The following is a 105219-nucleotide window of genomic DNA, read 5'->3' on the forward strand; positions in this document are numbered from 1 at the left end:
CGAATCAGTGTTCTATTTTATTTGGAAAGCATGTACTACAAGGTTACTAGATTTTTTTAAGGTGCTAGACACATGAACGGTTTTACGTTCCTATGGGCAGATTGGGTGGTGAAAACTAGTCTCGTGGAGAGGGTTCTTCGACTTTACTAGGTGGTGGCGCGTCTGACATCACTTGCTGCGCAAGAGGATCTCATGTAGACAGTAGAGAGAGGACGTGCATCGAAGCCTTTAAGGCATAACTCAAAAATCTGACTTGCAGAGTGTATCTTCTGTCGTTTCAAGCACTGAAGAAGTATGGTAGCTCGTCCGACAAGGTTGCGATGGTATCTGTTTTTGTTTCTCTAAACTAGCAGAGTGCACCTGCGGCACGCACGTGTTCTCAAAAAACCTAAGACATGTTTAGGAAGGAGGATGATTTCTTATCGAAACCTATGGCATTTTCTCAATATGCTATGCGAAATAGAGAACAAAAAATATATATTAGCCATCAGCTTGTAGGGTACCTTAAGTGAAAATCATATGCAGTACATGCTGTTGTATCAGCCCGTCATACGGAATGCCATCAGCTCAACACTCTAGTCCAACCAATTTGATAACAGAAACAATTTGACATCCCCTGGCCATTGATCAAAACAATTTCATTTGCAGTGGAGTTATATAGTATTACTCTGTGAATCATTTTATGCAGACCAAATAACAAAGTATGCTAAAACTTCAGACCTGCAACTTGGGGGCAGAGCTGTGTTGAACACACTGAACGGAGATGGGAGAAGAGGATAAGGCTACAGCTCTTGATAGCGGCCTCGTCGAGGGGCGCTTCTCCTCCCCGGTGCTACGGCTGAAAATTTGTCAAATTGTAGTTTTTTGGAAACGAACCAGATAGGAGAGCTGCCGATTATATTAAGCCAAATTGCAGTTGCACACATCCTTCTTCACGCTCTAGACTTTCACAAAGACAAGCTGTCCTCTAGCTAGCAAATGGCACCCCTACTGTATGAAGTGCAGGTCCCACTTGATGTTCTTCAGCTCCCTTGCTGAGTGCAATTGGTCTGCTTCCCATTAAAACCTCCAGCTGCATAAATCAGCCACAAGAATCATATGACAAACATGGAAAATTGGAGGCAGACTACATTTCTTGCCCACTTCAAATTAGTTTAATTTGTCTCATTGCAATTGTACAGCTAATTGTGGAAAAATTGATAATTTTTTTTTTAAAAAACTTCGTAGCTATTCATAACTTAGATCCCAACAAGCTAAAATTAACTATAATTCTTTTCTTAGTATTGACAATGTCAGTATACAATTCCAAATGCACATGATGCTCTTAGTTATGCATGGCAATCCAAGGCATAGCCCATTAAAAAAATTTCAAAACGAATTTTCTCACCCATCTTTCTCTAAAGATCTTAACATTACTGGGACTCAGACCACTCAATGCGGGCTAGCCTTTTATAACAGGTCAATCAAGAATACAGAGGATACAATCAAGAAATACGAGTCCACAACCCGATTGGTTCCATGCAATAATCAGATCACTAATCACAAATAATACAACATGTCATTTTCTCCGGCCCGGCCAAAGGTGCGGTACAAGCAGCGTCGCGGTGAAAAAAAGTAGGAGCAAAACAGAGTCATTTTCCAATGTAGGGTTTTCACTCATTTCCAACACTTTCCAACCCCTCAATTATAATTATATATACAATGTTGGGACTATCTATTTATATGTTGATAGACTTTTCTGAGCACCGGATTAAAATCCAACGGTTTGTCCTCGCAAAAAAGAAAAATCCAACGGTTTGGTTTCATCCATTTATGCTATAAAAAGTGAAATGAAGTTAGAGCATTTATTTGTCTACTTGGAACATTTTATTTTACTTCTACAACATTTTTTTTTCTTAGACCAAATAGGACATGTTTTTGATAGGAAAATTGTCGTCCTTGGTTTTTCTAAAGAATATTCTAGTTCTCCACGTGGATCATCTTTCCCTAGTTGGAACATTGCAAATCCGGTATGCTTCCTTTTTTTTTTGCAAAAGATATGTCGATAGGTGAATAGCGTTTACCTATAATGTAATCTTACATTTCTATTTTCTACCAAAAACGTTGAATATTAATATATCTATGCATATTTGCAAGGCCACTCCTGCCCTCCTCCTCCCGTATTGCTGGTTCCCTACCGTTGCCGGCCACCCCCACATATATGTGCCGATGCAACTCTGATCCTCTCACGTCATCTCGCTAGTGCTAATGTTGCTGCTGTGTCACAACCCAAAATTAACCGGGTGTGACATGCTGCCTCTACCCCCTAGCCTGGTTGCTCCCCACAACTTTGGTTTGAGTTATCCAAGAGATCGCGCTTAGCGCTTGATCGTTCGTACTCCATTCGTTCCAAATTATTAATCATTTTAAATGTATTCTAGGTCAAACATCTTTAACCTTAGTTATAAAAAATATCTTAATTTCTAGAATATATACATAATCAATATATACTTCATGTTGGATTTAATTAAAACTAATTTGACTTATAATAAAACTAAAATGATATTTTTAAAACAAGGCATTACCATGAGACGTATATGCCAGTCATGTTATATCGTCATGCCTCCTGGCGGCTAGCAAGTAGAATTAGGAGTCCATGCTAGTCATGCAAGTCCTTGAAGGGAATTTATTGGGCGGCCTACGGATATCAAATGATTTCATGCAGCGAGAGGACGCACCTACCGCAAGCTGTACGTATACTATACTGCACTGGTGTTGAATCGTAAACGCTAGCACATGCAAAGATGCAGGTGGTTGCTGCAGGTACGCTAGTCAGTTACAACTCGACAGTCCCTTTCATGCGAGCTACGGCCTGCATGGATTCATGATATAGTTCGATCATTAAAGTTTTGGGTACGTTACAGTACACACTTGCTGCATAGCGATAGATGAGTAACTCATTTTCTTTTCTTTTATCCTACTGTACTGTACTAGTGTTGAATCATATCGGTGGCCAGGTACGAATAGTCAGTTACAACTCGGCGGTCACTCATGCGAGCTGCGGCCATCGCGTTGCATGCATGGATTCATGTGTTGTGCAGTCCATCGTAGGGTACCTAGATAGTTGATGTGTACCTGTAGGTCGCAAGACCATGAATTTGATGGTAACGTAAGGTACGAGACATATAAATTTATACAGGTTTATACTACCAATATAGCGTAATACTCTATACGTCCTTTTAGGATACCTCTACCTCCCCTTTTATAATCTGAGGGGCCGTGGCTACAAGTACCTTGACGAACAGTGTCCACCCTCAATCCAAAGTTCCAAACCACGTTTCAGTTGCTAGGCAGCTACTCAGCTAGTATTTGTGTAAGGAGCGAGTGAGCCAAATGGCCGCAGCCTCAACGACTGAGGACGCCGAGAAGCTTCAGTTCATCGAGGAGATCACCACCAACGTGGACGCCGTGCAGGAGCGCGTGCTGGCAGAGATCCTCGCCCGCAACGCCGACGCCGAGTACCTCGCCAGCAACTGCGGCCTCGCCGGCACCACCGACCGCACCACGTTCCGGGCCAAGGTGCCCATGGTGACATACGAGGACCTGCTGCCGTACATCCGGCGCATCGCCGACGGCGACCGGTCTCCCGTCCTGACGGGGTCGGGACACCCCATCTCCGAGTTCCTCGTCAGCTCCGGCACGTCCGGCGGCGAGCCCAAGCTGTCTCCGACCGTGAACGATGATCTCGACCGCCGCCTTCTGCTCCAGAGCCTCATCATGCCGGTCATGAAGAAGTAGGAAAATTATCCACCATACTATACCACCGTGCCTGAATGATTGGCCCTCCAGTTATCGGTAACGATTGCATGACGATGAACAGGAACGTGTCTGGCCTCGATGAGGGGAGTGGTCTCTACTTCAACTTCGTCAAGTCGGAGACGACGACGCCGGGAGGCCTGCCACTGCGGACAGTACTGACGAGCCTGTTCAAGAGCGACCACTTGAAGAAGCTCCCATACGACCCCTGCCACAAGTACACGAGCCCGACGGCGGCGGTGCTCTGCGAGGACACGTTCCAGAGCACGTACGCGCAGATGCTGTGCGGCCTGTGCCATCGCCACGCCGTGCGCCGCGTCGGCACCGTGTTCGCGTACGGCCTCCTCCGCGCGATCAACTTCCTGCAGCTCAACTGGAGGCAGCTCGCCGCCGACATCGAAGCCGGCGAGCTGACCCACCGCATCACCGACCCCTCGGTGCGTGAGGCGGTCGCCGGCGTCCTCCGGCCGGACCCCGATCTCGCCCAGTTCATTCGCATGGAATGCTCCAACTCAAATGGCGGCGACTGCTGGGCCGGTGTCATCACGCGCATTTGGCCGAACACCAAGTACCTCGACGCCATCGCCACCGGTTCGATGGCGCAGTACATCCCGACCCTGAATTTCTACAGCGGCGGCTTGCCGATAGCCTCCACCATCTACGGGTCCTCGGAGTGCTTCTTCGGCATCAACCTCCGGCCGATGTGCGACCCGTCCGAGGTGTCCTACACCATCATGCCCAACATGGCCTACTTCGAGTTCCTCCCGCTGGACGGCGATGGTGGCGACGCCAGCCAGCTCGTGGAGCTCGCCGGTGTGGAACTCGGGCGCGAGTACGAGCTGGTGGTCACCAACTACTCCGGGCTGTGCCGCTACCGCGTCGGCGACGTGCTCCGCGTGACGGGGTTCCACAACGCGGCGCCGGTGTTCCGGTTCGTGCGCCGCGGGAACGTGGTGCTGTCCGTGGACGTCGACAAGACCGACGAGGCCGACCTGCAGCGCGCGGTGGAGCGCGCGTCGTCCGCGCTGCTCCGGCCGCACGGCGCCGCCGTGCTGGACTACACCAGCCGGGTGTGCACGGAGAGCATCCCGGGGCACTACGTCGTCTACTAGGAGCTGATGGTCGTCGGCGACGGGGGCGAGAGCGTGGACGACGACGGTGACGTGCTGGGCCGGTGCTGCCTGGAGATGGAGGAGGCCATGAACTCGGTGTACCGGCAGAGCCGGGTGGCGGACGGCTCCATCGGGCCATTGGAGATCCGGGTCGTCCGGTCGGGCACCTTCGAGGAGCTCGCCGACTACGCCATCTCCCGCGGCGCGTCCATTGGGCAGTACAAGGTGCCCCGGTGCGTGAGCGCCCCGGACATGATCCAGCTGCTGGACTCCCGCGTGGTGTCGCGCCACTCCAGCCCGGCGCTGCCGCATTGGGTCTGGCCGCCGGGTCTGCAGCTTGGCTCCACCTCCACCCAAGAATAGTATTACTTCGCTTGCATACCCCTCAAGAAGGCATCAATAAGTGGTGTGCTGTGTGCACTGTAGACATAATTTGGCCTTTGTTTTACTCTTATCTATGTTTAACAAAATTTACAAAAAAATTATATAGCATATATAATATTAAATAAATGCATTATTAAAGTACAATTCATGCCGGCCGTTTCAAAAAGAAAAGTAAAGCAAGTTTGACGGTGAAGATATTTAAATATTTTTCTATAAATTTAGTTAAAATTAAACAAATTTGATTTAGAGCAAAGCTAACACAACTTGTAGTTTAGAACGGAGCCAAGTATTTCGATAGTTCCATTATTGGGCAGCAGGCACCGCGGGCACACGACGTGCTGCTGTGCATCGACTCCGACAAGACCGACGAGGCCGGTGGAACGCGCTGCTCCGCCACCGGCCAAGAATGGCGGCGCGGCAGTGCTGGACTACACCAACCAGGCGTACACCAAGAGCATCCCAGGGCGCTACGTTGTCTACTGGGAGATGCAGATGCTGTCCAGCAACGCCGTGTACAGGCAGTGCCGGGTCGCCGAAGGAGAACAGAGGCGAACTCGATCATTCATCATGGCGTGTCCTCAAATCCTCATCTTTCCTGAGTCCCAACCACCATACAGAAATTTTCACTCGCGAGGCGAAAGAACAAACCACAACCAAACAAAGGATCTGTGAAACGTCCCTAGCCAGGCAATTAACAAGCATTGACGTCACCATCGATAGAAATATGAAAAGAATCCACAAACACTTGATCCAGAGCTTTTAGTTGCATGCACAGTACAGAGAGTGATCAAGGTGACAAAAGTATGAGCTAGCAGTACACTGATAAAAGTGACGACAGATAATCAGCCAAAATTTTCACTCAGCCAAAGACAAGCTACAATCCACTCTAATACTGCAGAGCTCCCTTCTCTAAGCCTTCCTGGTTGCGATCTGAGACTCAGCCTGAAGAGCAAACCATCGACTGCATTAGCACAACAGTGTTTATATGTATTGGATGGATGGGCGCAAACAATGTATAGAACCACAAACCTCTTTCTTCACTGGCTCTTCCTTCTCCGACAAGATCAGCTCAATGTGGCATGGGGAGGACATGTAAGCTGCAACAAGTAGTCAAGCAGGTTGTTAAGCTGCAACAAGCAAAACATCCACAACATAGCAAAAGACAATAAAAGGAACAAACTTCAACTTCAGATAAACTTACGATTGATGCGTCCATGAGCACGGTAGGTCCTGCGCCGCTGCTTCTGAGCTTGGTTCACTTGAATGTGTGACACGTAGAGGGTATCGACGTCAAGACCTTTGACCTGTGCAGCAGAGAAATTCACATAATTAGCATAACATAACATTAAAGAAACAAAGATAGCTCTGACAGGATACAGTAAAATTGCAGACCTCAGCATTGCTCTCTGCATTCTTGAGAAGATCTAGAATGAATCTAGCAGACTTAACGGGCCAGCGTCCCTGTCCATTGGAGTGGCGCGACTTAGCCTGAGCAGTACGCCCAACACCGCCGCAGTACCTGCGGAAGGGGATGGCCTGCTTGTGGGCAATCACATCCTCAAGGTACCTTTTGGCCTTGGTGAGTGACAACTTCCTGAGGGCAAAAGCTGTCTCACGGGTGTTCTGCAAGTATTACAGACAGCATTGTTAAACCCTGAAATGGGCACCATCATATTTTTCTTCAAAGTATAAAAGGCAGATAGGAAGAATAATGTGTGTGTTTATATGGATGAGCACAACTAAAGTTGACTCAGACCAAGCTAACAAATTGAGAAAGAGAAATGTGCCATCATTTACTGAACCAATTGACATGGAATCGTCCAACACATGGACAGGGCCAACGGTTCACCCAATAACGATGAACACAATGTTCCTAAAGTTTACGGGGATACTGCTACCAAGAAACACAGCATCCTGCTTTTTTCTTTAGGGCACCAACTAAAGAAACCACAACTTTGTAGTATAAAGTTCACGTACAAACTGCAAAGCACTGCATAACTACACTTAATGGAGTTACTAGAAATGGTGGACCTATAACAATTTCAATCCCTGAAATTTGTGTCATTTTACTCTAGCAAACAACCAATCTTACTTCAGCATCACAGAATAAACACAATGACACCTTTATACCACAGAACAGGGGAAACACATGCAGTACAAATACTGTATAGCAACTTGCACAGCAACAACAGAGAATTCACCGAATAAGCAAGAGGATAAAACAGCAAATTTACTGAACCAATAGATATGAAGCTGTCATAAACCCAATATCAATGAAGTTGGCATTCTAAAGTTTCAAGAATGGTCACATTCTGTCTATTCTCTTTTGGCTTCTGCTAACTAAATCAAACAAGCTGTAACTATAATTTACAATACAGCCATGCTCCAAAAACCATCTACAGAGTATCATATAAAGGAAGAAGCTATCTACAAATGGTCTCTTCTATTTAGATCAAGGAAAGGACCAATAACTACGAGGAATGACATGAATGATGATACCAGTGAGTCCAAAATGAACAGGCTATATGAAAACTAAAGGAAGAACGCTAAGGTGCACGCAAACAAATCATGGGATCTCTCGAAACGAGAGCGAGTTAGGGAGCTCTCACCTTGAAGTGAACACGGAGGTCCCGGCCCATGGCCTTGGTGGCTGCAACGCATCAGACGGAAACAGATACACAAATTTATCAGAAAAGCCGAAGATATACAAATCGACACCAAAATTTTGCGGGACGACGCTTACACTTGGTGGGGTTGGTCGGCTCCCTCGAGTACTTCACCTGGAACCAAAAGCAAGAGCCGCCGCACGGCAGGAATCAGTAAGGGCGAGACCAAATCCATGGCGGCAACCAAGATGTAACACGCGCGCGCGAGAAGATGGGGGGAGGGAGATCTCACCATGGCTGCAACCGGCGAGCGGGCGGCCTCGAGGCGGATGGGGGGCGTCTGCGGCGGCGGCAAGGGGTGGGAAAGGAAAAGGGGGCTGTTGGAGCGAGAGAGATTATGTAGGTGGCACGGGAACTAGGGGGCAACAAAACCCTAATGGCTCGTTATGGGCCGAGCCGACTGCGGGGCCTTAGCTGAAGGCCCATGTTCGCGATTTCAAGAGCGGGCGGGCACGCAACAAGAGACTTTTTCTGGGCTGGGTCCTAGGCTTCCGGCTGGCTTCGCAGTCAGATTCTTTTTATTTTTATTTTACTGTTTAGATTTGCAATTCTTTGTCCGGTCAATTATTTTTGCAAAACAGTAAAAAAAATCTCTCAATAGAGCTTTTAATCCAACAATACGCATGGCTTTATGGCCAGGTTATCCAAGAATTCAGGGGGAGAACTTTCAATCGACGGTCACGAACTGAAAAACAAACAACAATGTGCATGGTTAGATCAGCTGCACTTGCCGCCGGGGAGTTGGCTTCAGCCAACTAGTAGGCTATTACAAAATATGTATTGAACTCCCAACTTGTGAACTTTATGAAATTTCGCTCACGACTATCTTACTTTCTGAAATTTCATTAGCAGCTTTCTGAGTTCCAAAACACGCACTCCGCACCAGCATCCTCACAATTACAATTCAGCAAGTCAAGACGCTTGTGCTTTCCTAAACATGTGACAAACAAGCAGACTATAGTAAGGTGTACAACACCAAAATTGGAAATTTGGACCAGTGCAGCTCGTGGACCCTTTCCAACTCTCAATATTCAGGGATCTGGGACACTGGCATGGCATGCATGCAGTCCTTGGTTCGGAAACATTGAGTCTAATCTTTCTGCAACTTGACTGGCCTCTCCTTGTGTGACCCTGCATTTCCAAAGAAAAGGGGAAACAAAAAATCATTTCTATGCTCCAACTTGAACAGATAACTGAGGAAGTAAAACACATTTTTCTGTACTGGGAGGTTATTAGCAAAAGCCGTAGAGTGCATGTGAGTGGAAAAGTGTTTCTCTGAAAGGCATAGCAAAAAACACCTGCATATCTCCTTTTCTTGTTGGCTCTTCTTCTCTTGCGCTCAGCCTGTGTAAGTTCTCCCTCTTCCTTAACATCACCTTTTCCTTCAAAGATTTCTTCAGGAGCAAGCATTGCAGCATCGGAAACGGCTACAGGTGCAATCTGCAAGACAGAAATCGTGACATTAAGTGAATGCTATGACAGTATGACTGAGGCCTAGAGCAATATCACAGGAAAAAGTAAAGGTTTTTGTACCTCTTCCATTGCTAAGGCTGGCACATTAGCTTGTACAGACATATCTTCAATGACCTGAAAAGGCCATATTTCACTTCATACGGTGACAAATCTTGAGCAAAAAAGATTGCAAACACGAATTTCGAAGTTATCCTTACAGGCTTTGGAGCAAAGTGGAAATGTGATAGTGCATCCAACTTCAAGCATACCCTCTTAAATAAAGTATTTGCCTGGGTGGACACAAAGTTAGTCATTAATAGAGAACATAACTTAGCTTATCTGACATTAAATATTATGTTGGCAAGCAAAAATCACATTGGATAAAGTACATATAGCATCGCAGAGTGATTGAATATAATGTAAACATGAGATCAAGTTAACTAATGTAATAATTCCACCCCAAATAACAGTCAATGCGAAAGATCTCCCATGATTAACAGACAAGCAAAGACACTGAAAGATTATTCTTTCAAAGACATTTGCTTTCAAATCAATATAAATGAAGAATTAAATTGTTCACAACAATTTAGATTATGGGTAGACTAACATTATTTTCATAACAAATAAAGCTAACTCGCCTTTTATTCTTGTAAGGAGTGAATCAACTTACCTCTTTCTTTAGTTCATCTGAAATCGATAGCGGGGCAGGTGCAATGCCTGATTTTTGGGCATAATCATCCTGGAATAACAGAAAAAAATCAAGAGTAAATTAATTTAATGCTTATCTCAATTAGAATCTGTTTGAATATAAAAAAAATATTATAACAGTGCGAACCTCATAGAGTTCAGCAAGACCCTTCTTGCTCTTACTTTCATCCTGTTGGAACAATATTGCAAATAGTAAGATATCAGCACAGATATCTTATGGCTAGTTGGCTACCATGTAAGAATTCTAGTTACATACCAGTTCCTTATGCTCCCTGGGAGCTTTAGACGGCAAGAGAGAAGGCTTCTCAACATCATCAAAATGACCCTGTAAGAAACCAAGAAATCAAATCTAAATATTAGTAATGAAAACATAGAAAATGATCTCAAAGTGGTCCTCAGAATTACCAGTGCACCTAATGCTATTACACTACCATAGCTGAAGTAGAACACCATGGACAGGATTGAAAGGCAAAAATACAATATGTACCTCTGCAATTCTTTTCTTTATCATCTCTTCAAGAGAAGCTGTGACTTCCTCAGTGATTACTGGGGCAGGTCTTACATTGTGCTCAAAATCAAGGTCCACTTCTAGGGCACTGTTTTTGGGCCTGCTGGAAGCAGTAACCTACAAATAACTATTTAGTTTATTTAAAGTGAAATGATAATAAATTATCGCTAATGGGATGTTATACGTTAGAAATATGTATAGTTAAAAGCAGAATTAAATGCACTCTATTCATTACCTCTCCCTGCATGGTCCACGTACTGGGTTCAAGATTAGCTTTCTCCATTTGCTCTATTTTAGCACGCATCTTCAGCCGCTCCTTTTCATGGGTTGAGAGACCCTGGTCTTCCTGTAGAAAAGGAAAACATTGACAAACTAGTATATGTGCATGGTTCAACTAAAACGAGTAGATCTAGCGTGGGACCAACATTTCCATCATCGTTCTCACTGCCATCAAGTTCCATTTCATGTACATCATCCTTGAATTGAACTTTCTTTGTGGAACCATCTCTCTTTTTGACTGGCTGGTTATGTTTTTTCTCAAAAAAATCTTTGTACCTGAAAAGGCCCTTTGCTGTTCAGATTACAATGCCAAGTGCTATTATATCTGCAAATGCATACCTATTACTATAGTGGCTAAACATTGTTCGGTTTCTGCAAATTAAGGAATTTACAAGGTTTACTGGACAAATATATGTACACTAAGAACAACAATGTAACCAAGAAAATTAGCTGCTTCAGCTTCTCTTTCTGACCCTTCGTAATCTAGTATGGTTCCATGAGATAAAATCTAAGCATCAAGCAAGCCCAGTCAGGCATATTCACTTGAAATGACTGCCACTCCCATTTATAAAAGTCTTTTACCAAAGCTTGTAAAAAGCAATGTTTCGATAGTGAACCTAAAAAATTAACATAGCCCAGTATATAAATGTTTAATGTTTTTATAAGTGTCTAATCCAAAATGATTTGCGCTTATCACAATAGCATACTTGACAATTAGCATAAGGACTTACATTATACCTCCACCACCGTCTCCTTCACCCTCTTCATCATCATCCTCAAAATCTTCCAACTACAGATAAACAACATTAGTAGGACAAAGAAGAAGAATATCTGGATTAACATGGTTACATACGGTATTTAACATTGTAACAGCCAAAAATGGACAATAACTTCAGTCAGGAAAAATCTCTGAAAAACTTGTACTATTGCTGAGTTCTCTGAGCTCTAGATGCTCAGTTCCCTTTCACATCTATCAGAAATTATGGATTCAATTCCTGAGATACTGCCTACTTCTGGTTCTATTTAATTATTCTTTCTAAAAGAACCAAAGATTATTATTATGTTGCTACAATTGAGAGAGAGGGAGAATGACCAGGAAATCCTTACATCCAATTGGCCTTCATCATCATCATCTTCCCCCTCATCGTCATCCTCATCTCTGTCCTCCTCACCCTCATCATCACTGTCCTCCATCCAGTTTTTCGTCGCCTTCTTCTTCTCTCCTCGATTGGCACCGCCACCATACTCCTCTTCATCCCCCTTATCCAGGAACTCCGCCATCTCACATATCTTCAGGAACCGGTCCTCTAACCCTTTCCCTCCTCTCCCATCCAATTCCTCCTCCTCTTCTTCTTCCTCATCGTCACTCAATTCCTCCTCCTCATCTGTCTCCTCCAACTCCTCCTTGAACTCATCCAATTCGCTACCTTGTCCGTCCTCCTCCGACTGCTCCTCCTCGGCATCAGCAGGCGTCTCCACAGGAAGAGCCGCCTGCGGTTGCGGCCGGGGTTGCTGCTCGAGGCGGCGGAGCTGGCGGCGCAGGTGGGGGAGGAGTGGGCGGGAGAGAAGCTCTATCTGGGACCAAATCTGCTCAGCATCGAAGGCGGGGCCCGCGAGGAGGCTAGGGAGCGGGGGCGGCTGCGCGGGGGAGAGCGGCGCAAGCGAAGAGTAGATGTGCCGCGAGGCCGCGCGGGCGGCGGCGGCGAGGTCGGCGGACGGGGAGAGGAAGTGAGCCGGGTCCGCATCCCGAAGCAGCTGCAGGGCCGCCCCGCCGTCGAGCGGCTCGCCCACGTCCATCGCCATTGCAGGGGGGAGAGGCAACAAAATGTTTGCGCCTTTGAGGAAGACGACGAACCGGGTAAAGGGTTTCTAGGGTTTATGAGATGGGCCGAACTCCAGCCCACCCACGTGGATGGGCTACAAGCTAGGATGCTCGGCCTAGTGACGACGTCCCGGTATTTTACGTATACGGCTCGATACGCCTCCGATACGCTTGCCATCCTGCACAGAAGCTACGAAGAGAGGATGAAGCAGCAGCCTTGCAATCTGGGATGGGGGCATTCAAATGGAAGCGCAAGTTATAGAGGAAGCTAGAGGAACGAGCAGAAGAGCTCGAATTCACCGTAGCGGGAGGATTTGGCCGGCCGGCCGGCCGGCGTCAGTGGAGGTGCCTGCCGGCGGCGCGCGAGCTCTCGTGCAGATGGGTTTGGGCCTTGGCTACATGGTGTTAAAGTTTAACACCCGTCACATCGAATATTTGATGCTAATTAGAAGTACTGAATATAGGTTAATGGAGTGTAATTCGCGAATCTATTAAGCCTAATTAGTCCATGATTTGACAATGTGGTACTACAGTAACCATTTGCTAATGATGGATTAATTAGGCTTAATAGATTCGTCTCGCGAATTAGCACAGAGTTTTAGAATTGATTTTATAATTAGCTCATGTTTAGTTCTCCTAATTAGCATTTCAACATCCGATATGATACTGTTAAATTTTAGCACTTCGTATCCAAACAGCCCCTTGGTGTATTGATGGGCCTTTAGTTTAGGTGGCCTGTTATGTTTTTTTATTTTTCATATATACAATACATCATTATATTTATATATTTCAATATATATATTTGACGAATGGCGTATCCTTGATTTTTGGAAAATCCCGTGCTGCCGTGTCCATATCGGCGTATCCGTATTCCGTATCGGTGCAACGTAGGCTACAAGTCCATTATGAACATTCCACCACCACAAATCCGGCCACTTATATACGTGGCCACAGTCCACCACCACAAATGAGATCCGGTCTCGATGGAGTCGAATTGTCAATCGGCCTGGTTTCATTTGAGGCCCTGATGCGAGGCAATGATGGCATTGGAAGGATTCGGAGACAGACCCGTTAAGAAGAGCTCGCGGGGTTAGGTTGAGGCTGCTGCGGTCTGTGGTGTGCCTGCTCACCCAACTGAAAAGAACCGCCGGCCGCCTACCTACCAACGCCCCTTTCCCACGCGGCCCGCCGCGCCACCTCTCCCTGCACCTGGGCTCATAACTCCACACCCACCGACACCGTGGGCCCTCAGGGCGCTCGAGGCGTGGACCAGGCCCACGCGGTTTCTTCTTCCTTTCCCTTTCCCTTGGCTTGCGGGAGTCGCTGCTGCAGCTGCGACATCTCCGTCCACCGTTCCCCCAACCAAAAAACGCAGAGCTTTCCCAGCAGCGGGAAGCGTCAAATTCGGGCGACGTACCTCGTGCGCATCGACCGATCTCCGGTTGCTCCTGATTTAGCTCCGCTCTGACGGCTGACCAGACACCTTGCGCCCGTCCACCGAATCCAGCTCCGATCCATCGAGGTATGCATGCCTATCGCGGCCGATTTCCTTCCTGCAATTCTGTTTTGTTGCCCTGCTTCGTTTCTCCTTTATTTTTCTGTGGGAAAAAATGTTGAATATCCGTTTCTAGAATGTCGAGCCTCGAGGAGCCGCTTGGTCTCGGAGACCTGCCAAAGTTGAGTATTAACAGACTTGGAAGCCTCTCATCGCCAAGAGCTTATCGTAGGGCAGCAGCAGCTGATGACATCAACAATCGCAAGTAAGTCTCCCTACTCTGATCGAAATGGATAATCAGGCTCGTTTGGCGACGCACCAGTTAGTTACTACTGTAGCAAAAATGGACGATCAATGCCACTTTGATTCAGTAAAGGAATCATCTGTAATATGCATGTTATCTGTTCGCTCGCCGCTCACAGGTATAACAACTCCTGCAATGGAAGCACTCAGATGGTCTTCCATGGCAATTCTCATGCATGGCATCCGCAATGCCGTCAGGCCGATTCATCATGTGATGTAGTGGAGCTTAGAGATCTTCCCAGAAAGGTACTTTGAATTCCAGAAGCACCAAGTCATAATCTTCCAATTTACCATCGATAAGTGCAACTATAAATATTAGGAAAGAGTAACAACTAAAAAGTATTAATACCACTATGATTTCCTTTAATTCAGTTGATTCAATAATATGCCTTCAGGTTATGTGGGATCTACCAAGCTTTGTCAAGATAGTTGAAGTTGGACCACGAGACGGCCTGCAAAACGAAAAGGGCAATGTACCAACATCTGTCAAGATCCAACTGATACACAAATTAGTGGCTGCAGGTTTATCAGTAGTTGAAGCCACAAGTTTTGTATCCCCAAAATGGGTGCCGCAGGTGATGCACTTAAACCACATTAAGCGATCTAGTGATTTTTGGTGATTGCCATTTTTCCGTAGTGAACCTTCATTTTCTTATTTAGCTTAGTTTGGAAACTGCAGTTAGCTGATGCAAAGGAAGTCCTCAAAGGGATCCAGCAGGTGCCAGGTGTGAGGCATCCAGTGTTAACTCCTAACCTCAGAGTAAGTTTTATGTCATTTTATTTACACAACTTTACTGCACAGTAAAGCATTGGCAATGCTATACGTAATTGCCACTATATGATCTGATTGCTGCAATGAATGGGTGTTTACAGGGATTTGAGGCTGCTGTTGCAGCTGGTGCAAAGGAAATTGCGGTATTTGCATCTGCCTCTGAATCCTTCTCTAAGTCGAACATTAACTGTACCATTGAGGAAAGTCTTGTTCGGTACCGTGATGTTACTGCTGCTGCCAAGAAATATGGACTCCTTATCCGCGGGTAAGTTAGTGAGCTGTTGTTCTCTTAAACTTAAAACAAGTGTCAGTGAAGAATTGAGTTACTAGTGATGCTGCTTGGCCTGCATTGTGGTCTGAACCTTGCTTCCTCTGTTTGTGTTAGGTATGTTTCCTGTGTAATTGGTTGCCCTGTTGAAGGTGCAATCGATCCATCGAAGGTGGCATATGTAGCTAAGGAGCTTTATAACATGGGGTGCTCGGAGATTTCACTTGGCGACACAATTGGTGTTGGTACACCAGGTACTGAACTGCTGACTGCTCTTGCCAATGCTTACCCTTTGCTCTCAGTTTGTTTGAATAGCATGTTGAAACCGATCCAAGTAGCAACTCGTCGAAACATTCCTGGTCCTTGTTATATTGTCTGTTTCAGGTAGTGTAGCTGCTATGCTTGAAGCTGTCATGTCCTTTGTTCCGGTGGACAAGATTGCTGTTCATTTCCACGATACGTACGGCCAGGCCCTTGCCAATATCCTAGTCTCCCTTCAAGTAAGTAAAGCCTCAATTTGTTTGTTTTGTCACTAAAAGTATTTAACATTCACATGAAGATCACCTTATCCTAACATTTTCTTTGTTTCCTTAGATGGGGATCAGCATAGTGGACTCGTCAGTTTCAGGCCTCGGAGGCTGCCCGTATGCAAAGGGCGCAACTGGCAATGTCGCCACTGAGGACGTCGTGTACATGCTCCATGGCCTGGGGATAGAGACCAACGTCGACCTCAACAAGCTCATGGAGGCTGGCGATTACATCTCCAGGCATCTAGGAAGGCCGGTGGGCTCCAAGACTGCTGCCGCTCTGCGCAAGCACCTGAGTCCCTAAAGATCATTTCAGGCCCTCCCAAAAGAATATGTACCAGCTGGTGTCATCACACGTATTTTACTTAGGCAGAATCGTAGAAACGTCACTCCGGTTTGCTTTTTGCGATCATACACAGAAAACATTGATACACACAAATTTGTATTATGTCCTCGGACTGTCCAGGATAACCATCATCTATCCTCCGTGATGTTATAAAAAAAGAGTATACGAAATGTAAGTTTTGATCGCAGTCTTACATTCTACTTTTAAAATGTCCTCTGTACTTTTTTTCGGGGAAGTTCTCTTTTGTTTGCAAGTGTACATGTCAAATACACGGGTTCAGGGATCTGATGTTTCGGACTTCCATCTTGGCATAGCCCATGACGATGATGGCACGTATTTACTTATGCAGGTCATACGAATGGCCTAATATCTTACCATTTGCATTTGGGTCGAAGTATGCAGAATAACAGAAAGCATTGATGCTCACAGCTGTATTCTTATCCCCTTGACGGTCCTGCATAACCAGGGCATCATGGAGGAAATTGTGTTTGCAGAAATTGAGTATGCATAATGGAATGTCCATAACAAATTTGGGGGCAGTCACAGCTTTCCAAATGTAATATGGACCTTATCGTGTACCTATGGGGAAATATAAAGTGCGTAAGAATCTGATCTTTGGTAGCTTACTGTTCTTTCATATTCCGCTAACACAAATGAAAAATGTTGCTGCAAAAGTTGCCTACGGTCTGACAATTCGTGTTTCGGACATATACAAATGTAGCATTATCATGGATAAGGAGCTAAGTAACAAATGAGCAAATGACTGTCCTGCCCTCATGACGCAAAAAAGGGAGGGAGAACTTGCCGTATTCTGTTATCTGTACTATATTGCATATAAGAATGAATTTACAATCAGCATAGACTTCAGGAGGGCCATTTCATCGGCAGTGTTCCAGCTATAAATTTACATGTTCAGCAAAGCTGGGTTTAATCAGTCGTCATGGTTACTCCAGGGAGAGTTTTAAGGATGGCCAGGCATTCCTTCAACAATGCCTTTGCTTGTTCACTTTTTTCAGACTCGCAGAGCTCATCGAGTTCAACCTCAAACTTGGCCTCTGTTCTGTCTGTCAATGGAAAGTCTCTATACAGTTTGATCAACTCAAGAAGGCACTCTGAAGCGGCAGTATGAACCTGTGGAGAGGAGAGGAGAAAACTCGTGAGGAATAAGGTTATCTCTGGAGGCTAACTGCTAGTCACAAACTAAACAGGATTTCCAGAAACCACCGGTTTAAGAAATGGCAATGGGTCTAGTTTACCGTTTACACGGCTGTGACTTGATATTAGGGACTATCCCTAGCAATTCAAGACAGGTTTGCACCATTCTTTTCTTATATGCGAATGGATGGTACAAGTATTTGGCAAACAAAAGCACCAGGTTTCCTTGGCCATTTCTTGCCCCAGTAAGTCACTGGGAAATGCTCCCGGCAATGCCATGCAGGGGAACATACAGTGCTGGTATTTCAAAATGCACTAACTTAGCCTCCATGATTTGCTACACGTCAGGTATGTGTAATTAAGAACCATGGAAGGAGATTAAAAGAAAAGGTGGGGGAAGTAACACAGCAGTTCTTTATAATCTTAAACAAACACAGTGGATCCTAGCATTCACCTGAGTGAACTATATGCGATAATATAATCCAGCTTTCTTAAGATGCTTCTCACATAAAGTACCTATACATCTTGCTAGGTTTCAACATGCTTGTTTGACCCATGAGGCCATGACCATACAATCCATGACAGATAAATTTTACAGAACTTTGGTGATTCGGAGCTACAAGAGGCCAGATCAGTTTCACTGAGTGAAAGTGACACGACTGTTCTTCTCATCATTAATGGCCACAGACAAGCATAGACAGTGTTAGAATTACAACAAGAAGACTGCTAAACCATGCATTAAACACCCTCATATGCAATGTCATAATATCAACTGCTTTCATTCTATAAACACACAGATCAATCATAGACAAAATATATTCAATGCCAATGTCAGTTATTCATTAGCAGGAAGACGATACGTTAACTTCAAGTAAAATTGCTATGAAAATATATAACATTAGCTAGTTAGGGCTAGGTATATAGAAAATCACCTGAGCAATCTTAACTAAGCGTATAGTGTCTACTACTTTTGCCGACACCAAATGAAATAACTGAAAAATAGAGAAAGAAAGGTTCATCAGTAGTAACAGAAAAAAGACAGCAAATGCTGAAGCTGAATATAAAGCCACACAAACTATAGGATATACCTCCTGAACCAAGGAAGCTGTGGCTTGAGGCCATGTGTCACTATCATCAGAATTCTGAAACTTGTGGCACAACTCTTTGACACACGAGAAGGATGACAATTTAACTGCTCATGGAAAAAAAATATAAGCATTAAAATGAAAATTTTCAAGCATCAAAGACAAACCTCAAAGATAAGTGTCCAATGTTGTACAGAATATATTACAGATCTTGCATAGAAAATCATACCCTGCCAACTCTCCTCAGGTGAGAGAGAATTCAATATTACTTCTAGAACATTTTTCTTTTGACTCATAATATCCTGTGGAAAAGCAACACTGATGCAAGACGTGGCACAGTTGAGCACTTTATCAAGAGGAACAGAGGCACCTTCGCTTTCATCTTGTTCTGTAGAAAAGAAGCCATACACAAAAGCTAAAAGAGTGAAAGAAGTACTCAGAGAAATAGCTGATAATTATATAATACGGTTGCATACATACTCTAACATACATTTAGCATATAATTATATAATCAAGTATTGCAGTTCTATGTGTCTGCAACATCCCAACTATATATTATAGTACAAGTTGAGTCTTCCCTTTTGATGCCGAGGGACAATTCTATCAGTGATAGACTGATAGTAAGTAAATTTTACTGATTAGAGTAATAATATTTCATTACATGTATTTAAATCCTATGTCTCTGTTCATAAATAAAGTCTTGCTACATGGGGGGTATCAATGTATTATTATGGAGGTGCCTTATCAAGCTATTCTTAAGGTCCTTGGGACTCAAAATTGTGTTGGTTACAAAAAAGCCATAATTGCATTAGAGAGCATCAGATAGAAGGGATGCTCTTGCATGATTACAAGAAGCTTAATTTAAGCATAGTCATTGGCTAAATTTAAGGAGCTCAAAATGACAACTGACCAGCAACAGCAGATGAAGTAGTCAAAGATGAACCCTTTGTCTTAGAGATAACAGATTGGTTAGAAACCTTGTACAGCATAGGAAAAACACTATTGAAAAATCCTGGATCTCTGAATGCTGTAATCACCTGAAAAGTGATGAAAAAAGAAGCAACCTAAGTACATGTTACCAATTCTAAAATTCTATACGAATTTCCTAAAGGCCATCTCATTGCAAAATCTGTACTCATAAAATGGCATGATAAGAGGACGTGACCCTTTTGGGATTCATTACTTCATGTATATATCTACTGTCTAAAAATATTAAAATGAATGGATTAAATTCCCATATCACATGGTTCGCAAGAAGAATGTATTGCATATCTCCCTAGGACGCTTACTTCACGCGTTTTCAGAAATCTTTTCCCCAAGACTCACATGTATGACTGAAATACTTTCAACCTGATTAAGTTACAGCCTTCGAGAGAAAAAAACTAATAAACCTTTAGCATGACACAATGTAACAGTTGAAAGTCATTTTATTAAACAAAACGCTGTCTGCTCAAAAAAGAAAACAAAAGATTGGTCAACAAAAAGGTAAGGGTCCAGTAATTAGATGATGGTTGAAGAAAAATACTTTCTGTAAACACAAGAAAGATGCTTCACGGTACACTTTTGATTTCTTATTGCACGCAGCACAAACAGCATTTAGTATAACACTTGGCAAGCTGGAGTCTTGTGCTGTTATAGCAGCATGGCAGCAAGAACACAATGAAGCCAGCGCATCCAGAATAGCATCTTTTCCCTGTTGAAAAGTTAAGAAAAAAATAAATGTACCAAGATGTCGATAAAGATCCCAAAAAAATGTATAAGCAAACCACCAAAGAGTGAGTTACCTCCCAGAATCGACCTGGCAATTCTTTCAAAAGTGATTCGAGAATATTATGGTGGTGTGGCGAAAGGGATTCTCCAATAACATCACATAGCTTCTTTGTGGCCTTGGCTGACTGCAAGGATAAGGCTGTACAATAAGCATATTGCAAGCTACAGGCATTTAACTGTTACTAATCTGATATCCAGATGGGCAGGAAATCATGAAACAGACTGTACCTTTTTTTTACCAGCCCATGATGACGATGACATGCAATCACATAAAAGAGATACAGTTTCTGGTAAATACAGTGTTAGGGTTACTCTTTCACTACTAGGAATATCCTCCCAAATTTCTTCATATAAGGCACTGGTGTCTTTGTCATCATCAAATCTGAAAAGAAGTTTTGTTTATACACACGGAAAGGTTTATAAATATCTGAAATATCAATGTCTGAAGTAAAAAAACGCAAGATTAATAAATGTGTCCTTCACATACCTTGACACAAATATTACAGGGATAACCACTGCATTATATCCAGCAATTATATCAGCTGCATTGCTCAAGTAGGCTTTGATAAGAATTGCACCAGATAGCTGATCATTTTTTCCACCAGAATGCAGAGAGGTAGTATCTTCAATAAGCTTCTGAGCCTGGGAGGGGCTAGCATATTTCAAAACAGTAGCACAAGAGGACGCAAAGGCCCTTTTTGCTGCTGAACTCCTTTCCTCCAGAACAGCACTATACAGAAACTTCAGTAACAATGCTGTGAATGGTTTGATGTCAATCATGACCTTCTGTACCAACAAGGTGATGAAGCTAGCAACACCAACTCTGAAATCAGACAGAAAACGAATGAAGTAATGAGAAATGCAGCATTTGATGCTATCATGAATAAGATCTACGGTAAAAGCAATCCTAACCTTGTATTTAAACCAACAGCTGATCTAACCATTTGGGCCAGGCGAGGAACCAATATATCAAGTGAATTCTTGTCGACAACTTTTATACATATATCAAGAGTTTCCCACATTGGAGAATCTTTAGCCACAGCTATACGCAAGCTTTCAAGCTTATCAGTTTTGATGCCAGCATTCCCTGCGTGCATCTTGATCCAAATACAGGAGTGAGTAAAGAATTGCATCTGTGAGATATACACTTGCAGAATCATCGCTGCCAGTCCTTATAAAAGGGAAATAAAATTAGCATACCTCAACATAATTCAACCTTTGATCCTCCAGACTTGACAAACATTCAAGCATGCAACTAACAAGTTCTGGCAGATGAGGTCGAAGGGCAGGACCAGCACCCTAAAGACATTAGGAAGTCATAAGCTAAGGATATCCTAGTTGATTAATTTGGTGATGGTAGCTACATGAGCATAGTATATTAACATATGAAATGAATACAGAAAAACTGCTATGATCTTTTGTTCACTGAATATGTAAAGTTAAAACACAGATGTCCAGAAAACTACCATCAAATTTAGTAAAATACTGAGTCTATTCCACTATAACTCATTATTTATCTATTTCTGCCTCTCTCTCTCTCTCTCTTCCTCTCCCTCTGTTTGTTGTATTGTGTGTGGTTAGCACTCCAGGGCACTTCTGCATCTATATAATTAAATAACCATAGTAGGGGCTTGCCTACTGTATTAAATTAAAATATATATATAATTCTTATGTCAGATATGCAGCTTAACTTGCAAAGTTCTATCATCAGTGTACCTTAGCAAGCTTCATCACCAAACTAATCGAGGCTTTTTGAACACTTGAAACTTTACTGAGTATGCCTTCAGAAAGCAAGTATGGCAGCACAATGTTCATTGTCTCATTTGCATCAGAAGTAGAAGTTAGTGACACATCACAAAGCCTAATTGTCAATGAGCTCACAGCTCGGCACAAACTGTCACCAGCATTCCTCACAGTTTCCTTTATGTCATCCATTGCACGAAAGGCGGTTGTCCATATTTTTCTCAAATGCTTAGAAACCTTAAGAACAATAAAGAAAAAGGTGAGTTATAATTTGTTCAGAAAGAAATTTAAAAACAGGTTCATACAAACACTTTAATATAGGTTGTGTCAAATGAAATAGTGAACTAACCAAAAAAATCGTAACACCATGCATAAATGATCATTTACCTTACTATATCTTCGACCTTGGATGATGTCTGCAAGTGCAAGACAGGATGCTTCACGAGAGCGCCAAAGCCTTGATCCAGATTGAACCAACAAATCCTCTACTATGACATCGTAATGTTCATCTATAGCTTTTTTTGGATCTGAGACAATTAACTTCCAGATGTGTGCCATTGAATCCTAAAACATGCAACTGGAACTGTCAGCTCAGAGAAAATGCCCTATGAGCTTATTAAGAAATTAAAGCATAATAAGATAAAATATTATTATAGCTATCAATGACAACCAGAAAATAGAGCAAGAACATAGTAGATTCTATAAATAGTTAGATTTGAACAGAAAGTCAATGGAAACTGCTGCTGAGAGGTACCCTCTAAGCATGAGATTTTTGTTTTGTCTATTTTCTAAATCCAAGTTACAGGACCACATTTAAAGTAATTTCACGGGCTAGTAACTAGTTGCACGATTGTGCAAGGGGGTGCATTGATTATTAGAAAACTATCATTGTGACAGAAAAATCTTAAAGAGTTACATTACGAAACACATGCAGTGTTTAACGAAATTTAATAGAAGTTTCCTCAACAACTGGAAAAACTTGAGCTAGTTTTATCCGCAAATCTGACTACAGGACAGAAAAGTGTATAGCAGTATAACATAACTAACACAATGCTGAAATACAGTTGTTAATGTTGGAATGTGTATTAGGGCTATATGCCCGGCTGGCCCTGTTGGGCCGTGGTTGGTGGTGCGCTGGCCTGTTGCCGTGCGCACCCCCCTGGGTCTTAGGTAGATTAGGCAAGGGCCTCCTTAATTGGTGATTATATAAACCAAACCCTAGGAGTCCCTTGCCTATATATGTATGTGTGCCATGCACCTCCATAATCAATCACCTAATTCCCCAGCCATACTTGCTTTCAGTTAAGTTATAAAGCTCAAACTTGTTGTACATGGATAGCTTATTACTAAATTGACGAAATCAATATAAAGTTAAGCTTAAGTAGTTGAGCTATTTGGGGCATCATATGCTTGCTCAGTACCTCAGTTTCTTAAATGAGATAACTTGTTTAGATGTAGTTTCACAAGAGTACGCCATTCAACAAGGCAATTTAATTTCGATCCCATAGGGGGAAAAAAAAAAGAAACAAAGAAGATGGCAGATATGGTGATGGGGGTGCACACTTTGATACCTGGATGTTTTTGTCAGGATCGTATTGGTAACGGACAAGCCTAGGAATTAAGGAATTCAGATAAGGTTGAAGTGCCTCGCCAGCTTGTTTGGCTATCTTTGAAAATCCAAAAGCAGCACCCCTCTTGGAATTGAGGGCAGCCTGATAATTAGCTAGATCCATGAACTTGTATATCAGGTCCGGTTGCCCCATCTCATTGGCAAGGCTGCACAGCTCCTTGTAAGTGCTAAGTTTCCCTCCAGTAGGATTATTGCCGATTGTGCCTTCTTGAAAGACCTCAGAGTCCTCCATCAACTAATGCAAGTACAATAAAACATAAATACTTTGGAATAAAACATAATCGCCTAGAAATAAAATATAAATCAAGAAAACTATGCACCTTAATAGCTTTCTTCTTTCTTGCAGTGCCAGTCAGTGTGTTCACAAGAGCATGAACAAGCTGCTCTTTCATAGATGCATCACCAAGCTCATAAACAATGCTCATGCCTTGGGATGCCAAATCTTGTGTAAGCTCATTTGGATCACCAAGAAGATGCGAAAGGGCTTCCTGTGAAAGAAATGTCATCAACATTTGTCAACAAGGTGGAAGAACTCTGGTGGGAAGAAAACAATCAAATATAAGAGTGGTATCACCCCTAAGCAAGAACTGTTGCTAGCTGAAGAGAAGAGATACATTTCACCAGTATATGCATAAACACTTCAACCAAACTAGTAAGAACTAGTAAGAACTACAGGGCAATTTTTAAATTCAGGCATAGAGTGACATGTAAAAACTAGTAAGAACTTCCAAACTAAATCAAAAGATAGTGCAGTTTTTAAGTGGGCTGGCAGTTAGCTTCCATGTCTAAGTCATTGTAGAATACTGTGCTAAAGTTAGCTTCTGTGTCTAAGTCACTGTGGTTTACTGTCACTAACATATTATATAGGTCAATCACCATGATATGATGATCTACAGATTATATATGCACTGTGGCAGTTTAAATAAAAGTAAAACATGTATGAGGAATCTCTGTAATAATTTATGTGCATTCTTGACTGCCAAACCTGGATTTGCGGGAGTAGTTCTAGGATCTTTGGATGTCGACCGCAGTACATGGTCAGTGAGACCAACCAGACAGTACCTGCACAGCGTTCTTCTTTTCTACTGCTATAAATTAGTGTCTCGAACAACTTTTTAATAATTTCTTCTCGAGCCATTGCGTGTGCCTCTTCACAACCACTTCTTTCATGGACATTACTCGAGACTAGAGGTGCATCACTAGTAAGGTAGTTTGTGGCCTGGGAAAGGGAAACAAAGTTTGTCTCCAGTATCTCATCTGCTGTAACAGGAACTCCTCCCCATATGAAAGATAGAGCCTCTCCGGCAGCAAAAAGCACATCTTCTACCTGAACAAGCATAATTTAAATATATTTCAAAGAATAGTATTATGTTAGCTGCGAAGTTTGATGTTTTACGCCACTACCTTAGAACGTGAAAGACTAAAAATCAAGTCCAATGCATTATTTAGGTGGGGAAAGGACATCTCATTCCAAGATATGTGCCCCAATGATACCAGAATTTTCTGTATAGCCTTAGTATCATTTTCAGAAAGCAGCTTACTAAGCTTCTCATGCAGAATGGTTAATAGTCCACCTGCAGGCAAAAACAATTCAAATAAATAATGTCATAGATGGTGAATAGCACAGCTCATATGCAGTAGAGATTTGAAGAGCAAGTTTAACCTGTAGAAGAGTTTTGGTTGATGGAAGGCAGTGCACAATGCAGACCAATATGACCAAGAGATTCCATTGCAACGGATGCTAATGTTGAACCTTCAGATTCAACAACTTTTACAAGAATATCAACTGAATTATTTACAATTCCTTCAGGTATCTGCACATGCACTCATCAAGTACAAGAAATTAAAACTTAAACTGAAAATAACAAAATATAGAAAATTAGGTGTTCATAAAATTATATGCAATGGCCATAAGTAAGCCATGTGATGGCAACCAAATTTATTGCACAACAGAGACATAGACACTCAAACTTGTGAAGTGGCCATAAGTAACTCAAAAAACATAGAAATTGGATATTTATGTCCACAAACTAGTACAAATAGTTCATACAAGTCCAATCTAGTTTGGCTCACTGAATCTTGGGACTAGGTACTTATGGGGCAATCATGCAGCTATTTCTGCTACAATTGTCCAGCTACTGCTGCTGCTTGCAACACTGCTGGGCCACCTTTTTTGTCACAAGCTGGTCGATGAAGCGATAATGACTTGAAAAAGTGTCAGGAACCCTAATAGTTAGCAAAAGCTATCCATTGACTTGCACGGCCAAACATACATGCCCTATTTACAAATTGTGGTTGGAGAACATGGAAAAAAATACGTATATTATTCTGTACATCTAGGGAAATTGTTGGGAAGTTCCCCACATCATGATTTTTATAAAAGAAAAAAAGTAAACTAGAGAGAAAACTAACTAACTTACTGTTGGTGTACTGTGTGTATTATGGCCCAATAGGCCCATGTAAGACATCTATATAGCTACCCTCTAGGGTTAGCCCATAATCTATCCATTACCTTCTAATATGGTATCAGTTAGGGTTTCCTGGTGACCGGCCGCCGCCGCCGCCGCCGCCGCCGGCCGGCGCCATGGCCGGCGACCCCCTTCCCCCTCCCCTCTCCTCCTTCCCTTCTCTTCCTCCATCGTGGGCCCAGGTTGCGACCGCCGGCCGGCCTCCTGCGGCCGCGGCCCTGACGGCCGTCGGGGCGGCTTCTGCCGCCGCCGCCGCCGCCGCCGGGGTGGCGGACGGCGCGGATCCCGCCGCCGCCGCCGCTGCGGCTCGCCGCGCGGGCGCGGGCGAGCGTGCGGGCGGGGATCCCGCTGAGGCGGATCCCGCCGCCGCCGCCGCCGCGGCTCACCGCGCGGGCGTCGGCGGGCGTGCGGGCGGGGACGCCGCCGGCGCCGCCGCCGCCGCCGCCGGCGCCGCCGCTCTTCACCACCACCGCGTGCAGGACCTTCCACCGGGAGAAGCTGCCCTTCACCACCACCATGGTCAGGGCGTGGGGGTTTTTCCACCGGGAGGACATGCTCCTCCTGGTGATATACCCGTGGGCAACAGGGGGGGTGCATGCTCGCCTCCCCTTCCCCGCCGCACCACCTCTGCCCCTACACACCGGCGGCACTCCGGAGGTCACTCTCGCTGCGGCCCTTGTAGCTGCCCGGACGGCTGCTGCCGAGGGCCAAGCTCGCCTGCGCGCGGCAGCCCTGGCCTGGGAGCGGGAGCGGGATGCGGCCGACGTCTTGGCTCGTCAGATCGCCGAGGCAGAGCAGTTCCTCGCCCACCCGATGTCCCACGACAGCACTGCCACCTCCTCCGGCTCCGGTGCTCCCCGTCCGCCTGTGACGGCCTGGACCGACCCGGCCGACCCCCTCGTCGCGCAGCTCCACTACCAGGCCGGGGGTGTTCAGAACATCAAGAGCTTGGTCCCCGTCGTCCTCGACCCTGAGTCGCCTTCCTATGCCCGATGGCGGGACATGGTGCTGCTTATTCTCCGCCGCTACGCCCTCGACGACCATGTCCTCACCGACACCATCCCTGCGGCCCGGACAGCGGCGTGGGTTCGCCTCGACAGCATCGTCATGTCGTGGATCCTGGGGACCATCTCCCTCGACCTCCACGATCTCGTCCGCGGCACCCCCGACACCACCGCCCGCCGGGCCTGGCTGGCGCTCGAGGGTCAGTTCCTGGGCAACGCCGAAGCCCGGGCCCTTCGTCTCGATGCGAGCTTCCGCACCTTCGTCCAGGGCGACCTCTCCGTTGGTGAGTTCTGCCGGAAGATGAAGACCATGGCGGACTCCCTCGGGGACCTTGGCTGGGCCGTGGAGGACCGGATCTTGGTTCTCAACGTTCTTCGCGGCCTCAGCGACCGCTACGCCCACCTCCGCACCTGGATCACCCGGCAGCGACCCTTCCCCACCTTCCTCCAGGTCCGGGATGATCTTGTCATGGAGGAGCTTACTCAGGGCATCCAGCCCGGGTCCCTTCCTGCGCCGGGGTCCGCGTCTTCCTCGACCGCGCTTGCTGTGACTCCACCGCCACGACCCTTCGCTTCGCCACCGTCGTCCCTTCTTGGTCCTCCCCCTCCTGGGCCGAGCGGGGGTGGGGGGGGCCGTGGCGGCCGCCGTCGCCGTGGTGGGGGACGTGGTGGGGGGCGCGGTGGGGGCCCACCGGCGGGCACACCGACGCCTCCACGGGGTTCTCCCTAGCCGTCCTTTACCCACCCATGGTCAGGGCGCATCTCTATGTGGCCTTTCCAGGCCACCGGCGAGCCTCGTCCACCGGCCGCCATGCTCGCTGGCGCTGTCCCAGCTGCTCAGTTCGAGTCGCCGTGGGCTCCTCCTCAGTTTGCTTCGCCGTGGGCTCCTCCTCCCGGGGCCTCGCCTGGGCCTGTCGGATGGGACCCGACTGCCTTGGCACGCTCCTTCGGCACCATGGCCCTGACTCCTCCAGTCGGTCAGGACTGGATCGCAGACTCTGGTGCCACCTTCCATACTACACCCGACCCTGGTATACTCTCTTCCGTTCACCCTCCTTCTTCCTCCCACCCTTCGTCCATCATGGTCGCAAATGGTTCTTGTCTTCCTGTCACCTCCGTGGGTACTGCTCACACTCCCGGTTCTTTTCGAGTTTCTGATGTTCTTGTTGCTCCCTCCATGGTTCACAACCTTCTTTCTATTCGCCGTTTTACCACTGACAATTCCTGTTCTGTTGAATTTGACTCTTCTGGTCTTACTGTGAAGGATGTGGCTACCCGGCGACCTCTTCTCCGATGTGACAGCACCGGGCCCCTTTACTCCCTCCGATTTCCTGCGTCCACTTCTTCCGCTTCGCCCTTCGCTTCTTCAGCCGCTTTTGCCGCCACAGCTTCTTCCACTACATGGCACCGGCGTCTTGGTCATCCTGGCCGTGCTGTCCTGACACAGCTTAGTCGTAGTACCGATATACCATGTACTCGGGCTCATGATGAGCACCTGTGTCAGGCGTGCCAACTGGGCCGTCATGTTCGACTTCCTTTTCCTACCTCTTCTTCACATGCGACCCATGTATTCGACCTTGTACATTGCGATCTATGGACATCTCCTGTTCTGAGCATTTCTGGCTACAAGTACTATCTTATTGTGGTTGATGATTTCTCTCATTATTCTTGGATTTTTCCCTTGCGTGCCAAGTCTGATACTTTTCCCACACTTCTCCACTTCTTCGCTTGGGTGTCCACTCAGTTCGGTCTCACCATCACGGCCGTCCAGTGTGACAACGGCCGCGAGTTTGATAACACCACCTCACGTGCCTTCTTCCTCTCTCACGGCGTGCACCTACGCATGTCGTGTCCCTATACCTCCTCCCAGAACGGTAAGGCTGAACGCATGATTCGTACCACGAACGACACCATGCGCTCTCTTCTGTTCCAGTCTTCTCTCCCTGCCCCTTTTTGGGCTGAGAGTCTTCACACCTCCACCTATCTCCTTAACCGCCTACCTTCTGTTGCCTGCCCCGCTCCCACTCCACACCACGCTCTCTTCGGTACCTCCCCCCGTTACGATCACCTTCGGGTTTTCGGGTGTGCGTGTTATCCTAACACCGCAGCCACCGCTCCTCATAAGCTGGCTCCCCGTTCGACTCAGTGTGTCTTCCTCGGGTACTCCCCGGATCACAAGGGGTACCGTTGCTTTGACCTCTCTTCTCGGCGGGTCCTCATCTCTCGCCACGTGGTGTTTGACGAGTCCGTCTTCCCTTACTCCACCACCACCCCACCTCCTTCCACCTCCGACCCTGATCTCTCCTCCCTGTTTCCCACTGACCCGGTGGACCAGCCACCGCTACCGTTCTGTCCTGCAGGTACTGCTCCGCCGTGGTTCTCCTCGGGCTCGACGTCCACCGGTACTGTCCCTGACCCTGCGCCTAGCACGGGTCCGACGGTGCCGGCCTCTGGTGCTGCTTCTTCCCCTTCGCCCTGCGCGGGACCGGTGGCACCGCCCGCAGCACCTGCTGTCCGGTTTGCGCAGCCCGTACGCGTCTACCAGCGCTGGGCGCGGCCGGCTCCACTGGACCTGCAGCCGGCCCCGCCACCGCCGTCGCCGCCTCAGTCATCGCCGGTGGACTCTTCTCCGCCAGCGACGCCTACACCACCACCACCTCCACCGGCCCCGACTGCCCGTGTCGCGCCGACGGTGTACCATCCGCCTCTCCTACACCGACACCCGCGTCACGTTCACCCTATGGTGACGCGACTTGCGGCTGGTACCCTGCAGCCCCGGGCTCTTTCAGCGATGCCCGGCGCGCCGCAGTTTTCTCCTGTACCCTCCTCCGTCCGCGGCGCCCTGTCGGATCCTCACTGGCGCCGCGCGATGGAAGAGGAGTACGCGGCGCTCCTCGCCAACCAGACTTGGGATCTGGTGCCCCGTCCGCCTGGCTCCAACGTCGTCACCGGCAAGTGGATCTGGACTCACAAGCGGCGGGCTGATGGTACCCTTGAGCGGTACAAGGCTCGCTGGGTTCTCCGGGGTTTCACTCAGCGCCCTGGTGTCGACTACGACGAGACGTTCAGTCCGGTGGTCAAGCCAGCTACTGTCCGGACTGTTCTCTCACTGGCTCTCTCCCGCTCCTGGCCCGTGCATCAGCTCGACGTCAAGAACGCCTTCCTGCACGGCACTCTGACTGAGACTGTTTACTGCAGCCAGCCAGCGGGGTTTGTTGACTCTTCTCGGCCTGATATGGTCTGCCGGCTCAACAAGTCACTTTATGGCCTCAAGCAGGCCCCTCGAGCTTGGTATTCGAGGTTTGCTGCCTACCTCCTGACGCTGGGCTTTGTGGAGGCCAAGTCCGATACTTCGCTGTTCATTTATCACCATGGAGCTGAGACTGCTTATCTACTGCTCTATGTTGATGACATTGTCCTCACTGCCTCCAGTCCGTCCCTCCTACGGCGGATCATCACCTCGCTTCAGCAGGAGTTCGCTATGAAGGATCTGGGTGTGCTCCATCATTTTCTTGGGGTCACTGTTGAGCCTCGTCAGGCCGGCCTCTTTCTTCACCAGCGGCAGTATACTCTTGATATCCTGGAGCAAGCTGGGATGACTGACTGCAAGCCCTGCTCCACTCCAGTTGATACTCAGGCCAAGTTGTCAGAGGCCGCCGGCACTCCTGTGACAGATGCTACTGCATACCGGAGTCTGGCTGGGGCCCTTCAGTACCTCACCTTCACCAGGCCAGATATCACTTATGCAGTTCAGCAGATTTGCCTTCACATGCATGATCCCCGAGAGCCCCATCTCACTGCTCTGAAGCGCTTACTCCGTTACCTCCGGGGCACTGTGGACTACGGCCTCCTTCTTCACCGGTCTCCCTCCACTGAGCTTGTTGTCTACACCGACGCTGACTGGGCCGGGTGTCCGGACACTCGGCGCTCTACCTCCGGCTACGCCGTCTTTTTGGGCGGCAACCTGGTGTCCTGGTCGTCCAAGCGTCAGCCGGTGGTCTCCCGCTCCAGTGCCGAGGCGGAGTACCGCGCTGTCGCTAACGGCGTGGCTGAGGCATCCTGGCTTCGGCAGCTCCTTGTCGAGCTCCACACTCCTTCTTCCCGGAGCACTCTTGTCTACTGCGACAACGTCAGTGCGGTGTACCTCTCCACCAACCCTGTTCAGCACCAGCGGACCAAGCATGTGGAGATTGACCTTCACTTCGTCCGGGATCGGGTCGCCATCGGCGATGTTCGGGTCCTCCACGTCCCGACCACCTCTCAGTTTGCTGACATCTTCACCAAGGGCCTCTCGTCACCCGCCTTCACCGAGTTTCGCTCCAGCCTCAACATCACCTGTGGCTAGTTGCGTCTGTGGGGGGGCTTGTGTGTGTGCCTTTCTTTTCATGTCCAGTCTGCAACTCCGCTGCGTCGGTAGTTCAGACTGCGGGGGAGTGTTGGTGTACTGTGTGTATTATGGCCCAATAGGCCCATGTAAGACATCTATATAGCTACCCTCTAGGGTTAGCCCATAATCTATCCATTACCTTCTAATACTTACCTAGGAAAAAAAAGACAACAGAAATAAATCAGAAATGTCACTCTGGCAAAGGATAATATATTCAAAGATGGAGTTTCAAGGCAGAGCAACTTAAGAAAGTGCTAAATTTCATTAAAGGCAACAGCAAATAAAACAAATCAGTAACAACAAGCTACGAAGTTAGAAGGATGAAAGAAATATGAACGTACATAAGATTGCTTCAAACAGCCCGCAGTTAGATACCCGATCGCACATAACACTCCATGGTAATTTTCAAATCTGGCACAATTCATCAAATCAAAGTCACATGAATCAGAAGTTACAAGGCAATACGAAGGACATGTTACCAGTGCTGGAGATTTCATTTTCATACCTTGATGGGCGGTTTTGATCAAGTGTTGAAGTGAACTCGGACAGAAGAGTTAGTGCGGCAGAGCTTGCAAGAGCTGAAGAAGCAATACCAAGCAGACGCGAGGCAGCTTCACGAGCATCAGAATCAACATGACCCAATAGAGCTCTTAGCCACCGTATGCGATCTGCATACCGCGATGACACCAACTGCAAGATATGAAACAATAAATTTAAAAATAAATCTGGGGAAAGCATGAAGTTCTTTTAATAGATGACATCAAACAGAAACCTTTGGTTCACGAGTGGAAAGATCAACCAATGACTTCAAGGCCAACGCATGCAGTTCACTAGACCCTTCATATGACATGGCATGTTCTAAGATGACACACATATTTGCTACCGGAGAATGAGATGAATCTTCTTGCACAAGATCTGGGCTATCACTAGCCTCAAAGCACTTCATCAGAAACTTGATCATTGAAAGAAATGTTTTTGTGGGGAATAGCATTTTTCCATTTCTCTGCTCATCAGAATCCAACAACTGAGGTCGTTGATGGCAGATATAATTTATCATCTCTGTAACATCAGGATAGTTGAAATGAACAGATCCTGCAGATGGTTGCCTCCCATCATTTAAAAGATTCAGGCCAGCTAGAGCCATTTCCCTGGGACAACAGAACCAAATAAGAGAAGGATACATAGATGGTTAAACATGAACAACTTATAAAATGCATGCCCTGAAGAAATGCGCTCATGTATCAGAATCATAATCGAGAATTTTCTGTCAGCATGTATGGTACCAAATGCCAAAGCAAGATCACCAACTATTCTAAAGTCATTTGAGAAGGTGGGAGTTAAAGGAAGTCGCTATTTTCATCCATCTAGAGGACATGGGAAACGCTTCTTGAGATCAGCAAAAGGGGGTTTACAACATCGAGTCAGGTAAACAGTTATTGATCTAGCAGGTTTTACAATCTGAATTCAATCTAATGGTTTACTGACTGACAAATATTACAACAAGTCTACAATAATCTACAGCATGTCCTTATACAAAGCCAATAAACTCTTCGATTTGCTTTTGCAAGATCAAAAAAAAAAGAATAAGAAGCCAACCTTATGTCCAGTTTAACATCTGAAGCCCCAGTCATGCAAATGTACCGGCTTGGGCAGTGCTGTGTATCATACAATGTCGTTGCCCATCTTATAGCAGAAAACCGAACCTCACTTTGCTCCTTTACGAAAATTCACAACAAAAATGTAAGATCAGACACTTACATAAAGTTCAAATTAAGAGCATAGCAACCCTTGGATTGAGGCCCTTAGAGGTAGCAAGATATTGCAATTTGGAAATGATTAGTCTATATATAATAAAAAAATGTGATTGTGGAGGCCATGTTTAATCCATAGGAGTTCCAACTATCACAAAAACCACAAGAATAAATAGCCACCCCGTGAAAATGCCTCAGATACAGAGTATGACCAAAGGAGCCAGCAGTGATAGGTTGTCAGGCTTCACATGCTAAGAACACATCGCTTGTCACTTTCTTAAGAAAACTGTGGAGAATAATTTGGATCTTTTGTCTACTCCAATGATGAGATCTGAATTGGGAATTCAAGCCATAGTTGAAGGATTAATATGTGGCTTCTTACAGAGGTGACCACAAGTGCATCCTGATTCCTGAGAAGACAGATAAATATGAAACTAGTGGGGTCAACATCCCTGAAGTATGGTGGTAAGTCCTCCAGTTATGAGGCTGCCAATACAAAGAAGGCCCCTTGCATGGGTTAAGACCCGGTCTATGCCAACAGTGTCCCCATACAGGTAACAGCCAGCTTTTGGGTGCCGTTTCTCGACCTTTCAAGCAATGCCTTTTGGATGTCTCTCCCCTTGCCCTTGGGTCGAGTGTTTTTAAACAAAAATGAAATCCCAAAACTTGCCGTGGGCTATTTGAAGTAAAGACTTGGTCAAATATTGTTTGAGAACAATTGTTGAATTTCTGACATGTTTTTGCATATCAATTTTAATTAGCTTTACAACTTGTTTTCTATCATGATTTTTTCTATTATTATTTATTAAACAAAATAAAGCATGGACCTTCCTTTAGTTTCCTAAAGCAATGACTCGGTTTTTTATCTTGCAACCCTCATACTGAAGTTAATTATATCTGCATTCCTAACTATCACCAATAATGGCACCATCTATATAATCGCAATAATAAAGGCTTAGCATGATAGTAATCTAAGAACCTATGATGAAAAGGGCAATAACTTTACCGCTTCACAATTTTCCAGGAGAAGCACCTCAAGATCCTTCAGTACTCTCACTGAAGCACCCTGAAATCAAGGCCAAGGAAAAGAGAATGAGGCTAACAGATAGTTCTCCAATTAAAGCTCGGGAGACATAAGATGCATAGAAATCATGGTAGAGTCATGATGCATAACAACTGTGCAAGAATGTAGTAAAATGAAAACCCAGTACCAACTTAGTATTGGTTCTGATCTTGATGGTGGCAAATCTGTGTTTTAGGTTACTTATTTCTTTATTAGGTCCATGCTAAAGTGTCCTGCTAGATGAACCAATTACATTATAAATAACGTACCAAAGCTCATGTATTACTTGCGAGCAATCACATAAAGGGTTTGCCAATACAGAATATGAAATGCCATTGGATTGATGTGTAATTATGAATCCTATTAACCAAGCAATCACATTAATTATTCAGGTAAGGTTTAATATGAACTTCACATACAAAAACTCCCTCTATTTAACCTGGATGTCTAAAGGCAAACAAGTCCATATTAAACCTTTTGGATGCAAGGACCAAAGCTTAAACAAGTTGTTGCCGCCTATCCAGCACACAGCTCAATTGTAGCAAGTTTTTGACCATGAAGCATTGCAATCTGTCCATTTACTTCATTGACATTAGCATTTACAAGTTGTACCAACCATTAAACAAAATAATTGGCTGTATAGAATGATCGATTAATTACATTTCAAAATCATCTCTGCAAACATCTTCAGTAGGTCACGAAAGTACACTTTAGAGAAAGCAACAAGCTCTCCAGAGTTACCTTATATGCTGTAGCAAGGGAAGTAGCTGCCTCCTGAATCGTCAAACGAAGAGATTGATCCTCCAGTCTCAAAGCAGTAAAGAGTCGTATAGCCATGTCAGTTTTATCGCTGCAATGTAACAGAGGTAGAAAAATCATTCATTATAACACAAATGACTAAGAGCCAAGAAAGTTTAAGAAAATATCATGCCTGAATAAATTTGGCATGCGAGAGGCCAGCAAACCGATAGCCTGGTATGCAAATATTTTGGTATCTCTACCAGTAGAATCTGGAGATGAAGAAAATCAACAAGCTGTTCAGTATTTCTCAAGCAATTCAATATCGGAAACGCAGCCATCAAAGAGGAGAAGGGGATCAAAGATAAACAATATTTAGATGAATAGACAAAGCAGATGTAGTCGAATGACCTGTTTCTGTAGTGGAAGAACCATCAAGGGAGCGCAATATTCCACTAAGGATAACTGGACCGATTAACTTTAGCTGGTCGGTTACTGCCTAAATTATTACATCATTCATATCAGTCTAAAATACAGTAAAATAGTTAGACTAGGAGGCAAAACTAAAAGCTTGAACAAAATAAGCCAATAATGCTAGAAGTTAAGATATTTGCTGTTAGAACATGCAAAGTGCACATACATGTTTGAACACCCAGACCGTGAACTCCATTCCTAACTGCTTCAGCCTTGAAGTAGTTCCGCTTCCTACAGGCATAGAAATACAATGAAACATAAAGGTGGATTTACCAGCATATAAAATTCTTTAGTTAAGTTATTGCCCTGTTGTAGCAGCAAAAAAGATGGTTCTAACAATAAACTAAATGTAAGATGGGGAGATAGAGTAATTGATAATAGGTTCACAGAAGTAAAAGTTCAACATATCAGATAAATCTGTGCTTAATCACATTGAGAATGAAGACCAATTAGTAACTCATAAATAGCAATGAAACTGCTTTCCGAAACCAAGATGATTTATTAATGATATATAAATATTAAGTATGGAAAGACTACACTTGCTAACAAAAGAGTTTTTTAAAATGCAACAATTATATACCACAAGGAATAAGACCAATTAGACACAAAAGAAATAAAGTGTAAAGGGATACAAAGTGGAATACCATAGATGCAGCCAAAGATGCATTGAAGTGTGTGTGGAAATGCATTCGCTGCAGCAATGGATCGGCAGAAAACACTCATAAGCCGCATGCGCAACGAAGCATGTGCTGGGGAAACTTTCAGCTCTGCAGCTATATTTTCTGCACCCACAGTACCTGTCTCACCAGAGAACACTATCAGAGAACAAGGCTCGCAACAAAGTATTCAGACACAAATTGAGAGAGAACAAAAGCAAAAGACTTGAAATTCAAACCACATTGATCAAAATCCTAAAAGTAGAAAATGCTTACCATTGAACAGCGTGAACAGTTTCTTGACGAGGTTGGGATCTTCTAAATTTACTGCTGATGCTTTGCGCTTTAACAACTCCTCTCCTTTCTTAGAAACTGATTCTTGACTATATTGAAACAGTGGTTAGCATCATTGTCGACCCACATAAAAATTCCGCTATATTTTAGACAGACTCTCAAATAGAATACCTATCTGAAGCAGCAGATAAATAAAGAGAGTAGACAATCTCAGGTGCAAAGTTCATAGCTTCAATGATATTCAAGATTCCTAGCTGAAGATCGAACAAGGAGTTAAACCATGAGAAGGCCACGTGCATTGTGCGGGTAGTACACTCAACAACTAAAATGTGTATGTACACTTGTGCAGTGCAGACATGATTATACATTTTTGTATTACCTTTCTTGACACAAGTATGTCGCCTTTTAGTGGTATTTTTCCAGTAACACGATCTGATTGGGAACCTGAAAGTCCTGCTGGGCATCCAATACTGTAAAATTTGACAGCAGTCAAATGTCGAAGTTTCAAAATTTTGTTCTGTACATTTTACCTAATTTAGCAAGGAATACATACCCTTGAGGTGGTGTTTGATACAGTAATGTGTGAAAGCAGAAGTCAACAAATACTAGACCATCATTGGACTCAGTTATTGCTCGATATTTTGAAGCAGTAGTGTCATCCACCTTATGTATGTTACATTCACCGATAGCCTGGCCAACAAAAGAAGCAGATTTATTAAAAAGGGAAAAACATGCAAGTGCTATAGAATGTACAAACACCCAGGCGAAAAGGCAGATACAAGCAGTACTTCACAACTTATTAAAATGCGATCATTCCAGTAGGGACATGACAAACCTTTGTCACAAGTCTCAAGATGATCCCTTGATGCTGAGCTGGAACATTTGATATGTTGGTCAAAAAGTCAGGTGCTATGTTTCCTTTCTCCTGTTACAAAACGGTAAGCTGATACAGTTAACTTTTGCAGAAATGGTGAAGCTGCTCTAGAGAAAATTAGATATTGACGAAGGAAAAGAGAATACCTCAGTAGGCAGGCGTTCAAACGCCATCTCAATATATACGATACAGAAGTTCCGGACAATTGTTGAGGAAGTAGATTGAGTATAGATGTTCCATAAATCCAGCATTGGCAATGGAATCTCAGGCCTGTGCTTCACCCTTTTGTTAATGTGGCTGAGAATTTCCATAACCTGACCAAAAAATGAATTGGTACCCACTTAATAACATCGATCCATAAAGCATGCATAAAACATAAAAAGAAAATAGGCCTGCCCCTTTAGTAGAGAGCAGCCATATGTAGTACCCCTACTGAGTAACAGTGCTCAAATTGAATGAGTTTAGGATCTCAAATGCGAGATGTTAATAAGAGCAGTGTTGAACACCACCACGGCGTTATAATATGTAAACAGCTATGAATAGCGGAGGGCATGCTAATTGTGAGAACCATTAGTAGACGCAATTTTTCCCTCAAAAAACAAATGGAAGCAGTTGCCGCAGGGAACCAACTAATCCCAACTGAAGAGGAGGAGCGGCACCCATGGCTCATACTGGAATTCGGATCGGGTAAGGGCCGAAGGAAGAGGAGTAGGAGTAGTGGTGCGCTTACGAGCTTGCGGACGGCAGGCGCGGGGGAGGCGAGCGAGGTGATGGCGTAGGGGAGGACGCGGGCGAGCACCGGCGCGAGGCGGGCGTCGTCGGCGAGGGCCAGCCGCGTGAGCATCCGGTCCAGGGCATCCAGCCTCTCCGCTTCCGTCTGCTCCGCGGCGGCGGGCGCGGCCGCGGTGGATGGCGCCGGCTGCTCCGCCATTTTCCGCCCTGGTTCCTGGTGGGTGTGGAGTCGCCGCCTCGCCGGCGTTCCCTTCTTCCGGCGCAAGAAGGTGAGAGGAGGCGGACTGGTGGAGTCGACGCTAGTCAGGTTCGAGTCCAACCGTTCATAAGACAACCCGTGCGAGTCGGAACTCTTGCGCACCGGACCTGACCGGACCCGACCTGCTTGTCTTCACCAAAACTTGGCGCCGAAAAACCCCGCGGCCCCACTGCCGTCGGCCGTCGCCGCCATCTCCGACACGATGAACTTGGAGTGCAGTTTAGCAGTGTCGTGTCAGATATTCGATGCTAATTGGAAGGATTAAACATTAGCTAATTATAAAACTAATTGCAGCTTATGGACTAATTCGCAAGACGAATCTATTAAACCTAATTAATCCATCATTAGCAAATTAGCAAATGGTTACTGTAGCACCACATTGTCAAATTATGGACTAATTAGGTTTAATAGATTTGTCTCGCGAATTAAACTCCATCTGTGTAATTAGTTTTGTAATTAGCCTATGGGCTTGTTTGGCTGGACTTATAAATCAGCTGAAAAGCTGAAACGGCTGATTTGTTGTGGAGAAAAACACTGTTCGGTGGCTGATAAGCCGGCTGAATAAGCTGAAGCGAACATGCCCTATGTTTAATATTCCTAATTAGTATCCAAACATTCGATGTGATAGGTACTACCATCCAATTCATGAACTAGAATAGAGTGCATAATGATCAACTCATAATCAAAACGTTAATAAGATAATAATTCCATGCTTATTTCTCAATTTTCTCAAGCAAAACTTTATTCATGTTGCAATAAAACACATGCAACAAAATAACGGCTTGTTTGATACTGGGCTCTAAACTTTAACCCCTATCGCATCGGATGTTTGATATTAATTAAGGGTATTAGATATAAGCTAATTACAAAACTAATTACACAGATGAAGGCTAATTCGCGAGACGAATCTATTAAGCCTAATTAGTCCATGATTTGACAATGTGGTGTTACAGTAACCATTTGCTATGATGGATTAATTAGGCTTAATAGATTCGTCTTGCGAATTAGCCTAGGGTTTCGGTTTTATAATTAGCTCATGTTTAACCTTCTAATTAACATCCAAACATTCAATATGATAACAACTAAACTTTAACCCGAGTATCCAAACCCGCCCTATGTTCGCTATCTGCTTCAGAGTCTTGTTCATCAGTTCATGGTTCAGTCCATGGTGTAGGCGATGTCCCTGAGCACCTCGGCATGCCTGTCGAACAGCGCCACGAAGGCATCCACGCCTCCCCCTTTCCTCAAGCTGGGGATCAGCACCACCACCCCGTCCAGCGGGGAATGTGCCGGCAGGATCCCGACCAGCCACCCGCCACACCCAAAGTCTAGCCGGTGCAGCTCCAGGTGCAGCCAGCTGTCGGACGCCACGTCCGGCAGCAGCACGTTGTCCTCGTCCCCGACGGTGGGCTCCAGCTCCTCCTCGCCGCCGTGCAGCGCCCTGAAGTCGATGAACGACTGGAAGTACCGGCCGTCGCGCGCGCGGACGCCCGCCCGGACCATCGCCGCGGCGTCGGCGAGGGTGCCCCGCGCCAGGTCCCGCGCGCTCGTCCCGGAGCTCGCCGTGAGCACGGCGTTCCCGAAGAACCCCCTGGGCAGGGCGTCGGCCCCGAGCCGCGCTCGGCCGTTCACCGTCACGTTCAGCGCCGTGCGTGCGGGGTCCTCGGCGCGGCCCCGCGCCGCCGTGATCTTCCGCCAGAGGTGCGCGGAGAGGGTCTCGAAGGTCGTGTACCTGTTGCTAGCGCGGGCCTTGAGATCGGCGACGTGCTCGTCCGTGTAGTGCAGCAGGAGGTTGGCGATCTCGGAGGGGTGGACGCGGGCGGGGGGCTGCCGGGGCGCGGCGTCCGACGGCAGGAACTCGGCGCCGCGGTGCTCGAACTCGCACCGCGGCGGGCGGCGCGGGACGACGGCGCCAGGCCCGTACGGCTGCACTGGAGGGCGGTCGATGGTGGTTCGCGGCGGGGCGCCCGTGGCACCGCTGGCGCGAACGGCGTCGGCCCACGCGTGGAAGAAGGTGGACATGGAGTATCCGTCGGCAGCCTGGTGGTGCGAGGACGAGGCGATCACGAGGCCGCCGCACGCGAAGCGGTTGATCTGGAGCAGCAGCACGTGCGGCGTGTCCTTGTCGACCGTCGGGTGGAGGCGCTCGAGGTCCGGCGAAGGGACGAGCGGGAGGTGGTCCGCGAGCGGGGACGACGGCACCGCGGCCTCCACGACGAGGGCGCCCGCGCCGCCCCTGCCCGTGACGAAGAGCGGGCGGTCGGCGCTTGGCCGGCGGCTCTGATCGAGTAGGCGGCGGGCGGTGAGGAGCGGGAAGCGCGGGAGGGTGGCGGCGAGGGCGGCGAGGAGTGCGGCGTTGGTGGGGTTGGGCGGGGCGTAGGCGAAGAGGACGGTGACGTGGTAGGCCGGCGCGACAAGGTCGAAGACGGTGGGCGGCACCTCCGCCGACGGCTCCGACGGCGGCGCGGGTATGGTGAACGTCCGCTGCACCTGCACGTCCATGCTGATCGTGTATGAGCTGTGGCTCGTTAGCTAGTGCAGAGTTGCCGGTCTATATAGAGCGCGCGCCGCGCAGTGTCGCTGAAACCTTTCCAGCGTATGAACGTGTTTGCTGAAACTCCTACACTTGCAACGGGATTCGAGTGCCAGCATCGTGTCAAGCTCGCCATGCATCGATGCTCGTAAATGAGTGTGGGCAGGGGCAGGGAGGTGCACTGCATGCAATGGTTGACCTTAGCCGATCGAAGAGGATGAGCGAGCGAGCGTCACCCGAGGACTCGAGTCTCGGTATCTGCATGGTATATTTTGGCCGTACGTGCATTCGTCCACGCCTAGGCAGCCGCGCGCGCACGGTGCAACCATGCAAAGCAGTCTCATTTGCACGGGGGACAAGGACGGCACTAACCACTTGTGTCATTGCTGCGTGCGGCTACTGCGACATGGCGTAGTTCGACGACCACCGCCGAGTAGCTGACTGAACTGGGAGTAGTTTGACTCTTCTTCTACTTCTCCGCCCATCATTATCATCAGGAGCCTAATGGGCTGCAGCAAACTAACGGACTCCACCCCAACCACCGCTGTGTAGTCGGCCCAATAGCACGGCCAACCACATTTTTTGCTCTCTCGCAGATGAATCCGGACCTCCAGCCTGACCACAGTTTCGAGCAACAACTCTCCTCCACCGGCTGCGCCTGAATTTCACTGTTTCCTTTTTTAGGCTGACAACATCACTGTTGATTGAGCCGAGAGAACCTAAATTTTGATTAGAAATTAAATGGACGAAGTAAATAGGGGGCAGTAATCTTTTTCATCGCCTGAATTTCACTCTTCTAGCTAAAAGTGACCTGATACTGCAGTCTGAAATGATCGGACCTAGAATAATGTGACCGACCAAGGGGTGTGTGGAAGGAGGGAGCTAAACTTTAGCCCTGTCACATCGGATGTTCGGATACTAATTAGGAGGACTAAACATAAGCTAATTACAAAACTAATTGCAGAGCTCCTAGGCTAAATCGCGAGACGAATCTATTAAGCCTAATTAATCCATCATTAGTGAATGGTTACTGTAGCATCACATTGTCAAATCATGGACTAATTAGGTTTAATAGATTCATCTCGTGATTTAACCTAGGGGTTGTGTAATTAGTCTAAATTTAATACTTCTAATTAGTGTCCAAACTTTCGATGTGACGGGAGCTAAAATTTAACCCCCTCCTCCAAACACCCCCCAAGCCTCCAACCCCTCTGTCTCCTCGATCATCCGTCCCAAGGTTCCTACCGAAACATCTCTTATCCTCAGCTGGATTATAAAAACGCCCAGTGGACCTTCCTTGCCCTCCAATGCAAGGTCCTATCTTGGTCAACAAGCACAAACTTGCCATGTGACCATCCATGGACAACTTCTTCAGAATATTTTAGCATCATCTTCAGATCTGTACAAGTCTGGTTTGGATGCTGCAACTTCCCCCTACTAGTCGCAGTGTATATAAACCAGCAGACACACTCTTCCCTCCCATCCACAGGTCAACAGCAAACGATACAAAAGTCAACGGCAATGGCCGCCGTCCCAGAAATGCAAAGCTCTGCACTCTCCCTGCTTCTCCTCCTACTGCTTCCCATACTGTACATCTTCTACCACCTCACAGGAACCCTGACGAAGAAGAAACCCACAACTCATGGCCTCAAATCCCACCCTCTCCTCGGCCACCTCCCGGCGTTCCTGAGGAACCGCCACCGCTTCCTCGACTGGTCCACCGAGCTCATCGTCGCCAGCCCGGAGCAGAGGATGGGCTTCTGGATCCCCGGGATGCGGACGGGCATCGTCACCGGCAACCCCGCCGACGTCGAGCACGTCCTGCGCGCCAACTTCGCCAACTACCCCAAGGGCGCGCACACCATCTCCATGCTCGAGGACTTCCTCGGCAACGGCCTCTTCAACTCCGACGGCGACCAGTGGCTCTGGCAGCGCAAGAACGCCAGCCTCGAGTTCACCAAGCGCTCCCTCCGCAAGTTCGTCGTCGACGTCGTGCAGGCCGAGGTCGCCGACAGGCTGCTCCCTCTGCTGCGGCGGAATGCCAGCGGCGAGGCCGGCGGCGCTGTCCTCGACTTGCAGGACGTGCTCGAGCGCTTCGCGTTCGACACCATCTGCATGGTGGCGTTCGGGCACGACCCGTGCTGCCTCGCCGACGGCGGGGTCATGGCCGAGGCGAGGTCCGATTTCATGCACACGTTCGGCGAGGCGCAGGACCTCATCGTTCGCCGGTTCTTGGAGCCCATTGAGGTCTCATGGAAGATCAAGAAGTGGCTCAACATCGGCACGGAGCGCCGGCTCAAGAAGGCCATCTCCGACATCCACGCGTTTGCCATGGACATCGTCCGTGCCCGGCGCCAGAGCGCGTCACTGGACGACGCCAGAGACGACGTCCTGTCACGGTTCGTGGCGAGCGACGACCACAGCGACGAGGCGCTCAGGGACATCGTCCTCAGCTTCCTCATCGCCGGGCGCGAGACGACGTCCTCGGCGCTGACGTGGTTCTTCTGGCTCGTGTCGTCGCGGCCGGACGTCGTGTCGCGCATCGCCGACGAGGTCCGCGCGGTGCGGGAGTCCACCGGCACGCGCGCCGGCGAGCCGTTCGGGTTCGACGCGCTGCGCGGCATGCACTACCTGCACGCCGCGCTCACCGAGTCGATGCGGCTGTACCCGCCGGTGCCGATCGACTCGCAGTCGTGCGCCGCCGACGACACTCTGCCCGACGGCACGCACGTCGGTGCCGGCTGGTCCGTGACGTACAGCGCCTATGCCATGGGGCGCCTCGCGGCCATATGGGGCGAGGACTGCGCGGAGTACAGGCCGGAGCGGTGGCTCGGGGAGGACGGCGCGTTCCGGCCGGAGAGCCCGTTCCGGTACACCGTGTTCCATGCCGGGCCGAGGATGTGCCTGGGGAAGGAGATGGCCTACGTGCAGATGAAGTCCATCGTTGCGAGCGTGCTCGAAGAGTTCGTGGTCGACGTCAAGAAGGATTCCGCCGGCGGTGTGCCGGAGCACGTGCTCTCCGTGACGCTCAGAATGAAAGGGGGCTTGCCTGTGCAAGTGAGGAGAAGGGTGGTTCCTGGAGGTGCTGAATGATCAAGAACATCATCGGTTTCATACTTTCATGTCCCTTGGGTTGACAATACCATTTGTAAATAGACTGTGTTGTGTTTTTTACTCTTCTTTTTTGAGCCATCTCTTGTGAGTTGTGAATGTTAGGCTGAATTCAATCAATAAAATGAATGTTTGATTACTTCTTAAGAGAAGTTACAAAGGAACATATTTCTCTCTTGCAAGGAGAGAACAATGCACACATCGTACATCTACAACTGAATAATCCTAGCAAAATTCCACTGCCCTACAGCATAGCAGCAAATGTGCACATGCTTAGATCAGCAATAAATATTCAAGTTATCAGCAACGGAGAAATAATCTCAGAACCGTATAAATCAGTTTAACTGCCTATCAGGTTCCTTTTTAATTGACAGTTTTGTATCAAAAGAACTGCATTTGATCATTTGAGATACATGTCTCCTACTTCTAGTGGTAAGGTGACGAACAGTTGTGTAGTGCCTTTTGTATTAATAAACAGTCAGTTACTCAGTATGTTCATCAACTATATACAGATTATATTTAGGCCGATGTCCTACACTACATGGGGAAGTATCAACTGTCATGCGTGCCTAGTTCTGTGTGATATGAAGAAGCAGACCGATTTTTTACCTGCAAAACAATCCAAGAGTTACCAGTGTATCTTCTAAAGAGAAAAATAAAAGCAGGAGGCAAATGGGTTCATACCAAGGGCATCATAGAGTTGCTCGGAATTCATTCACCAAGACATTTCAATGTTCTCAAGCTTAGTTACCTCTGGATCCATCAGTCTCTGACTTTACATCTCAATGCCAGTCACTATGGAGCAGATGAAAGTTTCTTTAAATCAATGAAACCAATTTACAAATAATAAGATAAAAAGGATTTTATTAATTGATCAGGAACCATAACTGAGAAACGAAGACAAGATTATCACCTTTAGGAGAAGATCCCAACTGGATATCTTGTCCTGCTAATACCATTGCCAGTCTTGAAATCCAGTGCTGGAAGAAATTCTCTGTCAGCGATCATGAGTTGTGCTCATTACCCAGTTGCTGAAGTCAAATTCCAAATAGCAGCCACACCTTGTTTCCAGAAGCCAGGAAAACCATGACTCCATGAGTCAAGAACAAACAAATCTCTAATCTGCTTGTTGTATGAACTGAAACTCCTTAGCACATAACTGCAAGACTCTATAGACCTCAAGGCTGACTGACTTAACTACATGCTGATCAAATAATGTCTTGTACCTAAAGATTATCTCGAATTCATCCTGCTGAAATTCATTAGGAAGGACGACCCTCCAGTTGCTTGGTTTTCCAACAGAACAAAAGCCATAGAGTAGGGAAAGGAAGGTCACTGGGTCCGGCGTGTAGCCTTTTTTAGCCATCTCATCTTTGAAGTTCAGTGCCTTCTCAAGCATATTATGTCTACATAGGCTAAAGATAATAGCATTGAGAGCTGAAATCCTTGGGTCTAATCCATCAGAAACCATTCCCTTGAATACATCTAAAAGGGCTCTCTTGTTATTAACCTTAACATTGCTACTGCAGGTTAGGTTGATTATACAAGGCATACTATTCGTGAGCCCATTAACTAGATAATGCAACGTGACTTCATTAGGAGAGCAATGATTAAGCAGCATGCTTTCAAAGTATGCAGCAGCTTTGATCACTTCATCTTTTTTAAACAGACTACCAATTATAATTGTATAGTGTATAACATTAGCAGACAGACCTTCAGACTGCATCTTTTCAAACAAATCTTCCGCACTGTCCATGTCATTTATCTTGCAGTATCCACTTATTAGTGACGAGTACGTAACAACATTTGGGTTGCATCTCCGCTTCATCATATCACATAAGAACCTAAGAGCTGCACTTATGTTACCTTGTTTAGCATAGCCATCAATAAGTGTAGTATATGTAAACTCATCTGGGATACACCCAACCTTTCTCATGCTGCTCATGCACATAATTGCCTCATTCATCATTCCAAACTTACAATATCCCTTAACCATAGCATTGTAACCAACAACATCAGGGCAGACACCTTTTTCTTCCATGAATTCAAATATTTTTCTCGCATCACTGAGATTCTCACTCCTAATGAAACCATCAATCAAAGTGGTATACACAAATTTATCAGGTTGCACATTTTGCTCGAGCATCTCTGCGAGAAGGTTCTTGGCTGCAGGAAGCATCCGTTTCTTGCATAAACCACTAATCAGTACATTATATATGTTAGCATCAGGCATCACCCGTCTCTCTGCCATCTTTTCCCGGACAATCAAGGCCTCACTTACTTGCCCAGCAACAACAAGGCCATGAATCAATGAACCAAATGTAACCACATCTGGAGTATGACCTCTTCCCATCATCTCCACAAGTAAATCCGATGCAACCATCACTTCTCCTCTGATGCAGAAGGCATGAATCAAGGGAGTATAGCTAACTTGATTTGGTTCCAACTCCCTCCTAATGGCCTCCCTCAAAAGCTGCAAAGCCTGTTGAACATCACCTTCCCGGCAAAACGCCGATATCAAAGTATTAAATGTCACAATATCCGGGTCACAACCACTTGCAAACAGTTGCTTCAGAACAGCCATTGCCTGCGTTGCTGACTGGCATTTGCACAATGCGTCAACCACAGTGTTATAAATCTGCACATTGGGGGGCAATCCTCTCACCCTCATCTCCCCAAGCAAACTCCCAATCTTCTCCAGATCACCTTTCCTCCCGAGCCAGTTAACAATAGAACCATATGTCACCGCAGTTGGCAAGAATCCTTTCGTGTCCATATCGCCCAACAGCAGCAATGCCTTCCCAATGTCCCCGCGCCGGCAGTACCCATCGATCAACACATTGTAGAACACGACGTGCGGAATACACTCAGCTCCCCACCTCGCCTCTATTAGCTTCATCCCCTCCTCCACCCGCCCTTCCAAGCACATCCCTCTGACCATCACGCAGGTGCTGTAGTTATCCGCGCCGCCCTCCTCCGCAAGCATTTCGTCATACAGCTTCCGGGCATCCTCCCATCGCAGGCGCTCCACGAGAAGCCTGAGCAGGCGGTTGCAGTGCCTCGCCTCCGGGAGCGCGCCGTGCATCTCCCTGGCGCGAGCGCACGTCTCGGCGGCCTTCCCTTCCATCCCGGCGTCCGCGTACGCGGCGACGAGCGCGCCGAGGCAGGCGCGCGTGGGCGTGGCGGGGGACATGGAGCGGAGCGTGGCGTCCGCGGCGTCGAAGCGGCGGGCGCGGGCGAGGAGGCGGAGCAGCGCGGAGTGTGCGAGCGGGGTCGGCGCGTCATGATGGTGGTGGGCGTGGGACTGGGACCAGGAGAGGAGCGCGAGGGCGAGGTCGGGGTCGGTGAGGGAGGAGACGGCGGCGGCGAGGCGGGCGTCGGAGAGCGGGGGCGGGAGGAGCGCGGCGAGGGAGCGGGACCAGGTGGGGTCGGTGGCGCGGGAGGCGAGGACGCGCGCGAGCGAGGCCGCGAGGGCCGGGGTGACGGGCGGGTAGCTCGGGTTGGGGCGGCGGCGCGGGAGCGGGGTGATGCGGGGCAGGAGCCTTGTTGACATCAAACGCTGCGGCGGCGGCGGCGGCGGCGGTCGGCGGCCGCGGCGCGAGGTGTGCGAGCGCGAGGGCGGAGGCGGCACGAATTGAAGAACCTCGAACGGCCGCGGCAAGCGGCATCGCGGCCGTTGAACGGCGGGGTTGTAGCCCTCAAGCCGCATCCAACCGTCCACGGATCTGGGCCGTTGAATAGCTTGTTCAGGTTCCGCACTTCAGCGTTAAAAGAGAAAGGAAAGAAAGAAGAATGGCTAGTTCAGTTGCTTAGTTACAGTCCACAGATTACACATTGGAACTGCTGCTGCTGCTGCTTCTTACATATATGATATGGTTAACTTTTCAAAAAAAATACAATTCACATATTACAGTGTGATTCACTGAAAATAAAAATTCGCAGTGACAAATGAGAGCATCGTAGCAATGGAGGAAGGAACGAAGGTATTAGCTATGCTTTAACAGTTTGTATGAACATGAGCAGCATATTTTTCGGTCACGCAGAGACGCCAACGCCACCAAATGTACTTTGCGGGAAGCCATCTCCGGTGAGGTGTCCGGCGTCCCCGAACTTCTCCAGGATCCAGCGGCCATCGGAACCGGAGACATGGACAACGCTGATTGAGGTGTTAGGAATTTTCATGCCAACCGAGATCGTTGGATCGGCGTGCTTGCAGATTTCTTCTATGACTGCCTCATGGGAGACGATGACCACCCGCTCACCTGTTAACGCAACACGTGACAGCTTCAGTTTGCAGCTTGAAATTCACCACCAGGTGCAAGTTTTGACCATACAGAAAGCACAAGAAATTACTATGTGGATCGGTGCTTACCCTTGTGCTTCTCGGCGATTGCGTTCAAGCGGGGAACACAGCGCTCGAAAAGTTGATCAAGACTCTCCCCACCACCCTATCCAAAAGGAGATGACTAGTGAGTAATAGCAACCAACAGGGAAAAGCATGCCTAGCTTTTACTTCAACTAAGACTAAGTACAACTTTGAGAGGTGAATGAGAATTAGTTACAGGTATTTCTTGGTCTCTGCCACCGCGTGCGAAAGCCTTGAAAGCTTCAGACCTCTTGGCATCGTCAATGGTCCAACCTTGGAACAATCCCATGTGCCTTTCCGTCAGTGCCAGATCAATCACCAGCTGAATCAACACAGAAGCCCATTTATTCGGATGATATATAGAACACCAATTCGTGAAGCGAGAAAAATTAGCACAAACTAATACTAGTATTCAAGTTGCTCCAGAATTGTTCATACATCAGAATCAGATACGCCGCAATGCGCTGCGATCGTTTGCGCAGTCTGGAAAGCACGCTTCAAGTCAGAGGAGTAGACGGCAGCTGGCTTGGTTTCTTCCGACAGACGACGGGCAACCTTCAGGGTTTGAACAAAATCAGAATCACGTACATAAAAGCGCCAGATTACAATCCCAAGTCATGATCTCACAAAGTATAGCGTACCATGGCAGCCTGCTGCCTACCAGTCTCGTTCAGCTCCTGATCCATCCGTCCCTGTTGAAAAGTAATGGAATAACGGTGAGAATGGCCTGTACTCCTAGCAATACTCTACCCAATTCACTATAGGACCAGCGGTTTTCAAGTCGTATCAGTGATATCGCAGAACTGCCAGACAACTTATCTGATAGAAAGCAAAGGCCAGATTTTTTGGGGACCTAACACATACTGTATTGCAGAGGGAGAATCTGAAAGTGATGCGATTAGTAGCAAGCTGTGACAGGACAGGATGAAGAAGAAGCGACCTGAACGATGCGGGAGACGTTCCAATCCGTCTGTCCATGGCGCACCAACACCACCTCCGCGAAGTGCTCGCCGTGCGGCGATGCAGGTGCCATTGATCGATCGGCCGGCGTTAACTGCTGCAGAGGGAAGGGGAGATGCGATCAGTCTTGCTCTAGCTGGCTTGCAGCTTCCTGGAAATCTGGAACCTCTCTGATCTCTTGTGCTTTATGATTGGCCATCTGGGGCGACTTTATAAGAGGCCAGAGAGTATGGATTATAATTCGTGTACGTTTTGAAGATGGAAAGATGGCGACCTGCTAGTTGACTAATGAATTAGAAACAGGGTTTGAGCAACAACAGCCATTCCAACAGCAGGTTTGGTTTCCATTCTACGCCAAGCCATCCATCCGTTGTATACTAGGCAAGCATAAGACCTGAGTTGTCTTGTTCATGATAAGTATAAACTAAATACTTTTTTTAAGCGGATAACTATAATACACTATGCATGTCACACGCACAAGGAAATAGCAATGTGAGAACACGGAAATCCCTTGAGCTCGCCGGCCACGATTGCTTCGACTCCGATCCATCTCCAAGCATGAACGATTGCTTCGTCGCCGCCCACGGACGACACGCCGACTCATCGATCCCATCCACTTTCTTCTCCATAACACACAAATGGGGGAAGGTTTGAGATAACGAGGGAGGAATGGCAACCGATGGATCGGACTATATCTATTCTATTGCCTCCAACTCCAAAGCAACAGGGTCAGGTCAGCAAAGACCGTCCGCCGCACGCGTACTGCTTCTACACAGCCCCGTGTCATAGGCACACACACGTATGGCTGCACCGTGGGAGACCATGCACTACAAAGCCGTTCCCCTGCCGATGCAGAAGCAGCATGCCAGCATTATTAGGGTAGAATCAAACACTTTACACTTCAGAGTTACGTTCGCAACTGCCTATGAGCAGGCATTTACAAGCAGCAGTGCAATGCTTCAAATTTCAGTGTGGTATTGTTTACCCATAGAGGACTTTCTATACAAGTTCATTATCATTGCACTGACAAGTGAGAGCATTGTAGTAATGGAAGAATGGAGGCATGTTCAACCGTATCAAGGACTCGAGGTAGCCGATTGTATTGCCGTACGAACAAGAGCAGAGCAGCATGTTTTCTTGCCTCGCGGCATACAGACGATTACACAGAGGCGCCATCACCACCAAATGCACTCTGCAGAAAGCCATCTTCATCGAGGTGGCCGACGTCCCCGAGCTTCTCGAGGATCCAATGGCGGTTCTCACCGGAAATATGGATCACGCTGATTGAAGTGTTGGGGATTCTTCTGCGAACCAATGTCATCGTTGGATCGGCGTGCCTGCAGATTTCCTCTATGGCGGCGCCATGGGAGACCACAACCACCCGCTCCCCTGCGAATGCAACATGTCAGCGCAACAGCATAAATAACAGTTCCAGTTTGGAGTTTGGAGTTGATGAAGAATTGGCAGCCATAGTTATGCATCATCAGGTGCAAGTTTTGACAGAGCTAGTAGCACTACTGTAAATTGGGCCTAGGTTTTATCTGCTGCATTGTACTGAATACAGATAGCACGAAGGAATTGAGAAGCTAAAGAGTAATCTGAATCAGATCATTGCTTACCCTTGTGCTTGTCAGCTATCGTGTTCAAGTAGGAAACACAGCGCTCGGAAAGTTGATCAAGACTCTCCCCACCACCCTACCAAAATATGAACGGATTAGATAACTAGTATACAGCAACCAGAAGGAAAAATGACTGTCACTGATTCAGAAGGATTCAAGGTAGCTTTGGGAGGAGAATGGAAGTTAGTTACAGGAATTTCTTGGTTTCTGTCATCGGATGAGAAAGCCTTGTAAGCTTCAGGCTTGGTACTGACGGCATCATCAAACTTCAAACCGTGGAGATCTCCCATGTGCCTTTCTCTCAGTGACTGATCAAACACCAACTGAAACAAACAGTAGTTAATTTATTTAAAACAGCAATTCGAAAAATTAGCACACATTATGGAGACATGGCAAGCAGTAATTCAAGTTGTTCCAGAGGATTCATACATTGGATACATGGCAAGCTGTTGCGATAGTTTGTGCAGTCTCGGCAGCGCGCTTCAAATCAGAGGAGTACACAGCAGCTGGCTTGGCTTCTTTGGACAGCCGACGGGCAAGCTTCAGGTTTTTTAATAGTAAAATCAGAACCACATAAAAACATGATCCCAAGAAATAACCACACAAAGTATAACTACCATGATAGCTTGCTGTTTACCAGTCTCATTCAGCTCCGGATCCATTTGTCCCTGTTAAAAGAGTTTAATTCTGAGCCTCGTCAAGAAGGAGAAAACTAATGGAACAATGGTGAGAAGGGACTTCTGTACTGAAGTCTGAATTACTGATACTGTTAACAACAAGCACCTGATTCAACTGGAGGAGGAGCCATTTCAAAAGCATAACCATTGAAATCACAAAACAGTTTTGAAAAGAATCATCTGGAAAAGGAGGATTTTGTTTTTTCTTCTTTCTCGGCACAAACTTGCATGTGGAGAAGGACTGGAAGAGAACCGACCTGAATGATGCGGGAGGCGTTCCACGATGTCTCTCCATGCCGCACCACCACCACCTCCGTGAAGTGCTCGCCGTGAGGCGATGCAGGAGACATTGCTCACTCGGTGTCAACTCGCTGCAGGGAGGGGATCAGGGGAATAAGAATATGGGTTAGCAGCAAACGTGCAGCTTCCAGGAACCCGCTGTCTTGTGCTTTTATGATGCCACAGAACCTTGTGGCCTTGTGGGGAATCCATTGCCTTCCGTTCTTATTGTATTCTTAATTTTCAGATCTGACCATAATCTCGTCTTGTCTCGTTACTTTAAGATCGAAGATGATGACATGCCAATTAACAAAGAAACACTAGTTTCTGCGCCAAATCATCCATCCAAGTTTGCTCTACCAGCTTGAGCTTGCTGATGATTGGTTCTCCAAGGATGAAGAAGAAAGGCAATTGCAGTTCCTGGGTGCTCTTGTTCATGATATCACACATACACACACACAAGTTATACTACTAGAGTGCATGCAGAAGAAAATATAGAAAAGCACGGAAATCTTCAGCTAGCACGTGCCTAAATCTCTGACGAAGATTGTGTTGACTCCATCGCCATGTACCCTCACTGCATGCACGAGAGTTACGCAGAGGCCCCGTTTCCGCCAAATGAGTTCTCCAGGAAGCCATTTCCGTTGAGATGGCTAACGTCTCCACACCTCTCAAGGATCCAATGTCCAGTGACGCTTGACACACGGAAAACATTCAGTGAAGTATTGGGAATGTTCCTGCGGATCGGGCTGTTGGGAGGATCAGTGTGCCAGGACATCTCCAGTATGGCTGCACCGTGGGAGACCACCACAACCCGCTCTCCTGTCAATGCAGTAGCAGCATTATTAGGGTAGAAGTAGAACCAAATGCTTCAGAGTTCAGAATTGCCAATGAGCAGGTATTTACAGCTTACAAGCAGCAGTGCAGTGTGAGTGTGTGACAGAGAATGTTCAGATTTGTTTGGCCTATGTCAAATTTCAGTGCGGTATTGTTTATTTACCCGTAAAGGAATTTGGGATGCAGATAATTAAGAATGAGGTTTGCAGATTACCTATGTGTTCCTGAGCAATCTTATTCAAGTAGGAGACGCAGCGCTCAGTTAACTGATTCAGGCTCTCTCCACCACCCTGAACATCAATACAAGTGTCGATAAACGCTTCGTAGTGAAGTACAGAATCACATGGGTTTATCATTGGGACAAGGAGCTTAGGGAAACTTATGCTGTTTGAACAATGTAGCTAGCAACAGCAGGCTAGAAATATTGCCACGGTTATTCATGTAGCTTAAGTCAATTAAAGGTCTGAATAAGCATACGGCGCCCGTTGTAACTTGCAAGTGCCAAAAAGAAAACAAGGCTATTTATGCACCTATATTCCGTTTTTTCAGTACCAATTTCACAAAATTAAAAGCAGGCAACGATATACACTAGTGGTTTCATGACGCTGTAGCAGTACTTTACATGTCACCAGTTACCATTTCAGTCTAGACAAATTAAGCTGCAAACTTACCGGTATTTCTTGGTTTCTGCTATCAGGATCAGAGCCCTCAGTAATTTTAAAAATATCAAAGCCTCTGAAAACATCTGGATTTTTATTTACAGCATCATCCCACTTCAAGCCTTGGAGATATCCCATGTGCCTTTCCCTTAGTGCCTCATTCAGCACCAACTGAAACAAATTACTTTTGAGAAGAGGGACAAATATAGAATGCACTTATTCTTATTTTTCAAAAAAAAAAAGAATGCCCTTACATTTGGTACATCACAAACTTTTGCTATAATTTCTGCAGTCTCAGCAGCACGCTTCAAATCAGAGGAATATATGGCAGCTGGTTTGGCTTCTTTTGACAGCCGACGAGCCACCTTACAAGTTTCACCAGAATTTTTACAAAAATGTTAATGCTAGACATGGAACTGCAAACAATAATCATTTCTGAATTGCTGTTTAAGCAAATGAACCATACCACAACAGCTTGCTGTCTACCGATCTCATTCAGCTCTGGGTCCATTTGCTGTTTAAGGAGTTCTGTCAGAGAATTTGGTTTCCCTGAAACAATGACAGTTAATGGAAGAATGGCTGAAAGGAGCTCCAAAATCTAGAATTTCGAGTACTAGTTGATAGGAGCACATTGCTGCAGTTTACTGCAAAAGGTTTGGCATCCTTTTCCTGCTTCAAAAATTCAACCAACCAAGATTGAAACATTCAAGGATAATTTTATGTGTTTTGACTGACGAGATAATTGGCATGTCAAAACATGCAGTTAGAACTAAAAGGATGGACAAATCGCCTGCAATCAGTCATGCTAGCTTGTTGGAGACTGCATAAATTAAGTAGATTCAGGAGGGGCGACTGACCTGGACGATGTGGGAGGCGTTCCAGGAGGTCTCCCCGTGCCGGACCACCACCACCTCCGTGAACTCCTCGCCGCCGCTGGGCGCCGGGGTGGGCGACATGGCTCCGTAGATCGTTGCTAGCCGCAGCCGCAACGGTTAGGAAGGATACCTACCTGATATCCCTCTGGGGTCAACGGCAGCTTCCAGGAAGCAGCCGGCACGACCCCGCTGGCGCTGGCCGCTTCTTGTACCTGACGCCGGCGGCCTTGTGGGATGCTGTGGGGGAACAGATGGATTAACTACCACTAGCATATCTCCGCTCTCTTCTCATCGTGCTTGCTGGCTGCTGCTGCTGCTGCTGCTCCAGGCCTCCGAACTAGTCAATTTGAAACAGGCCTTTGCTCATATTAGCATGATGCAAGGGAAGGATAGTGACGTGACGTGGTTTTGGCAATGGGATTCTCAAGAGCACGAGAACCACATTTCTTTTGTAATGAAAAGGAAGCTTCAACAGCAATTCAATGTAACACGACATTGCCACACTTTGTCCATGGATTCCATGTCATACATGAAAGTGATCCAACAGCCGAACATGCCAGCGCCGACCCCGCAACAGGTCATTTGCTTCAGTTGACATGGAAATGATCGTGACAGAGTTTTTTTTTTCAGGCGTACCCAAAGAATTCAGCTTCTTTCGGTCAGTGACTACCGACTCTGACTAGAGAGAGCATCAGCCACCAACTTGACCACAATGCAAGCATAAAAATCCTTAAAAGCGCAAACTTTCCCTTGTAAATCGTGCTTACAAGATCTGCGTGTCGAGAGAAAACGACATCGCCTACCATGAGCGCGCAAGCGTTCACACAGATTTGTTCAGCGTGGCACATGCAAAGTTGAGACCATTTGGTCAATGACGCTAGTTAGTGCTAGCTGCGAGGTATTGTAGGTCCTTAAGCTGTTCCCGTACGAGATTATAAACAACTCATTAGTATGATGACATTTCTTAAAGCTCTTGTGCGTGATTGCGGGTATGGACCTCTAGGCTCGCATGTGGCCACCATTTTTGTTGGCATCTACTCCACGGGGACATGATTAGAGAGAATTGAAGAACCTAAGCGGCTAGCTTCCACCAACCAAACCAAAACCATTTCTCACTCGTACGCTGCTCTGCTGGTCGCCAGACTCCAGTAGATAAACAGCCAAACTGATTCAAATACGTTGCAAAAGCACGTGCAGTTTCTTCAAAATTCTTCACAAGCACCTCCATTTCAATTTTCAGTTTTCGAACCACCGCGATGGATCGCGCAGCCTGCGGGTGTGGGGGGTGGGGGCACCGGCCCGGCCCAGTGCCCAACGGCTCGTCCCCCACCTCCCGCTCCTCCATCTCCACGTCCAATCAGTCAACCGCAACGAAGAACCAAACAAATTCGCACGCAAAACAGAGCAAGCCCACGCCCAAACTAGTCGCCCGTGGATTGCCCAACCAGGCAAGGTCAATGCAGCTCAGCAGCTGCGAAACCAGCCAGTGAGCTGCGAGCTACCTCCCGATCTGGCAGTGGCAGCCATGGCCGCGGAGAGCTGCCACCCCCGCGGCCTCTCCTGGTTCGCCAGGTCCTGCATCCCCGCCGACCCCGCCCGCCACATCGCCGTCCCCGTCCCCATCTCCGCCGCCTCCACCACCACCAACACAGCCTCCGACACCGAGGAGTCCCCCATCTCCGCGCTCCCCGACGAGCTCCTCCTCGAGTGCCTCGCCCGCGTGCCCCGCGCCTCGCTCCCTCCTCTCCCCGCCGTCTGCCGCCGCTTCGCCGCCCTCCTCGCCTCCGAGGGCTTCCTCCACCTCCGCCGCGCCCACGGCCGCCTCCGCCCCTGCCTCATCGCCGTCTCCGTCTCCTCCGCCCACAGCGGGGCCACCTTCGCCCGCGCGCTGCTCCAGCTCGGCGCATCCTCCCGCCCCGACCTCGAGGTCGCCGCGCTACCCCTGCCTCCGCCGCTCCTGCATTGCGCGGGCTCCTCCTCCTCGGCCTTCGCGCACGCGCGCGCCGTCGTGTTGGGCCGCGACGTGTACCTCATCGGCCGCGGCGCCACGCTGCGGGTGGACGCGCTCACGGGCGCGGCGCGCGCGTGCGCGCCCACGCTGTTCCCGCGGAAGAAGTTCGCGGCGGCGGCCGTGGGCGCGCGGATCTACGTCGCGGGCGGGTCGGCGCGGACCGCGGCGGTCGAGGAGTACGACCCGGACGCCGACGCGTGGCGCGTCGTGGCGGAGGCGCCGCGGCGGAGGTACGGGTGCGCCGGCGCGGGGGCCGGCGGCGTGTTCTACGTCGCCGGCGGGGTGGCGGTGTCCGGGCACCCCGGCGGGGACGGCGGTGCGCCGCGGGCGCTCGAGGCGCACGCGTGCGCCGGGTCGGTGGACGCGCTGCACGTGGCGTCGGGCGCGTGGGCGTGGTCGGCGCGGCCGCGGGCGGTGCCCGGCGGCGGCTGCGTCGTGGGCGCCTGCGGCGCCGGGGACGGCCACCTCTACGTGGTGGCGAGCCACGCGGTGGACCTATCCTTCTGGCGGTGGAGCGGCGGTGGCGTCAACAGGGGTGGTGACGTCGGTAGAAGCGCCAGCGGGTGGGTGGCGCTGGAGGCGCCGCCCGTGCCCCGGGGCTCGGTGGGTCTGGGCATGGCGGTGCGCGTGGCGATGGCCGGCGTCGGCGCCGACAGGGTGGCGGCGGTGGTGAACGTGGCCGCCGTGAGGGGCCACAACGCGGCGGGCGGCGCACTTGAAGGGTTCGTACTGGTGTACGACATCGTCGGCGGCAAGTGGAGCCGGGCGCCTGACCTGCCGCCAGGGTTCCGGCGCGCGGCGTGCGCCGCCGTCGAGTGCTGACACGTAACACTGACCTTGCTGGGGATGTGGCCCCCACAGTTTCAGTGACATTTTTAGTTAGTTGGATTGATCTTTTTTTTTTTTTGCGAGTTTGTTGGATTGATCATTGGTGCGATTTGAAGCAACATCTTCATCGTGGGGATTGTTGTTGAGAAATCGATTGAAGCTGCGATTTTTCTTTTTCATGATGGTCTTGAGCTCCAGTTGGTTGGCCCTGTGTTTGAGTGAGGCATACAGCCGGACTGCCAAGGATGGAATGCTTGCATCGTACATCATGCTTGGAATCTTGAGATGATCGCATGACTCGGGCGCACTCGGCCAGCAGCCAACCAAGCAAGATGGAGCGCTTGATCCAAGTTCTCGTTCATCTTGATGATTGAGGGCTCATCTACGGCCAGGAAGAGCAGAGCACAGCAGCAATGCAGTAGTCGTCGTCAAGGTAGACATAGGATGCCATTACCCACTATGCCAGGAGCACACACACCAGTACACCACGTGGTTCATGGCGCCAGAACCAAGTCCTACACCAGCAAGTAGCCACACGATGCGATGATGCAAACCCCCGTCCTCGTGTCTTCACCACTCTAAAGAAATTCTAGGTTTCACAAAATTAAAAGTTTGTTCTCGATCCAACACACGAAGCACGAAATGCGGTGCACGGCAGCCTTTCTGTCCCTCTCCATTCAGACGTTCTATACCACTGAATCCCTGCTTCATCGTCGCCGTGCTTGCCATTTCAGTCGCCACTGGCTTACTCCATCACCTCTTACTCACTCTAGCAGCTGTTCACCCCTCGCGCCATACCAGTTCACGGCTTGACGCCCAAATGCGCGCGTACCTCCGCGCCTCGGCCATCGCCACCGCACCCGCGCTTGCTCCCGCCGCCGTCTCCACCCCCGGCGCAGCGGGCGGCGTGGGCCTCGGCTACGGCATCGCCATCGCGGTGGGCGTCCTCGTGCTCGTCTCCACCGTCACGCTCGCCTCCTACCTCTGCGTCCTCACCAAGGCCGGCGCCGCGCACGCCGCCACCCTCCTCGCCGCCGCCGCCGCCGCGGCCCCACCCTACGCCGGCGCAGCGGCCGTCGTGCCGGGCCTCGACGGCGGCGCCATCGACGCGCTGTACCCCAAGTACCTGCACGCCGTCTCCGGTCAAGATGGCGACGACGGCCCGTGCGCCATCTGCCTCGGCGAGTTCGAGTGCGGCGACGCGCTGCGGCGCGGTCCGGGGTGCGGCCACGGCTTCCACGCGTGCTGCGCCGAGCGGTGGCTCCGGGTGAGCGCCACCTGCCCCGTGTGCCGCGACTCGCCCGTGCCGTCGCCCGTCGCCACGCCGCTCGCGGAGGCCGTGCCCCTCGCCGCGCACGCGCGGTGACACAGAAGCATGCATGTCAAGAACATTTCCCTTTGCCGCCATTGTGACGGAGTCCGACTCGAAGGCAGGGGAGCGACTCGGAATGTCGGATTCCAATCTGCAGCCAGCCAGACAGGCAATCCGATTCGATTGCTCCGGAAACTGGAAACCGAGTCGACTACAGACCGACGATCCGAACCGGGAACAACCCCAGCTGCGCGTCCTCTGGCCTATAAATCCATGGCAACCCTCCCCTCCGGTGCTCCATCCATCCATCCACCCATCACCTTCTCCCTTCTGCCACCGCCGCCGCTCTGATCCCACTTTCCCAGCGTCATGGAGATGGCGGCGCCGGGCCCAGTGATCTTCTCCCGCGGCTTCCGCTTCAACCCGACGCCACTCGAGGCCGCCACCTACTACCTCCCCCGCCTCGTCGCCGGCGCGCCGCTGCACGAGGCCGTGCGCCCCGTCGTCAACCATGCCGACGTCTACGGCTGCGAGCCCGGCGACCTCGCCCGCCAGTTCTGCCCACTGCCCAGGACCGGGCACCGATTCTTCTTCACCCACTACAAGCTGCAGCAGCCGCAGAGGGCGGGGAAGGCCAGCAGGGCCACGCGCGCCGCCGGCTCCGGGTCGTGGCACTCGCAGAGCGTCAAGGACGTCGTGGACCACGCCGGTGTCAAGGTCGGCGAGATCAGGAAGCTCCGGTACAAGAAGGGCGGCGCGTACACGGACTGGCTCATGGACGAGTACTCGTGCTGCTTGGAGGACGCCGTCGCTGGCGACAGGCAGTTCGTGCTCTGCAACATCTACGTGTCCCCCAGGGCCGATCAAGGCTCCGCGGCGCGCCAAGAATCCGCCGCCTTCTTCGCTCCACCTGCGCCTGCGCCAGCGCCCGTCGTGATCGCGCATGCAGCGGCGGCGCCCAAGAGGCCGGCGCCGCAGAGTGCCGAGCCGCCGTGCCCCAAGCGGATGCGGGCTGCCGTCGCCCCGACGCCTCCGGTCGTGCAGCCGGCGGGTTATTGCACGGCGTCCTTCGCCCCACCACTGCCGTACCCGTACCCGTACCCGTACGTGCCTCACATCGCCGCTTCATCTCAGCCTCCGCCGCCGCCACTTCCGACCCGTCTTGCAGCGCCGCCGCAGAGTCGCTCGCCGGCGCCCACACCACTGCAGCCGCGTTCGCTACCTAAGCAGCAGGCGCCGCCGCCGACTCTCTCGGTGGTACGTGCCTGCCACATGCCAGTGGAAGAACCGGCACGTCATTGCCAGCCGCCTCAGCCGTCCGTGCAGAGGAAGCAGAGCACACGTGATCCGTTTGAAGCCGCTGAGCTGGGAGACGAAGCAGAGGAGGAAAGGGTGGCAGCGCCTGATCCCATGGAGTCCCCTGCAGCGCTTGTTGATCAAGATGACGACTGGGCCGAGTTGGAAAAGTGCATGGACGACGCCGTGCCAACAGCCGAGGGCTCGACGGTGAGTGAGGACGAGATGGATCAGACGAAGCAGAGCACGGGCGATCCGTTTGAAGCTGCCGAACTGAGAGACGAAGCAGAGAAGGAAAGTGTCGCAGCGCCTGGTCCGGCACAAGATTTCGACATGGACGAGTTTTGCAGGTCACTAGAAGGAAATGGCGACTTGGTAAGGCTCTTTGAGGATGAAGACAACGTGCTGACAGCCGAAGCGGAGGAGGAAGCAGCTGCCAACTCTGAGGGCTCAACGATGGCTGAAGACGCGCCCGATCCATCGTCCATGGAGGAGTCGCCTGCGGCGGCACAAGATTTCGACATCGACGAGTTTTGCAAGTCAGTACAGGACGACATACGGGCATGCGAGCTGGACCACTTTGCATGCTCTTTCGAGAACGAAAGCTTTTCCTGGGAGTATGGCATGGGTTAGGAAGAGATCCAGGTTGCAACTGGATTAGGAAGACTTGGTGACTGACAACAGCAAGAGCAGTAGCAGCTGCAGAAGAGCTCCATCCAGAAGAAGGATTGCAGAATTTGTAAACTTTTCCTCGTTGTTTGAGGAGGAAGAGATCCCGGATGCAATTGCAGCACCTGATCCGGCGTCCAAGGGATCCAAATCGGCGCTTCAAGATGACTTGGACTTGTTCCACAAGATACTGGACGACGTCTTACGAGTTACGACGATCGAGTTCAACAATGGCTGTTGACGAGCTTGCCTGGACATGAAGAAGCAGTAGCAGCTGCGGAAGAGCTCCACACAGAAGAAGGCTTCCCGATCACATCTCGTGGTAGGAATGTAGGATCGCAGCATATGTAAAATTTTGATGTGGATGGAATTTTATATGCCATCCTGAATGTAAATGTAAATGTTGATGAGTTTGTAGGGAATAAGAATAATCCTCCTGTCCAAGACCTAATGTATGCCATGACATTATCACTGTCAGTCTCAACAGTCTTGATGTAGTATAATGGCCGCCAATTTAGTTTTTGTTGCCCCGTTGTCTCCTGATTTTTCTAATTTTTTACCCCCATTCAATGTGCTTGATTACCGTGGGCTGTGGCTAAAGCTGGGACTTGGCCGCACCGTGCTAGCCCTGCCCAGCCCTCTCGTGCCTCGTGGCTGAACTTCTAGGCAGGTTAGGCACATTGTGCCGTGCCAGCATGGCATGACAAGTCTTTTATTAGACTCAAGCACGGCCTGTGGCATGCCGGCACGACTTCTTGCTGTGCCAGTTTAAGCATGGCCCTCGCGATATATGTGCTTGTCTTTTATTGGTGCTCATTTTGCTTGCACATACTTTGCTCTCATATGTAGGAAAAAAATTCTAAAATTAATAGAGGAAACAAACATTATTATATAGATGATGTAGGTGAATGTTATGACTGTATGTGGCCATACGAGAATGCATTATGTCATGAACAATCGTTATCATTTAAGGTAGATCTTGTGATTTTCTTCATGGAAGTAGCTATTAGAACGATATAGTCTATAAATGCGCTAATGGACTATTTCCGTGCCGTGCCGGTCCAAGCACGGTCCAAAATATGTGCCATGCCGGTCCAAGCACGGTCCAAAATATGTGCCATGCCGTGCCACCGGTCGTGCCGAGATCCTAAGCACGGCACGACCCTCGCGTTCGTGTCATGCCACCGGTCGTGCCAAGATCCTAGGCACGGCACGGCCCTCACGTTCGTGCCGTGCCGGTACAACCTAAAATTTATCGTACCGTGCCGTGCTTTGGGCTGTGCCAAAATATCATACTTCGGATGGCCCACAAATAGCACGGCTCAAGTCCCATCTCTAGCTAAAATTTCACAACCAAGGAACCTTCGTGAGATGCGTTACACGGTAAAATAACATGCACAAAACCCAACAGGGTCACTTTCAGTTTTTTCACTTGTTCTCGTAAAACTGATATCTGAGATGAAGATATAAGCTTTGACAATATTTAAGAATGCATTTCTGAAGAAGAAACGGGGTTTCTTTTTTTTCTTAAAAAAAGAAAGGCAGCATACACGTCTAGCATTGATTTAAAAGGGTGCGACTCCCCGCGTGCGAGATTCACTGTTTGTTTGGTTTGCCTTGGTCAGGCTCCGCGCGTGCAAGATTCCCTCCGTAGCCAGGCTCTGCCGGTGCGAGCAATTCGACCGTATCTGCCGGGCTAGGCTCGCGTGGTGTAGGTAATTAGCCATCTAATGACATTATTAATACATTATTAGCACATATTAAATGATATTAACATATTTTGATTAAAATTAATGAGTAATAAGATAAACTAAGAGCTATAAGATAATAGTTTCCTCGTAATAAATGTCATTACGATGATTATTTATATATTTTCATCTCATGCAACTCATCCTCGTACGAGCAACCAAATAGCTTCTCGGAAGAGACTAGCTCGTGCGAGCAGGAAACCAAACACCATGCTTGCAATGGATCTGGCTCTAGGGAGCCAGGTTAGACTCCTCCAGGCAACCAATCGCACACAGATGCAGGGTTGCAGCCATCCACTCCCCGATATCACAGGCTCACAGGCCACTCTTTTTAGGAGTATAGATGTATCATCGACTGAGAATTTGCTGTTGTGATTCAAATCAGGCACCATTAGTGTTACATTATTAGCACTCACTAACATCTCAATTCTCATCCCGTAACTAATAGCAGTAATTTCGACGAACTGAAAGTCTGAAACCACCTAAGCATCCCATGGCATTCCACACTGCAATCACACTAGAAGAACTCCGACCCAGTTATCCTCTCAGATTTGTGACAGAATGATGGTGAACAGCCCACCAACAGCGATCGGAGAGTCCTTGGTCACCGGGCACGAGACTGGCAGCGAGATGAGGACGGTGATGTTTGCCAGTTGCCACCCAGATGAACTACTCCGACCCAGCATTCCAGCGTAGGCAATGTAGACTGCTGTTGTCTTGCGACCGATGCCATTGCTTCTAATGCGACGAGGCTGCCCAGAGACTGCATGTGTTGATCAAAATGCTGCTAAAGTGGGAATGAACTGAAAGCTCATTTTGAAGGGTAACAGCGGAAAGATTCATGCGTTGATGAAATGCTTCAAACGTTGGGATGAACTGTAAGCTCATTTTGACGGCTAGAAGTAGGATGGTTCATTTCATTTCTGAACTGTAAGCTCGTCGAGGAGGACGGTGCTGGCCGCCATGTTGCCGTGTACGATGCTCATGTCGTCTGGAGGTAGGCTTGGCCACGGGCTGTCATCCGCGTCGCTCAGTCCACCGGCGTGTTCGGAGCGCGAGCTGCAGCAATGCCATTCATCACCGTACACAAGTTCAGAGTTTCGGTTTCACACGCGTCAAAAGTGCAGAGTTTCAGTTCACGGGGACTCTAAGAAGTGGAAGGAATGACTAGCTGGCAGCAAATTTATCAAGAGATTTCGTAGAATCAAGTTAAGTAATGTTGATAATGTAGTGCTGAATGTCTAATCCATCAATTGTTAGGCCCAGTTGTTAGGAAACTCTGTCAGACACAATTGTTGCAGAGTTTCACTTCAAAAGGTACTGAATACTGAAAGACGATGGGTTAGGAACAAAATTATCAACAGATTTGAAGTAACAAAGTTAAATAATGCAGAAAAGTTATTGCTGTCGAAACAAGAAATCCGTTTACCTGTACAGCTAATCCTAATCCATAACTTGTTCGAACAAAAATTGCACAAGGTGTCAGTTTCTTTCCACTGAACCTAACATAAGTAGCTCTTGTTCATTCTATTGAACTTTTCAGGCAACTGCAGAGTTTTTATTTTTATTTACAAAAAGAAACTACAGAGACAATTTACGGAGGTGCTAGTTTGCTTTAACTGAACGTAACACGACAATTTGTTCTCAATAGTTAGCGTTTTCTGCATTGGCCATGAACAGAGAAGCTGTGAATTAACGCATGATTCTTCAGATGCTAAGGGTATGCATCGACACAGAGGCAAGCCCGGCGAGGGAATCCGACTCGAAAACGGGAAAGCAAAACCGGAAATTCAAAGTGGGCACACATCTGGCGATTTTTCGGGAGGAAACTTTGGAAACCAAAACCGGAAATTCAAAGTCGGACACACAGCTGGCGCCGGCGGGAATCCGACCTCCACTCGACCACTCCCGTCCCGCAGCGCGCCGCTGCACGACGCCGTCCGCCCCGTCGTGCACCACGCCGACGTCGACGCCTGCGAGCCCGGCGACCTCGCCGCCCAGTTCCGGCCGCTGCCCAAGACGGGAGACCGCTACTTCATCACCTCCCGCAAGAAGGGCGCGCGCGTCGCCGGGCCCGGCTCCTGGAACCTGCAGAGCACCAAGGCCGTCAAGGGCGGCGCGGATCAGGCCGAGGTCGTCGGCGAGATCAAGAAGTTCCGGTACAAGAAGTGCGGCGTTTTCACGGACTGGCTCATGGACGAGTTCTCCACGTGCTGCTCGGAGGAGCCTGCCGCCGTCGACACAGTTCGTGCTCTGCAAGATCTACGTGTCCCCCAAGGCTGCTAAGAACTCCGCCGCGCGCCAAGAATCTGCGGCGTTCTTCGCGCAGCCTGCGCCGCTGCCCGCCGTCGTCATGACGCAGGCGGCGCCCAAGAGGCCGGCGCCGCCGCAGGTTTCCGAGCCGCCGTGACCCAAGCGGATGCGGGGTGCCGCCGCCCCGACCCCTCCGGTCGTTCAGCTGGCCGGTTGCACGGCATACTTCGCGCCACCGCGGTCATACGTGCTTCACACCACCGCTTCAGCTCAGCCTCTGCCGCCATTTCCGACCTTTGCAGCGCCGCCGAGTCACTCGCCAGCAATCGCACCACCGTGTCCACTTGCGCAGATGCCGCCGCCGATTCCCCTTCCCCCAATGTTACGTGCCTACCACATGCCAGTGCAAACACCGGCGCACCAGTACCGGCCTCAGCCGCCCGTGCAGACGAAGCAGAGCATGCGCGATCCGTTTGAAGCTGCCGAACTGAGAGACGAAGCAGAGAAGGAAAGTGTCGCAGCGCCTGATCCGGCACAAGATTTCGACATCGATGGGAGTCCTTTTGCAAAGCACTAGAAGAAGATGGCAACTTCGCCGAGTTGGTCAGGCTCTTTGAAGATGAAGACAACGTGCCGACAGCCGAAGCGGAGCAAGCGGCTGCCAACTCTGAGAGCGCAATGATGGCTGACGGCGCGCCTGATCCGGCGTCCACGGAGTCCCCTGCTGCGCTTCATGAAGGTTTCAGCATCGATTACCTCATGTCGCTTCCAGATGCTGCCTTGGACGAGTGCCTCAAGTCGCTTCCTGACTTCCTGTCGACATCGATGAGTCTTTCAAGGTGCCCCAGGAAGCGATCCAGGTTTCATAAGAAGACTTTTCTTGCTTAGACATGCAAGAGCAGTAGCAGCAGCGGAAGAGCTCGCTCCACACAGTTACAGATTCCAGATCAGGAATAGAATGGCAACACTTGTAAATCTTTCTGCGGATGGAACTAATGTTATCCTTTCCGAATGTGACAACGTTGTGTGTTTAATTCAATTTGGGCAGTCTTGTGGTAGTACAAGAGCTGCTTGCTGTTCTTATGTTTTGCAAGCTATGATTCGAAATTTGTTTCTGCGGATCAAGGTCTTGCCAAGTTGTCCAATCTGTGTTCATTAGTGTTATTTACCATGACAAGAAAAACCTGCAAAACCTCCAAGAACACTACACGAAGCACCCTTAAAGTGCCGCATAATAATGAGACAATATATGGTTCAGATTTCAGAAAGCACACAGACCAACACTGTAAACTAGTACAAGTGCTGCTTGTTGTTTGATGCATTTTTATAAGTGCTGACAAGCTATAGTTCCAAATTGTTTAAATGGATCCATGTCTTTCCAAGTTCACTTTCCATCTCTGTTCATCAATGGATATCTCATGCATTTTGAGACAACATATGGCATCAACGTCTCATGCATATGCTGACAAGTAAAAGCTGCAAAAGCGTTGAAGGGTAAAATCACCAGAACCACCTCATCAAGAACCCTAAAAGCACAGCATTTTGAGACAACAGATGGTACCAAAAGCACCCATACGATATAACAGCATTCACCAAGAGCCAGTTCAAAATCCATCTCTTTTCATCACTGGATATATCATTAAGAAGATACAGATCTTTGCCATTTCTCATCCAAGAATGCATTTCTGCAGAACCAAATACTCGGACAAAAGAAAGACAACATTCATGCCCATAATGACTCTTTCGATTTTTAATACATGATTATTATAGGGAAGCACAGTACAACTGTAACAGTAATCGAACCCCTAACACCTTAACTAGGACCTGACAAATACGAAACTCAGCACAACCACCACGGCATCTATAGATCAGGCATACCAACCCCAGCTTTCTCATCGTAGGTCTTCTCCAGCACAAGCTCAATTGGTGTATCCTTTGGGCCAGCTGTGTGATTGGAAGAAAACAGTCAGACAAAGAACAGAATGCATCCACTCACAAAATGGACATGCCAGCAGTGCTCAAACAGGAACATAATGCATTTGCTTTCATGCAACAAGAAAATAAACCATAGAGAAAAAAAAAGGAAAAAGAGTATATGGTCAAATGTGTAATTAAATTGCAATCTATATCATCCTGTGGAGCTTATCCATTACTATTGCTCAAAACAGAACATCAACGCCTTTTCAATCCATTCTTTGTTGAACTACTATTCTCATGCCTGCACATGGGACCCAAAATGTATATTGTCTTCACTAATATCATTCGCGGATTCACACAAGCAACTGCAGTAGGGTGACAATGGGGAATCAGTTGTCTGACATACACAAAAATCTATAGCATTCCAATGCTGGAAAAGAAAATCTGAGCATCAGGAGCGGTAAATAAAGGAAACACCAAATATAGCTAGCTTATGTTTGCTTTAATTTTGCAGCACAAGTTCCATTTAGTTTAGTTACACCTTTTTAAAGGAATTAATGTGCCTTGAAAAGCACTATATAATAAGCATATAAAATGCGTTTATTCATGCATGATGTGAGTCACCATTAGTTAGCATAAAATAAAGTTTTTTATGAGACATACGTGATGTAGGTCTCGGTTTTCTTCTCTCCTTCAGAATTTCGGGCCGGGGGATCGCAGCACCAGATGCATTCATCCCTCTAGCGAACCTGACTTTGGTCCCATCTTCCAAATACTTATATCCAACCTTACATGGTTTCCTGCGGTAAAAGTTGTGTTGACAAATGATTTTATAAATGTAAAAGCAAAATCTCTATAGGTAGTAAAACATGATCAAGTATCATATTACACACCCAGTGACAGGATCAACTACTTGGACATTTGAAACATGAAGTGGGGCTTCAATGGAGAAAATACCACCTGTGTGCCCTTCCCCTTGCTTAATGTGCTTCTTAACCTGAAATGATGATAGCCCAATTATATACGGAATTCCTGGTGTGCAAGAGGGCAAGACAAAGAACAAGATCATGAAAACAATGTTTTCCTTTTGCTGGTTGCAGTTAACAGCACCCAGGATAAACAAGCAAATATGCAACATATTCCTAGTAAATATGTAATCACATCAGAAAGGTGACAAAAGTACAGTTTCGTCGTTCTTGTTTGGTATTCAACACAGCTGATTCCACAACACAAACCAAATGGCTACCACTTTATAGCTAATTGAGTTATTGAGGATCTATTGGTCATGTGTCTTATGTCAGTATGCAACAGCTGAAATGGTTGGCAGGCATGCCGCAAATAAAATCAGTAAAGCATGTAAAAGGACACTGCAGTATGTACAACATAATAATGGTTAGTCACACAGCAAGAAATTATACTTTTAGTATGCTCCACAATCAAACAAACTATGTGAAAAATCGATATTGGTGGGCCTGAGTGGCACTGCAATGTTTGACCTCTAACCAATTTGTAAAACTGAAGGTCAACATCCATCAATACATACAGGATGCGCACATCTATTCAGTTCGTACAATTAATATGTGATCTCTTCCTATTCTGCTATCTTGTGTCATGATGGACATGTGGTACTCTTTTGGGGGAGGGCTACATCTACCATTCAGTATTCACAAGTCAAACTCATCTGATCAGCCTCAAAGCAGGGTAATGGGGATGAAGGTTGAGCATTATGTCCTCACTTACAACACAAGATTAAAACCGTGAGTGCATGTGCAGTGGCAACACTACTCTGAACTCCGAAAAACTAGAGCATTTTATAACGAGCCACAGGTCTGGGAATTTCAACGAACACCTAGAGCACGATGCCACTGAGGCGGGGTAGGTTTGATTGAATCGATAAAGCCCGGCAACAAATTAAACTGCCAATTAAACAACTAGTATCAATCCTATGTAACCACAAACTATTATCTGCTACATTGATTCCACACTCAGACTAAACAACTGACATACAACAGCAAATTACCAAGTTCTTGCCCTCGACGATAACACGATTCTGCGATCGAATGACCCGCTTGATGAGCCCGGTTTCCCCCTTGTCCTTGCCTCTGATGATCATCACCTGGCAGTGAAAAAAAGGGAGAATGGGAGATCTTGCAATGAGAAGAAAGTAGGACTAGCAAGAGTAACGGGGGATGGGCTGGAGAACGAGAGATTACGTTGTCGCCGCGGAGGATCTTCCAGTGTCTGATGAGCTTCTCCGCCGCCTTCCACCCCATCTTCCTTGGAGCCTCCTCTTCTCCCACGCGGGTTGGGGTGGCGGATCAGGAGGGCAGGATTATGGCGCGCTGCGGCGGCCGGTGAGGGATGCGGCGGCCGGCGAGGGACGGAGAAGGAAGAGCGAGTGGCGGCGCGGGGGAGCTGGGGCTGACTGCTGAGAGCATTATTGGGCCGGGGTTGTGCAGGAGTGGAATGCGTGGGCCGTAAAGAAGCTTGGGCTGCTGTTTTTGGTAAGTCAGGTTTGACAAAGTTTGCCAGATTGACTTCCTAGTCCACACGTTTGACAAAGGTCTGGTTTGATCCTTTTGCTTATTTTTAGCATCCGTGTTTAGATACTAATTAGAAGTATTAAACGTAGATTATTTACAAAACTCATTATATAAGTGGCGGCTAAACGGCGAGATGAATCTATTAAGCCTAATTAGTCCATGATTTTGACAATGTGTTGCTACAGTAAAAATTTGCTAATGATGGATTAATTAGGCTTAATAGATTCGTCTCGCCGTTTAGCCTCCACTTATGTAATGAGTTTTGTAAATAGTCTACGTTTAATACTCCTAATTAGTATCTAAACATTCAATTTGACACGTGCTAAAAATAAGCAAAAGTAACCAAACGGGTCCTGCCTATACGGCTATGCTATAACGCGCATTTTACTCAGAAAAAATAAGTTTGCATAGTCTTACAACATCTTATATGAACTTAGAAGATAGTGGTATCCATAATTTTTCAGAATTAAATTCCAAACTTGTCATATCAAATCCCATCTAGGTACAAAATATACTGACACAAAGGTGATTTAGGACAGAGAAAAGACCCCAGGTTCAGTAAGAAAATAGAAAGGCCGACAGCTACGCTCTGTTTCCAAATGCTAAAAAAAATCTGAATTAGAAATCTGAATCCATTGGATGTGAATTTCGAATTACGCATTCCTACGCTGCTCGGATTCTTCTCACTGTGCAGCTCTGAACCCCAGGTCCAAGCGTGTCGATTCTCAGTCTCTCTTCGTAACAAGTGTTTTTCTCCGAATCCCAAAAAGTTTGCTTCAACGTCGGTTACACGGTACCAGACGGTGGCTAAAGTATTGGCATTCGGGTAATTCGGGTATTTGTAAAATAGCTACATAAACTTCACCTAAAATACAGAATATCCGAATTTTCGAGTAGCTGAATAAATCGGATTTGGGTTCAGGGCGCTGTTGGCTGCTTTGCAGCTGGGTGCTGTCTCTCGAGAGAGAGCAAGTAGCAGCAGCAGCACGCACCAGCAAGCAGCGGCAGCAGCAGCCGCCATGCACCAGCCGAAAAGCGTCTAAGATTTTTTCAAATTACCCAATAAATTGCATACGTTTGTTCCCCAACTGCCACAGTGCCATGGTCACAACTTCGATAATGCATGAGATGAAAACATACATTTCAACATATCACATACATACACATCAAACAACAGCAAATCGACGAATCGAACTAATAAACGCTACATTTACAATCTACTAGTGCATAATCCGATGACGTTTAGCATAGTTTGGGTAAATCGGGAATTCGGGTACCGGAGTTGAACACCCGAATTTTCCCGAATTAAATTCGGGTTTCTCAACTTGGTACCCGAAATAGTGATCGGGGATATCGGGTTCGGGTAATTCGGGTTCGGAGTTCGGGTTCGGAAAATTATGCCCAATCTTAAAAGTCTCCATTTGAGTCTGATCTCATCATCCTCGGGGTCCTATACTACAACAGGTCAGCAGCTGACAGTAAATTCAGAATCAGGCCCTTCTCTCTGGAGTTCAGAGAAATCCACGCGTAACCTTTGCAGTTCAGTTTCAGCATTTCTATCAAGATGTTAAATGGAACTGTCGTGTCATCACAAGCAGCACCAGTGTCTTGTATAATAAAATTATGAGATTTGCTAGAGCTTAAATGCTTGATTTTTAAGTTTGTCTCAATCATTTTTTCTATGAGTTGGCTGGAACGGTCGCTCCGGTGTTCTCCCCCAGCTTTGGCAATGGCGCCGGTGAGCCTTAGGGTTCGGGTTCCAGGTTTGGGGTTGGGGGTGGGGTTACTTGTGATCTGCGGGCCTAGAGGAGGCTTCGGGACGGCTCGTGTGGCGGAACCGCCCAACTTAAGCTGGTTTAAGTGCGCCTAATCGCTGTCGGAACAACAATTATCCGAAACGCACCTAAAACAGCATAAGTCCGGTCGTCCGTCGAGTGTCCCTAGGACTCCTCGAAGGATCCACGACGTGTCTCATAGCCATACATCAGGATAGTATCCGCGATGGGATAATAACAACAAACATTACATTTTTACATATATAAAAGCTACGAGTTATTACAGAACATAGATTGAAACAAGCTTAACAGTGCAGTGTTAGACGGAGTTCTAAGATTTAAACATAAACAGTTCAGGAGAAGATGTGCAGGTAAAACTTTTTCTCTAGGGTATTGTGAGACTCAGGTCAATACCCTAGGGCTTCGGGGTCTCCTCCTCTGTAGACTCCTGCGGAGCTTCTGAAAGATAGCCACAAGGGGAAAACCCTGAGTACGGGGTACTCAGCAAGTCTTACCCGACTAACCAATATAATAGTTTTCTTGGAATGTATATGATAGCTTTTGATGTACTGGTTTGATGCAACTTTTGCCGAAAAAGCTTACTATACGTGATACCTTAGTTTTATCTTTTATTTGGGTTAAGTCATTACCTAACCATTCTAAATGATGGGCAGAAGGTAAAAACAACCATAGATGTTAAGTCATACATCAAATATCAATCAAAGGTATATATGTTGCATGAATTGATACTACGATGCTCAACAATGATCAAGTGCATTCATAACCGAGAATTGCGGCGATCCGGATCTAGTTACATCCTGCAGGAGAGTACCCTGATCACCAGCTTTATACGACTGTCCAGGTCGTACATAACAACCTCTCGATTAGCAAAGTCAATGATTAGGAATACGACTACCCGGACCCAGGGATGCACCCCCACATGGGACCCCACGTCTGGCCCGATCACCATGTGAGTTTCAGGCTATACCCCTGCCAATCTCCAGCACGTCAAGCGCGGGTACGAAGTATTCCTGATCATAGAGTTTACTAACCTACTGGGCTTTACTGGTCCCATACCCAGTAAGTGATCAGATGCTTATCACTTGATCAAAGGTTAAGACAACGAATCGGGCCTTAACCAAATTAATCTGGCAGACAGAACTACACCTCTAGTTTCTGTCCGCTTTCAACTTTCCAAGTTATCTTCCATATATCACATGTATGACTCAAAGTTTTTCCTTAAGGTTGGTAAACCAAGCATTTAAGCAACTAAGCATTTCTAGACTTGGGTTATCTTCTAAGGTTTGAACAAGTGGCAAAGATGTCCTTAAAGCAAGGTATGATTATACACAAGAATAGGTTTCAAGCAACTCCTAGACTTAGTGCATACATATAGCAAATAACCGATAATTAGACACATGAAATAACGACTCCAAAATAGATAGGTATAAATGCACCGGGGCTTGCCTTGTTCGCTTAAAAAGTTAGTATTCTCTGACGGGTTGGCTTCACAGGGGACTAACTCAAAAACTTCTTCGAACTCCGATGGTCCTTCTGAAAATTCCAAATATTCTCCTTCTGGTGCTTCGGGATCTATAGCATAATACATGCAGGGTTAGAAATGCAAAATTTTGAATAAAAGACTATACAACTCTCCTTCATGATAAAGTTGCAAGCCAACAAGGACTATACAACCTATCATGATAAAGTTGCAAGCCAACACACATAAACCCAAAAAGATTAACCCACCATTTTATTTTTCTTACTTAACCCTCCTTATAGCTTTTTCTTTTATCTTTAGAAAAAGTTATAATTATTTTCTAACTTGAAAATCTAATTTCCTATGAGTTAAGAATAATTTGTGATTAATAAAATGTTATTCATATTTTATACATTTTATAAATATTAAGTATTTATTTAATTACCTTAAAAGGAAGGCATTAAATAAATACCCGAATTTTTATTATTTTTCTAGGGTGTAAAAAATTTAATGCATAAAGGAAAATAAAAAAAGTCTAACAAAATTGGTTTCACTAATTTTGGACACTCCTAGAAATTTCTGTGATTTAAATGGTGTAAAACGGATTGAAATTGTTTATTTACCTAAAGGAAATCTGATTTTTCCGAAAAACACCTGGGAAAACTTTTCTTACTCAGCCTAACTCTACCCCCTCTCATGCGCACTGGGCCCCACGGCGTGGACCCACCAAAACACTGTTCCAGTGACCCGCCGGCCCTAATCTCCCCTTAACGGGCCCCGTGGGCCGTTTTCTTTTTCTTTTCCCTTCTCCGGCCCGACACCGGCCCAACGGCCCTCTTCCCTTTTTCTCCTTTCCTCCGCGAGGCCGGCCTGCTTCCATTGGGCCTCCGGCCTTTTTCCTTTTTCGGCCGACCGCGCGCGCGTCGCTGGGCTTCAAGGCCGCGGCCCAACAAACGGCCGCGCCTTCCCGGCCTCTTTCTCCCCCTCTCCCTTTTCACTGCCGCGCGGGCCCGAGCGCCCAGACGCTTCTTCCTCCTCCCGCCAAAACACGCGCGCATAACAGGGGGCGGCGCGACTCGCCGGCCGGCGCCCCACCGGCGGCGATGCTAGGTCAGGACAGCACCCCTACACCTTCACGCACCCGTGCGCGGCAACAGCTCATCGGGAGATGGCCGGAGCCATTCCCTCCACGGCGGCGGGCGGCGACACCTTCGGCCGGTCGTGATTACTCACGACGACGGCACAACCTACTCAAACAACTACCTTTACACCATCCTAGGACCCTAAGGGCTTGCCTACGACTACTTAAGAAGGAATGGGAGCAGCGCAAGGTAGGGCTCACCGTGAGCGGGCGGCGCGGCGACGGCGGACAGAAGCAATGGCGAGCACGGTTACTCCGGCATGGATGTTGGACAACAACTTGGCTGGGGTGTCTGTGGAGGAGTGGGCGAGAGGAATCGACGGGAGGTGAGGCGTGGCGGTGGAATTTTTGCTCGGCGGCGGTGCTTGACAGAAGAGGCGCTGGCGGCGGTAAAAAGAGCGGCGGTGAAAACGGCGGCGCGGGAGCGGTAGTTATTCAAGCGTTCACCGTGCGCATGGGCGACACCGTGGCCTACCCATAGGCTTATGTGGTGAGGAGGTGGCCTAGCTATCTGCGCTGGCAAGCGACCGACGACGGCGGCGGCGACACGTCCAGCTGCTCTGTCATCGCCCCTCTTTCCTTCTTCTGGCGCCCGAAATCTTCAGAGTTAAATTGCGGTCGATCTTCCATCCAAGGGTCCTCAAGCGTCTTAACAAAAGTTGGAGATAAACTCGAACCCTCCAACTTTTATTTTGGCTCTACCCCGAGATAAACATCAAACCGGATGAATTTTGGAAGTGTTTCTCGTGTCTGTCTGAAATCGACTGAATCCAAAATTCAGTTCGTCAGTTAACTGACAGTGGCGTCGATCTCACTTGGTGAATTAATTTAGTGACCCAATTCTTTTTCTTCCAGTCCAACTTCTTCCCAAACGTGTTCTACAACATCCCAAGGTTCCATTTTGCTCATGAACATGCACACCTTTTGATCTACATCGCTCTGAATTTGAGTCCAAAGTTGACCCTATGCTGCTGTTTTCAGACTTAACCGATTTCAGTGATGTCATTGGCAGTGACAAGATGCCGACTTTGAGCTTGAATTTGAATTCCTTCCCTTCACTGTTCCTGGCCAACAACACCCAAATCTTGTAGTCCAAAGTTCATACTTCAATATGGTATAGTTGTCCTGATGCACTTATTTGGAAAATTCTTCAGAAATCAATTTCCAAAATGGACTCTGAGGCTGTTTTTCTGAAATTCTATTTTCAGACGAGGAACAGTAACTTCAGTTTTCCTTTTTCTTTCTTTGATTTCTCTGAGCTATTTAGCACCATTTCTGTTCCAAATTTTTGATCCTTAAGTTCTAATCACTCTCACACTTGTATTCCATATTTTTGCCGAATTTTTCTGAATTTCAAATTTCAAATTCAAATTTCGGCCAAATCTGACCCGAATTTGATTTTCGACCAATTTCTTTTTCTTTTCTTCTCAATTTGCTTTTAATTCTTCAAAGTCACTTAGATGACTAAATTGGCAGCTGTTACAGCTCGCCGGCCGGTGGTGGAGGCTGAAGAGACGGTGGCGGAGCGGAGGCAGCGAGGGCGCCGCCGGAGCCGAGCGATGGGGGACCCTCAGTGGGTGGTGGAGGCGGCGGGGGCGTCGAGCTTCAAGAGATTAGCATCGGTGGCGAAGGCAGTGGAGGCCACTGGAGCCGGTGGGAGGTGGGAGCAGCAGAGGAGTTTGGGAGATGAGGAAGAAGAAGGGTGCGGTGGGTGAGGGAACAGTGAGGGAGGGCCGGAGCCGGGAGGTGGGAGCAGCTTGTGGGCGGCGGCTGAGCCCGCTGAAGCTAGGAGGGAGGTAGGTCGCGGCGGGGAGCTCAAGGGAGAGGAGGAAGGAGGCGGTATCGGGGGAAGGAGGAAGGAGGCGGTTAGGGAAGAAGATAAGAGAGAGAGCAACAAGAGCAAATTTGAGCCACTGGTTTGCAATCGGATGGCCACAATAAAAATAATTGAGGGATAACTAAATCTCAAGCGATTGAGGTATAGACACGTCCTAAAATTATTGGCTTTATATGAAGATCTTTAAATGGAATTCCCCTTCAAGATGTTCAGACGGAAACTGTCGACAAATTCTTCGCCATTGCTGAAGATCTCCGAGTTTCAAGCAACTTCGTCAACAGTTGAAGCACAACGTACGTAAAGGATCCATGATCCCATCCCGTGCACCGACGACGATCGACCATGCGCACCAGCTTCCCCAGTCCCAGTTTCCAAGCTTAAATGTCAACGCGCGCATCACTAAGCTACTATTCATAGCTCTGCTCTGCACCAAGCAGCTTCACTAATCACGTCGCGCCCGCTCACCAAACAGCACGGGCACATCACTCCCCGCGCAAGCACAATCCAGTTCCCCATGGGCGCCGGCGACGACACCGCGCCGGCCAAGGCCGCCATGGAGGTGTCCTCGTCGTCGATGTCGACGTCCACGGCGCCAGCTCCTTCGCCGGCGCCGCCGCCGTCGGTGCTCAGGTCCGTGCTGCTGTCGTACGCGTACGTGGGCATCTGGATCAGCCTGAGCTTCTCGGTGATCGTGTACAACAAGTACATCCTGGACCCCAAGATGTACGGCTGGCCCTTCCCCATCTCGCTCACCATGATCCACATGGCCTTCTGCGCCACCCTCGCCGCGGCGCTCGTCCGCGTGCTCCGCGTCGTCGACGTGCCCACCTCGCCGCCGATGACCCCGAAGCTCTACGCCGCCTCCGTCGTCCCCATCGGCGCGCTCTACGCGCTCTCGCTCTGGTTCTCCAACTCCGCCTACATCTACCTCTCCGTCTCCTTCATCCAGATGCTCAAGGCGCTCATGCCCGTCGCCGTCTACTCCCTCGCCGTCGCCTTCCGCACCGATTCCTTCCGCCGCGCCTCCATGCTCAACATGCTCGGGATCTCCGCGGGCGTCGCCGTCGCCGCGTACGGGGAGGCCCGCTTCGACGCGTTCGGCGTCACGCTCCAGCTCGCCGCCGTCGCCGCCGAGGCCACGCGGCTCGTGCTCATCCAGATCCTGCTCACCTCCAGGGGCATGTCCCTCAATCCCATCACCTCGCTCTACTACATCGCGCCCTGCTGCCTCGCCTTCCTCACCATTCCGTGGTACGCCGTCGAGCTGCCCAGGCTGCGCGCCGCCGCGGCGTCGGAGGCAGGGCTCGCGCGCCCCGACGTGTTCGTGTTCGGGACCAACTCGCTCTGCGCCTTCGCGCTGAACCTAGCCGTGTTCCTGCTGGTGGGGAAGACGTCGGCGCTGACCATGAACGTGGCCGGCGTCGTCAAGGACTGGCTGCTCATCGCCTTCTCGTGGACGGTGATCAAGGACACCGTCACGCCTATCAACCTCGCCGGCTACGGCATCGCCTTCCTCGGCGTCGCCTACTACAACCATGCCAAGCTGCAGGGGCTCAAGGCCAAGGAGGCCGAGAGGAAGGCGGCAGCCACAGCGGTACCCAAGCCGGATGACGCGGAGGCAGCCGCGCGCCTGCTGCCGGAGAAGGACGGCAGCGGCGGTGACCACAAAAACTGAAATGCAATCCATGATGAACATTGATTCTGTTGTACTGCATTTTATTCTTCTCGGCTATAGCATGTCTGAAACTTTGATTTAGTTCATGATCGATTTCTGCTGTTTAAGTTTTGCGGTTCTTCAGTACAGGAAATGCAAAGGATAAATGATTCGGAAGCATGTTTGTTACTTGTTAGCATTTGATATCTTTTATTTCACAGAATCATATCATTTAGATGATATGTATCATCGAACTGTTGGTTACTAACAAACTATTCTGACGGTCTGGATGCCTTCTCGTCATGAAAAGAATGGCTATTGTTGTGCTACAAGTCACAGGGTACAAAATCTTTAGGTTTACTCAAAGTGGCACCAGGGGAAAAAGGAACAAAAAGATATAGCATTTAAACGTGTTGTAGTGAACTGATGCACTGTGAGTTGCTAGGCCGGCAGGTAAGCTGTCCCTACTTTAAACTATATGCTCCTATAGTCGACTAATCACTCAACTTTCTTCATCTTCACTCAAAGCTCACCCAAGGAGAGCCAAAAATGCCCTAAACAATTATGGATACGGTTCGGTTGAATGTGCTTTTCTGTTCCATAATTCCATGTCCCTTCTTTTAAGTTTTTTTTTGAAACACCATTCTTTTTAAGTTAGGAGCATGAATTCTGCCAATTTCATCTAGTACGGTGTCTGAATTCTGAAAGCGTGAACTCGTTCGCGATCAGATTCAGTCTTTTACGTTCTGCGATTCTTCAGTTCAGGGAATGCAAGTGACACCAGCTTCTCAGCTTAAACTTGAAGCTTCTCATCCAGGTTAAAATTCAGACGCTTCTACAGTACAGAAGGAATGAAGAAGAGACAAGAGACCGTCGGCTTTTTTTTTTTTTTTGGCAGCGGTGGGAGAGCAGCTTCTCCCAACATTTTCCCCCGCCCCTTGCCTTTCGCTGCCCGCGCGCCTTCGTCCGCGAGCGACGTGCCGCGCTCCGGCCGCCGTGCCGCCTCTCCGGTTCCCTCCGTGGCTGCACAGCCCCTCCGCAACACGCCGGCCGCGCGGGGCTCTTCTGTCGGCGTCCCGCGGCAGCTGGGCGGGTCGCGAGAGCAGAAGCAGGGTAGGTATGGAAAATCGATATAATATAGAGCCAGTTTGGCTACTTTAACACCCATCACATCGGATGTTTGGATGCTAATTAGAAGTATTAAATATAGACTAATTACAAAACTAATTGCACAGATGGAGTGTAATTCGCGAGATGAATCTATTAAGTCTAATTAGTCCATGATTTGATAATGTGGTGCTATAGTAACCATTTGCTAATGATAGATTAATTAGGCTTAATAGATTCGTTTCGCGAATTAGCACAGGGTTCTGCAATTAGTTTTATAATTAGCTCATGTTTAGTTCTCCTAATTAGTATCCAAACATCCGATGTGACACCGTTAAAGTTTAGCACCTTGTATCCAAACACCCCATAATAACGTTATTTCCTTTGGGTTCCGGTGTCAGCTCTTGCCTGTTACAGTTAGGCTAGAGGCGGCTAGGAAGTTGTTCTTTCACTGCTGATGAGAGGAACCGTGGAGTTGGACCAATACGTTGGAATAGATAGCTCTGTTTCATAGGAAGGGGAAGGAAGAGACTTTCATGCTTCAATCTCACATCCTTTATATATGCTAACCTACTCTATTCCCTGCATACTGATGACCGCGTTGGCTAACACCTCTTTAGGATGGGCTATTCATCTCAGTCCTCGTGCTTCCGTCTTCATATCCCGCTAGAAAAGAAGAGAGGGATTCAAACCCTCGGTGAACAAATATGCTTATATATTTACCATCCCTCTACAAACAAAGCAACATATTTGTCATTTTTACTGACGTGGCGCGCCAACTCACCCGTGCCAGCGTGGATCGGGATGGGAAAAGACCAAAACGCCCCTACCTTATCCCTATTATCTATCCCTTTCCTCTCTCTCCACCACTGATGTGTGGGACCCACATCTTGGGTCATCTTCAACCTTTGGACACTCTTGCGACCACGAGCTGCTGCCCCCCAACGGCGCTTGTCGGGGGGTTGGCCGGCGCTAGTCGGGGCCGTCCACCGCCACTCATTCCCGTGGCCGGTGCCCAAATCCCCCGTGGGGGCCGGCGGGAGGGAGGGTGGGCGGATGGGGGTGGGGTCGACGGGGGATTTGGGCTAGGGTGGCGGTGGTAGGGCGCGGCTCGGCTCGCAGGACGACACGGCGGTGGCGCGCGGCTAGCGGTGGCGGCGCACAAGGCGGCGATGCGGAGGACGCAGGGCTGGACAAGCAGGAGCTCGGCCATGGCCGGCCATGGAGCGCGCAGGAACAGGAGAAAGGTAGGGGTGTTTTGGTCTTTTCCTGTCCCGATCCACACTGGCACAGGTGAGTTGGCGAGCCACATCAGCGAAAATGGCAAATGTGTTGCTTCGTTTGCAGAGGGATAGCAAATATGTAAGCGCATAACCACACAAAGCAGCATGGACTATGGTTACAGTTCCCAAGAAATAAGGTGGCCTTAGTGTTACTAACCTGTCAACACATAACGATGCAATGCTCCTCAAGTATCTCCACAAATTTTATACTAAAGTCGACATTCCCTGGGTGAATCTTATTTGGGAAAACTACGACAGCCATGGAAAGTTACCTGGACAGCAGCGAAGGGGCTCATTCTAGTGGAAAGATGTCGTCAAACTTCTAGACACTTACAAAGGTATTGCATTTCCAACTATAGCGGATGGTTCCACGGTGCTATTCTGGCATGATCTCTGGAATGGAACAATCCTATCACAAACCAATCCACAACTATTCTCCTTCGCCAAAAATGCTAACATCTCTTATAAGGAGGCTACTGATGGGACAAATCTTCTACATAACTTCAACATCCCCCTCTCAACACAGGCCTACGAGCAATTAACCTCCTTAGAGCACTTTATAGAACAAATGCCTGTGGCACAGGGAAATGACAGATGGACTTATATCTGGGGCACCTCGATGTTCAGCACCTCCAGGGCATATAAAACAATTATTGGCCAAAGATTTGTTCACCTAATTTTCTCCTGGCTATGGAAATCTAGATGCTAGATGAAACACAAGGTTTTCTTTTGGCTGCTCCTTAAGGACAGACTCAGCACAAGAGACCTCTTACAGAGGAAATGCATGACTCTAGAATCATATACTTGTGATCTCTGCATTCTGCAAAAAAGAGAAACAGTAAGCCATCTCTTTCTCAGATGCAACTTTGCAAAAGCATGCTGACAATCAATTGGTGTCTCTGTGATCACAACGAGATCACCTCAGTCCATCTTCAGGTAGATAAAAGACCGATTGTCAGTGCCCTTCTACATGGAAATCATGATTCTCATGGCCTGGTCAATTTGGACAGTAAGAAACGATTGGTTGTTCAAAGGAATTGACCCAACAGTCCAACAATGCAAGAGGAAATTCATCTCCGAGTTTTCTACCCTCTTGCACAGAGCAAGACCAACAATGGTTCCCAATATGACAGTTTGGATGCAATCCTTATAATAACTCTTAGCCTCCCATCTTTGGTTAGAAGCCCCTGGCTTCCTGCGGAGTTTTTCTGATTTCTTCTTAGTTCCTTTTTACTTTTGTAACTCAACTCTTTCCTTTATTTATTAATATATATTCAGTAGGGGATTAACTCTCCTCCTGTTGTCTCAAAAAAAAATGTAAGCACATTCGTAAGGATGACAAATAGTTAAATATTCCCAGAAGTAGACGCTGTAACATTGACCAAGAGTCGGCGAATAGTCAACGACCCTACAACCAACGGGCGCGGGCTGCCAGAGGGAAAAAAATTTGGATGGGGACGGTCCGCATACTCGACCCCATGCGGCCCGTCCCTGATGCTCGACGCGTCGCCACCAGGAAAAAAATCAACGATCTACAAACTAAGCTCAGGCTCTCGTTTGACAATTTGCAAACTCAACTCAGGCTCGCAGCTTGGGCACGGCTACGTCCAACCCACCGCCTGGAGCTCGAGCTCTCGCTCTCCCTCGCCGCGCGCTTCTCCACTTGCCGAGCTGCGGCTGTCGAGTTCGAGACCGTCCGTTTCGGCTCCAGGGCGAGAGCGAGCTCGGGACCGCCACCGCCGCCGGTTTTCGAGATAGTGGAGGAGGAGGAGGAGGAGCGCACGAGGAGGCGAAGTTCAGTGACAGGGTGGAGGAGGATGAACAGGAGTGGGTAGGCGGCAACAACGCGGCGCGTGGGGAGGACCTGGGTACGGACGCCAGCGAGGACCTGAGCGGCTGGATACAACAGTGGCCGCGCCCGCGGGAGCTCTTCATGTGCAACCTTCTGCGCCGCTGCGACGTCGAGGACCTGCGCCAGCTCTTCAGGCCCCATGGCACCATCCTCTCCGTCGAGGTACTCTATGCACCTGCCGAGCTACGAGCCTAAGTTGAGTTTGCGGATCGTTGATTTTTTTCCTGGTGGTGACGTGTCGGGTATCGGGGACAGGCCGCACCGGATCTAAGCATGCGGACGGTCCCCACCCAATTTTTTTCCTGCCAGAGACGGATCGGACGCTCACGCGGCGTCAGGGGCGGAAAAGAAACGAATTAGGCAACCGAGGGGGCGGAGTGCAAAACTGAGCCTCGCTCGACTTGGTTCCGTCCTCATCCCACCATTGCGTTGCGTCCTCCTCCGGCTAGGGTAGTTTCTCCGGTTGGCTTTCCGATCCCCCAAGTTCGCTGGGGGCAGTTTCGGATCACTCTGAGGTAAGAACTCGAGTCCCTCCGTTTGTTGCAGTCCGATTAGCTTCTATTCTTGTTTGCGAGTGATTGTGCTATGGGGAGCGGGAGAAATTAGGGCGGGTAGGCTGTGTCAGAACTCTCCGCTTTCCACTAGATTCAGTTACTTGATTGCGAAACATTAGAGTGCTAATTTGCGTTCCCCATTGAACGTTGATCCTATGTTCCCTCTCCCGACGATCCCGTCCTATTGCTAATCATGTACTAGATGCCTAGATACATAGGAGGCAGCCTTTACATTCTAATCAGAAAGCAAGGGGAGCACACCAGATGCTCCACCTTTTTTTTTTGTTCTGTCAGTACTAATGAGTCTATCCTATTTCTTATGAAAACACTAGATTCGGTCCAGCTTGATACCTACAGAATGACATATGTAATTTGCTGGTGGATGGCTTATATTTTTTTAATCGTACTTGTCTTCTATGCAACGACAAGGTTGATCTTAACATATTTGGGTGACATTTTTTTTTACTGAAATGGGCAACATATTTTAGATACAATCACATAACTAAGCTTTCAGTTAGATCTGAGGAGCAATGATGGTTTAGAGTCAGTATACGTCTATATGCTCAGAAGGAAATTCTGTCCATAATACGATTCGATGACTAGTGCATTTATTGGCAACGCATGAGTTATTTCAGAACGCGTAAAGTAAAATTTTAAGACAACAAGCAGTTAATGTCTTTCATGTTAGGGCCAAGCTTGAAGCAATATGAAATTTGTTCAGTTCTAGGACAACAAGTAGTTAATGTCTTGTATGTTAGGGCCAAGCTTGAAGCAGTATGAAAATTTTCAGTTGTATAATGTTTTGATTCTTTTGTTCAGTCTTGAGAGGGTATTTATCTCCATGGAATGACCATGTTCTCCATGTTTACTGTTTAGTCACTCTTATTCTTAACTGCTTAGTTATTTACTTGGGTTCAGGTTTTATTTTTAGATTTGCACATTATGTACATTGTTCTCTAATTCTTGTTTTGTTTTTTCCTGTTACTTTTCCTTCCCTTCCATTCATTTAATGGAATATTGATACCTTGCAATTACACCAGCCCGCTCAATTATACTCCAGAATCCAGATAGCATCTTCCTTGCCTGTCCTCTTTAACATACTCTCGTTGATGGTGCTATTGTATTCTTGATAACCTTCCATACTGCCCATCTGAGCATACTGCTATTTCTGCATTTGTTCCTCAACATTCACTTGCTTTGTGGTTCCATTTTCCATTTGGATACCCATGGCTGAACCCATTTTGAGATTATTACATATATTTTTTCCTAGCTGTTTCTGTTGTTTTTTTTCCTATCCATACATCATCACTTTGCTCCCCCAATATTGTTGGTTCCTGTGCTCTTTCCAAAGTTTTCTTGAAACTTTGATCTTTGAAAGATGCCAAGGAGTACAGAAAATGCTCTCAGACAAGAAGACCATTTGGAGTTCGATGATCCTGACGAGGTAGATGAAGAGGAAGTTGAGTATGAAGAAATCGAGGAGGAGGTTGAATATGAAGAGGTAGAGGAGGATGAGGAGGAAGAGGAGGAAAAATCTGAAGTTGCGTGTGAAGTTGATGCTAAGCATGACAGTAAAATGGTAGATCAGAAGGATGAGGAAGAAAAAGAGAAACATGCTGAGCTTCTTGCTCTTCCTCCTCATGGATCTGAAGTGTATGTTGGGGGCATCTCCTCAGATGTATCTTCTGAGGATCTCAAAAAACTTTTTGAGTCGGTTGGAGAAGTTGTGGAAGTGAGTACTGCCTACTTTCTATGGGTTAGCTTCTGCATTTGTTTCTTCTGCAATTCAGAGTCTGTTTTTCCTGCAGGTGCGAATACGAGGAAAGGGGGATAACAAGCTGTATGCTTTTGTTAATTTCAGAACTAAAGAACTGGCTTTAAAGGCCATCCAAAAGTTGAACAATAAAGACCTAAAGGTTTGTCTTCACTTGAACTCAGAGTCAATCTTCATGTTAGTCCACTAGTGATTTATTGCCATTTTTTATATTATCTTCTACAAAAAGATGGATGTATGTGATAAAGCAAGTATTTGATAGCACATAGCTTCCCAAGATAGTAGTAGGAAACTAAGTGAAAAATTGTGTTTTCATACAATTTACATTTAGCTTCATGGATCAGCTTAGATATAGCAAAATACAAGGTTAAATGGTTAGGTTCACATCCTCTTGGTATGTAAAATAGTTTGCAGCAGTTGCACTGTTCAATCTAGTTGAATTTAAAATACAGAACATTGCGATCAGTTTGAGACGTAGCAAAGTACAAGGTTATATGATTACACTTACATCTGTTTGCTATTTTTAAAAAAGTTTGCAGCAGTCCCACTGTCGAGTTTAAAATACAAAACCTTGCGATTAATTGCAAACCCCTGTGTTCAGTCATACTTTTAGAAATCAGAATTGTGGATGGCGGCATATTATGTTTTCAACAATAATTTATTGGGGGACCTTTCTAAAGTGTTTCCGGCACCATATTATACAAACCTAGTTTTGCAACCCAAACGACATATGAATACACACTAGTACTTTCTGAATCCTTGTTGCACCTGATTAACTCCTATATCTTGTATATTGATATGAAATATACCATATTATTATGGTCTTGTAACAGGGAAAGAAGATAAAGGTTTCTTCGTCCCAGGCAAAGAACAGGCTATTTATTGGGAATATACCCAAAGATTGGACACAGGATGATTTCAAAAACGCAGTGGAAGAAGTTGGTCCTGGAGTTTTGAAAGTCAATCTCCCGAAGGTATGGATACAATACTATGATAGTTCAATAACTTTAGCGTGCATCATTACAGTTGTTTTACACTGAATATATCTTCGTCATAGGCACCACATTCAGATTGCCATAAGGGCTATGGCTTTATTGAATACTACAACCAGGCATGTGCAGAGTATGCCAGGCAGAAGATGTCTACCCCAGAATTCAAACTAGATACAAATGCTCCTACTGTCAACTGGGCAGATACTAAGAATAGTGCTGAATCTGCCTCTACTGCGAAGCAGGTCCTTTTAAGTTTTGAGCACCACATGACGAAATATTACCTCAAAATGTTCTCTTCTATAATGATGTTGTGTATGGATGTGCATTTTTTGTCTTCAGGTTAAATCTCTTTATGTCAAAAACCTGCCCAAGACTGTTACTGAAGAGCAGCTGAGAACGCTGTTTGAGCACCTTGGAGAAATTACCAAAGTTGTTCTTCCTCCTGCAAAAGCTGGTCATGAAAATCGGTACGGTTTTGTTCACTTTAAGGAACGGTACATGGCTATTAAGGCTCTGAAGAACACTGAGAGATATGAACTTGATGGTGAGTTTTCTTCTCTAACATCCTTCTATAGCTGGTCAATTTTGCTTCATGTATCCAAAAGGTCATGGATTGTTTCTTTATCAGGTCAGCTACTGGATTGTTCACTTGCAAAAGCAGACAAGAAGGATGATACTATATCAGTACCTACTGCAAAAGGAGGTCCATTGCTGCCAAGTTATACCCCACTTGGATATGGACTGTCGGGGGCCTATAATCCACTTGGAAATGGACTGGCAGGCGCTTATAATCCACTTGGAAATGGACTGGCAGGTGCTTATAATCGACTTGGAAATGGATTGGCAGGTGCTTATAATCGACTTGGAAATGGATTGGCTGGTGCTTATGGTGTGCTTCCTGCTCCTGCTGCACAGGTACATGCCATCATCTGCTATGCACTGGCTGATGCATGAGATAAATTACATATACAAGAGGTGATAGCCTTCTAACTGTTGTGTATGCTTGGCATTCTTTGCACCTCTGCAGCCAATTTTGTATGCTCCAGGTGCTCCTTCAGGTTCAACAATGATCCCAATGGTTCTACCAGATGGCCGTCTTGTATATGTGTAAGTATTCGCTCTATCCTAAGTATTCTTCTACAAAGGTCATACATCATACATTCAACTGAACTAATGCAATTCCAACTCCCTACTGCATCTGGATTACATTGTTGTCTTGTAATGTTACTTGTTGCCGCAAATCCATTGTTGAAACACTTGGCAGCCAGTTCATACATTAGGTTACAGAGAAGAAACGGTTTTGATCAATGTGCACATAACATCCATTTTTTCAGTACATGATAAAAGTAGTGCTTGAGAGCCCCTGTGTTAAAACACATGTAATTTGTTTAGTATTTGCAGCTCTTGAATTTGACAACATGCATAGACCTGGAGTATTTAAATGAAAAGAGTCTATTGTAGAATAAAGTTATTTTGCAAAAATTGCAATGGTCCAATAATGTGATGAAATGAGATTGTTATATTATATCCAACATAACCCTTTATTTTGTTCCTTCACCTTCCATGTTAAGAGCAGCCCTTTGAACTGCTGCAGTGATAATTCCATTGTCGATTCATAGTTTCCTTGGTGTTTGGCAGACCACAAGCTGCAGGGCAGCAAACTGTGCATGTGGCTTCGCCTCCGTCACAGCAAGGTGGTCATCGTTATGGTGGTAGCGGTGGTGGCGGATCCGGCTCCGGTGGAAGGCGGCAGAGAGGAGATGACCGCGGTAGTACTAGTAGCAACAACAGCCGCAGGGGCCGACACCGGCCATACTGATGTTTGCAAAGGTTGCTGTTAGCGTTTAGAAGTTAGAACCTAGGACAAAAGAATGCTTGTGTTGCAGTACCTGGATCTGGATGGCTACCACCTAATAGCTGGAGACTGTACTTTGTAGTTTGCACTAGCGTTTATTTTCCTCGGTCTGTAACGAACCGCTGTAGAACCAATAATACTGCAAACCGTAGATGTAGCTTGGGATGCTATCCATCAGGCTTCAAGAACAGTTTTGCTGTGCTCACTGCTATGGTCTACATTTGTGTCTGTTTGATCACTCTCTGCGTGTCGTGTTCAGTGCGGTGAGGAATTGAATTCTGGTGGATAATGACCTGACTCTGAATTTAACCTGCTGCTACTGTCTGTGGACTGGAATGTGTCAATCCATCCCCACCTTTAGCTGTGAACGCCAAGCAGGTTGCAAGACTAGGTTCTTCTTGGGTGTTCAGTGCGGTGAGAAACGTTCGGTAGACTAGGACGGCCGCCTAGGTCAGTTGGCAGCGGCAAAACTCACCACTCAGCTTACTGAAAGCATCGGTGTTTCTCCAGTAGATTCTGCAGAGGGCTTAGCTTTATTCAAAAAGAAAAAAGATTCTGCAGAGGGAGAGGAGAAGTGTTGACGGGGGCACGTCGGCATCCCGCTGCACGGGCACGGCACAGCCGGAGCCGGAGCCGGAGCGGGCTCTCTGTTTGACACAAGCAGGAACCGCTCCAAATCACCATACAACGACGGCGATGGCCATGGAAGGCACGGTAGCTGCTCCGCGTCAACGAGAGCTCGCGGCGCCGAGACCGTACGCCAACCACCGGCCGGATCGCGTGGAGCGGCGTAGGCAACGGCGCGACGCTCGGCTTTCCGGTGTTAACGCATGCCGGCCTCGTGGCACCCGGCAGCTCAATCTCCCATGCCTCTCCTCGTCATGCGCTTCTCCTCGCTGCATCGCCATTCGCCAGCCATGGGCCGTCCTCCTTCTCCGCCTCCGGCTATTCATCGATGCTCCCGATCTCTCCTCTCCTTCTCCGCCTCCGGCGGCGGCGGGGCGCCGCGCTCCAGGCGGTGGTTCGAGGGCGTAGAGGAAGAGAGACTTGCCGTGGAGGCCTCTTGCCATCATGTATGCTGGTCCTGTTCATCAAACCTCGATCCGTAAGCAGATCAAGGTTCTGGTCCTCCACTCCTCCGAGCCAGAATCCTCTGCACGAGTCCTGCGAAACCATGCCGCGCCCGTTCTTTTCGCGCAGAAGCCGTCGGAGACGCGCACCAGTTCGCCAGCGGCGCCGCCGTCGGTGGCGAGCACAGCCTCCGCTTCGCCTGCCAACAGCGAGCTTCTCCTCCCGTCGATGGTGGCCATCAGCCGACATGGCCGCTGATGACGGCTGTACAAACCAGCCTCCATGCCTCGGGGGAAGATGCATTGGAGTTTGCTTTGAGTGGAGCTATTTTCTGACGGGCGTGTTTGATCCTCGGCTAAAAGTTTAGCCCTTATCACGTCGAATATTCCAATACTAATTATGATGATTAAATATAAGCTAATTATAAAACTAATTGCAGAAACTTTAGGCTAATTCGCGAGACGAATCTATTAAACTTAGTTAATCCATCATTAGCAAATGGTTATTGTAGCACCACGTTGTCAAATCATGGATTAATTAGGCTTACTAGATTCGTCTCGTGAATTAACCTCCATTTGTGCAATTAATTTTGTAATTAGCCTATATTTAATACTCCTAATTAGTATCAAACATGTGGAAGGATACATTGGAGTTTGCTTTGAGTGGTCCTATGGCGGAGTCCAATTTGAATTGCTTTTAGACTTTCGTTGCTTGGGCACTGTCAAAACAAACTACATTTTCAGTTCGTATTACCATTGTTAAGGCAGACCGTCTTTTAGTTTACTTACTCATTTGAAGCAAATTGCCATGGCAATCAGTTTAGAGTCTGACAGGTGATTAGCAAAAAAGATGAAACAGGTGATTTTCCATAGAAAAGAGCACAAGAAGATCAGTTAAATAATCAACAGGTGATTAGCACAAAAGATGAGTTCAAGAAAATCACAGCTTGAGCAACATGACCAAAATAAATGTATACGTTTAACTCAGCCAGAGAAGATTGATAGAGGTAGAGAGATGATTGGATCAATGATCTTTGGCGAATGTCTCTTCCATAGTCTTCAGCCAATTCAAATACTGGGTGCGCTCCTTCTGATGCAAATGCAGCAGAATTGAGCTTGCCAGTTTGGAGTCGATGCCTCTTGCTACCAGATATTCTTGCAATGCAGCCTTTAGTCGAGGATCCAAATCTCTGTGCAAATAAAGGCAAACACTGTCACTGAGAGCAAATGGTTGAGTTCTACAAAACAAACTTTGTAAGCTCCGCATTGATCTTAGCTTAAGGCACCAGTGGGCTGTTGATGTTCTGGAGAACATGTATCATGCATGCCTCCTTGGTGAACCAACATGGTAATATGTAGGACTCTTTTCTTACAAGAACCACTATATAAAGAATTGACAACGTTAAACTACTGTAGGAATGAGTGAATAAGGGTGATACGGTCCATGCTCTACAGAGAAAACATACAGTATATCATATTTACCATTTACTTCAGAGCAAGGATAACGATAAATGCATTGCACTAAAAGTGTTAAAGAATACCACCTTCATTGACAATAGCTATTTTTCTGTATGACAAAACAAAAATCATCAATTATGACTCTTTTTTTCCATGCTACCTAACTTGCTTTGTTCTTCTTCTCATTACGCTATAGTCAATAAAGGGCATAATATGGACCAATGACAAGATGTCGCTGTCATACAACAAACTTGGTAGCAATTTGCCATCTCAAGCCCAGTTTTTACGTTAACATTAAATGGTGGGTTATAGCCCAATAGCCCAACAACTACTCTTGCTTCGTCATGGCTTGTTTCAAACCAGTGAAAGAAATTCGGCCCAATCACCCAAATAATCCAAGATGTGATAGTGCGCTGAAAACATGGAACAAGCAGGCCAATTAGATTCTCTAGGTCCACAGTCACTCCCCTTAAGTTTATTGAATTATTTTTGAAGATGTACTGAGAAAAGCTTTGCTAGACCTATTTTGATACTCTAGCTAAACATAATGAACATAACAGTGAAGATCATGAGATTCCAAATTAGGATAAAATAGCATAGGAACCCAGTATGATTTGATATGGCTACTTTGATCCAGGATCAGGGAATGTTTAGTTGTGTTTCCATGCTATCCAGTCTTCTAGTTGGTTATTAGTTTTATACTTCCAAAGAGACTGCCATCGCCCTTCACCAACAAGTATAAACTATCAACTACCATGATTGTCAACGAAAAAATCATCTCTAAACACCATGAATTTCAAACAATATGGGTACACATAGTTCTGCTAAATCATGTGCATTAATGATAAACAAATGTCGCTGCAAGCTTTACTTCCCAGATCCCTAACAAAGGCAATAACTGAACTTTAACTGGAAATTTCAAGCACAAATAGGACTTTCAGGAGTAATGGGGCATACAAGTTTGGTGATTACTGGCATGGGACAATGGTCCTTGCCTACTTAGCCATATTTTGTTGGCCATCCTTAGCTAAGTCAGAGAACTTTTCTAGGCACAACACATTCCATCAAAGAAAGAATGGTAATTAACTAAATATAAAAGTATAATTCTGACAAGCTGTACATATGGCTTTAAACATTTTGGAATATAAGCACAAAGGTTACACACTCAGCTAAATATCTAATAACCAAGAACATATACTTGGATCTACCAAATATTACAGAGGTCAACAACTATTATTCTCATACTAGTGATTCAATCCTGGATATAATGAAACATACACTCAACAAGCCTTCTAGATTTCATATGTTTATGACAAACAGATGGTTACAAAATGCTGCCAAATTGAAAGGAATATATGCATATTGGGGCAATAAGCCAATAACAGCTTACCCTCACCCGTGTATTTAGGGTTGAATGCACCAGCAGTTGGATGAAATGTTTTCAAAGGGTAACAAACATTAAGGATCAATGCCCAAGATATTGCCACAGGTCAAAGAAAATGTTGGTGCTCAATACAGTAATATTTACAATTCTAATCCTGCAATAGTTAACTATCTATAAACTCCATGAACTTACTGGAAAGCATAAGCTACCACCAAATTTCAACATGAATGCCAGTGATCCTCTAAAAAATAGTATGCATATCAAAATCCTCCAGCAAATGTTTGGGAAGTAAATGTTCATTTTAAAGATTTTCTTTCAGGAAACCCCTCTTTATTACTCCAGTCACGCATTGAGCACATAAAACCGTAACAACATCCACGAAAAAGCAGAGCACCACCTGAACTCCGGGCCTTCATACTTGTCTTCTCCATCGTCGCCAGGAGACGAGTGGTACCGGACGGCGTTAATAACATAGTCAGCACCGCCGGCTTTCCCCTCAGCCCAAAACGCACGGCAGTTGAAGTGCAGAACCGGCGTCGCACCAAGCTTACTGACGAACACCTTTATGAGCAAGTCCCTGGGCAGGGGTTCCTGGCCTTCAAACATCAGCGGCGCGAGCAGCGCCGACACGAGGACCTCCTCGGAATCGGCCCGGCGGCGCAGGAGCAAGTCCCCAGCAAGCGGGGCGTCCGATACGGTGACGAAATCAGGTGCGTCCTGCGAATGGGAAGCAAACGTGTCGGTGTGGCGCTGAATCGTGGGGGGGTTGGGGTTTGGGAATGTGAAACGGTGAGGATGTGCGTTACCTGGCAATGGAAGGGAGGGGGAACGGAGGGGGCGGATGAGGGAAGCTCATGGGCGAGCTCGGCCCGTAGGGCGGCTAGGACGCCGCCGTCAATCGCGCCGCGACGGAGGGCGGCGGAAGTTCTGAGCCGCCGCAGGAACATCGCGCACGACGGCAGCGTCCTGAACTCCTGATGCGAATGCCGAATGCTGAGTACTTGAAATTTGCATCTCGGTCCATCTGTAATTGCAAGGAAGCCCCGACAGATCAGAGTAATTTTGCTTTGTTGATGAGCTAGTAGGAGTATTTGTTGTAGAGCTGAAACACCATGGTCGGCTGGGTAAATGATCGGCTTACAACTCCCTCACAAGTGCTCAGGTGTGTTCGTGCCCGGAAGTGGTAACGATATACTTCTAATCACGATTTGTGGATGGTTGACGGCTAAGGCCCTGTTTGGGAGAGGGGGGCTAAAGTTTAGCACCCCCACTTTAGCTCATTTTAGCCCCCAAACTTCCCAAACAGGTGGGCTAAAGTGGGGTGCTAAACTTTAGCCCCCCACTAATCATTTAGGCCCTGTTTGGGAAGAAGGGGCTAAAATTTAGCCTTGGACTAAATTTTAGCACCATCAAATTGGGTGCTAAACTTTAGCCCTTCAGGGTGTTTGGGAAGGAGGCTAAAGTTTAGCAACTGCTATGCCAAATGACCCTTCTACCCTGCATAGCTGCCCCTCCGCCACCCGCTCCTCCTTTAGCCCCTCCGTCGCCAGCAGCACGGCGGCGAGCAGCAGCACGGCGGATAGGACCGCCGCCACGGTGCACAGCGGCGCCCTCTGGCGGCCGCCGCGGGAGCGGGCGCCGACGCCGGAGACCTCGCGGGGAGAGAGAGAGAGAGACGCCGTCCGGCGGCGAGGTTCCGGGCGGAGCGAGCGAGGCGGAGACGGCGTCGTGGTCCGGCCGCGGCGGCGGTGGCGGGATCGGGCGGAGGCGAGGCGAGGCGGGGCAGAGGCACAGCGGAGGTAGCGGCGGCCCCGCCGGCGCGGCGAGGCCGCGGTGGCCGGCAAGGCGAGATCGCGGGGGCGGTCGGGGCCGGCGCGGAGGTCGCGGGGGCGGGTGGGGCCAGCCGAAGGCGGCTGCGGCGGTGGCGAGGTGGAGGCGGGGCGGGCGGCGGCGAGGCGGAGGTGGGGCGGCGAGGTCGGCCGGAGGCGGCGGCGAGGTGGAGGCGGCGGGGCAGGCCGGAGGCGGAGGCGGCGGCGACGGCGGGGCGGGCCGGAGTAGGAGGCGGCGGGGCGAAGGCGGCGGGCGAGGTGGTGGCGGCGGAGCTGGCCGGAGGCGGCGGCGGCGAGACGGAGGCGGCGGGACCGGCGCCGGAGGTGAGGAGCCGGCCCCCGAGCGGTTCGGGTGAGGAGACGGGGAGAGAGAGAGAGTGAGGGGAGGAGAGAGAGGGGAGGGGGGTAGGGGGGGAAGTGGTAGAGGGGGACCACTTTTTAGTCCATTTAGTCCATTTTAACTACCCCAAGTGACTAAATGATTAGTGGGGGGCTAAAGTTTAGCACCCCACTTTAGCCCACCTGTTTGGGAAGTTTGGGGGCTAAAATGAGCTAAAGTGGGGGTGCTAAACTTTAGCCCCCCTCTCCCAAACAGGGCCTTAGTCACTTGGGGGTAGCTAAAATGGACTAAATGGACTAAAAAGTGGTCCCCCTCTACCACTTCCCCCCCTACCCCCCTCCCCTCTCTCTCCTCCCCTCACTCTCTCTCTCTCCCCGTCTCCTCACCCGAACCGCTCGGGGCCCGGCTCCTCACCTCCGGCGCCGGTCCCGCCGCCTCCGTCTCGCCGCCGCCGCCTCCGGCCAGCTCCGCCGCCACCACCTCGCCCGCCGCCTTCGCCCCGCCGCCTCCTACTCCGGCCCGCCCCGCCGTCGCCGCCGCCTCCGCCTCCGGCCTGCCCCGCCGCCTCCACCTCGCCGCCGCCTCCGGCCGACCTCGCCGCCCCACCTCCGCCTCGCCGCCGCCCGCCCCGCCTCCACCTCGCCACCGCCGCAGCCGCCTTCGGCTGGCCCCACCCGCCCCCGCGACCTCCGCGCCGGCCCCGACCGCCCCCGCGATCTCGCCTTGCCGACCACCGCGGCCTCGCCGCGCCGGCGGGGCCGCCGCTACCTCCGCTGTGCCTCTGCCCCGCCTCGCCTCGCCTCCGCCCGATCCCGCCACCGCCGCCGCGGCCGGACCACGACGCCGTCTCCGCCTCGCTCGCTCCGCCCGGAACCTCGCCGCCGGACGGCGTCTCTCTCTCTCTCTCTCCCCGCGAGGTCTCCGGCGCCGGCGCCCGCTCCCGCGGCGGCCGCCAGAGGGCGCCGCTGTGCACCGTGGCGGCGGTCCTATCCGCCGTGCTGCTGCTCGCCGCCGTGCTGCTGGCGACGGAGGGGCTAAAGGAGGAGCGGGTGGCGGAGGGGCAGCTATGCAGGGTAGAAGGGTCATTTGGCATAGCAGTTGCTAAACTTTAGCCTCCTTCCCAAACACCCTGAAGGGCTAAAGTTTAGCACCCAATTTGATGGTGCTAAAATTTAGTCCAAGGCTAAATTTTAGCCCCTTCTTCCCAAACAGGGCCTAAATCATGCCTAAATTATATGGAAATTAGTTGGCCATTGTGCAGTCATGTTCTATCTTCGATCTTTAAATTTTATGTTGCTTTTTTGCGAAAAGGGATAACATCATATTAAAAGAAAACTGATGCAAGTACAAGTGCTTCCCTTTTTACGAAAGGACTCCTACGTAATTCGAAAATTACAACGAAGACCCTCTTCTTCTTCCCCAGTTCAACCTGCCTATGCAAGTCCTCTAAGCTGCAGCGCTGCGCTACAGAGCACACCACCACCATCGCGCCCAGACCAAGAAGACGACACCAAACAAAGGTAAGCCGCAGGACATCCTCGGTAAAAGAACATCGGCCGTCCATCTTTCCACCCAAACTCTCCATCTCCTGCATGAACCAGAGCACACCTCGGGCACCGAAGAACGCACCAGCAGACCAAGAACCGAGCCGCTCCGCAGACAGTCCGCACCAGGCCACCATGGAACACCAAAGCAACCCAATCGGAAAGCAAATCCGCTGTCAACGACGACGAAGACGCCGACCCGGAAAGGAAAGCCTTTCAGTCTTGAATTAACAATGCAAAGTTATTGCATTGAACACAAGACGAGAAAAAAAAAACCTTTGTATTGGTGGTAAATAATTTTGTGTACGCTAAAATATATATACGTGGATTAAACGAAAAGGAAGATATTATATACGCTTTAGGTCGAGGCCCATGCATGATTTAGAGTTCGATACGGGGTAGAGTAAACATATTTTAAGTCATTTTTAGATGCTCTTATACAATTCGGGACGACAACAGCGTTACATTTTCTTCCGCAACACTTACCACCAGCGTTGCTCAGTTCGTTACATCGATTCGTGCCCACTTAGGTTTGAATCCTAATCCTTGACTTCGACAACGTGTGCCAGCATTTTTCTGAATCCATTTTATTAAAAACTAATGTCGCTATTCTTTCCTAGCAGCGAGATGCCTCGCCAAATCTCAAATCCGTCTTGCGGTCTTTAGCTGCGCTTCAGTTAATCCCATTTGCACGCATTTAGGTATTTCATCCCTTAGTAATGTCAGAAAGTAGTTCTTGCTTCTCCCATATTTCATTTCAGCTGGGCGGCGATACGCGTGCTTCCTTTTGCAAGGTGGGTCAAATACTTGTATCGGCAAGTGGCAACCAATCAATTAGAGCCAGCATTACCGTGCTCACACGGATTCGTCTCAATCAATGCATCAAATTAAGCCAATCGTTCCTTGGCACATTGATGCTTACCAATTTAGCTAGGGCACGTTAGCACTGCATGTCGATCGAGTCACGGCACGTACAACCCACACACGACGGTTGCCGTCTATATAGCGCCACGGAAGCAAAACAATCTGATGTGGACAATAATTAATGATGAGAGAGAAGGGAGACGACGGCAGGGGCTCGTGCTCCTAGGTCACACGACGACTCCCATTGCCTGTTGTATGAATCGGTGCTGTCTCTTTCGGATCGAGTGAGAAATCGGCTGCTTCCCGCACCTCGTCAGCTGCCGGCCACTGTCCGCACCCTGCTACCGTCGGGCACCAGCTGTTATCCGTGTCGCGTGCCTCCCACCATATCACTGCGCCATGCTCCTCATAGCCTAGAGCCGCGGCTCGCCGGTTCCGACGTCAACGCGCTGCTCCGCCCACCGGCTGCCGTGCCACATGCCCGCACCCCTCCATGTTGTGCCGCGAAGCGTCGGCCACCGGCTGTCACAGCGTGCGGATAAGGGAGGAGAGAGAGAGAGAGGAGAGAGATGATAGATGGATATGAGCCACCGAGATTGCGGAAGTATTGCTTCTTTATGATTTGACCCTTGAGTTAAAAAAAAAATGATTTGTCCCTTGCCATTTTTGCACTATCGTTTATAAGATAGTTTGCAAAAGAAAATCCTTTAAGCAAGTACTAGGAAAATATGCCTGTGCGTTGCACGGGAGGAAAAAAAACCCAATACACATGACACAAAACTTGGTGATAATTTGATGTTGTTTGTTTCTGAATTATTGATTTTTCCTAAATTATTGAATATAATTTTTTTCTTCCCTCATTTTTTATCTTTGTCGTTATTTTTAATGAACGTCTTGTGTGAATTTCTATTGATATAGTAGAAAAATACAACAACCCTGGGAGGTCATAGGGAGGAAAATGAAAAGGAAAAGAAAGAAGCAGCCTATACTTATCCGATTGGATTGGGACATCAATGCGGGTAATACACAACTCAACCGCTAAAGCCGACCGGTTGGATTGGGATCTCAACGCGGCCACACAACTCCACTCGACAACGGCAGCCGTACCGAAAGCCTTATCGCAGCGCCTACCAACAAACCCACTCTCCTATAGTCGCCGAGACCTCCCTGTGTGATCTCGCGTTGACAGTACCAAGTTTGCAACCAAGTTTGTTTCTTTTATAATGTTGGTTTTTGTTTGATGTAGGTTGCACAGGCTTAAAAAATTGATTAGCATATCATTCTTATCCCAAAGTCCAAGCATTGTGCCTGTTTTCTTGATCTCGTTGGTCCGAGAACCACCGCGCAGTCCCTCGTGCTAATGAGGCGAGATCAAGAACTAATCAGTTCCCTCGTGTTTTCTTTTATAAATGGTGTCGCACGCTTCCTCGTCGGGCCCCTGCACTGCACCTCCATTGTCTCCCCGCTCTGTTGTTGCTTCCTCACTAGCCTCCTGCGTTGCATCCCACCGCCGCTAACCTACTCTCTCGCTACTGTGTTGTCGATTGTTTGCCGCGCGATTCCCTGTCACTGGATAGATTCGCGGTCATCTGCTGCATCCGGCCTTCGCCGCCTGGCTAGGAGGAGTTGTGTAGTGATGCTGTAGCTGTGAACGATTGACGTCTAGATGCTAATGTCAAATTTCGTTGTTGCTGGTTAGTGGTATTCCTTTGTCCTCTATTTTATTCTTGGGTGTATTGCTTGGTCGGTGGCCGGCGCCGCGCGTGGATGCCGTGGTGGGCGGTGGTGCAGGCGGCTAGTGGATGGCGAGGGGGTCGGTGGCGACGGACGACGAGGCTAGCGGGGCACGGACGGATGGCAGACGACGCGCGACGGCGGATTGATTCGTGGGAATCGAGAAGAAGGCGGACGCATCACGGGCCGCAGAAACGCGCGCAGGCGAGGAAGAAAGGAATTTTTTTTAAATCATCTAGAATTACATCCGTTTAACTCTGAGAAGTGCGGGTTGATTTCGAACAAGTTGAGAGATTTTTTTGAAAAACTACGCGACGGTTGAAAGAAACAACCGCATCTTAATATTAGATAGAGAAGAAGGGTATGTAATAAAATACAAAATTATACTTCAATACTTATAATAAGATTGTATGTATCTCAATTGGTATACAAGGCACATTTTCTCGAAGAAGCCACAGAACAGTTTACAAAGATCAAATTTATACTTAATAACCATAGTTTGTAGATAAATTAATTAATTTACAAACAAGAACGAACCATGTTGTCTTCTCTCTGTGCTGTCGTCTTTACGTGACATGGCAAACTATTGTACGGCCTTTGAGCGTGGCGGAGGCGGACGGCCCAAAGTGCGCTGCTGTCCCCTCGCGCACCAATCGGACGGACACACCAAGGCGGCCGCTGGCCTATGCCGCTGCACGTACACACGGAGGAGCCAACGATGCTGCCTCGAGGAACCCTGCCTGCTCCACCTGCCACCACTAGTACAGAAACGCGCGCGATCTTGAGGGCAGGCAGGGCTGCTGCCGTCGGAGCCCCAGGAGTCAACATCCGGCAGACCACGCCCGCGGGTGGTTTTTATACTCGCTAGTGGACGTTCGTGGACACAGTGGTGCGGCCTCCGGCCTCCCCCCTCCTCTGCTCTGGGCTTGGAAAACTCCATTTCCTGCGCCCGCGGCCTCGGCGAGCTCGCTCCCGGTCCCGGAGGCCGGAGGAGAGATGGAGTGGCTGGAGAAGAGCCTGCAGGAGGACTTCGATCTGCCGCCCAAGCACCCCTCCGAGGAGGCGCTGCGGCGATGGCGCTCCGCCGTCTCCTTCGTCAAGAACCGCCGACGACGCTTCCGCATGGTCGCCGACCTCGACACCCGCAGCCAGAACGAAGCGCGCCGACGATCCGTCCAGGTATCACTTGCCGCTACCACTCACTAGCCAACCTTCACCACCCTGCTTGCTTCCCTTACCCCTTCCATAGTTCCATGTTCCATAGACCATAGCCATGCCCTGATCTCTCCCCACCGGCCGGCCGGCCCTCCACTCTTCATCCGCCATCACGTGACGCTTTCTGCATCTGCAATTTTTATCTAGACCTTTTCGAGTCTACCAAACCAATTCTCCCTTTCCAGCCCTTGTAGAATAATTAAACCCATTCTGCCTAACTGCATCTGATTCATCGCTATCTTTCCTGCTTACCAATGTGCATAACACTGTTGTGGATAGAATAATTAGCAGTTGGTCTCGTCTTGCCAACAGATCGTGACGCCGAAAAAGTCCTCTCGTCGAAATGTCCGCACGGGAATATGTTCGCGATTTCTCAATAACGGATTCGGAAATATTACTCAGAGCGTTTCTGTTGCCTTCCCATATTAGCCCGTTCTGTTTCCGTATACGGGCCAACCATCCGAGCAGGGCCCAGTGTGACTGCGCGACCTCGAGGAAGCTTCCAGGAAGCAACCGGGGCATAGGCCAAAAAGGTTGTACTGACAAGTACATAGGCTTTCTATCTGGCTGTCAATGAGAACCACACATATCATAATTCATAATCTCCTGGACATCTAAAATTGTCCTAGTTTAATGCCTTCCACATCTATTATAGCATTTCTTGTTTTTTTGACTTGGAGAATCCAGCATTTTGTCTTCATTTAATAATGGATTAGTATATATGCTCTAGATTTGGCGCATAGGTTGGGTACACATCCATTTCTGGAAAAACAAGTTTTTGCTACAGTATGTTACAAAACTACAAGTACCTGATATTTCTCTATGTCTCATATCTTATATGTAATGGAGGAAATAATATCTCATCCTATATGCACGCGGCTAAAGTATCTCATTCTTTTTCTCGTTCACCAGGAAAATTTCCGTAATTTCCGGGTCGCTCTCTACGTGCATAAGGCTGCGTTCAATTTCATCGATGGTACTACATAACTCACCATGTATCATCTTACTGTTTATTTTGATGATTTACTAATTCCATCTAACCTGCAAACCATCTGATGTTGAAGGTGCCAAAAATAAAGAGTACCGGATAACAGAGGATATTATAAATGCTGGATTTTCCATCAACCCAGATGAATTGGCATCGATCACAAGCAAGCATGATGTGAAAGCTCTGAAGATGCATGGTGGGGTAGATGGGATATCCAAAAAGATCCGTTCAACATTTGAGCGTGGCATATCTGCTAGTGACTTGGATACAAGACAAAACATCTATGGTGTCAATCGCTATGCAGAGAAACCTTCAAGAAGTTTCTGGATGTTTGTCTGGGATGCATTGCAGGACATGACTCTTATCATTCTTATGGTATGTGCCTTGCTATCTGCTGTAGTTGGTCTGGCATCTGAAGGTTTTCCCAAGGGCATGTATGATGGCTTGGGAATAATACTCAGCATTTTGTTGGTTGTGATGGTTACTGCTATCAGTGACTATAGGCAGTCGCTTCAGTTCAAGGAGCTAGACAATGAAAAGAAGAAGATATTTATCCATGTAACCAGAGACGGCTCTCGACAAAAGATCTCTATATATGACTTGGTAGTTGGTGATATCGTGCACCTATCAATTGGAGACCAAGTACCTGCTGATGGGCTGTACATTCATGGATACTCCCTATTGATTGATGAATCCAGCTTGTCCGGTGAGAGCGACCCAGTTTATATTTCTCAAGAGAAGCCGTTCCTCTTGGCGGGAACCAAAGTTCAGGATGGATCAGCTAAGATGATGATAACTGCTGTCGGTATGCGCACCGAATGGGGAAGATTGATGAGCACGTTGAGTGAAGGAGGGGAGGATGAGACACCATTGCAGGTTAAACTAAACGGAGTTGCAACCATCATCGGGAAGATTGGCCTGGTGTTTGCCACATTAACATTTGTAGTCCTGATGGTTAGATTCCTTATTGAGAAAGGTTTAACTGTTGGTTTGTCCAAATGGTATTCTACTGATGCATTGACCATAGTGAACTACTTTGCAACAGCAGTCACTATTATTGTTGTTGCTGTTCCTGAAGGGCTGCCTCTAGCTGTTACTTTGAGTCTTGCATTTGCAATGAAAAAGTTAATGAATGATAAAGCACTTGTAAGACATCTTTCAGCATGTGAGACAATGGGATCTGCTGGTACCATCTGCACTGATAAAACAGGAACCTTGACTACTAACCATATGGTGGTTGACAGGATCTGGATATCTGAGGTTTCAAAGTCAGTTACCAGTGACAATAGTTTGGAAGATCTGAATTCTGTCATTTCTCCAACCACACTGGGCCTACTCTTGCAGGGCATTTTTGAGAACACCAGTGCAGAGGTAGTCAAAGAAAAGGATGGTACGCAAACTGTTTTAGGAACTCCAACAGAAAGGGCTATATTAGAATTTGGCTTGAAATTGGAAGGTCACAACGCTGAGGATAGGACCTGCACCAAGGTTAAGGTTGAGCCTTTCAATTCGGTTAAGAAGAAGATGGCAGTGTTGGTCTCATTGCCCAATGGCACATACCGTTGGTTCTCCAAAGGTGCGTCAGAAATCATTGTGCAGATGTGCGACATGATGGTTGATGCTGATGGAAATAGTGTTCCCTTATCAGAAGCTCAGAGAAAGGATATCTTGGATACTATCAACTCTTTTGCTTCAGATGCTTTGAGGACACTGTGCCTGGCATATAAGGAGGTGGATGATTTTGATGATGATTCAGATAGTCCGACAGGTGGATTTACTCTAATATCCATTTTTGGCATCAAGGATCCTGTGCGCCCAGGAGTCAAGGATGCTGTGAAGGCCTGCATGTCTGCTGGTATCATTGTGAGAATGGTGACTGGTGATAATATCAATACAGCTAAAGCTATAGCCAAAGAATGTGGAATATTGACTGATGATGGCGTAGCAATAGAAGGACCAGATTTCCGTAGCAAGAGCCCTGAAGAGATGAGGGACTTGATACCCAAGATTCGGGTGCATTTTGCTTCCCTCAGACTATACGTACACTAATAATATCTTGCAACAAAATTTAATATCAATTAACAATGGCAGGTTATGGCTCGTTCTTTACCATTGGACAAGCATACCCTTGTGACGAACTTGCGAGGTATGTTTCATGAGGTGGTTGCTGTGACTGGCGATGGTACTAATGATGCTCCAGCATTACATGAAGCAGATATCGGACTTGCTATGGGCATAGCAGGCACAGAGGTACTATATTATTATGCATTCATGCTTGGACGTGTCATTAGCAGGAACTGATATGTCACGGTTGAATACTACATAGATAGTGATTCTAAGCTGGAAAATCAATCTATTTGGTTCATTTTTAGTTTCATTTTCAGCTATGTGATTCGAATAGTTTGTTTCTATGTCCTCGCAAAAATCATCCTCGTTCTTTTTGATTAAACCTCTTGCTGATTGGATACATGGTTGGTAGCGTTAGACATTTATTAGAAGTTATAACTCCTGACTTGCAAAAGCTTATCCTTCAGCAAATATCCATGAAGATAATGGTATAATCTTACACTTCTGCAGGTAGCCAAGGAAAGTGCTGATGTGATAGTACTTGATGATAATTTTACAACTATAATCAGTGTTGCAAGGTGGGGTCGTGCGGTTTACATAAACATACAAAAATTCGTGCAGTTTCAGCTGACTGTCAATATTGTTGCTTTAGTCATCAACTTTGTCTCAGCATGCATTACAGGTGTGAGCATCCTCTATAATACCATTTCCAATCCTGCCATGATTCTTGACATCCACTATTCAATTAACAATGCTTTTGACTTTTGCCCTGCAGGGAGTGCTCCTCTCACAGCAGTGCAGTTGTTGTGGGTCAATATGATTATGGATACATTAGGAGCTTTAGCTCTAGCTACAGAGCCTCCAAATGATGACATGATGAAGAGGCCTCCTGTTCGGCGCGGTGAGAGTTTCATTACCAAGGTCATGTGGCGAAATATCATTGGGCAAAGTTTATATCAGTTGGTTGTACTTGGAGCTCTCATGTTTGGTGGGGAGCAACTTCTGAACATCAAGGGTTCCGATTCCAAATCTGTTATCAATACACTCATCTTCAACTCCTTTGTGTTCTGCCAGGTGAGTGCATTGTAACCTTTGTCAACACACTTTTAGTCCTAATGCCTATGTGTTCTGAGGTTAAGTTGATTTCAAACACTTTGTTTTTTGGCCCTAATCTAAAATTTATAACCTGTTTGTCTGCATGCTAAACCAATATAGATTTATGGAACCTACATGTTGCCATTTCTCTGAAAAAACAAGGGAAGATCTCTGCATTTGAATTCTTTCCCATATTGTTATGTCTGATCAACGATAAATATGATCTGATGGTGTTCTTTTATTTATGTTACTTCAGGTTTTCAATGAGATAAACAGCAGGGAAATGCAGAAGATTAATGTTTTCCGTGGTATGATCAGCAATTGGATCTTTATGGGAATCATAGCTGTAACAGTCGCATTTCAAGTGGTGATCATAGAATTCCTCGGCACGTTTGCCAGCACGGTTCCACTTAATTGGCAGCTTTGGTTGGTAAGTGTCGGCCTTGGATCCATCAGTTTGATTGTTGGTGCCATCTTGAAGTGCATAGCAGTTAATTCGGATGCAAGTCCTTCAAGTCCAAATGGCTACGTGCCGCTTCCCAGTGGTCCGGATAACATATAGCTGAAGAAGAGTGATCGACAAGGTATTGCATTTGCTAGCATTAACGGGTTCATGGAAGCCCCAAATACGCCACATGGCTACCTTACATTTCGAGTCCTGCTTGAGATCATTAATAAACCACTGCCTAGGTTCAGTTTTAACAAATTGCTCCATGCCTTGTCATGCAATTGCCCCTTTTCAGTCCTGATTGCTGTTGCTGAGATGTAAAAAAGAGATGGTGATAAACACAACGTACTCTATTTGGTATGGGTCATGGAAACAATGTTGTTGACTAATCGAAGCACATTTACTTTTTGTTCTCAAAAAGAAGATACATTTACTGGACGAAGCAAAAGTTCAGTTTTAGTGAGTGGTGCAACACTGATGATTGTTTTGTTGCGGCCATCCATGGCTGAACAGAGCCGAACGAATCCTTAAATAAGTTGAGGACATAGTAAGTTAGTAACAGAAACGTTGCATCTGTAATGGATCATCGAATCGACACTAAACTAGCTAGACAGCGATCCACGCACTGTAATTTTACAAAACTCTGCAGCAGTGGATGCCCAATCCCCCCAATGTATCAGCTTGCTCTCTTTTCGCCCCTAGGATCACCGTTTTCTCGCACTGCACCGTCGCTTGGCTTTGGACATGAGAAAATGTTATGCATCAATTCGTCGTTCAGCTGCGCATCTCCAGTGGAATTTTTTTTGAAGAGTCCATCTTCAGTGGAATAATCAAAGCCGTAATCGATCTCTAGACATTGCTGCCATCCCTCGTCTGGAAGAAGCACCTCCAATGGCTGTTGCTCGTCCTTCACGTATACGCCGCCATTGACGCCGGTACAGTGGTAACTGGCCACGCCTTGTTCCATCATGGGCTGCTGCTGCCAGGTGGTTGGTGCCGCGGCATTCACCAGCGCAGTCTGCGACGTGCTGGCATAGGAGCAGCCGACGTCGGTTGGCGCCGCCGCCGCCCAATAATTTGCGGCCGCGAAGTCGTGCTCCTGGCGCAGCTCGCACCGCGGCTTCTTGGACGACCGGAACTGGACCACCTCGTCGGTTTCTTGGCGTTCCTCGTTGGCGTCGTCGTCCGCCGCCGCCCTCGGCGTGCGGTGCACCCTGCAGAGAACCTTGACGCCCTCACCCCCGGTGGCCTCGGGCAGGCTGCTCCCGATCTCCTCCATGAGCCAAGCGCTCTTGCCGCCGCCGGGAACGCGGTACTCAAAGGTCTGGCGGTACCCGTGGCGGCCGACGGGGATCCGCTTCCCCGAGCCGTGCCACGTGCCGCCGCCCTGGACGGCGCGGCTCATCCGTGTCCCGGCGTTGCCGTCCTTCCACCGGGCGACGCAGAGGAAGTACCAGTTGCCGTCGTCGTGGCCGAAGTGGCGGAGCCCCGACGTGAGCGTGCCCGGGTCCGCGCTGTAGACGTCGGCGGCGCACACGATGCCCTCGGTCTGGCCGAACGGCGTCTGGCCGGCGGGGCTGGCCACCCACGGGTTGAGGTAGTAGAGGATGAGCTCCCGCGGCGTCGGCGCGAAGCGGTAGCCCGGGGGGGCGCCCGGGCACGGCGCCTGCTCCATCAGTTCTTGTTCGAAGAGTCCGGCGGTGGCTACGGCGCGCGGGTGGGGTTTGAGGATCTTGGAAGGCGACCTCGTACTGCTCGGAAGATTTCGCGCGCGAGACGTGTGTCGTGAACTTGGGCAGGTGAGCATGTGGATCGATGGCCGCATTATATCGCTGCGTGCCTGCGTGTGTCCGGGATCCCGAGTTCGACTCGGTAGAGGACGGGATCTCAACCGGGGAGCGAGGTCCGACTCCGAGGTGTGCTAGGATTCGGCCTTGCGCAACGCGGTTGCAGGTGTAGAATTCCATTTCTAAGCTACCACTACATACCGTGATCAGCAGTGTAACGGTAACAGTACAGAGCTTCTCCGGTAGTAATTCGCTGTCTGAAACTGTAGCAACTAGCGTCTAGCAAGCAATCGAGTCCTGCAAAAAGAAGGAAAAAACATTAAAATAGTATAAGATGGTGGGCCAGCTGTGAGCCTTGAATACGGTGACAAAGGCCGGGGCCCATTGGTATCTTTGTTCCCGGCTCGTTCAGGCCCGCAAGTAGTCGTCATGGGCCGACTAGCAAAGCCGAAGCAATCGAAGCTTCATTTGAGTCCCATGTCATATATACCTCGTGTTCTCTAGCTAACTCAGATCGTCGTCAGTATCGCCGACGCATCAATGGAGAAGCGTCGTCCTTGATGCTGCCACCCATCGGTGATCACGCGCGGCAGTCTGCATTATGTTTGCAGCATGAGCTTTCGTGTAACATTCAGATTACATGCCCAACATAGTAGTCTGACCGGCAAATACGCTAAGGTATACATAATCCTTACGACATAAACTCGAACCTACTTCTCCACTTTTCAAGAAAGTACAATAGTAACATAGATGGTACACAAAAGCAAAGTCACTGCAGGATTTATCGTCCAAACCTGCTCCTCAGAACCTACTTCTCCACTTTTCAAGAAAGTGCCTACTTCTCCCAGGAAAGCATGGATAAATGAGGATCCATGACCTCAGAGCACAAACCTAATGCCAGTAAGGAAACATTTGGTCTTGTGCTTGACCATGCGAAGCCCCTGTTCACTAGGCAACACCTCCACACCAGTGAAGACAGTCACCGGGACAGAGTCATACTCGTCCTGATCATTCTCAATCATGGAGCTACTGGCAATGCAAAACCTCCGTGAGCCAAGGTTCACCAGGTCACGCGTTAC

General features: G+C 48.1%; 15 protein-coding genes, 1 non-coding gene and 1 pseudogene across 18 annotated transcripts; 7 read left to right on the forward strand and 10 right to left on the reverse strand.

Annotated features, from left to right (window-relative positions):
• Positions 1-3347: 3347 nt before the first annotated feature.
• LOC117864138 (indole-3-acetic acid-amido synthetase GH3.8-like) lies at positions 3348-5339 on the forward strand (annotated as a pseudogene).
• A 643-nt stretch (positions 5340-5982) lies between these two features.
• On the reverse strand, positions 5983-8307 carry LOC117864140 (large ribosomal subunit protein uL22). Its single transcript, XM_034748154.2, has 7 exons — positions 8190-8307; positions 8035-8071; positions 7901-7941; positions 6684-6914; positions 6493-6595; positions 6321-6388; positions 5983-6233 (listed from the first exon to the last, which is right to left on the reverse strand). The coding sequence occupies exons 1-7, from the start codon at positions 8190-8192 to the stop codon at positions 6201-6203; spliced, it is 516 nt and encodes a 171-aa protein (XP_034604045.1). The 5' UTR covers positions 8193-8307; the 3' UTR covers positions 5983-6200.
• On the reverse strand, positions 7071-7215 carry LOC117866024 (small nucleolar RNA snoR74). The gene has a single exon (XR_004642724.1). It is a non-coding gene; the product is annotated as a small nucleolar RNA snoR74 (small nucleolar RNA).
• Positions 8308-8897: 590 nt separating the features above from the next.
• LOC117864139 (M phase phosphoprotein 10) lies at positions 8898-12740 on the reverse strand. Its single transcript, XM_034748153.2, has 12 exons — positions 12012-12740; positions 11636-11694; positions 11051-11180; positions 10861-10971; positions 10605-10742; positions 10374-10442; positions 10245-10286; positions 10080-10148; positions 9628-9699; positions 9491-9544; positions 9256-9397; positions 8898-9088 (listed from the first exon to the last, which is right to left on the reverse strand). Exons 1-12 carry the CDS (start codon positions 12705-12707, stop codon positions 9048-9050), a joined length of 1623 nt encoding a protein of 540 aa, XP_034604044.1. The 5' UTR covers positions 12708-12740; the 3' UTR covers positions 8898-9047.
• A 1290-nt stretch (positions 12741-14030) lies between these two features.
• On the forward strand, positions 14031-16624 carry LOC117865898 (uncharacterized). Its single transcript, XM_034750158.2, has 9 exons — positions 14031-14248; positions 14358-14486; positions 14644-14770; positions 14920-15099; positions 15204-15284; positions 15398-15561; positions 15682-15818; positions 15949-16064; positions 16159-16624. The coding sequence occupies exons 2-9, from the start codon at positions 14359-14361 to the stop codon at positions 16393-16395; spliced, it is 1170 nt and encodes a 389-aa protein (XP_034606049.1). The 5' UTR covers positions 14031-14248; position 14358; the 3' UTR covers positions 16396-16624.
• Positions 16625-17051: 427 nt separating this feature from the next.
• LOC117865897 (uncharacterized) lies at positions 17052-38560 on the reverse strand. Of its 2 annotated transcripts, XM_034750156.2 has the most exons (35): positions 38260-38560; positions 37676-37843; positions 37491-37580; positions 37209-37345; positions 37035-37125; positions 36827-36909; positions 36638-36744; positions 36350-36502; positions 35872-35936; positions 35643-35730; positions 35425-35503; positions 35235-35343; positions 34437-34496; positions 33276-33394; positions 32452-32827; positions 32185-32369; positions 32021-32090; positions 25484-25634; positions 25225-25394; positions 24806-25147; positions 24141-24308; positions 23762-24055; positions 22578-22754; positions 22164-22427; positions 21648-21746; positions 21360-21544; positions 20935-21270; positions 20676-20829; positions 20462-20572; positions 20203-20370; positions 19588-19714; positions 18907-19065; positions 18681-18784; positions 18525-18584; positions 17052-17568 (listed from the first exon to the last, which is right to left on the reverse strand). In XM_034750156.2, exons 1-35 carry the CDS (start codon positions 38458-38460, stop codon positions 17365-17367), a joined length of 5454 nt encoding a protein of 1817 aa, XP_034606047.1. In that variant the 5' UTR covers positions 38461-38560; the 3' UTR covers positions 17052-17364. The 2 variants fall into 2 exon arrangements, with proteins under 2 accessions (XP_034606047.1, XP_034606048.1); XM_034750157.2 differs by lacking the exons at positions 36638-36744; positions 36827-36909; positions 37035-37125; ... (2 more) ...; positions 37676-37843; positions 38260-38560 and having other exon boundaries at positions 35643-35726; positions 36350-36501.
• Positions 38561-39062: 502 nt separating this feature from the next.
• Positions 39063-41140, reverse strand: LOC117863835 (tryptamine hydroxycinnamoyltransferase 1). The gene has a single exon (XM_034747694.2). The coding sequence runs from the start codon at positions 41020-41022 to the stop codon at positions 39679-39681; it is 1344 nt and encodes a 447-aa protein (XP_034603585.1). The 5' UTR covers positions 41023-41140; the 3' UTR covers positions 39063-39678.
• Positions 41141-42482: 1342 nt separating this feature from the next.
• Positions 42483-44303, forward strand: LOC117863833 (cytochrome P450 CYP94D108). Its single transcript, XM_034747693.2, has one exon. The coding sequence runs from the start codon at positions 42575-42577 to the stop codon at positions 44144-44146; it is 1572 nt and encodes a 523-aa protein (XP_034603584.1). The 5' UTR covers positions 42483-42574; the 3' UTR covers positions 44147-44303.
• Positions 44304-44475: 172 nt separating this feature from the next.
• LOC117863832 (uncharacterized) lies at positions 44476-47888 on the reverse strand. The gene is made up of 3 exons (XM_034747692.2): positions 45078-47888; positions 44849-44959; positions 44476-44773 (listed from the first exon to the last, which is right to left on the reverse strand). The coding sequence occupies exon 1, from the start codon at positions 47871-47873 to the stop codon at positions 45282-45284; it is 2592 nt and encodes an 863-aa protein (XP_034603583.1). The 5' UTR covers positions 47874-47888; the 3' UTR covers positions 44476-44773; positions 44849-44959; positions 45078-45281.
• A 103-nt stretch (positions 47889-47991) lies between these two features.
• On the reverse strand, positions 47992-49747 carry LOC117863837 (phosphoglycerate mutase-like protein 4). Its single transcript, XM_034747696.2, has 6 exons — positions 49471-49747; positions 49172-49222; positions 48969-49085; positions 48727-48852; positions 48537-48612; positions 47992-48426 (listed from the first exon to the last, which is right to left on the reverse strand). Exons 1-6 carry the CDS (start codon positions 49561-49563, stop codon positions 48200-48202), a joined length of 690 nt encoding a protein of 229 aa, XP_034603587.1. The 5' UTR covers positions 49564-49747; the 3' UTR covers positions 47992-48199.
• Positions 49748-50340: 593 nt separating this feature from the next.
• LOC117863836 (uncharacterized) lies at positions 50341-54873 on the reverse strand. The gene is made up of 12 exons (XM_034747695.2): positions 54419-54873; positions 54028-54075; positions 53816-53926; positions 53574-53732; positions 53117-53192; positions 52660-52887; positions 52044-52138; positions 51727-51777; positions 51539-51649; positions 51301-51432; positions 51110-51185; positions 50341-50879 (listed from the first exon to the last, which is right to left on the reverse strand). Exons 1-12 carry the CDS (start codon positions 54515-54517, stop codon positions 50650-50652), a joined length of 1416 nt encoding a protein of 471 aa, XP_034603586.2. The 5' UTR covers positions 54518-54873; the 3' UTR covers positions 50341-50649.
• A 551-nt stretch (positions 54874-55424) lies between these two features.
• Positions 55425-58666, forward strand: LOC117864940 (F-box/kelch-repeat protein At5g26960). The gene is given in 4 exon segments (XM_072295372.1): positions 55425-56053; positions 56055-56100; positions 56103-57262; positions 57912-58666. Coding segments are annotated over 4 exon segments (2028 nt in total). The 5' UTR covers positions 55425-55961; the 3' UTR covers positions 58642-58666.
• Positions 58667-66156: 7490 nt separating this feature from the next.
• Positions 66157-68937, reverse strand: LOC117862702 (uncharacterized). The gene is made up of 5 exons (XM_034746201.2): positions 68684-68937; positions 68491-68586; positions 67364-67467; positions 67134-67270; positions 66157-66497 (listed from the first exon to the last, which is right to left on the reverse strand). Exons 1-5 carry the CDS (start codon positions 68741-68743, stop codon positions 66415-66417), a joined length of 480 nt encoding a protein of 159 aa, XP_034602092.1. The 5' UTR covers positions 68744-68937; the 3' UTR covers positions 66157-66414.
• A 6568-nt stretch (positions 68938-75505) lies between these two features.
• Positions 75506-77096, forward strand: LOC117865071 (probable sugar phosphate/phosphate translocator At5g25400). Its single transcript, XM_034749152.2, has one exon. The coding sequence runs from the start codon at positions 75761-75763 to the stop codon at positions 76919-76921; it is 1161 nt and encodes a 386-aa protein (XP_034605043.1). The 5' UTR covers positions 75506-75760; the 3' UTR covers positions 76922-77096.
• Positions 77097-81498: 4402 nt separating this feature from the next.
• On the forward strand, positions 81499-86522 carry LOC117864099 (heterogeneous nuclear ribonucleoprotein Q). The gene is given in 10 exon segments (XM_034748103.2): positions 81499-81657; positions 82737-83428; positions 83505-83612; positions 84304-84444; positions 84528-84704; positions 84802-85006; positions 85091-85377; positions 85490-85569; positions 86101-86123; positions 86126-86522. Coding segments are annotated over 9 exon segments (1428 nt in total). The 5' UTR covers positions 81499-81657; positions 82737-83074; the 3' UTR covers positions 86179-86522.
• A 1703-nt stretch (positions 86523-88225) lies between these two features.
• Positions 88226-91238, reverse strand: LOC117865731 (uncharacterized). 2 transcript variants are annotated; one of them, XM_034749972.2, is made up of 3 exons: positions 91036-91229; positions 90627-90946; positions 88226-88577 (listed from the first exon to the last, which is right to left on the reverse strand). In XM_034749972.2, exons 1-3 carry the CDS (start codon positions 91174-91176, stop codon positions 88412-88414), a joined length of 627 nt encoding a protein of 208 aa, XP_034605863.1. In that variant the 5' UTR covers positions 91177-91229; the 3' UTR covers positions 88226-88411. The 2 variants fall into 2 exon arrangements, with proteins under 2 accessions (XP_034605863.1, XP_072150926.1); XM_072294825.1 differs by lacking the exon at positions 88226-88577 and adding an exon at positions 89055-89258 and having other exon boundaries at positions 91036-91238.
• Positions 91239-97411: 6173 nt separating this feature from the next.
• Positions 97412-102742, forward strand: LOC117863809 (probable calcium-transporting ATPase 9, plasma membrane-type). Its single transcript, XM_034747665.2, has 7 exons — positions 97412-97719; positions 98668-98731; positions 98820-100756; positions 100835-100993; positions 101321-101492; positions 101586-101884; positions 102162-102742. The coding sequence occupies exons 1-7, from the start codon at positions 97537-97539 to the stop codon at positions 102465-102467; spliced, it is 3120 nt and encodes a 1039-aa protein (XP_034603556.1). The 5' UTR covers positions 97412-97536; the 3' UTR covers positions 102468-102742.
• The last annotated feature ends 2477 nt before the right edge of the window (positions 102743-105219 follow it).

This window comes from Setaria viridis, chromosome 7, assembly GCF_005286985.2.
Source record: "Setaria viridis chromosome 7, Setaria_viridis_v4.0, whole genome shotgun sequence".
Lineage (NCBI taxonomy): Eukaryota > Viridiplantae > Streptophyta > Magnoliopsida > Poales > Poaceae > Setaria > Setaria viridis.

What these genes read in the sequence shown, in the direction of transcription:
- LOC117863833 (XM_034747693.2), top strand. Translation starts at nt 42,575, where the DNA reads ATGGCCGCCGTCCCAGAAATGCAAAGCTCTGCACTCTCCCTGCTTCTC.
- LOC117863835 (XM_034747694.2), bottom strand. Translation starts at nt 41,022, where the DNA reads ATGGACGTGCAGGTGCAGCGGACGTTCACCATACCCGCGCCGCCGTCG.
- LOC117863809 (XM_034747665.2), top strand. Translation starts at nt 97,537, where the DNA reads ATGGAGTGGCTGGAGAAGAGCCTGCAGGAGGACTTCGATCTGCCGCCC. An exon ending in CGCGCCGACGATCCGTCCAG is followed by an intron (nt 97,720 to 98,667) that starts GTATCACTTGCC and finishes CTCGTTCACCAG; the next exon opens with GAAAATTTCCGTAATTTCCG. An exon ending in TGGGCATAGCAGGCACAGAG is followed by an intron (nt 100,994 to 101,320) that starts GTACTATATTAT and finishes ACACTTCTGCAG; the next exon opens with GTAGCCAAGGAAAGTGCTGA.
- LOC117865897 (XM_034750156.2), bottom strand. Translation starts at nt 38,460, where the DNA reads ATGGCGGAGCAGCCGGCGCCATCCACCGCGGCCGCGCCCGCCGCCGCG. An exon ending in TTTCCACTCGTGAACCAAAG is followed by an intron (nt 32,370 to 32,451) that starts GTTTCTGTTTGA and finishes CATATCTTGCAG; the next exon opens with TTGGTGTCATCGCGGTATGC. An exon ending in GCTGTTGGTTTAAATACAAG is followed by an intron (nt 21,271 to 21,359) that starts GTTAGGATTGCT and finishes GTCTGATTTCAG; the next exon opens with AGTTGGTGTTGCTAGCTTCA.
- LOC117863832 (XM_034747692.2), bottom strand. Translation starts at nt 47,873, where the DNA reads ATGCGGCTTGAGGGCTACAACCCCGCCGTTCAACGGCCGCGATGCCGC.
- LOC117863837 (XM_034747696.2), bottom strand. Translation starts at nt 49,563, where the DNA reads ATGGCACCTGCATCGCCGCACGGCGAGCACTTCGCGGAGGTGGTGTTG. An exon ending in ACGTCTCCCGCATCGTTCAG is followed by an intron (nt 49,223 to 49,470) that starts GTCGCTTCTTCT and finishes ACTTTTCAACAG; the next exon opens with GGACGGATGGATCAGGAGCT. An exon ending in GCAGAGACCAAGAAATACCT is followed by an intron (nt 48,613 to 48,726) that starts GTAACTAATTCT and finishes CCTTTTGGATAG; the next exon opens with GGTGGTGGGGAGAGTCTTGA.
- LOC117865898 (XM_034750158.2), top strand. Translation starts at nt 14,359, where the DNA reads ATGTCGAGCCTCGAGGAGCCGCTTGGTCTCGGAGACCTGCCAAAGTTG. An exon ending in TTAGAGATCTTCCCAGAAAG is followed by an intron (nt 14,771 to 14,919) that starts GTACTTTGAATT and finishes ATATGCCTTCAG; the next exon opens with GTTATGTGGGATCTACCAAG. An exon ending in CCCCAAAATGGGTGCCGCAG is followed by an intron (nt 15,100 to 15,203) that starts GTGATGCACTTA and finishes TGGAAACTGCAG; the next exon opens with TTAGCTGATGCAAAGGAAGT.
- LOC117865071 (XM_034749152.2), top strand. Translation starts at nt 75,761, where the DNA reads ATGGGCGCCGGCGACGACACCGCGCCGGCCAAGGCCGCCATGGAGGTG.
- LOC117864139 (XM_034748153.2), bottom strand. Translation starts at nt 12,707, where the DNA reads ATGGCGATGGACGTGGGCGAGCCGCTCGACGGCGGGGCGGCCCTGCAG. An exon ending in CAGATGAACTAAAGAAAGAG is followed by an intron (nt 9,700 to 10,079) that starts GTAAGTTGATTC and finishes GTGTCCACCCAG; the next exon opens with GCAAATACTTTATTTAAGAG. An exon ending in CAAGAAAAGGAGATATGCAG is followed by an intron (nt 9,089 to 9,255) that starts GTGTTTTTTGCT and finishes TTGGAAATGCAG; the next exon opens with GGTCACACAAGGAGAGGCCA.
- LOC117862702 (XM_034746201.2), bottom strand. Translation starts at nt 68,743, where the DNA reads ATGGGGTGGAAGGCGGCGGAGAAGCTCATCAGACACTGGAAGATCCTC. An exon ending in TCGTCGAGGGCAAGAACTTG is followed by an intron (nt 67,468 to 68,490) that starts GTAATTTGCTGT and finishes TCATCATTTCAG; the next exon opens with GTTAAGAAGCACATTAAGCA. An exon ending in GTAGTTGATCCTGTCACTGG is followed by an intron (nt 67,271 to 67,363) that starts GTGTGTAATATG and finishes CTTTTACCGCAG; the next exon opens with GAAACCATGTAAGGTTGGAT.
- LOC117865731 (XM_034749972.2), bottom strand. Translation starts at nt 91,176, where the DNA reads ATGTTCCTGCGGCGGCTCAGAACTTCCGCCGCCCTCCGTCGCGGCGCG. An exon ending in CCCCTCCCTTCCATTGCCAG is followed by an intron (nt 90,947 to 91,035) that starts GTAACGCACATC and finishes TCCCATTCGCAG; the next exon opens with GACGCACCTGATTTCGTCAC. An exon ending in TATGAAGGCCCGGAGTTCAG is followed by an intron (nt 88,578 to 90,626) that starts GTGGTGCTCTGC and finishes TTATTTGCACAG; the next exon opens with AGATTTGGATCCTCGACTAA.
- LOC117863836 (XM_034747695.2), bottom strand. Translation starts at nt 54,517, where the DNA reads ATGTCGCCCACCCCGGCGCCCAGCGGCGGCGAGGAGTTCACGGAGGTG. An exon ending in AAGTTTGTGATGTACCAAAT is followed by an intron (nt 53,733 to 53,815) that starts GTAAGGGCATTC and finishes AATTTGTTTCAG; the next exon opens with TTGGTGCTGAATGAGGCACT. An exon ending in GATAGCTGACAAGCACAAGG is followed by an intron (nt 50,880 to 51,109) that starts GTAAGCAATGAT and finishes TTGCATTCGCAG; the next exon opens with GGGAGCGGGTGGTTGTGGTC.
- LOC117864140 (XM_034748154.2), bottom strand. An exon ending in ATGCAGAGAGCAATGCTGAG is followed by an intron (nt 6,596 to 6,683) that starts GTCTGCAATTTT and finishes TCTGCTGCACAG; the next exon opens with GTCAAAGGTCTTGACGTCGA. An exon ending in TGCTCATGGACGCATCAATC is followed by an intron (nt 6,389 to 6,492) that starts GTAAGTTTATCT and finishes TACTTGTTGCAG; the next exon opens with CTTACATGTCCTCCCCATGC.